At 41.8% G+C, this 120,449-nt stretch overlaps 5 protein-coding genes across 5 annotated transcripts; 1 reads left to right on the forward strand and 4 right to left on the reverse strand.

Moving 5' to 3' along the window:
- Positions 1-17,474: 17,474 nt before the first annotated feature.
- On the reverse strand, positions 17,475-33,030 carry LOC309443447 (OX-2 membrane glycoprotein-like). The gene is made up of 6 exons (XM_082060385.1): positions 32,933-33,030; positions 31,488-31,569; positions 30,377-30,703; positions 28,844-29,110; positions 27,763-27,879; positions 17,475-20,004 (listed from the first exon to the last, which is right to left on the reverse strand). The coding sequence occupies exons 2-6, from the start codon at positions 31,543-31,545 to the stop codon at positions 19,997-19,999; spliced, it is 777 nt and encodes a 258-aa protein (XP_081916511.1). The 5' UTR covers positions 31,546-31,569; positions 32,933-33,030; the 3' UTR covers positions 17,475-19,996.
- A 19,220-nt stretch (positions 33,031-52,250) lies between these two features.
- On the reverse strand, positions 52,251-62,165 carry LOC309446626 (nectin-1-like). Its single transcript, XM_082066516.1, has 5 exons — positions 62,055-62,165; positions 60,174-60,509; positions 54,130-54,441; positions 53,460-53,605; positions 52,251-52,543 (listed from the first exon to the last, which is right to left on the reverse strand). The coding sequence occupies exons 1-5, from the start codon at positions 62,101-62,103 to the stop codon at positions 52,439-52,441; spliced, it is 948 nt and encodes a 315-aa protein (XP_081922642.1). The 5' UTR covers positions 62,104-62,165; the 3' UTR covers positions 52,251-52,438.
- A 5,370-nt stretch (positions 62,166-67,535) lies between these two features.
- LOC309439457 (uncharacterized protein) lies at positions 67,536-80,524 on the forward strand. Its single transcript, XM_082052066.1, has 4 exons — positions 67,536-67,739; positions 73,743-73,792; positions 75,873-75,907; positions 79,330-80,524. Exons 1-4 carry the CDS (start codon positions 67,714-67,716, stop codon positions 79,525-79,527), a joined length of 309 nt encoding a protein of 102 aa, XP_081908192.1. The 5' UTR covers positions 67,536-67,713; the 3' UTR covers positions 79,528-80,524.
- A 1,297-nt stretch (positions 80,525-81,821) lies between these two features.
- LOC309441691 (TPA-induced transmembrane protein) lies at positions 81,822-93,883 on the reverse strand. The gene is made up of 7 exons (XM_082056630.1): positions 93,615-93,883; positions 92,161-92,379; positions 89,113-89,236; positions 88,423-88,556; positions 87,530-87,600; positions 84,109-84,308; positions 81,822-83,081 (listed from the first exon to the last, which is right to left on the reverse strand). Coding segments are annotated over exons 2-7 (699 nt in total). The 5' UTR covers positions 92,329-92,379; positions 93,615-93,883; the 3' UTR covers positions 81,822-83,079.
- A 2,120-nt stretch (positions 93,884-96,003) lies between these two features.
- LOC309449932 (suppressor of tumorigenicity 14 protein-like) lies at positions 96,004-118,955 on the reverse strand (the record flags this gene model as incomplete). The annotated part of the gene is made up of 17 exons (XM_082072479.1): positions 96,004-96,162; positions 98,766-98,902; positions 100,599-100,870; positions 101,574-101,757; positions 102,404-102,523; positions 103,549-103,656; positions 107,397-107,530; positions 108,424-108,536; positions 109,582-109,679; positions 111,170-111,309; positions 113,885-114,101; positions 115,361-115,399; positions 115,496-115,677; positions 116,660-116,727; positions 117,616-117,740; positions 118,375-118,543; positions 118,875-118,955. 17 exons carry the CDS (start codon positions 118,953-118,955, stop codon positions 96,004-96,006), a joined length of 2,346 nt encoding a protein of 781 aa, XP_081928605.1.
- Positions 118,956-120,449: the final 1,494 nt, after the last annotated feature.

The following is a 120,449-nucleotide window of genomic DNA, read 5'->3' on the forward strand; positions in this document are numbered from 1 at the left end:
TACCATCTCATCTTTGTTTTCCCTGAATTTATTGCAACTGTAATTTTATACCCAGCAGGAAGGTTATATATATGTAGCAGATGAAGAAGCATATTCAGGGTGTGGGGCACACAGAGAAACACCCTATAATTTTCACAGACACGTAGTGTCTGTCACCCTGTAATTGCTTTACTACGTCTAAACCACAGGCTTGGTCTCTGTCAACAGCCACCGAAAGAGGAGAAGGATACAGAAGGGTAACTGGCCCTGGCAAGGCAGGCAGGGGCTGAGCTGGGCACAGCCAGGGCACAGCTACGTGCCACCCCCCAGAATTAGATGCTTTGTTTTGGGCTGACGATGTGCCAAACTGGGCCCAACCAATTTAGGGGGAAAAAAGAAAAAAAAGTCTGAAATATCTCCAGGAGTTTCAAGTGTAGGAAAACAGCATTTTTGTCTAAAAAAAAAAAAAAGCAAAAAGGGCAAAAAGTATTTGACAGCTCTGTCCAGAAAATTGTGGCCTCTGGGATAACCAGACGAGGCAGATGTTTGCACTGCTGCTCAGATCAGTGGTACATACCTGTAATGTTTAATACAGTTGTCATAAATGATCCCTTGATTTTTTCCCACAAGAAAGTTTTTCAGAATTTGTCTCCTCATAAGTTCTCCTAAAAAGTTGAAAGAAATGTTCAGAAAAAAAGAAGTTTTCTGATGAAGAAGATATTTTTTTTCAGATAGATTGTTTTGATGTAGCAAAGAATTAAAAATCAATTCTGTGATACCGTAAGATTTCATTTCTTCTTTATCAGAATAGGTGGTTTATGATTTCATTTGAAAATGCTATTTTAACTCATGAGTGCCTTTCTTTTATGTCTACTAGTTAAGCAGCTAACCCGTTACCATATCAGCTGCTGTTTTAGAAGTGGTTGCCCTGGTTAAGCAATGAATCTGACCTTGACATGGCAAATAGGGCCTTCGTGGTAGACAAATATATCTGCTGTCTTTAAGTTTGCATCACAGTCAAATTGTTGTGTTAGTCCATGATGACTCACATTCCTTCAAGAAAGAGAAGACAAAGGTAGGAAGCACTTCCAACCTGATCGTGCATTACTCATTTCCTGAGCCTTGTGTCTCCAGTCCTCACTGCCCCCAGCCACCCTGCAGCTCCCAAGGGCTTTGCATGCCCATGCCCTCCTCTTCCTCTGGAGGGAGGCAGAAGAGGAGGAGGAGTAGGGTACAGGAAACTGTGGGCTCCTGAAGCGCTCTGAAGAGTGAAAAATCACTGAAAATCACATCTTGAAAAACCAAAATAGATGAGTGTTTTCTGTTTCAGTCACTGAATGAGGAAGAGTCCCATGAGGAAAAAGTAGGTTGAGATTATGCTCATTCACACATCCAAGGAGGCCAAATTAAGATTACATACATAAGTTTTTTATTCTATCATTTTGTAACTTCCGTTTACACAAGGGCATAATGCTGTTTTTTCTAATATTCATCCTGTTATCTGGGTAAGTTACTTTTTTTTAGGATTGCCTTTCCATTTTTTTATTTCAAGGGCAGACAGTGTTGTCTTTGGCCATGCCTTGGTCTTTTCCATTCTTCATGTAATTAGCTTCAGACACTCGATCACAAAAGAGGAGTTCACACGCCCTTTTCCGGTACATTACCTACCACCCATTCATCAGTGGGATCCTTGTTGCCAATTCCCGTTAGTTTCACCAATAATGCTGCTGAAATCATGGTTCATCCATTTAGGACAAACACTGTCTTTCCTGTTGCCCTTTGCAAATTACTTTGTGACAGCACCCTGAGGGCAGTGGGCTTCCCCTTCAGCTTACAAAACTGTATTTTGGGCCTCACTGAGTATTTTGTGGCACCACCAGACAAATTCCAGTCCAAGCAAGTCCAGGAAACTAAATAAGTCACAGACAAACGTAAATGCAGTTACTTGCTATCTAGCACCCAGGCTTGGACATTTTGGGCACAGCTTTCAGAAAGACCTTAACACCTTTAAAACACCCACTGCTTTAAACAGGGTATAGAAGAGGGGATTTCCTTGCTGATTTCATTCAACTTCAGATTAGGCCAGCCAGGAAATGCCACTTATCTAATGCATTATTTTTGTCCTTAAAATGACAGCAGCTGCCAAACTGGGAGCTAAGGAGAACTAGGAGGGGCTTTGCTGAATATGTCAAAGTAAATAGAAATGAACAACTTTTCCTGGACTCCGATAATTTGTCAAAGAAAATAACATAAAGGCTTGCAGGACAGTTCAGAAAGCACTGATACATAAGTTTAATTTAGTTTTAGTGAGTCACTTAAGTTGATGTTCAAATTTAGATTCAATATAAACAGAAGCCAAGACTATATACAAATCCGGTAATGTAAAATGAGTTAACTATTTCTGATTATTTCCTCCCATGCGTTAGATTAATTTCCCAATTTTCAGTTTCAGCAGTAAGTCAGTAGTACGGTAAACAAACTCCATGCAAGTAATTTTGTGACAAATGGACAGGAGACAGATTCAAGAATTGACATTCAAACTGTTTGACTCCCATGGTATACTTGAACTTCAGCCTCTAGATGGAAGACCTTCTACTACAATGTTTGCTGCAAGCAGATCCAGGTTACATATTATTTTTTTGCTTTTGTGACTAACAGCAAAAGTAATCTAAAATTATTTTTCTTGGGCAAATTCATGAATACAGTCACGTAGGATCAGCTTAGTGTCTTTGAAGCCTAATCTAAACCACAATGTGCACCTATTCAGCAGTACTACAGTATGACATCAAACAGTGCCTGTCACCCATCTTTGTATGAGCTGAACAATAAACCCAGGTAAAGTAAAACCACAAAATAGAATATATACAGCTGTTCTGCATGCCACTACTATAGTTGACTTCATAGCAGAAAAATGTACTCCACATCAAAAGCCCCAGAAATCTCACCGAACAAAAAAAAAAGGGGGTTAATGCCCTGCAACCACAAGCTCTACACAAAATGGACTATCATGAAGGACATAGCATGAATGCTCACCACAACCCTTTCTACCTTGAGCTAGGACATTAATTTATTATATGTGTAGTGCATGTGCTCCCGCTCCCACAGGACCTATGGGTGCCACTGCAGGTTGGCTTACAGGGTAAGATGACATCTTTCAGCAAGAGAATAAGTAGCCTCTGCTTCTTTATGCTGTAGGTGATTAGGGAGGGATAGTAAGAAACCTGGAGTCAACCTGGGGACCCTGGCATTCTTTAGCTAGCTTGCTGCAAGCCAAGAATACTGGGGTTTACATTCTCGCTGGCAGATCTGTCTCCAACCAATATTCTGCTTTACTAGCTCACAGGCAGGTCCTATAAAGGGTACAAGGTACTCCAAATGTGGACCAGTCCCCCTTTTTACTACTTACTGCCCCTGGAAACTGAAGGTTGCTGGTTTGACAGCTATATAAAATGAAATAAGTTTACATTTCATCTAAATAAATATCTGATGACAACACACAGTAACAGGAAATCAGTCACCAGTTTCAAAGTCAGGTACAGCCTTGTGGCTAACTTTGGCAAAATGCTGGGATTCATGGATCTGTCTCCTCTTTGGGACCTACTTAAATGCTGACTTTCTGTGGAGTTTCCTGTAATCCATCAATTTGACAATCTTTCACATCGCTTTAGTAATATCAGCCTGATATTTATGGAGGCTGTCATTTTTACTGGAGGAGAATTGAATGCAACTGCCCAAAATTAGATGCTGACTTCCTTTGGGAATACGGACATGGAATAACTTCCTGGACAGAAAATAATAAAATAGAATAGAATAGTTCAGTTGGAAGGGACCTACAATGATCATCTAGTCCAACTACCTGACAATTTCAGGGACAACCAAAAGTTAAAGCACACTATGGCATTGACCATTGAGCCTCTTAAACACTAACAGGCTTGTGGCGTCAACCACTTCTCTAGGAAGCCTGTTCCAGTGTTTGACCACCCTCTTGGTAAAGAACTGCTTCCTAATATCCAGTCTAAACCTCTCCTGATGGAGCTTTGAACCATTCCCACACATCCTATCACTGGATACCAGGGAGAAGAGCTCAGCATCTCCTTTTCCATGTCTGCTCCTCAGGAAGGTGCAGAGAGCAAGGAGGTCATCCCTCAGCCTCCTTTTCTCCAAACTGGAGAAATCCAAAGTCCTTAGCCACTCCTCAGGACACGTCTTCCAGCCTTTCCACCAGCTTTGTTGCCCTTTTCTGAATGTGTTCAAGGACCTTCACATCCTTCTTAAATTGTGGGGCCCAGAATTCCACACACCACTCAAAGTGAGGCCACACCAATGCTGAATACAGTGGGATAATCTCCTCTTTTGACAGGCTGGTGATATTATGCTTGATGTACCTCAGGATGCAGTTTGTCCTCTTGGCTACCAGGACACACACTGCTGTTTCATATTGGGCTTAATGTCACCCAGCACCCCCAGGTCCTTTTGTGCAGTGCTGCTCTCCAGTCACTCCTCTCACAAATTATATTTGTGTCTGGTGTTAGTCTGTCTGAGGTGTAGGAGCCAGCATTTGAACTTGTTAAATTTCATCTCATTAATCATTGGCCAGTGCTCCAATCTGTCTAGATCCCTCTGCAAAGCCTCTTGTCCCTCAGGAGAGCCAACATCACTTCCCAGTTTAGTACCATTAGCATATTTGCTAATCGAGCATTCAACTCCTGCATCTACCTCATTGATAAACATATTAAACAGAACTGGCCCTAGAATTAAACCTTGAGGAACACCGCTGGTGACCCGTTGCCATCTAGATGTAGTCTCATTCACTACAACTGTTTGAGCTCTGCTGTTCAGCCAGATCTTCACCCTGTACAGCGGGTACATGCTCATCTCATTGTTAGGCATCTTGTACAGAAGGATGCTATATGAGGGACAGTATCAAAAACCTTACTAAAATCCAGAAAAAACTACAACCATCAACTTCCCTTCATCCACTATGAGGGTGACCTTATCATAGAAGGATGTCAAATTAGTTAGACAGGATTTTCCCTTTGTGAACCTATGTTGACTGTGCCTCATGATTGCATTATTCTTTAAGAGTCTTGCAATGGTACCCAGTATGGTCTTTCCATATTTTTGCCAGGTACCGAGGTTAGACTAACAGATCTGCAGTTTCCTGGGTCTTCTTGTAAACTGGAATAACATTGGCTACCTTCCAGTCAGCAGGGACCTCCCCAGACTCCCAAGACCTTCACTTTGTGATTGAGATGGATCATGCTCCAACATCTGCTATCTCCATCAGCACTCTGGGGTGAAACACATCAGGGCCCATGGATGCAGCTGGTCTCTTACAATTTAAGTGTCCACAAATGGAAAGTCACTGTTCTTGCTGTCATTGTCTTCCAACTTAGAGGGCGGGGCAACCCAAGGTCTATCGATATTATTAAAGACGGAGGCAAAAAAAGGGTTGAGCACCTCCAATTTTTGTTCATCCTTATTTGTCAGGTGACCACCTTCAACATGTATCAGTCCAATGTTTTCCTTAGACTTCCTCTTTCTATTAACATACTTAACAAAGCTTTTCTTGTTGTCTGGCACAATAGTGGCCAGTTTCAACCTTAGCTCAGCTTTGGCCTTACGTGTCTTCTCCCTGTGTATGCAAACCGCAGCTCTGTAAGCTTCCTGCAAAGCCTGACCTTGGTTCCAGAGATGATACAATTTCTTTTTCTTCTTGAGCTCCATGAGGAGTTCCCTGTTCAGTCAAGCTGGTCTCCTGCCCTTCTTGCTTGACTTATGACACAATGGAACTGCCTGCTCCTGTGCTTCTGAAAGGTGGTTCTTAAAGACTGATTAGCACTCATGGACCCCTAAGCCCTCAAAAACAGATTCCCAGGGTACCCTGTTAAACAGCACCCTCAATAGCTTCAAGTTTCCTCTCCTGAAGTCCATGGTAGCAACTCTGCTGCCATTTTTGTCATTACACCAAAAATTTCAGATGCAACCATTTTGTGATCACTGTGGCCAAGACAGACACCTAACATCACATCTCCTGTAGGTCCTTCTCTTTTCACAAATAACAAATCTATGACAGTATCTTTTCTAGCTGACTCACTGAGTACTTGTGATAAGAAGTTATCTTCAACAAACTTCTGGAATTTTCCAGACTTGTTTGTCACTGCAATATGGTATTCACAGTTGATGTCTGGGAAGTTGAAATCCTCCACAAGCACAAGGCCTATCAATCTAGAGATTTTTCCTGATTGTCTATAGAATAACTCATCAGTGCTATCATCCTGGCCAGCCTGTCAATAGTAGATACCCACTACAATGTCTAATCCTCACCCAGAAGCTCTTGAACACATCATCCATAACTGCAAGGGCTGTACAGTCAAACTTCTCCCTTATCTATAGTGCAAGTAGTCCACCTCACCTGCCCTGCATGTCCCTCCTGAACAACCCATAGCCTTCCATCCCAGCAATCCAATCATTGGACTCATCCCACCAAGTCTCACTAATACCAATGACACCATAGCTCTGGGAAAAGACCTGCACCTCCAGGTCATCCTGCTTGTTACTCATACTGCATGCATCAGTATACAAGCTTTTCAGATGAATAAAAGAAGTTCTGGTGAACAGGAGCACAAAACCTATGGACTAATGTTTTAATCAACGGCTGTAAAAAAAGAACTTCCTAAAGGCTGGCAGGGTAGGATTCAAACCTCACAATCTATCTTGAATAATATGTGTTTCATATAAATGCATAAAATACCCCATATTTCATACCAGCAGGTAAGGGCAAGCAGTGTGCTTAGTTTAGTGCTAGCTCTCATCAAAAACATGCAAGTAAGGGTACTGTTGACTGAAGTAGATGACCATTTGGCCGTGACTGGCAACTGAGGTTTGTCATGACAAAGTCACCATATACCAAAACATCCCTTTTTGCATGTCTCCTTCCTTGTGGGCCCTAACAGTGTGCTGTCAGCCTTACCCTTGACTTTCCAAAAGTCTAAGAATACCTCAGCCTGCCTCTGTGCAGGAGCTTCATATGAGGGACTGACATACAGTTTCTGACATATGGTCACTGTTCAGAGGCATCGCAGGATATATGTAGAATGACATAAGTTATGGAGTATGCACTGCATCACTGCTGCTCCGGGACTTCAGCTAGCTGCATTTACATATGTGAAAGCAGAATGTGATACCATACTAGATTTCTGAAAGTAGTTCCATTACCTTTCTGAAAATTGTTTTTCTATAATTAACTATTTTCCAGAATGAACCTCAATGAGTACTGGCACAAAAAGTTTCCTTCTGATCTTCACAGCTTTTCAGTTGTTCTCAGTTAAAAAACATGATGACAAAACACAGGCATATAACCATAAAATTGACTGGAAAAAATAACAAGGAAAGTTACAGTTTATGAGATATAATCAAAGCTTCTCAGATCTGGAAGCGGAATACCTTAAGATAATAACAGCGGAAAGAATAAGCAGTGCCACGTTTTTTTCTCTGATGGAGAGTGAGTCACTCAGATAAAAGTTACCTGTGAAATATCAGGATGTGCAGTCTGCACTATTTTCCTTTATAATTATCTTTTCATCATGTTTACTGTAACAGGTTCTGGAAAAATGGGACTCTTTCACACTTTTGGGCATTTTAATTGATTTTTTTTTTTTTTTTTTTTTTTAATAAATCCACATCTAAAGGATGAGCTGATAACTTAACAAAATCCATGGCACATACTGGACTAACCACACCCTCACAGAATGTTTGTCCATGGCTGAAAATAAATGGCATGAGGCCTTTCTTTGACCTGTGTCTCTACACCTTTTTCAGCCCAAAGCAAACCTTGCCATTCACAACCACACCAGTATGAAATCTGCCCATGAAGACCTACAAAAATCCCAGTAGTACTGGCAAAAAGTATGCAATCAACTGAGAGCCAAAATGTTCATTGTTTAGTTGTTTCCACTGCACTGTGTATAACCTTTGGGCATGACATGTTACAAAGGTGATGGCAAGTGATCAGTCAAAAGAGCAAACAAAAGAAGTGGGGAAAAAAGAAAAACAAAATGCATGTGGCTAGATGTGGGTAGTGAGAAAAGTTAAGACTGAGGAGATCCAAGATGGGGAAGACAGAGAAAACCTGTCTGTGAAGCTGCACCCTTAAGGTCACTGTACATGTTCCTAACCTACCTATAGCAACAACCTGCTGTGGTTCTCACTCCCTTTCCCTTCCTAATCACTTCTTGTGAGCTAAAACTCTCAGTTTCAGACACATTCCCTGGTTTCAAGCAGTGAAGGCTACAGAATAAGAAAATAACTTAACAACCAACCCGCCCCCACATGTACATCTTGCATCCTCCCTTCCGCAGTGCTCTGCTTGTAGAAAATTTGTGGTAGTGACGAGAAACCTTTAGAAGAAAAAAGGATGGGAGTTAACCATTTAGAAAGTTTTGCTACAAGACTAAGAGAGTCAAGCCCTCACCCTTCCTCTCTGGATTGGGTCACTATATCAACAGAATTGCTCACAGGCAGCAAAGCAAACTGGTGGGTTGCACCTCTTCCTGCACAACTGCTTGGGAAGGGAAAACAACACACTGTGAAGAAAGCGGTCTGAATTTTCTCAGGATGTGGGAAAGCCAAGGGGCTGCTTGCAGCTTGTTCTCTGGAGATAATGGATCAGAAAGAAAACACACGCTCAAAATGAGGATTCAGTAAAAAAATTTCATTCCTACTCCCACGGGACAAAACAATTTTTCTTCCAAGTTAGGGCAGGCAAGCATCATTCTTAGTACTTCTTATTTTCTACACCACTGTGCTTCAATCATATATAGCATAAATACAATGAGAAAGAAGAACTAGATCTCCATTAATATCCAAAGATTTTTTTCCAGCCTAAAACCCCTAGGTTTACACACATGTGTCACATTTTCCTCTTTTGTAGGGAGACTGAGAGAACCATTGGTATTGCATCTTCTACATTTAGATCTTTTCTTTCCAGAAGAATCAGTGGACTAAGGATTTCCCTGCTGCCTGTGAGGAAGGATGAAAATCTCTGATATGTAGCAAAATCAGGCATTTTACTCCTGGAAGACAAGATATCCTGGACAACCTGCACACACTTGCTGCACACACAGAGAGCTCCCATGTGGCACAGGGGTAGTTGTACTCCAATAGCTGCTTGTTGGGATGATGATCCCAGGCCTTCCAGATGTATCTTCCACTGGGCCTAAATACTTGGCTTCTTAGAGAAGTGAAGTTCCTGATGTGCCTTTTTTGGGGTTTGGGCCTTCATTTTTTTTCCAATTTGGGCAGTGTGTGTCTTTGGAAATGTGGTGATTCATTCAAGTTATCACTTGGGAAGGAAGAGAGAAGTCCTGTTTTTCCTGGAAATAACTACATCTGCTCTAGAAGAGAAAGCTGCAGCCTGGAAGTCCTTATGTAGAAGGAGAGTCCCAGAGAAGAGCCCATGACCCGCATCCCCTAAAGAAAGCACCATGAGGAGCTGAGAGCAGACGAGGAGCTGCTAAAGGTACTGTGCAAAATCTGATGCAAGACATTAAAACACAGAGTTATCTGAAATCAAACTTTGAAGCAAGGGCCTGCCTACAAGGACAGAACAGGTGAGAACAAGGTGTACACAGGCCCCTTGTTTCTTTCTGTCACCTCAGTTTTCTCTTTCTAGAAGGTTAAGACTCCTTGTTTAGATACTGACTAAAACCTACCTTTTTGAATTTAAGTCATTCTGTTTTTCAGTGGAAGATCCCACCTAGGGAAAAGGTTACTCAGAGTAACCTCAAAGCTGGAGTCATCTCAGGATCATGTCACAGAAGTCAGCAAGTCACACAGAAACTTAAGTACTAGTTGTACATATATATGTACATTCATAGAGGACAAAACATGACTATATGTACCCCAAGAAGGAACCTGGAGTATTCTTTAAGGTTTTCTGCAAGAATGAAAACTAACATCTGTACTCCTACACATTTCTATTTGACCCTATTATCTAGTATCAAAGTAATATCAACTGAGGTCATCTTGTAAATATGAGGGTTTGTGTGGGTCTTTTTTTTGTTTGTTTGTCTGGTGTGGTTACTTGTTTGTTTGTTTCATTGGTTATTTTTAGCACAGAACCCAATCTTCAAAACCACCAGCACTAAGTTTTTCCCAGGAACAGGTAAGTTCATAATGGCAGCAAAAATCTGAAGAAGCCCCATGTCAGGTTTCTGCAAATGTAGGCTCTGCAGGGAGCCTCTCCTACTGCACCTCAAAGTGCAGCTGACTTCTGACTTGAACTCCCCTCAAAACCATGTCCATCACACAAAGAAGTGGCTTCCTTAGGGTCCTCTTCACAAAGTTAAACTCTTCCCCGTAATCCTTTGTAATTCCTGTAATCATGTCTGCTGTTTGCTGTAGGTCCTCTTCTGTCCTATAGTCCAGTGTTGATGGCACCACATCTCATACAGGGTGGGTTCAGGATCTCTCCTCTGCCCATGGGGATTGGCTCCACCACCGTCTGTCTCTCAGTGCTCTGAAGACAAGGATGCAGATCAGTGTGGAGGTTCTAATCAGCTCTTCCTTTAAGACAATTCCTCTTCATGCAAGGTAAGAGAAACTCAGGCAACTCCATTTCCAAGTAGTTACTGGTTTGGAAATGCCACTGAGAAAGGAGATTCATTAAAAAAATCCACCCTCTGTCTAAAGTCTCAGCACATCTTATTTGGTTTGTTGTACTTCCTAATCACTGCTTCCTTTTTTTCTTTTTTAACCTCTGCTGTAGTCTCTTACCTTCAACCAGAGCAGCAAATCAGAGTCAGAAGATGTAAAATTTTACATTGTTAAATGTTGTTTACAAGCTATCGATTCCTTAATGTAAAACATTTTCATAGTAATTTATAAAGGTAAAATAAAACATTATGGAATACTTTAAGTTAAAGACTTATTAAACCTTGAAATACTTCTCTGGTAAAATATTTGTTTATTCCACTGAAGGTACCTTTCACCATTTCAGTGGGAAAGGCAAAAAAAGCGATTTTTTATATTTACTCTATTTTTGGAAGCAAAGCTTCTGGTAGTAAAGACGGTGAAGTAATATTTTCTTTTTTTGACCTAACATTATTTACACAATGACAAGATGAATAAAAATTCTTCATTTTAAAATGGAACACACCATATATGTGTATGCGAGCAGAGAAGAATGATTTGTAAACATCTGAATCATACCATATCTGTACTAAGACAGTGTTTTGGGACAGGGCTGTATCAACAGTCCCACTTCTCTTAAATGTCTGTTCAGGGACATTTTTCCCCTTCGAGAAACAGCTAATTATTTTCTCAAAAGGATATAAATACCTGAAAATTTTGAACAGAGCCCAAAACTCTCTCCCAAATATTTCAGCAGGAAAGGCTAACAAATGCATACCCATACAATCGGTTACACATATGAAACATGTAGCTATATGAAAGCTGTATCTGCTCAAGCACACTCTGTAATGGAAAGGATTATATACAGACCATCAAAACAGCCATTCTGTACACAGTGCAAGCAAACAAAGCAAGGATAATAAATTAGGTCTGCTTGTGCCATCCCGAGTGGTGTAAAATCACTGAGCAGAGGCTTTAGAGCTGTGTTGAATAATTTGTCATATGATCCACATAATACAAATTAGGATGAGAGCAAATAAATTCATGCCTATTATTCACCACTTATCCCCTGAATTTTTCAGACTTATAAAAAGGTCATAAAGACCAGAAGAAACAATTGTGCTGTTTCTGGGAATATATCCGCTGTTATATTAAAATACTGACCTTTCAGCTAATATAAAAAAGCTTGAGGAAGGGAGATATCACAACAGAAACCTTACTTTGAACACAAGGGGAAAATTCACGAGGAGTGCTTCCAGGAAGCCAGAGATCTGTTCTAGTCTGTCCAGTCAGCTGCTGACACCATTGGAGGTTTCCACATTCGATCTTTTGCAATGGCTCCATCTTCTCCGTTTTTATTGTAACAATTTTTCTAGATGCTGGGTGCCCATACCGCTTTCTAGGGCTAATTTTACCCCTAGGTTCTTTAAATTGTCCAGATTAACATTTGAAGCTGTGTGGGAATGGAGTGGGAAAATATCTGGGTTGGCTAGCAGACACACAGTTCCTATTCCCATGGGAACAGAGATTTTTCCATAGATGAGAGCACTGGTAACATGTCAAAAAATAAAGGCATAATGAGCTCTTCACACTGACTGTTAGCCATCACATTTAGCTCATAGTAGGAGTTTTATTGTTCAAAAATCCAACATCAGATTAAAGTTTTTCACACAAATCTGGCCTGCCAGCACTAACAGAAATGTGTCTGAAGACTCAGAGTCCAGACCTCACAGGAATCTGAACAGCTAAGGCCAGAGGAGCACTCAAAACAAAAACAAAAAAACAACAACAACAATGACAAAAACACAAACCAAAAAAAACCCACAAAAACCACCTCTTCACAGTCCCAAAAAAACGATTCACAGGAAACACAACCGGGAGTCAGCAGCGAAAACCTCAACCTCAAGTGTTAAACAAGGCCTCGTTGAGTAACTCCTGCAGCCTGATGCTGTCTGTCGATCAAAGGGCTTCACATTGCCTCTGCTGCCCTAGAGATTTGGAGCGGACAGGACCAGACCAAAGGGGCTCCCTCTCAGCCTTTCTCACTCTTGGTAGATCACCAACAGCCTCCTACGTGTGTGTACCCCATGAACTCGTGTTGTTAGTCCTCCCCAGCCCTGGGATTTCTGCTCTTCCAATGAAAACACAACTTTTGCTTAGGATGCGGCCAGCCTGTTCAAGAATCCCAGTTTCTCTAATTTTCTCCAATCTCAATTTTCCAGTTTCCCAAGTGGCTGGTCTGATCTTTCTCAAACATTGCAGCCAAACATCCAAGCAGCCAACCCAAAATGTGTCTGGTCAACATGGGGAGAGTAATAATGGGAAAAAGGTCTCAGTTCAAGGTTACTACTGCAAGTTGCAACAAGATTTAGCCCCTCTGGTGACCAAATCTGTTTAGAAGGTAGGATTCTCAGCTGCAAATTAGGAAGGGCTTCACTGAGATGGGAGAAATGGGGTAGGGGGAGAGAGGAGCTATTCACTGCAAAAGAATCATGGTCAACAGCACCCCTACTCTATCAATTATAGTATTGCAACAAATTCTCCCCAAATTCTGAAACTAAAATATTGATCTCACATCCCAGTAAACACTACACAGCTCAGTGTTAAAATATTTCTGAATAGTTTGTCTGAGATCCTACCATCACTCCAGATCAAGCAGGATGAATTTACCTTCATTTAACACTGAATTCCAGTCCCGTTCTTCCACATAGAGTGGAAAAAGTTTCATATATATTTTCTTACATCTCCCTATCTATAGAGAAACTTAGTGGTTTCAGGAAGAATTAGGAACACCAGGGGAGGGCACGGGCTTGCCTGTAGGTGGAAGGGCAGAGTACCTGCTGCAAGTAGCAGGGTGGCCACCAGGCAGTCCTTTGAGCTGCTGCCCAACACATGTTCCAATTTGCACCTATGGTGGTCAGAGCAAGAGAAAAGCATGCCTGAGCATCCGCATGCAGCTACTTGGCTACAGGCATGCGGTTTGGAGGCAGAGCAGGACACACAACCTCTCTGTCATCTCTTCCAGTGAAACCACTCCCACGCAGGTTCTTGTCAGGATGCTCATGGCTGGCAGGGAAACAAGCCAGATGCCTCTCACCTCTATGTTTTCCATGCTGCCCAATAAAATATTCTCCAGTGTTTCCATAAAAGCCTCATGCATTTTCCTAGTGCTGCTCTCATCATCAGAGTGCCTGCTCTCAGGCTGGCTTGTCCAGCAAGAAAACAAACCCTACCAAGTGTAATTCATAATTACCTTTTGATTTCTTATCACAGATTTTGCCATGACAGAAGAGGCAGAACAATGCAAATATTTACCACTCTGAGCTAAAGATCAGCTAGCTGAAATCCCTAGCTGCTTAATAGAAATAAAATTTAACACTAGTGTAGCAGTGGTGAGAGCACGCTTCCCTTCTTCTTCATGGTGAAACACTGATCACATTATTCAGTCAGGCCTACAGTTGCATATTCTCTTTTTTCATGCATCTTGAAGAGACAACCATTGCAGCTCAGCAAGGGAGGAGAAGACATGTCAGTGGGCTCCACAAGTGCTCCAGGTCCTGCATACCCAGGACCTGGGCTCTGTAGATCTCCTGCAGAGAGACAGCCACCTCCATTTTTCTATGGTCTGTCTACTGGTGTCCAGGTTATTTGCCTTTCCTAGAGGTGTTGCCTTCTAGTTTCAAAACAAGCATGAGCTTTCACTGGAACTATTTTCACCGTGTGGTTACTATGACCCAGGGACATAACAACATCTTCATGTGATGGAGAGACCACTGTGAACTTTTGGGTATCAGACAGGAAAAGGGAGTAGTCAGATGGAGAGAGTATCCAGATAAGCAAGAAAATAGCACTCTTCAGGCAAGAACTTTTGCAAAGAACAAAAGAGCAACCAGAAAGGGACTTGCCCAGGACTGAGAGGAACAAGGGGGTCAGGGAAGCCTGAACAGGGAAGGACATTATTAAGAAGAAAGAAGCTGAAATCAGAAACACTTTAAGAGTGGGTGAAATAAAACATAAATCTGTCACTCTCTCACAGTATGTTTCCTTACCGAAGTACATTATCTAACAGTTTGTTAACCTACCACTGCCACAACAGGCAATCTGTCTGATACATGCTTCATTTGCCAAGGAATGACCTGCTTAAACCCCGTTTCATGTAAGCAGTGGGAAACACCCTGCTTCCTTTTGTCAGCCTGCTACACTCAGTTGCATTGTTTTCCAGAATTGAGGCTGTGACTAGTAAGGAAATCCATCTCTTCTGTTTCCTTAAGGAAACCCAGATTAGCAAGGCTGGGCTGCAATCTTCTTCTTTGCTGCCTAGTTCTGTCTGTCCAGGTGGCCACACTTCCCTCTTGCAGGCAGAGTGGCTCAAAGCACCGAGCTCCTGTTGTTCCCACTTCCTTCAAGCCACCTCTGTGTATCCCTTGGCAGAAGGCCACTCAGTCCCCAAGGGAGACACCAATCCTTTCAGCACACATAAGCTGCAGATCGCCTCTCTTGCTTCAGCAGTTTGAGGGCTGACTGAGAAACTCGCTACTCACATGTTTTTCTACTAAGACAGGGCAGACAGCCTGCCTCAGATATCATCCAGGCAGAGTTTTATTGAAGATAATGCATGAAGGTTGATGAATGTCATAAGCCACACTACCCATTCCAGCATCAGCGCTGGTGAGCTTTTGGAGCCACTGGAAACACCACAAAGTGAGTTTCTTCTGACACACAAAATCATCAGCCACCATGAGGCAGCTGGCTGTACAGAAATAGAGATGCAAAAGGCTGTGGAGGTTTACAGCTGGATGTTATGAGTTTAGGGCCACAGAAATAGAAGCACCCTATTCAGAATGAAAAATGGCATGAGGTCCTGGAGAGGAGGCAGCAGGTGATAACTACGTACAGAAAGCGAATGTTAGTCACTGCACATGGTCTCAGAAAAACACATTTAATTGTTTCTAAGTCTTTAAACCTTTCTGGGTGAACTGGTCATCAACATGCAAATTCTTGACCAGTGCTGATTCTGCCGCTAACTTCAGCCTACCTTAAGGAAAAAAAATCCACACAAAACTCCCCCATATATGCTCTTAGCTTCTAAAATTATCCTCTGTTTCCTTCCTTGAACATCTTGTCATGGAGGAGACTTGGAGAATAGCTGATGCCATGCTTTCAAAGCAAGCAGTATTTTAGTTAGCCAGGTAGCAGGCAGGCAATGCAGAAGAGAAGCAAGCAGGCACATGGGACGACACAACAGGGAAAAACTCACACGGAAGCATCCAGAAAGTCTAATTCTCAGACTTGGAAACTGCAAATGTGTTGTACAGAGGCAAAATTAATGGATCTGTGAAGGATGAGGAAGGGATACAGGAAGAAAACCAAGCATGCATTCACCACTTCTTCAGAGGCAGCTGGAGGAGCTGCCCCAACCTCGGCCTGGGTAGTCAGTGTGCTGGGGCAATGAGAAAACACCCAAGGCAAAAAGAAAAAGTCAGCCTCATACTGCCATCAGAGTGATATTTTACCAGCTAACTCCCTCTTTCCTAAAAATCCAGCCCTGCCTGCTGGGGTTTTGAAGACTCTCTCTTTCCATCACCACAACCATGCACGGAAGTTGTTATCTCTAGCAGATACTTCACCTTCCTGTCCCATATGTCAGCATAATTCAATACTAGGAATAACAGCATCCTTGAGTATGCCAGAGACAAAAGCACACAAGGAGAGGACACAGCTGTAGGAACTGAACAATTCACTGTGACTGGAAAACAAAAGCAAACATCTTGACAGGTTCTGATGAGCAGGCGTCAGCCAAAAACGCAACCTTTTACAAAGAACCTTGAGGTTTCCCTGAGGAAATCTGTAATTCTGCATTTGTTTAACTTTTGTGGAGGGTAGCCAATCTAATTTCTCTAAGGTCATTTAACCCAACTACTATACATCAGCCCGAGCCCTCACTTGTTTGGTTCCTGCCCTGCTCCTCCAGCACAACTTACCTCATGGCTGGTGGGCCAAGCAGAAGCTCCCAGATCACAGCAGGCAGCCTTTCTGCTCTTCCACATGCTAAAAAATGCCCTTTTGCCTGGGAAAACCACAGCTTGCTCCTCATTGTGCCCAGGGCAGTGGTGCCGTGGGCTCACTCCCTTCCTTTTGCGCATGGAGAGGTGACCTGGCTGATCTCAGAGCATCAAATTCCCAGGAGAAGAAATTTATAACTCCCATCACTCAGAGGTCAGCAATGAGACTTGCACTTCTGGACAGCATCTGGTGGGAAGTTCTTCAGAAACCATCAGCAGCAACCATTTATTTCTTTGAAAAATCAAGAGTTAGAGTTCATGTTGTAATCTCAAATACTCTGGAAACAACTGTTCTATTCTATGCTATGCTATGCTTATTCTTATTCTTATTCTTATTCTTATTCTTATTCTTATTCTTATTCTTATTCTTATTCTTATTCTTATTCTTATTCTTATTCTTATTCTTATTCTTTTATTCTTATTCTTATTCTTATTCTATTCTAGCTCAGGCAAGCAATAACCTGGTGCCTTTCACTGGTATTGCAAAACCTAGGACATAATCCCATGACACTCAGCTCCTTTAGGGAGATGGCAGCATTGCCATGTCCTTTTAACTTGATCCAAGTTTATTACAATCACATCTTTTAAGAAGAAAAGTGCAAGTTGATGTCATGACAAGGGAAAGTTATTGTGGTTTCACAATTCAGCTCAAAAGGTCATGTGTTTTAAAGAATACAGCAGGTCCTGACTGCCTTTCCCAAAGGAATTATTCATGCACTTAGAGCTCATGCGTGATGCTTCTCTCATTGATTTATAAAATGTTCCAAGCAGCGTGCTAGAAATGAAAGGAATCATGTGACCTTATGCTCAAAGTTGCTTTATTTGGCTTCTTTTTGGCAAAGGTGAATACAGAAAACAGGACAGTCAATACTTCTGTAGAGCATGTAACTTCAGATAAAGAATAATTAATGACACACACACAATAACTCTAAAAGTATAAAATACATTTTTTTTAATTGACTGAAGTTATTTTGAAATCTGAAGTAAACCACAGCTGCTCTGGTCAAAAGTACTTCCGTAAATTTATCTCAAAAGTTGTTTTGTTCAAATTAAAAAGAAAAACAAAACCAACCAAATCAAACCAAAAAACACCTTAAAAACCCCCTGAAGTCCCAATTTCTGTGCAGAAAGGAAGCAAAGTGTAAATCAAACCCACAAAAAAAAACCCCAACTTGCAATGAAGCATTTCTAGTATCTCAAACAAGCACCAAAAAGAAGAAAAACCAAACCAAAACAGCCAGTTGTTTTGGCTGGATCAGACTTTTTTTTTTTTAATTTAGAAAAAGTGAAATATAAAAATAAATAATTCCCATTGCACCTACAATACTAACAGCAAACATCACCCCTCACATCCTCAGTAATACACAGAGACATGTAAGAACACACACAACTTTTTGCCAGACTCTAGAGAGGTCATCACTCTGGAATCAACAAAATACTGGTTCTGAACACTTAATTTGTAAGTCTTGCATCTGCTAACTCTTCTCTGTTGATTTTTTTAGATTGACATTTAGTACTCCTGGTGAACATATAACATAAAGAGCAGAATCCAAAATGCTACATACTTGGTAAGATGGAATATTTCAGATGCACAAAAAATGCTAATCAAATGCAAAAGACAAGAGGATACTGGTAGTGATCTCAATATGGTGACAAATATTCAGACAGAAGGAAGACTGAGAGACACCTTAAACATTAGCACTCATCAGCAGAACAAAAATCACTGGAGGACTCCTTGCAGTGCTCCTGTCTTTCTATTCTGTCAATAGAACGGGCCACAAAGGCGGTATGCCCAGAGGTAGGCTTGTTTTTAGCAGCCCTCACCCTGTGAAGCAGGCAAGGAGCCCTGGTGAGACTCTGGGAGGCTCTGACCCCTCAGAAATAAGAAAAGCTTCAAGGCAATGCCTGGGAGCACTCTGCTCCCACAAGCAGCCTCCTGCTGCTGCACAGCAAGCAGGGGCAAAGGCAACTGGAACATTAATCCTGGAAGTGGACAGATTAGCAGGCTCCCACGGGCAACGAGCAACCAGGGTGGAAGAGAAGGAGAGGGGCTCAGATCCTACCTGGAGTAGGAAGCAGAGGTAGGTCCCAGCTCGTAAGAGTAGTGTAGTGTCTTTCACTGCTACCAAAAACATGACAAAATTCTGTCTCTGTAAAATTCCCCACTGACACCATTACATCCACAGCAGTGACATATGATAGTTAGCTCAGGGTGTAACATCCCACACAACCAGCCCCAAGTACGGAACAATAGCTTTGGGCCAGCAGAGCAATTTGTCTGTGTTTAAAAATAGACGACAACAAAAACAAAAGGATGAAGAGAGAGGAGACTGTTCCAAACAGTGCAAAAGATGACCATGAGAACTATTGACAAACTTAGTCTGCACATTTTGACAGCTAAGAAAGGACTAGGCTGGGGTATTAATAGAGCTATTTCAGAAAACAAAACCCACAAACAAAAAAGTCAAACAAAAAAAGAAAAAGAGCATGACAGCAAAACAGAAAGGAAAGGTGGGGGTGCCAATACTTCCACTACTGGACTTTATTTCTGTCTCTTCCTTGCTTATATACTACCAAAAAAAAAAAAAAATCCACCCCAGGGTTAGAAAGAAAAGCCAAATAAAATAAATTACTTATAACTTGTCTTTCCCAACTATGGCTGCTACTGTATCTAATCTGTCACCTGCTTGGAGCCCTATTGCTCTTCCTCAATCATTTTGGCAGATTTGGTGTCATTTCAGTCCTGTGGTTTTGAGTCCAGCAGGTCTATCCAGAGAGAGTTAAGCAATACAGTCATTGGTACATTCATCGAGGAAAAGGAGTCAGATCAGCTGGAAAAGAGAGGGAAAACCATTGCCCTCTTCCTGGTGTCTGAATGGAGAGTTGCTGCAAGTGAAATTGTAGAAGGATGTTGGTAAAAATTAAATCCCTCTTTACTGCAAGAACAATTAGGCACTGGAAGAGGATCCCTGGCGAGCCTGCAGAGCCTCCACCCATGGACATTTTCAAAACTCAACTGGAAGAATGCAGATGTACTTTGCACACCAGCAGCACCAAGGGTAGCATGAGCAAAGTAGATTTGCCTGGCAGCAAAGGAGTGGATTAAGCCGTCCCTCTGGTCCTACTTTTTATGATTAAGTATCTAGACCAGATAACAAACATTTTGCTAGTCTTTTCAGTGATCAACTCATCATCTAGAGAAGGTAGTGTATGTGACATATTTCCCTTTTATTGCTGTTTCTTTACAGACAGTCAAGTCACTGCTTGTAATGTTGACTTCAGGCTGCTGGGCTGTAATGATCTTGTAGGTGAATGGAAATCCTCTAGGATCCTAGAAAACAAAGCAAAAACAGGAAAAAGGATTAATTGTGGCCATTGTGTTGCTGCCTCAGGTCTTGCTGAGCATCATGGTTGCCATTGGGGTAGGGGGGGGAAATATACTGTGGGAAAAGTGGGGAGGAACAGTCACAAAACTGCTCCTTGCTGAACAACCATAGGACTTCCCCGAAGTATAACGAGTCACACATCTTCCTACAACACAGGGGAACAGACTTCAGCCTGCGTTCCCCCTTGCTTCCTTTGTTCACTACACATGATACCTTAACTTAAATTTGAGAAGCTACCTTATCCTTAACAGCACAGATGCACTCCGGCCACACAAAGTGTGCTTATGTAGAAGGATCCGTGTCTAAATCCAGAATACCTGAGTGCAGTACCACTTGCCCTGAGCACTGCAGGAGGCACCGCTCTCAGTGGCCAGCGCTCGCTCCATCCAGCTTGCCCCACACTGGCAACATCCCTTTGAGACTTCTCAAAAGGGATATTCCAAAGGATGTTCAGCGCCTTCATTATGTTGTTATGCTCCAAGGAGGAATAGTCTTAAAACTGATGGGAAAAAAATAATTTTTCCTCCCCTTAAGCAACAGAAATTCCTCTGGGAGCATATTTATGAGAAAGCCTGAAAACAACAGTTATGAAAATGACATGCTATGCACTGTGCAACAGTATTTTCTCCTTGGGTGAGAATAAACTCTGCAGCTTGACAACAACCTATTCAAAGCCATTTACTACCAGCAGAAACCCAGGTGCTGCCTTACAGATGGTTTCACCTTCCAAGTGGCCCTGCTCAGCGAGAGCTGCTAAAAAACATTACCAGTGTAGAGGGAAGCACACTATTGAAAAAGATGTTTTAAATTCCAGATATCTTATGCAATATAAACTACCAATCTACATGTGAATTTCAATTTATGATGGCTGAGGGAAAACCTGCAGTTATTACAGTATGATGGCAACAACAAACATTTAAGTAAACAATGAAAACGGAGAAGGAGAAAACTGAATTTCATTGGAAGCTTTAAATCAAAGCTTCTTGCTTGGTGATTTCAATGACTGCAGCCATTGGAACCACTGCTGCGTCCCCCCATAACCTCGCCCTCTTACTTCAACCTAAGCATGGCTTAGAGATTCACTTGCATCTCCTGAAAATTTGATAAAGTGCCTTGAAAGTAACTGGACAATTGTAATGTCCCTTTTTGAATGCAGAAATTGGCAGTGGAGTGCAAAGCCTTGCTTGCGTATGTAAGCAGTGGAAAAAAATAAGGAAGTATTTCCAAACAAGAGACAGCGAATATGGCATGACAAATTTTCAGAAGCAATATCAATCCATTTGCATACAATAAGAATGTTTTATTGAAAAAAGGCAAAAAATAAAAAAGGCATTCTTCATTTCCTATGAATACAATACCAAATCAATCAGAAAAGTTATTGCACTGTTCTTTGTTTTCATTAAACCAAGACCATCAACACCTTTTCAAACAATATTTTAGATTTAAATCAAAATTGATCTGAAGATTATGTGATTTTTATAACCTAACTATGTACCTACTACTAAAACAAACTTTTTTAAAAACTCTGGAAACCACACACACTGCAGAATTCAGAATATGACAGGGAGATAAGGGATATGCAAAACCTTGTAAACTGAAAAGCAAGCCAACTCTTCTGGTTGGTAATGCACAAATAAGGTTATCTATTGAATATATAAATAGTTTAATATTTCAGAATGTCATTCTGGTGTTTAAGACCCAATTTATGACACTACCTTTATGTGTATTTGAAAAAAAAATAAAATAAAAATGGTATCCTTACTTTTTTTGTAATAGAGTAAGAAAAATGTTTTAATCTCCTTATCTAATAACCCTGCATAGGGCCAAAGTATTTTGCAAAGGCAAAACACTTCTGAATTGAGCACATAAATTATTCTTACCAAGGAAGTAAACAAGAAATTGAAACACTGAGGCAACTATTCATATATCACAAGAGTGCTATTTTTTTCCCTTTCAGCTACCAGTCATTTTATTTTCTAGTTGTATACAAAGTCCTACTGTCATAATGTAAAAGAGCATAAAGGACTGCAAAATTACTTCATAACAAACTATGAGCACAGCTATGATGCAAAGGATAGAAATTGTGTTAACCACACAAAATAAAGGTCTCCCTGTTTGCAAAGAAAGAGCTTCATTTTTAGTAGCCTACACTTTGACACCTCTCCTTTAGATGGGCAGGACAAGGTCCAATGTGTTTCCTACACCATTACCTTCAACCTGTCAGGAGCAAACAGGATTAATTCCATCCTTCCTGACAAAAACCACAGCCATACCCCAGGAGACCTGAATTCATCCACATGCTTTTCCCTCCTTCCCCCTCTGCCCCTCCTCCTCCCAGCTCTTCTCCGAAATGGAAAGCAGGACAAGGAGCATCCCTGCCCCAGCAAAACATGTTGGGGAAAACACACAAAGCACCAGCCATCCCCGTCCTTCCCAATGAAAACAGGCAGCGCTAAATTGTGGAAAGCTTGGAAAGGGCACCCATGCTCGCTCTCTAAATGATGCAGACTGGAGGGTACTGCCAGGCACATCTCTGTGAACAGGAAAATAAGTGACTTATTAGGGAACAGGAGTTGTCTGGAAGCAGTGTGTAATTAAACCCAGAAAATATCCACTTGAGTTGCAAAACATTTATATCTGCGGAAAAGCAGACGGGCAGCCGGACAGCAGAACTACCCCTCGACTGACATTTTTATATGTTTAGGTCTCTTTAGCTGCAATGTTTTTGTGCTGTGGTGTTGAGTGGGTTTTTTTGTTGTTCTGGTTTTTGGTGTAGTGTTAAGAAGGGTAAAGGAATGAGTCTGTTGTAAGGAAAACAACTTTCACCTACACCACTACATATTTTTGGGAATTCAAAATAGGACAAATACCATCTCCTACTCATGATAAAGCCACACTTGAGAGGAAACCAAGGCAATTCTAAAATGAGCCTACCCAGCTGGGATGTGACAGCCCAAGACACGTCCTCTGTGAGTAGGGTGCGTTATGTCCATCTGGCTCGTGAAAGAGGGAGTTATGTACCAAGTTTATAATCAGAAAGGCTGCGATTTAGCTGTCAATTCAGGAAAAACTACTTTGAAAAGTTTCCTAAAACTGAATAGCTACAATGTTGTTCCCGACTACTAGTCTCTCACTATTAAAAGCAAATCCATTGAAGAAACAAGTGAAGTCACACAGATAAAACAAGAACTGCTATAATTTTTAAGCCAAAGCTCAGAAACACAGCCCCCCCTGAACTGAATAAACACTAGAGGATACTGCTGTAGTGACTCTTCCAGAAATAATTCCTGTCTTTACTATAAACAAAGCAATGGAAAGTGTGTGCAAGTTCTTGTTCTTGTAATGTTTCCCAATTAACTGGAATCTTGTGCACAAGACTTCAATATTTCCAAACCTTTCAGGACTTCTTTGGCCACCAAAATTTAGATTTCTGATACCTACATATTATAGCTGATCAGTCAAGTGGGTATTTGCAGCTTAACGGACTTAAATCTTTATTATTTGTAGGAACTTTCACACTTCAAAAAATAATGATGGTGTCTTAAATTGCTATTCAGGGTATTAACTTATCTCTAGCTGGTAACGACAAGGTATTTTCAATCTGTTTTACGGCACTTGTGTAACATTTGAGGTACACTGAGGTTCTTTGAAAGCCAGTTAGTTGGCTGTATTCAGACGCAAACACCTTGAAAAATAATTTTAATGCTGCTTAATCGAAGTTCCATAAATTTTCCACTTGAATGAAAACCTAAATGTTTCAGTTTCTAAACAGGAAAAACTCGCTGCTATGTTGGCGCTTTCTGCGGAACAGATATTTTAATCTGACATAGTGTCTTCTGTAACTCTCCAAGTCTTCTTCTAGGTTCACCTAATCTGCTCAGCTTTCCTAGGTCACATCATATCTATTCAATAACAAGCTCCAAGAATTTTTTTGTTCTGCTGTTATAGCTCTTTTAAACACAAATACACTGTTTCAGCATTTCTAAAGCTTTCCACATGGCAAAACATGCGTAAGCTACCCAAGAGATCTCAGTGATTAAAAAAAAAAGTCATGCTGGCCTTTGTATCTGTTTGCGAAATAACCCCTCCTCACAGACCACCACAAGTCTCCAGAAAACTGTTTGCATGGAATTTTATTCCCCTGCGGACTGGTAGGTCCTGAGAACTGAATATAAAGTTTTTTAACTGGCCAGGCTGAAATATGAGCATCGTGCAAGCCTTGAAATAAACAACTGATGCTGCTGAAAGCATTCAGGTTGAGACATGTATGCGATAGTGAGTTCCCCACAGGAACTTACTCAGACTAATAGCCTTTATTTTGCTTCAATCCAGACACTTGACTAGTTATAATAACTGTTCTGCTTTATGTTGGTGTGGTCTAAAGTTAAGCTCTATTAGTTTTCAGGGGGAATCAAATCATATGTATGTGCTGTAACTGCAAACGCCTGAGGGATGGGACATCAACTTTGAGCCCCAACTTTTCACCTGATTCCCAAGTGTCTGCCATGGAGAGGAGGGAAACAACAAAAATAAAAGCAAAGCAAAAGCCAACTATTAACTCAACTGCAGAAGCAGAAGAAACTTTGATGAAGAAGGGTCCTCAGCCACCCAGATAAAAAGCTGTCATTATACTCTGAAAACCGGGCATCTTGACAAGACTGGAAAAGCTTTGCTTGTTATCCAGTGCAGAACAAAAAGAAGCATTGAAGCCCCAGATAACAGCCTCAGACAGACATTGGCACCCTCCAGCCAGCGCTATTAGCTCTCTATTGTGCTGTTACAAAAAGCGCTCCAGAAATATGTACGTAGGTGTTGCTCCTCGTTCCAGCAATCTGAGAATAATAGAGGATAAAACCAGAAAAGGGCTTTCTGCAAGACGTTATTCTCTTTTTGGTGAATCAACTGCAACCAAACTTTAAGCAGAATAAACAGATTTTGCAGATGATTGGGGAAAATACAAGCCACCGAAAAAACAGATAAGGATCCACAATGTACTTCTCAGATAGGAACTAAGGAGGTGTAGGGGATCTCCTTATTACAATGTGGTATTTGTGGAGCGGTTATGCACTCTAAACATAACATTAAAAATTACTGTAGCTCCACAGGTATTCTTGGAATTCTAAGGATTGGGCCAGGAAAGTGAGAGTGCAATAATATACAAGATAAATTCTAAGTAACTTTTAGCAACATGCAGAAAAGTGCATCCAGAAAAAGAGAAATTAAAACAATCAGATGGTGACAGAGTGATCAAACTGTACCAGTACTGGAGTTTTACAAACTAATTAATGAGGCCCTCAAGGAAACAGATGTACATTAGGAAGATGGACTACACTTTTAAGCTGGTGACTGTATGAAGGAAAAGGAACAATGGGTCAAAATTACTCTGGATAAAGTAATGTTGCCTTTATGCAAAAAGGATTCAGGTCAGCACATCACATTTTCAAAACTCAAGACCAAAAAGCAACTAAAAAGACACAGAGTAAGACTGATAAACACTAGACTACTTTAAAAGAACAGAAACCGAACTACTTACTAACCCACTGCAGAAGTCACATCCTGGCATCACAGTTAATCAAAACACATGATAAATTGGAAGGAACACAAACAATTGAAGTTCCTCAAATCCTGCTTTTGTTGATAAACTCTAGTGCAACAAACTTACACCCACTACTAGACACTGCTCACCTAATTTACCCCCTCTGCCCTAGTGAACAGGTATTTACATGAAGTCTCAACCCTGTGACATGCTGGCACACACATGGGGCCAAGAATACAGCTCATCTCCCAGGCAGTGGGACATGAGACACCATTCCTCTCGCCGACACAGAGGGGCTTCAAGCTCTGAACCATCAGCTGAAGAAGGGGCACAATTTAAACCTATTATGCTTTTCTGTGTCTTACGCTTTCATTACAACGCAGGGGAAGGGGGGGTCTGTTCAAAGTTTCCAAACTGTGCGGGCTTATGTTATGCATCACAGCGGTGTCTCTGTAGCAATAAATGGTGTCTTGCTTGACCCCAACATGGCACAGGATGTGTGAAATGGTTTTAGGGTTCCAAGCCTGATACCTCGCAGGTGGTATAGGGCACAGGAAACCTGCTGTGAAGCTAACCATACTGCTTCCTGGGGATGCTCTTGTTACAAGTTATTGCTGGAACCACATGTGGGCATTGCCTTGAGGAATCACTAATATCCAAGGGCCAAAATCACTCCAGGAGTTACGTTAACATCCTCAGCCTAGTCTAAACATCAACAACCTAGTCTTGACAAGTTACATTTCACTGACTGACACTGCTCCTGCTTCAGGCACCAGTGCAGTCACAGCATCCCAGTGTGGTTCTCCTCATCCAGCATGCAATGAAAGGGCTTCAAAACTCTGCAAGGCAGCACCTGCAATTTTTAGTGCTCTCTTTTCCTGGTCCACTCTGATCCATTCTAGCAGGTGATCCCAGACCTCCGCCAGGTCACTTCTGCCTCAAGGTATCTCCTTCAAGGTCTGCTTAGTACAAGCTCATTTGTGTTTGGAATGATCATTCCAGAAAAAAAGATACATCTTTCTTTTGAGCATTTCATCTTTTTCTTCTGATCTTTTAAAAAAATTACTAAGATCCAACTCCTTGCCCTTGAACTTCCAGGTTGGTTTGAAATTTCAACAGAAATTGGATCAATGGAAAGCTCACGTATGTTTTACAATTAAGAAGTTATGTTTGAGGTGTAAGAAGTGCTCATTTCTCTTTCTTTTCGTGAAGTCTTTTGCATCTCTGGCAGTAGCAGATTTGCTAGATCGACCCTTCTTCACAGTAGATGCTGTACATCTAATTTCACAATAGACAGGTCTGATATTCCTGGAAACATTTCTTTACCTTATATCACATTATCATCATGAAACAAGTACCTAAATATTCAGAAACTGAGTTAATGTGTGTTGGTATTTCTAAACATATTAGTAAAATTTAAAGCCAGACACAGCACACAGTTAAGCCAGAGTTAAACCAACAATGGTGCTAAAATTTCTGTGATTTCTGAAGCCCGAGGCCTCCCCCCTCCTCTATTTTTTTCCTTTCACTCTGTTATTAGTAGTTCAGACTAAAAAGTTGCGTTGATCCATGATCAGGTCATCACACATTCAAGGACATTACACTGATTGCAATTTCTCCTTACTTCATCATTAGGAAGCAGACTCATATGCCAAGTTTGAGTGCACTTCTCCATCATATTACACTGTTTGTCTTAAAAATACAAAGGGGCAACTGTGACCGGAAGAAAGCCCTTCCCTTGAGGACAGGTCACTATGCATGAACAGAATTGTCTCCAACATACGTCTTCTGCTGAAAATTGCCTGAGCACACTTATACTCAACACTTTTGTGGCCCTCCATGAAAATGTGAAAGACCAGTGAATTACTTCTGCTGACACTTCTGCCTGAAAGCAAACCACAAGCAGCATATCCTGCTCTGCTTGGACTCTTTCCCCACAATTTCTACTCTTGTATTGTCTTAAATTGTCTTGTATTGCTCTTAAAATAACATGCAACTGAGGCAACTTGTAATAACTGTAAACACATTATTATAAAGTTTACTTGTCTGATATGACAGTCTCATACCCCTAATGGTATGTCAGCAAAGTATTATTCTTTTCTGCAGATGACTACACCTTATTATGGGCTCTGCAGAAACCACTGGTTTCCATGCATCAGGGACTCACCATTCCAACCCCTCCTGGACATCCTCTTCCTCCAGCACAGAATGATCAGAGTCAGAACTACGAGGACAATAAAAATCACCACAATAATCGCCAGCCAAAGCAATGAGGATCCCTCTTCTGAGAAAACAAAAGAACAAAAAAAATACACCAAACTAAGATAGTTCATATAGGAAAATGAGCAAAAATCTGAGCATACATGTCCCTCCTTGGTTAGATATTAGCCACTTCACTTGACTGCCATTAATCAAGTAGATAAAGGCAGATTTCCTTGCTCACTGATGTTAGCTGGAAAACTTTTCGAGCTAAAATTTCTTTCAATCAAGTGAAAACTACCATTTCTTTTAACAAAACGAGGTTTAACTATTAATTTTAATTTCTCTTTTGCTAAAGTAGAAGATTGTTAAAACAACAAGACATTAGTTGATATTTCATTCTCCTAGCAAAGAATAATAAGAGTCTTAGATTCCTGCTTTCTGATATATACATTTCCTTTTTAAAAGGCCAAAACAATATTGCATCTGAGACAGAACAAAAAGATTTATTATGCTTTTTCAATTAGTGCCACTCAGAATTAAGAACTAATTTGCTTTTGAACTTTTAGAGAGAACATATTAAATTCAGATCTTACTCTTTAATACTATTCCTATAACAACCACTTCTGGTGGTCAGAGATAGGTATTAATTTCAAAACTTTCACATCAGTGCTCATTCAGTGACCCCCAGAGTTTCTACTTCACCTAGATAGATATCAGGTTACAAATATTTATATCTATACTTTGGACTATCAAAGAAACTATGAAGGCCTGTGTGAAAACTGAAGTTTGACTTGCTGTAAAACATATGGTGCTTCTAAAACCCATAGCTCTTCAGCTGACTAGTTTGGCATTTTTCCACTCTTGGAGGGAACCTTATTGTCCTCATCTCAAATACAGCAATGAACACAAAGTAGGATTTCCTTTCTTCTTACTTGGCACAGACACATTTCACTCCCTCCATTTCCCAGCAGATTCCAATCCAAACATGCTATTGCAAAACACAGAGGCCACGAAAATGTTACCCAGTAGCTTGTGTCGTTACCTACCTCCTTTCATTCTCACAGGCAATTCCATTTTTTCATTTGTGTTGCTTACTCTGCAGGTCAAGTCCTGCACGCCGATGCTCTGAATGTTGTAGATCTCCAGTTTACTGGTGATGGACACCATCCCATTGGTGTGCCTGACTGTCTCCTGTGTAGGAGTAGAACTGAACAAGTTGTTCCAGGTGATGGTGGGCTCTGGGATGCCAACGGCATTACAGGTGGCTATCAAATGACCTTCAGAAATGTTGTAATGGACAGATGCATTGAGACCTTCCAACACACAAATGAGACAATCCATCACCACAATAAGCATAAGCAGTAATAGCAGTTTAACCATTACGAACCAGAGCAAAGCTTAGCAGATTCACACTGAACCCCACGGCACAGGAATGCAAAAAGGGTTCATTGAGTCGGGTTCCCCCCATTATTCATACTTATACTGAAGTTATATACCCCAAAGGTTCCACTCCATCTGAAATCCCAGGTTTTAAAATAATCTGTTAAAGTAAAACCATTTCTTGGTCGGTGCTCTTCTCCTGTCTGCTGATTCCCTGTCAATGGTGGGGTTTGACACAGCAGCTCACAGCACTGGGGTTGTATCTGGACGGGGAAAAATTTAATGAAATATAACAAGGGCAAGTGTAGAGTCTTGCATCTGGGCAGGAACAACCCCAGGTTCCAGTATAAGTTGGGGAATGACTTATTAGAGAGCAGCGTAGGGGAAAGGGACCTGGGGGTCCTGGTGGACAGCAGGATGACCATGAGCCAGCACTGTGCCCTTGTGGCCAGGAAGGCCAATGGCATCCTGGGGTGTATTAGAAGGGGCGTGGTTAGTAGGTCCAGAGAGGTCCTCCTTCCCCTCTACTCTGCCCTGGTGAGACCACATCTGGAATATTGTGTCCAGTTCTGGGCCCCTCAGTTCAAGAAGGACAGGGAACTGCTGGAGAGAGTCCAGCACAGAACCACAAAGATGACTAAGGGAGTGAAGCATTCACTTAAATTTGAGAAGAAACTTCTTCTCAGTGAGGGTATCAGAGCACTGAAACAGGCTGCCCGGGGGGTTGTGGAGTCTCCATCTCTGGACACTTTCAAATCCCGCCTGGACACATTCCTGTGTAGCCTCATCTAGGTGTTCCTGCTCCGACGAGGGGATTGGACTAGATGATCTTTTGAGGTCCCTTCCAATCCCTGACATTCTGTGATTTTGTGACCAAGAGTAAACCGCAATAGGCAATGTTGGTTTGCTCAAGTTCCAGCCGGGTCTGCTCGGGGGCTTACAAAGAAAGATCCCACTCCTTGATTTGTAGCTGCTACTCACAGAATAACAAACAAGGACAGCCCAGAGCCAAAGACACCACAACAGGCTTGAATATGGCCCCACAGAGTCTTGCATATAGAAGTAATGCTCTGTTTCTATACCGTGTTCCATCATGGGATGTTTCTACCACTGCAGTTCCTGAGTCTGCTCAAGGAAATGCTGTGGGTGAGAAGACACCTCTTTTTCCATTAGATACATATTCCTGCAGAGAACCTCACCAAAGACACGCAGGCAGGTATGTCCCGAGAAGGAGCCAAAAGGGAAAGTATTGAAGAGACATGTGTAACACCCTGAATCATCCATTCTAGCATCCCAAAGAGTGATGTTTGTTTCATTGAGTCCCAGACTTGTGAAGTTCATTCGGTCTTGATAGGGCTCGTGAATCTTTAATCCTTTTGTGGTACTGTACGTAGCTATATTATCGTGTGGTTTTTCATTGTCCTTTTGCCATGTCACTTGCAGAACATCTTTGGGTTCTGTCAGGGCACAGCTGAGAGTCATGTTGTCACCCACCTTCACATTTCTGTGTTCAGTCGTTGAAACCACTGCAGTGACATGAAATAGTTAGTGAAATGGGCAGATATCACACATATTCTGCGGCCTAATGCTGATTCTAAGTCCCGGATTATCCACAGACACAGCAATTTCATCAATTACATATCGTTTCTATAATTTTCTCCCACCAGAAAGTCTTTCTCCTGCACCCTCCTAGAAATCAATGAAGTTATGTTGATTTACATTGGCTGAAGCTCTGGCTTCTTCTAAACTGTTTGGAAAAAAAAAGATATACCCTATTTCTTTATCTATCCCTGTAGAATTCTCACTTCAGTTTTATTAAAACAGCTCATGGTTTCCCATTCTCAGCAAAGACTAAATTTTTTTCTCCTAAAGGTTAGAGGAAGATTGACTGTATAAAGGAAGTGCACATCAAACTATTCTCAGAGAACTGTGCAGCAAAATGGGCTAAAGAGAATTTCTGGACTGTGTAGCTTCAGAGTTTGCAGTGTATTTGAGAGGGAGGGAAAGAAAAAGAGAGATCTGTTCCCAAGGGGAGGATCTGCTGGGAGAAATTGTGAACTTAGGTGAACAACAGGGTCCAGTGCCATTGTAGATATGGGATGCTGCAAATTCCTCCCATCTCCAAATGTTGCTCCAATAGGTCTTGAGCCACACCTGCCAGCTCCATGCCTATGCCTCAGCTATTTAACATATGTCAAGTGGCACCAGCAATTAATATTTCACCTACTTTTGCCTCTTACTCTGACTGTTGAAGCCTCAGAAGCCAGTTTCCCAACCATTTTCAGGCAGATTTCACGAGATCCAACTTACCATTTGCCTTTCCAAGCCCAGCACAAGCCAGACACAAAACCAGAGTTTGGAAAGTCATTTTGGATGGGAAAATCTCTTTCACCTGAAGAAAGATAAGAAGAGATGCATGACTCAATGGCAGATCATCTTCCGGTGATATCATGTCTCTGTCAGCGCAAATATTAATGATAGCTTTGTCATGTCAGAAAAACATAGTTCTGGGGGCAAATGATGAGTTTTGACAGGTATCATTAACAACACAGAGAGTGCTCTGATCAAGGTGGGAAAAAAATTGTATAGTGAAAGTTAGAAAGGCATTAATCCATCAGAAGCATGACGTACATGTTGTCCAGACTAGCTGTAGCTCTGGGAGAGAGGTAGGGTTAGCTTGTGAGATCAAGGGATAAATTAAAAGCAAATTCTCTGAGGACTTTAGAACTCCCCATTTGTCCAAAATTGCATGCACCTGCTACATACAAATATATTTCCAAGGTGGGAAAGGGGCAAAAATAAAGTTGTGTTGCTGCTTTCTCTAGTGAACAGCTGTTGACCTGCTTCCTGTTCCCTCACTCAGTTAATATGGCCACAATACAACTAAATTGCAGACCTGCCTAGAAATGAAGTTTTATTTCTCATAAAATAACTCTGTAATGCACATTATCTACACCTCAGTTTTTTTGCGAATGTCTGCAAAAATAGCTGCTGCATCTTGGGAGTGTCTTCTGTCAGGAATGTAAGCAAATCCCAACTTTTAAAAGATTTTAACAACATGCAAAAAATAGAACAGAGAATCAACTTTAAAGCATTTTCTAAGTTATCATACAGGTTAACAAAAGGAGGGCTAGTGAAAAGAAAAAGAAGAAGAAAAAGAAGAAGAAGAAAACTAAGAAGAAAAAGAAGAAAAAGAATTAAAAGAAGATGAAAAAGAGGAAGGAAAGAAAATTAAAAAGAAAAAAGAAAATTAAAAAGAAAAAGAAAAACCACATAAGATTAGGGCAAGTAAAAAGCAAATCCTTCACCGTGCCATACTTTCCACATCACACCACAGAGATCTCCTGTGTTTCTGTTTAGGGCATTACACAAGCTTCAGAAGGCAACTGTGCCCTGAATCGGGCACCTTGCGGATCCTCCCTAGTTAGAAAAGGCAGGAAAGGCTCGAACCCCCGCTGCGCCCCGGGAAACAGCCTGGAGCTGCTTCTGCCCCTCCATGTGCCTCCGCCGCCTCCAGCCGCTACCCGCTTCCCGGCCGGCGGCCAGACCTCCCCCGGGAATCAGCCTCCGGGCCCTCTTCGGGCCGTGACTCAGCCTGCTGCCCTCCGGACGGGGTCCCGCTCCCAGAGCCGCCGGCTGCGCCACGCACACGCCGCACGGACACCACACTGCTTACCTCCCGCCAGAAATCCACCCCAAACTTGTAAACGAGCCCAGGGGGAGCGGGGAAAGCGGCAAGATGGATGGATACTCACGGCCAAGTACCTGGAAGCAAGGATGGAAAGAGCAAACGTGCCCGAAGGCTCCGGACAGCCGGCGACAGAACCCCCGGGCACTATCGTCACTGCTGCCGCCACCGCCCCTTCAGGGAGTCGAGTCCCGTCCCGTCCCGTCCCGTCCCGCCCCGCCCCGCCCCGGACGTCCCAGGCAGTTGTCCCTTCTAAAATCGTTGGTTCTGCTGTACGCGTTCTGTCTTCTGGGTTCCTTTTCACTGGCAATGAGAAACTGGTTTTGAAATATGTCTTTTATAGCATGAGAAGTGGTCTTTTGCTTTCCCTGCTGCCTTTCTGTTAGGCTGAGAGTACAGCACAAGTAAAATAGGGCAACCTTGCTGTCATTTTTCTGTTGCTGGACCACAGGATCTTCCACTAAACAAGTTAGTTGTCTCTGTTGTAGTTTTAACAGGCTTGTCCCAGGCTTGAGAGAGTCATCCCATTTCTCAATTTGGTTATTAAGAAACAGCATCCTTTGCAATCTATACAGGACATTCGGTATCGGCTGTGCTGTTGTTTCATCTGCTTTTTTACTCACACATGCACACATTCATATGTCATCCATACCAATTGTAATATTTCTCTTGCAAGGCCCTGAAAGTTCTACTGCTTTTAAAACATCATTGCTCATGGAAAAAATATCAGACTTGGCACAATTTCAAGCCCCTGCCAAGATTTCTTGGCAAAGATGCCCACATAAGACCAGAAGCCCTTCCTTTAAGACACAGGTGCACAGGAATATTTGAAGCATTGCTCTGAAGCCATCCTACAAAAGAGAGTTGTGGAGGGGGTTTTGGTAGATAAAGACTTTGTTTCTGAATTAGTCTGGCTCAAAGGAATCTCAAGGCCGCTTCGGGAAGCTGAGAACAGAATCTGTTGTGAGAAAGAGGGGTGTTCCACAATCACCGGGGTCCTGGCGTGGCGTGAATCATTGGACATATCATCAGTGAGACTCCAGTGCACGGACAGCCCACGATACTCATTTAGCGAATCCATGCTTGGAGCGTGGATGTGTGATTAGAATATAGTTACGTATATAAGGAGACTTGTTTCTGTAATAAATGGCTTTAGCGTGATTCACATTGAATCGACTTGTTTTGCTGAGTCCTTATTCGTTCCAACAGAGGGTGATGTTTGTACCTTTCCTCAGTCATCCCAGGCTCACCTGTGTGTTAACCCTGGCTGTTTCACTCTTAGTACCACAGGGCATAAAGCAGTGCTTTTCATCCTGTGAAAGAAGAAGGCTCCCACCACCCCCACCAGGTCAGATCTAATCTGTTGCTGGAGGCTGGGGTCAGGGCAGCGGCTCTTCCAGCCAGATAGAGCTGTCCTGGGAGACATCTCCTTGATCACCATGCTAGATTTAGTGGAGGTCTTTCTTTGCCAACTAACAAATCAAAGCCCAAGCTCTGCCACTACCTCTTTTTCAACAAATTCTTCTGTCTTCTAGGATCAATTAGTAGGTCTCAAGTCACTTAAATTTCCCCTCTGCCTGTCTTCCCCTTTTTGTTTTGAGTAGATAGTAGGTTCCCTCTAAAGCAGGTCAGGTTTCCAACAAATACTCTTTGTTGCTAGAGATTGACATACTCACAATCATCAAGCACATTTTTCTTTTTATCAGGAAAATGTGTTAGTAAGTGCCCTGTGCTCACCTGCCTTCCCTATAGTTGAGGGGATTTCAGAGGGAACTCCAGACAAATGCGGACTGCACAGTTTGAAATAAATTTATCTAGAAGTGCCCTGTGCCACCAAAGCAACAAAACCAGGGAAGTCCCAGGGACATATTTGTGCTCTTATTTCATGAAAATAAAGGGGACATTTGAAGGACTCGAGTCATATTTTTGTATTAGTTCATCCAGTAACTCACATCTACTGAGGTGGAAAAGTTCTATATCCAAATTTTTCTGCTCCCTCAATGGGCTGAGGAAACTTAGAGAAGAAAGAAGAAAATAACGAAAGGTTCTGGAAAGCAAGAGGGCTTCTTTGGAAGAGAGGGAGGAAAACAGAGTTTAGCAAGGAAAGGATAGCTCTGAAGTAGTATACGAAGATCAGAAGTAACCTTAGGGCAGACAGAGGTAAATGGAAAGCTGTCATTTTGTTAGTTATTCAACCACGTGACTGTGCACAAACCACGTTTTGTCTCTCTCAAACTTACTTCTATCAAACAAGCAAATATACATATACACACATATACACACAGATATCATTCATCATTCCTTTAGTCTATGGACCATCCTTTTGAAATGTTCATTAAGTTAATTCATGACTTTCGGCTTCATGTCTCATAACAGTCTCCCAGGGCAGGAAAGATGATATATCTGGTGCAGTTCATGCCTATGTTTGTGGGCTACAGATGTCAACTTTGAAGAAGTTGCCAGGTGCCACTTTTTGAAGTCAGCTCTGGTTTCATCACTCCTGCAGTAATCTGAAAGTCTCCTATTGGACACTGTTAGTATGGCATATAGTGTTATGTGGCAATTAACATCATGCAGTTCAGTGTTGAGTATTTACACCCAAAATCAAATCCTCCTGAGGTACACATTAGACTTCCCCATCCTTCAGTATTACCCACCAAGTGCTTCCACGTCCTTTGCCTGAGGCAGAAGTAACCCATACTGCCTTCCCTAAAATATTTTTCATGTGTACTACAGGGACTTTGTCTCCTTGTACAGTACGTGGAAGTTCTGACTGGGCAGGTACAGCTCAATTGATTCATTCTCTAGTGTTGACCAATTTTGCTAAATGTGAATCCCTGTTTTTGAAGGTTCCACCACCCATTGCCATTAGACTATATTTTAACAGACCTGGATTGTTCAGTTTTCCCAAAGGCTGCTGCATGATAAAACATGTGATAAGACAGTTTTTTAAATGAGTCCCATACAGCAAAGACATGGCAGCAGGAGCAGACCCCATCTCTCGAAGGAAGGGCTTTGTCACATTCCTGGTAAGTGTTGCCAAGGTTTTGGAAGGATGTAAATAATTAATGGAAGCCTTGGGAGTTTGCATTACCTTGTTTCAGTACGCAACATGCTGATCCTTTGGCATGTGCAGGCTCACAGCTTTTTCCTTTAGGTCTTGATGTAAGGCTTTCTCCTCTGCAGGTGTTCTGGGTGCACCACTTCTCTCCAGTCTAGAAGAAAAAGCATTTACTACTCTCACAATGATTAGAAAGCTCTTCGAATTCAGAGTGGATCTCACTATTTTGAAGATGCTGTTACCACCTGGATAAGTTTCCAGGGCAGGTATATAAAACCACCAATAGGAAACAAGAAAGGCAAATTGCAAGGTGAACATAGGCATGCCATGTCATTTGCAAGAAGAAAAAAAAAAAGTTATTCTTATGTTTTCCTTCTTCGGTTGATTAGTGTCACGATACAAAGTAATAACAGCGCTATTAAGACCGCCATGATGATTACACTCTTCTGAACACCTACAAAAAGAAACCGATCAGCTCATAGTTAACACAGAGAGATGTCAACATGTTTGTTGTGTCCTATTCCAGAGGCTGGGACTGAAGTAAAACATTCATCAGTCTGTGCACATTTATTCCTTAAAGAAGAGAAAGGAACAGCATGGCAACACAACACTATGTTACTTGAAGAATTCTTTTATTTTTAAATAAAAAAGGGATAATGTCTCACCTATCCCTGGTATTGGGGGGGGAACTAAAACCAGCATTTTTTAATCCTGAGCTATTTGTGTTTCTCTTTCAGTAAGAGGAAGACTTATCATGAGAAAAGACACCCTATCCTACTGGAGACACACCCTCCTGGAAGAATACCCATGTGAAATGTTGTTTCCCAGCATTTGACAGCCAGGAGCCTGCTCTGCTGGTACCCTCCAGATGGGGATAGTGCTGGTGAACTGGTTGCATCTGCTCCCAATCAGTGACTTTGTAGAAATATAGGCTTACAGAGACACATATACGTATGTACACACAATCTGTGAGAAGTGTTTGCTCCTGGAAGCAGGTAAGTCCTTGTTTTGTAACAATTTGCTAACCTGCAGATTTCCTGGGCAAATAATTTCTCCATTCAGCTCCACTTAGAGTGACATACAGTCCATTAAAAGCAAGTCCACCATGTTTTGCAGGGCATGTCACCAGCCAGAGGCTTACCTCAGGACTCTTAGACTCTGCTGATTCAGCTCCATTCTGGCATACAAATTAGCACACAGCCTTAATCATCAAATTCAAGCAATGCTTCCTCAAGTCATGAATGCTGAAATCATTCTACTAGGAGGTTTACAGTTTGCTATCCTAGCCAATTTTTCCAGCACAAACTGCACCACACTTCCCAGCAGAGAAAGTTAACCACCTTGGTGTGGAAAAAAACACAGAAAAGTTCTGGGATCCCTTTACACGGTAAGAAAGGTCTGGACATGGTTTACTTTTTTGCTTTGCTTTCCACCTCCAGAGTAGCTGTGTAATATGAAAGACACCTAAATTTAAACTTTGGTCTAAATGGGGGTTTGGTATTAGATGGACTTCAGAGGAGCAAGGATTGTTGGGCATCACACAGACATGCATGTTTGGCATATATAAGGTATTCATACTTAAGCTCACATCCTCTTCTATTCTCTTGTTCTCTAGTGAAACTTGCTGGTCTTTTTGTGTTGATGACTGTTCACGTCTCTCTCGCTGATCTTCACTGATGTTGCCCTCCCAGACCCTCCCAGAAGTGTCCTGCATCTTATGCAGAATAACAAATAGACTTGCACCCCAGACACTACAAATCCTAGTTTCTTAGGGATGAGTAACTGCGAGTAAATCAAGTCACTAGTCAGGAAAGAAGGATATTTCATAAGGGAAATGTGAGACAGTCACTACAATTTTTTTTCTGTTAATTTTTGCCATTCCACAGAGCCTCCTTCAGCTTTTGGGACAGGCACACTAAAAAGAAAGCAACCTTGGCCATGTTATCTGGGTCTTGTTAGAGAGGCTGGCTTTGGGATGGCTTTGGTCTCGGCTTTGGTTTGTTTTGCTTTGAAAACTGGTAATGTTTCCCTTCTGAAAGGAAACAATACTAGGACTGAAAGAAACAATTCCATTTCATTAGGAAGAATCAAAGAACACTTCTAAAATTCTACCTGAAGAGCAGTGAAAAACAGGTCATCTGCCCTGCAGAAATCCAGTACTGGACTGTTTTTAAAAAGCCCTCAAGTGAGTTGCTCTGGAAAAAATGAGACTTTTTCTGCCTATTTGTTTTCTGAGTCTATGGTGTGCATTTAATCTTATTTCCGTTTTTCCTTCTCAATGACCGAAGTTAACTTTTACTCTCAGAAAAACTACACTTTTGCACTGAGGATAAATCGTGTACTCGCTGCCACAAGTACAGAGGTGAGGCCATTGCTCTCCCTCTCATTCAGCAGGCTCTGAACCACTCTGCTCGAGGACCGCTGGTCGCTATCTCACAGCACTGAGCCTGTGCATTTCTCTTTACAATTTCCATTTCCTGGGAAAAAGTTATCTTTGAAAAGCAGCAGCTAAGCTCACTCACCTCTTCTTTTGTTGTTGTGTTTATACATGTACATTGATGGTTTTAAACCATAGCCACAACTGAAGATCACATTGATGCCCATGACTACCACAGGAAAAAAAAACAAAACAAAACAAAAACCAAACCAAACCAAAAAAAAACCACAGACAATTACTCTACCAAAAAAGAAAAAAAAAAAAAAAAAGTAATGAGCATTTAATGTCAGAAAAATCTAATTCAAGGAATGCCAAGTTGAAGCCTCCATTGTAACCTCCATGCATGTGGCATGACAAGCTTCAAGGCAAGCTGAATCAGCACACAATTTTCAGAATGCAGGGAACAATTGTCCTTTAAAGGCTGAGTAACTCTTGGTTAATACATCCTTTGAGATTGAGTTCTGAAGTTGTTTTCTGAAGGCCCAGCTGCAGAAACTCCAGGTCTCAGGAGGCATCCCTGGGCAGACCTGGTCAGAAGGATTTTGGCAGCATAGATGCCTTCCCAGGTGCTACCAAATACAGTCCATTCCAGCTTCTCCTCTAGCACACTTCCTTTTATCCATCGCAGGCCAGCCTGGCAGCTTGGAGAACAGAAAGGGGAATGTTTCCACATTTCCTTCCTGGTCCTTCACAAAAGTCCTTTCTTCAGGAGAGCAAGCCAGCACGGAAACCAAAAGCACAGTTCTTTCTGCCAGTCTCTTCCAGAGACCACAGTCAGTGTCTGCCACAGGACAATACTCATAAAGCCATTTCATTGTGTTGTGTTTTAAAGACTTTGGATGCAGTGGTTGTAATTTTTCCGATACTTGGGATGGGGTGTCTGGATAACAAAAGACACTTTGAAACTCCAAAGAGAAAAAATAGCACTTTAACATTACCATTTTAAGACTTACTGGAGGCATTTCCATTGTCTTTAGGGATCTGTCCCACTAGAGGGTACTCTGCTATTATGAAAGAAGTGCTCTGCACTGAGGCTGCACCACCACACAATCTGTTAAAAGAATCTTTGTGAATACTTTGGAAGGACATTCCTAACACAATTTGTGTAATGATACAGAGAGCTGGTAGGGAGCTTTCCAGCTCGAGCCCTTAAAAATATAACTTTTTCCTCGAAATACTGATTTTGGCACAGTTCTGTCAGATTTCCTGCAACCTCAGCACAGATCCCCCCCTTATTACTTGTGAACCATCAAAGGGCATACCTGGACATGTCACCTTCTCTCTGGCTTGATCCTTACTGACGTTCACCCAACATGGTTGGTTTCTCTCACTCGGGTCTCCCCAGTCACAGGTACCCAGACATACACATCCACCAGTTCATAGTCCCAGCCCGGTTGCTGGCATCCGGCCCCCATACAAACATGCACATCAGCTAGGGAGGCTCTCATCCAGGACAAGAGTTGGAAACTGAGTTTAATGAGAGGACAGGACAGACCGTGGTGATCAGGCACTGGGTATGGCCACACAAGCGTACTGACCATCCGCTTGCATATATGCATTCAGACCCTTTTATCCTTCTGTTTCCCCAGGCTTTTTCCTCCCCAAATTACCCTGACCCCTCCCTTTCTCACCTTTGGTTCCTCCCCTGAGCACCCCATAATAAGTCCTGTGCAATCCCAAAATGCTCTGCCCTTGCATCTCATCATGTGTCCAAACCCTTATAGGCAGTGACCCCCTCAGTTCCAAAGGTGTTCCACCGATGACTCTTCTGAGTGGGTTTCATGCCCAGAGTCTGGGGCTGAAGGTCTCCTGGGACATCCCCAGGAGGGGCCTGGGCAGGCTGTCCCTTCCTCTGAGTCCTTAGTTTGGGTTTTCCAACCAACCTTGGACTCCCGTGCTCCTCTGGGCTTGTGGACATGGGGTTTTAGTGAACTGATGGCTCTCCTGTGCTGGGCCAGGGCGCAGCCGGGGCAGATGTTATCTGGACGCCCCCATCTGCCATTGCCTTTCTGTTCTCCTTCGTGGGCATGCAGCCAAGTTCCTTGGCATGGGCGTTGCTGTTGAGGTTCTCTGCTTCTTCTAAGAACAAGCACCTGCAATTTTTTTTTTCTCTCTCAGTTTTCTCTTCAGATGCGGTAGCCTTTAGTGAAGTGAGGAGCTTGGTGTCTGCTCCTGCAAAAGACCCAGCACAGTGGTGTGGTAACCATGACAAAGCTCTGTGTTACTTGGCAGAGTGAAGTGATGAAAGGGCAAGAGGGCTTCATTCATGACACAGGACTAGCAAGAGCTTGCAAGGAAAACAGGTAACCCAGGGGAAGTCAAAGGAAAGTAACTACTGGGTTTGACTCCTAGCTGTGGTCACTTCTTGGTTTTATCTGTGGGTGCCACGAGCCCTGCTGAGCACCTTTATGCCTGCATGACCAGCTAAGCAGACTTTTCTGGGGAAAATTCTGCATGGGGCTATTGGTTACAGCACCTGAGCTCTGCAGTGCTCCCTCACCTTTGTCCAGAAGGGACATCCCATCTGCCCTCCTGGGCATTTCCAGTATTTCTTCCATGCCTTTCCACCTAATCATTGGCCATCTTCTCCTTCGTGCTCCAGGCCTTCCCCAGCATTGATAGAGGTTAGATAGGGTACCCATGGTGCCATCTACCCAGTGTGGTTGTCCCATGCAGCAAAGACATGGCAGCAGGACCCGATCCCAACTCTCAGTGGAAGGGTTTTGTCACATTCCTGGTAAGTGTTGCCAAGGCTTTGGAAGGATGTGAATAATTACAGGAAGTCTTCGGCATTTGCATTACCTCATTTTGATGTGCAATGTGCTGGACCTTTGGTGTGTGCAGGCTCATGGCTTTCTGCCTTAGGTCTTGATGTAAGGCCTTCTCCTCCTCAGGTGTTCCAGGTGCACCCTTTCTCTCCAGTCTAGAAGAAAAAACATTTACTACTCACATAATGCTTAGAAAGCTCCTGGCAGTCCAAGCAAATCTTGGTATTTTAAAGAAGCTGTTACCACCTGAATAAGTTTCCAGAGAATGATATAAAACCACCAACAGGAAACAAGAAAGGCAAATTACAAGGTGAACATGAGCAAGCCATGTCATTTGCAAGAAAACAAAAAATTCTTCTTACTTTTTCTTTCTTCTGTTGATTAGTTTTATGGTGCAAAGTATCAAGATTGTGAAGAACAGCCCTGCTATTGACACTGCCATGATAATTATGGTTTTCTGAACACCTAGAAAAAGAAACCAATAAGCTCACGGAAAACACAGAGAGATGTCAACATGTTTGTTGTGTCCTATTCCACAGGCTGGGACTGAAGTAAAACATTCATCAGTGTGTGCTCATTTATTCTTTGAAAAAGAGAAAGGAACAGCATAGCAACACAACACTGTGGTAGATGAAAAATTATTTTGTTTCTTTAAAAAATATTGATTATGTCTCCCTATCCCTGGTATTGGGGTGGAGTCAAATCCAGCATTTTTAATCCTGAGCTATTTGTGTTTCTCTTTCTGTATAAAAAAAATTGTCACGAGGAATATTGCCTGTCCTTCCTGAGACACACCCTCCTGCAGGAACATCCATGTGAAATGTTGTTCCCCAGCATCTGACAGCCAGGAGCCTGCTCTGCTGGTACCCTCCAGATGGGGATAGTGCTGGTGAGCTGATTGCATCTGCTCCCAATCAGTGACTTTGTAGAAATATAGGCTTACAGAGACTTATACACATATGTATACACAATCCTACATCTTTATTTGGCATAGATTTGCACACACCCACCACACAGACACAAAGGTACCATAGCGAAGAGTCTTCTGGATGGTTTCAAACCATGCCATTTTCATCTAGCATGAGGTTGGAACTCCCAGAAAAATGTCTAGTGAGACTTAAATAAGCACAAGCTGCACTCCCACAATTGCACAACCTTTCCTAAGTGCTCCCCACTACACATTGCACCTCTCCATACAAACACAACCTACCTTCCCTTCCTTCTCCCAGGTAAACTACCTTCATTTTCCTTCCCTGGGGGTGGTCAAGGAGACAGACCAAGACAAAGTGGTGGTTGGCAGAGAAGGTAAGTCTGTTTACCACTGTTACTGTTCCATTTGCATTTTGGATGTGGTGTATTTCGGGGGACTCATCCATGTTCCCATCAGCCAGCCAGGAGATTTGGGGCACAGGCTTTCCTGTTGCTGAACAGACTGCAGTGAGGAGACCCTTGGTGGGGAGGTGGGAATCATGTTCCACTGTTAGCTCAGAAATTGCTGGAGGAAAAAGAGAAGGTCTGTGTTGAGTTAATGGTCAAAGCTGGATGAGTCACCTCTCTGTAAAGGGGTTCTTACCTAGAAGCATCTCCTGGCTTATTTACCTTCACCTCCTCAGAGTAAAGTTATGACAATTCTGGAGATTGTCCACCAAGGAGCTGCTGTTGCATGGCAAGTTTACATGGGGGAGGGGATAATGCCTTACTGACCTCCTGACTATGTCAGACTTGTGCTGAGTGCCAGAAAGTGAGGTGTGAGTGGAAAACTTACTTTGGATGTTGAGGCATATGTCTTTGCTGAAAGAGCCATGAGGGAACACGTTGAAAATGCATCTGTAATAGGACTCATCCTCAAATGTCAGATTTTGGAGTGTGATAGCTGAGGCCTTCAGGGTTGCTCTCATGAAATGCGCCTTCTTCTGATATGACCCAATTAGCCTCATCCCATGGCTTGGGCTGTAGGTGGCTATGTTCTGGAAGGAAGACCCATTTCTCTTCTGCCAAGTGACTTGCAGAACATCCACCGAGAGTGAGAAGTTACAATATAAATTTGCCTCTCCACCAAGGGCTGCTGCAATAATGCTCTCAGATTTCACAGCTTCCTTCAAACCTAGGAACAAAGCAAACCCCAAAATCAGAGCAAAGGGAAAGGCAATTCACTCAGGGAAGGCTACAGTGTCTTGAAGTATATGGTCACAGTGTTCCCATCTTGCAGTGCATCTGAGCAAGGAACTCCACCACAAGACCATGTGACACACTGGTAGACCTCAGATACATTGGTCTCATGGGTGTCCATCACTTCATGGCCTGGGTTGCACAGTTCCCGTGGGGAGGAGGGGACAGAAGAGCAGGCAGGCTTCTTAGCAGGCATGGCAAACTCAAGCCCTGCTTCTTCCCAGTGTGTTACTCTTGGCTTCTCATTGTCCCCAGGAGCTCAGAAGTGTCCTGTACAGACCCAACACATGGCAACCACCCAAAGAAAGCAGATCTTGCTCCTGCGACCATCCCTGCTCCCCTCTCACCAGCACCTGCAGGGGTGCAGGGGAATGCGGAGCAGCCCAGGCATCCTGCATCTGGGAGGCAGCTCAAACAACTGCAGAGGGAAATTCCCCAGCCCCAGCCTCTCCCAACAGTGATGTGCACTGCCCAGACATGTGCACTGGAAACACAAACCTGCTCCATCCCTTTTGCTGAGGAGTTTAGTGGCACTTCTAAAGAAAGGGAATATACAGGCTGAATGTACAGCTTGAGTGCAAAGACAAATGGCCCCGTGCCCTCTCTGTTGGGCATTTCCCAATTTTGACTGTGACCAGTCACCAGATTTCTAGTTACTACTGCAGTTACCAATTCCTATTTTTCAGCTGGGATGGCGTCTGGGTCTCTCTGCTTGCCAAGAAAAGCTGCTCTAGTTTTGGAATTAACCACGTGCAGGGAAAGGACTCTCCACTCACCCGTATTCTGCTCCTCCATCTGGCAGCCTCTGCAGAGCAGCAGCAGTAAGATTCCAGCCCAGCAAAGCAGGGGGAAAAGCATAGTGGGACAGAGCAATTGCCCAGAAAAGCTCTTCCCCTTTCCACATGTCCCTCAGAGGGCAACTGGCATGCCCAGGTGGACGGTTGGAGATTTCGCGCCGTTTTTCAAGAATGCTCTGGGAGGCCAATCAGCAGAGCTGTGGTGGGAAGGAGCAGCCAGACTGGCGGGAACCACCCCCTCATTTCCTCCTGGGAGCTGGTCAGTCATTAACCATGACTGTGGGTTAGTGCCATGCCTACGCCCTTCTCCAACTGCAGCTGTTCCCAGAGCTGGAAATAAAAAGTATTCCGCAGCACCAAGTCTTGGTGTTGCCCCTTGTTAGGGCCCGTGCTGCTGAACTCCATGACGAGTGCCAACAGAAGGCCTTGCAGCTGGTGTAAATGTAGGATCTTCCTGGTAAGTGCAAGTGGTGACGAGCAGAGAGGGAACAAATGAGGGGTCCCAGGCCCCGGCAGCCCCTGCTCTCTTTCCCTCTGGTGGGGATGGGGGTGAGCAGGGAGGTGCTCCCTGTGGATCACAGTCCTGGCAGCTTGGTGAGCACCACACCAGATATCAGTCCTGGGCTCCTCAGGGAGGTCGCTTGCATCCCCTGGTCCTGGCACAGGGGATTCACAAGCAAGACCAGAGGCTTCTCCATAAAGATGATGGCCTGGGGACATCTGCAGGTGTCACCCCAACCCACAGGCACACTAAAACCACAAATTGCATTGCAAATTGGCTTTCTGCAGAAGACAGATTTGGCTGAAGTTCCCCCCTCCATTAATACCTTTCCATCTCACGTAATTCCAGGAAGGGAAAGCCGGGGCTGCAACAGGGCTCCTGCTATCAGGGGAGAGGTCTTATGCCCAAGAGCTTCATTGTAAAACCACACGGCACAGCTCCTGGCCACCTGATAATCCAGTGGTGAGATTAAGCACCATATGAAGTTTCTAGTTGCATTTACAGAAGGATATCTACCACACTCTGGACAATTTTTCTGGGTTTTTCTGTAGGAAAAGGAGAAGGCTCTTTTACAGGAAATTATGTGAAGCAAATTCCACACACTTTCCATCTGTGTTCAGCTCTGCTGTCTATGAATCTGACTCTTCCCTCCACCAGGAGGGGCAGCATGATTTTTTAGGTTTCTTGCAGGTTTCCATGGGTTAACACTGACCCCTTCTTTGTAGATTAATTCATATATTACATTACAGCACCCACCTATTGGCCCCAAACCTTGTAGAATAATTCATAAAAAGGTGAAATGGACTCCAGAACATTTGTCCTGGCACCTCCCTTAGGTGAAGAGGCTCCTTTCAGCCTCTCACTGGCCTTCACAGCACCAGTTTTGCTGCGGGCAAAGAGCAGGAAAGTGAAACTAGTGTGCACCACCATGTCAGAACCTTTACATAGGATCCCTTGGGAGATCCTCCAGAAACCCCACTGGAGACAGGATAGCAGACCCAGGTGCAGGTACCAGTAAAGAGTCACAAGCATAAAGATTTTTGCAGAAGTATATCTTCAGTTTCTTTCCTATGTGAGAGGGGAGGATGGTACAATCACCTTAAATTGTACTCATTTCTCCCCTTCTCAAAACTCTGCGTTATCCAGGCAGCAAAATGGGCTTAGGTATTTTTTATTACAGCAACAACCTTTACCCTCTGAATCTCATGTTTTTTCACCTGGGCAAGGATCCTACCAGCCAACCACCTGCTGAGGGGCAAAACATGCTTTCACCTCCTCACATGCAAAGTAACAATGTATAAAAATGGTACCTGCTTCTAAAAGGTCCTGGTAACAGGTCAGATTATTGAAACAGAATCTGTTCAGCTTCTTACATAGTTTCCCACATCCCAGGACTCCAGCTTTTACTTCATTTTATGTAGTTCCTGAACTTTGCCCACAAAAAGGATCTGGCTGGTTTTCTCTTTTCAGGCATTTGTCAAAGGCCTTGGAAGATGCAGTTGTTTGTTTAAAAAGAACTACCTTGGAGGACTGCTTGTCCAAGATAAACCTCAATGCTTTCAGCTTTTCAGATAAAGTAGTGTATTTGGACTGTAAGTACTGGTAAGTCTGACCTTAATTAATTAATTCTTATTTTCTGAAGGAGAAAAAATATCTGTAGAACTGCCCTAGGATTAAACTGAAAAGATTATTTTCTGGGGGCCAGTCTCCTTTTCAGACTTCAGTTTTGTCATTTTCACTGATACCAAAGAGGAGAATGACTAGTGAAGACAAAGAGAGACTATCAATGGTTTTATAGCACCATTTTCCCCTGTTTTCTGTTGGTTCATGTTTATTGTTCTCAGTTATGTCAGAGAGCAAGGGGCACCCTTGCTGGGGTACAGCCTGTAGCTGAATGGGTGAGAAGAACAGGAAATGTTGGCTCACTCTTGGCTGCAAGCCCAGACATACCAGCTGCTGAGCCAGGAGGGGCAGACATCAGTCCAGCAAATGCCATACAGACACTCTGGAGCAGGTTGTCACTGAAGGGCTTCAACCCCCTCATTTTTTGTTGTTAGCATGTTTCCTTCCATTAGGAAGTTATGGATATTTCATACTTTTCAGCAGAAACCAACTGGGGAACATGGAGCGCAATACCCAGTGCCACCTCCCTCCCGCAACATCAGCTCCCAGATGCGTGCAGCCCTCTTCTTCCCTGGCTGCATTACCCAGAACCAGTCTCACGTCATACAGCAGCCAGCACCAACCAAGAAGCAGAAAGAGACCATCACTAGTTAACTCTGCAGACTTCACAAAACTGGACATGTGCTCATGCACTTAAGCGGCACACTTTCCAAGTGTTCCTCAAATTCCTTTTCCCAGGCTCTTGGCACATCTCTGTGGCTTAGTTATCAAGCTGGCCACAGTTCTCAAGCCTATTAGTCTGCTAATACCCTGCAGAAGTTAAAGGTCACAGAGTGACCCAGATCCCAGATAGCCCTCTCATTGCAAAGGTATTCTTGTGAGAAGTGTTTCCTTCTGGAAGCAAGTAAGTCCTAAGGATTTGTTTTCTAACAAATCATTAACCTGGAGATTTCATGGGGAATTCATTCCTGCATTTGGCTACACTTAGAGACCCTTCTGCTCCCAAGCTCAGCCCCCTCTCCTTCCCTCCTTCCTCACTAAATCCCACTTTCCAGCTCAGCCCTGTGACAACCCTGGGATGGAGAAGGGCAAGGTTGAGGGGTGATCCAGGCCAGAGGAGAGCATCTTCAAAGGTGTGATGAGATGGGACAGTATCAGGGAGAGGAAACAAACTCAGAGGAGGCAAACTATGTGGTGGTGTCAAGTGAAAGCAAAGAACAAGCTGTCTGATATTTGCAGCAGAGATATTGCACTGCTTGATAGGGCAATATCAGGTCTGAATCCCATGAACCAGGAAAAAAGAGGAAAGAAACAAGAAATACACCAAGGGAATGAAGGAAGCTGCAGAGAATCAAGTAGAGGTTCCCCAGACCTTCTCACTCATCTTTCAGGGAAAAACACCTGTCCCACTAGTGATGGTTGATGCTGTTTCCAAGTTATTTTCCAAATCCATGTCTGCCAGTTCCACAGCACAATGACACAAAGTCACAAATTCCAGACTAAAGGACTTAAAACTGCACAATGACAACAAGTTCCTTCTGCTGGGCCAGAGCCCACTGTAGAGCCTGGTCTTGGTTTCCGCGTGCAACCCAAGTTAAGATCTGAGCAATGGTTTCAGATTGTCTTGAAACAGTCAGAAATCTTTAAAGATGTTCAGAGAAATGTTGAAGTTAAATACACAGATAAATACTGAAGCACTGAGTAGAGCACTGACACCTTGATTCTATTAATAAATTCTTCCTATAAAGGAGACAGCCCACATTTAATACCCCTAAAATTAAATTACTCTGAAGTAGATATGCAAAGATCTTCAGAAAACATATTAGAACATTCCCCTTTTTCTCCTCTTTGTGTATAGGTTCCTGTATTTAGAGAAAAACCGGTAGCAAACAAAGATATTTCTTTTTACTTGGTTCATGGGCAACTAAAAACTCACCACAATCTCCCTTATGAAAATATCTTCATTCCTGTAGACAAGGAATCCTCAAGATCTCTGAAGCAAATTGGATTCTTTAAGCTTAAAAAGTAACCCTGTGTATTTATGATGGGATGCTGGACATTTTGTATTTTATTTGAAAGAGAATATAAAATAAAACATTCTGATTGAACAATCATATCTCCAGGTTTTAGTCTAAAGTTTTTGTTGGTTTGTTTTCCTGCAAGCTTTTTGTTACATCTTAGTCTTTGTCACAGTTCAACCCAGCTAGAAATCAAGACCACAATAGCTGCCTAACCACTCACCCTCTCACCCTCTCCTACATAAAATTTCAAGTGTTCTTTTACTAGACAAGCTGCCTTTTCTTCCCTTTTCCTTAGGGTGGTTCATGTAAAGGACTACAGTTTCTGACAAGTGAGGGAAGTCAAAACTATATATTTGTATTGCGTATGGGTCTTAGAGTGAGGATTCCCCCAGGTTTCCCAGAAATTTCAGGTGTCTTTTCTGTAAAGCTGGACAAACTGCAACAGAGTCCATCTGCAAACAGCCTGGACAAGAGTTCAATGCTCCTTTCATACGCAACTTTATATGAGCAAAGATGAAAGCAGTGGAGATATGAGAAGGTCCTTTGTATGGCTTCCAAAATATGACTAATTTCTGTTATACTAAGAGTAAAAACAAATGTCTGCTTCAGTTCTATCTGTCTGGCTCAATAGTCTTACTTATGAAACAGAAAAAATACGCTCAATTAGTGCAATTATCTTATTTCAGCTGTTTTGCAGGGCCTCAGTGCTAAAAACTGAATGAAAAACAATATGTTATATTTTCTTCCATGTCTGAGTTCATAAGGAAATTTACTGGTATGGTATTTAGTAGATGAATCATTCCCCCAAGGGTGAAGCAACAGAGAAATGATGAAGGATGCTTTCAGTCTTCTATCACCAAAACAAAGTTTCTTTTCACTGTGTGGATTTAGTCCCATGCCTCTGCCAGCAGTGGTTTCAGAAAAGGAATATTCTTCCTGTTTCAAAGAGTGACTTGTAAAATGTCCAAGGGCATAATTTCAGCTACATTTCAAAGTCACATTTTCAGCCAGAGTGGCTGGGGAAATTGCTTTACACCTTACTGCTCTCATAGAACTAGGAACCCAGTATCTTGACAGAGAAAAATACTCATGTGGTACATTTCTGAAACAGCCTGCCAAGCCAAAACAGGAAACTAGTTATTTTATACAACCTGACAACTCTTTATTATATACAGATATATATAAATCTAAAATAGAAAGTTTAAAAGTATACAGTGTCTTAAGGTCCTGCATGAGTTAAAACCTTAACACAAGCTGGCTACTGTCAAGATTAAAGGATCCCAGAGCCAAGAGGTACAGCCTAAATAACCCCATTTGCTTTGCAGAGAGAGGCACATTACCTGGAGTCAGTGTTACCCAAGAGGCAAGCAGGAAGGTGGCATTCCCACTCACTGTCTTTCCATCTGTGAGGAAAATTGATGTCCTGGTGTGGACAAGTTGAGGTGACAGTGTGCAAGGTAGGAGGAGGTCATTGCAGGGCAGGGTCAGACCAACAACTGCCCAGCCATGAGATAGGCAAAACCCTAGGCTTTTTGTGGGTTTCGTCAGTGGTAGCAATGCTAGCTCAGAACATCCCCACAAAATGAACTTTGAAAAGATACACTGGTTCTGTTTACTTACAAAGTTAACCTGCTTTGTATTACTCACATTAGGGCAGCGAAGTAGAGCGGTCCATTCCACTTGAATTTCTTACCCATTTTATTTTTACTTCTCAAGACCTTTTCAAAATTCACAACATTTCATAGCATAGATGCTATTTATTAGAAGAAATACTAAGTATCTGAATAAATCCATCTGAAATATAACCTCCAAAGAATTACTGCCAAGTTGTTAACAGAGATAACTGGGCAGACAAGCACAAGATAGTCACAAAGAAACCTGAGAACAGCATTTGGGAAGTTATTCACCCACAGTAAAAGCTTCTGATCCCCTAAATCACATGCTTGTTTGTTCCATGAAAGGTGATTTTTATCTATTTAATACACTTTTTTTACAACTAACAACCAGTTTATTATACATAGCCTAGGTGCTTACATTCATTTCTTTGCTACATGAAGCCAAACTCCATACCACCAGCATACAGCATTTTATGGCATTGCATTTTATCAGCTAGCTGTATATAGCATGAAGGCAAATGCACATATTGGTTTCAAGTGTTTGACCCTTGGACGTCATTTGCTGTTTGCATTCTGATGCTGCAAAAGACAAACAAATCGATAACATCTTACTTTCTTGTAGACCATTTTGCTTGTAAGCTACCACATCCTGCTCTTTCACTCAGTATCTAGTCCTATGGTGATCATAAGCAGGAACCTACAAAAGCTTTTCACAATTCAACATTCAGCTAAATAAAAAAAATAAAATTCCACATATTTTCATGACTCCAAACCCTGCTTTCCCCCAAGTGATTAGCTTGTAGAAAATAATAATAGGTAATCTCTGCAATCTTTCTAGGCTCGTAAACGTTTCTTGACAGCTTTGTGCCTTTCTTCCCTTGGCAAATCCTTTTCGGCACCCATGTCCAAGCTCCCTGTTTCTATGAGAGACTAAATTCTCTCCGTTTTTTTTTTTTTTTTCCCCCTTTAAAAAAAAAATACATTAAGCTAAACATTAGTGGAAGTCTTCTTTTAAAACTCCAAAAGAAAACCTCTCCAAAAAACCCCCAAAGAACAAGCATGGACCCTGCTGAGTGGCCTGTTCAGGAGAAACACTGAGGCTGAGCTCTGCCCTCTTGCCCACATCCTGCCTCCCACAAGCCACCGACCCAGGGAAAAAATCTGCTTCTCCTCCAACCCTTTCACTTGCAGAGAAGGGGGAAATTAAACAGCAATGGTGGGAAAGATCGGACAAAACGTGGCTTCCTCCTTTGACAATTATGGAGCTCAGGAGAAAAGTTCGTGATTGTGACAGTTGCAGCCAGTTCCCCTTTCCCTGCACTTGCCAGCTGCACTATTACTAAGCATTAGGGAGCCTAGAAAAGAATTTTATGAGAAGGACTGGGTTTATTCATTCTTAACTCACCCACTCACTTTCATTTTGGGTTACTTGGCTTTTTCACTGCAACTCAGCCTGATTCTTCTGGGATGCGCATTTAAAATAAACAGGCAAGAAAAAAGATCAGATGACATGCACTTGCTCCAGGAAGCCAGAAGGAGAGAAGACAAACTGCACTGGCTGTCTTCTTACAGCCCAGAAGACCATACTAGACAAGTGGGCTCATTTCTCCTTCCCTGGGTCTACAATGAAAGATTTCATGAGCATAGGATGGTGTTCAGAGAATTACAGGAGAAATGCTCAGCTTTGTCCTACAGGCTATAAGCAATGATTTGTTCCACACTGGTGTATATCTGCCCACATGCAGCACCCACCTCTCTTGCTCCTACCAGCCTCCTGCTTTCCTCTATACTTACCTGCACTATAACATACACAAAAACCACTAAACAGCTCACTGTCCCTCCAACTGCCTTTTATTTCTCTACTTCCCCCTGCAGACAGGTGGGATGCTTGGAAACACAAGGCAGCTGTGATGGATTAGGGAAATTAAGAAAGGGGCTGTGGAAACCACAGAAGAAAAGAGGAGAAGGGAACAGCTCTGAGCCCTTTGATTTTGCATTATTTTCTAGGAAAGGTTGTTAGAAGTCGGAGTTGGCAACTTCTTCATCCCTGATGACTCCTGGTTTGAAGCCTGTCACTTCTGGTGCCTGGGTTACAAGTTGAGGCTGGCTGCAGTCTTGGCCTCATCCCTTGTGACCTCTGGGGACAGGTTCCACACCCAAAGGTCACAGCAGCATACCGGGCTGCTCCACAGGTTTTCTGCACCTTGGCTCCTGGCTCACCAGCAACACCTCCCAGGCCGTCACCCCTAGAAAATGCTGCCCTGTTTCGGGCAATCCACCACCCAGTTTTGAGCTTACAATGTTAAAATATTAGAAAGGAATAAACATAACGTTCAAAACACAAGAAAATACAAAACATGATTTTCTTTATGCAGATCCACACTGGCAGCCTGAATCTCAAATAAATACAGATTTTTTTCTACAAAACAGAATATTATAGTTTAACAAAATAAATAAATATCTATTTAAAATTGTCCTTTTTTTGTATTTTCCTTGAAGTAGAGTCACAGCAGGTTTGCTTAGAAATCGAAGGTGCCGTTGTAAGAAGTTTGTCTCTCGCACATAGTGTGGGCAGGTGCTCAGGTGTTCAGTGATGTTCTGGGGTTAGGAGTCACCGTGGGAGCCCATTTGCCCGCAACTCCATATGACCCACACTTCTTGGCCTTGGTACAGGCAGGAAAGACCTAACAGAAGAGAAGTTGTTTGGGTTCTTTTCCCTTCTTCAAAATGTATGGATGTTTCAAGTGTGGGGGTAAAGATCTGTGCTATTTGTGTTACCAATTGCATCTTTGCATCTCTCTGTGTGAGTGGAAATTAAAGATTTCACCTCACAACACCCCCCAGCATGATCCAGCTTGGACCTAGAGGAATGGTGTCTGTGGAAGACATGTATTGTATTTTCTCCCACTGCTTCTTTTTCTTCAAAACACTCCTCAAAAGTCAGGGTGCATGCTTAAGCATATCCTATGAGGATACTGAGGTGCCTTTAGCATAAAACTGGGCTGCGACTTTCTGAAGTGATGTCACCTCACCCAGTTTACTCACACCTTGAGCTTGCATCCTTCATCCCCTGCATCAGGATGGCCTCAGTGGACAACTAGAAGTGCCTTGGCCCCTGTCACAGTGCGGCACCCTGCACTTTCTGCACTGAGGAACACTCTTCCTCCAAGACCCCTTTTTGTTTAAGATGGCCTCGAAGCTGCTTCCTCAGTGAGCTGCACTGGCCGTGCCAGAGGGAGGTTATTTTAGGAGACGCAGAAGAATGGTGCAGGGGTATGGTCACTGCTTGCACAACTATTCTGTGCATAAATATAGTAACAGAGAAATGTTTCCCTGCAGTATGCCTTGTCATTAAGAAAGTGAATGTTTCCCAACTGTCATCACTGTTGGGTGCCCATGGGCTTGCCTAAGCACATTCAGGTCTCCCAATGTGCTGTCTGGCTGGGAGTTAATCCCTTCATCCCTTTCCACCCTGGGGACAGCCCAGGCTGGGCAGCATGCAGCCAGCCCTGGAGTAGCCAGACAGAGCTACGTCCCGGTGTCAAGCCCTGTGGCTGGTGTCGGTGAGCCCTGTAGCACTCTGGGGAAAGTCAGACCTACCCAGCATGGCCAGGCTGGGTTTCTCTCTGGGTCTCGTAGATGCCTGAGGCAGCAGCGGAAGAGGCAGGTGAGAAGGAGGAGGAAAGTCAGAGGGAACAGCACTCCCACCACAATGACAATGGCTGGTGTCATGCTGCTCTCTGGACCTGTGGGGAAAGCAGTGGGTACTCAGTTTGTGTATTAAGGAAAAAAAAACCAACCACCCCTAACCCCTTTTACACCTCCCTTGGCCAGTCCTTGGTGTGAGACAGGGCAGACAAGGGTGCTGGGAGCGCACAACAGCACACACACAAGCAACACCTCCACCAGTCATGTGCTTGGGGTCTGATGCTGCAGTTGGGTGTGCAACACTCTGCCCTTTCATGCTACCCAAAGTAAACACATCCTGTTGGTGCATCAGCCTATGGGACCGGGAAACCCTACAAGTCCTTGGCACAGGCAGAGAGGTTGGGGCAAATCACAGCATGTAGTATGACATTGTATGCCATCACCCAGGGTATTTGGATGCTCCTCAGCAACTTTTCCATCCTTCCCCAGCCCAACCTCAGCTGTTCTTCTAGGTCCCTTCCCCACCTAGCCCCTGATGCTCAAAGGAATTTTCTCATCTACCCCAGGAGGCATTTTGTGGTCTCCTCCCAGCTCTAGGACAAGAGTGGGTTTGCATACTGACCCTGCTCCAGACTGTCCATGGGTAGGACCAGGGTCACATTTAATGATGGGTGTTGAATCACACAGGCAACAGGGTGCTCCTGGAGGATTTTGGAGTGGGTGTAGGTGAAATTGCTGATGACAGTCACCGTCTGGTTGCTGAGCCTGACATGGTACTCTTTTGGTTTCTGCTGCAGTATGCTGGGAAGACGCCAAGTGATTTTTGGAGGTGGCTTCCCTGTTGCTGAGCAGCTCATTCCCACCACTTTCTCAGAATTTTCGGCTTTGTCTGGACTGGGTATAAGCTTGGCCTCCACTTGGGGGTTCGAGATGACTGTAAACACAAAGTGACAAAATCCATTACTTTCTGCTCACATTTGAGCAAAGAGCATCTTATTTACCATTACTGTGGAGGACAATCTTGCTATCTAATCTTTCCTCCCCCTTCTCAAAGCCCTGGCCGTGACATATAAACAGGAAAGTGGCCAGGCAGCAGCCTAGAAATGAAAAGTTTGGCAAAAAGCAAAGGACAAGAGGGTAGAAGCATCTGTGTTTCAATTGTTATTAACAGTAACAGTGCAGCATCCCAAATGAGAAGTCATTTTTATGGATGAGTGAAAAGTAACAAGTAGTGACAACATGAAGTTACATGTCCTCCTCTCTCTGAAAGAGCAGAACTGTTCCAAGGAGCCAATTTAATTTTTTTTTTCCCCCCTTAAATATAGCTGCAGTATTAGCTTTATTATTGTTTGAGATGCGCAAGTTTGTGTACTGATGGGCTAAATACATATATCTATGCAAGATAGTAATCGTGAATTTGTATGTGGTTACACCACAGGACTTTGTCTGTGAAGGTTTTGTGCTTATGCAACTTTCTTCCCTTTCATGTCAGGTTTTGGGGGCATTATGGTATCCCTCAAAGCCTTCGTGAAAGAGCATTTGTTCTGAACTCCTTCTCACCCTACAAGATTTGCAGATGCTATCACATTCAGTCTAATTTAGCAAGAAGGATGAACTACAGGCATCATTCATGCTTACTTGCTCACAAGAAGCCTGTTTATCCATTCCTATTTATACAAACTATATTTGCAAGGAATAAAGAAAGGGGAGGACTGCAGAAAAATGTTTTCAACCTCAGTAGAACTCCAGGGAAGATCTAAACACAGAAGGGCATGTCTACCCCTTGTAGAAAATCACCTATTTATTTCTCAGCCATAAAATCATACCATTATTTAAGTCAGAAAGGACCTCTGGAGATCACCTAGTCCAAGCCTGCTCAAAGCTAGTCTAATTAGTTCAGTTGGCTCAGGCCAAGATCTACAGAGGCACACAGCTCCATTTGGGAGTGCAATCCACAGGTTTCTGTATGGCAGCTCACCAGCCTGTCTTCTACTCCAGTGCATGTGCTGATGGATTAAGGATCCAAACCACACTCTACTTCTAGATCTGTTGCTGAGAATATTACTTTTTCAAACCATTTAAATGCAGTGGCAATTCTAGTTTCCTTCAAGTCTGAGTTAATATGAATACCCTCTGATTATAAAAATTATCTATAACTGGGTTTAGTAGTACTCCATGTCTATATTACTATTTACATAGAAAAAATAACAATAGCCAGCTCAATATTTATGCTGAAATTATTTTTTTCACGACACTAGTAGACGTATCACTATCATTTATTGATCTTACTTCTAAACAACAACAAAAAAATCTGTTTATTCCTCTTAGGAAAAATTTATCCTTTTTACTTCTTAGAGGTAAACAAAGATTTGCATATGAATGAGGTGTATAAGACATGGAATGATCCTGTGAAAGGGGGAAAAGGCTTGTGTCAGATGCGTAATGGCACCTGGTACAATTCCAGATGCACCCCATGAGGTTCTCTGGATCCTCCAAGCCATAATTGCCAGAGGGATGGAAGCAAGATATTGCATACCATCAGTTTTGCCTCTTTTATTTTTATTTTTTTTTCCCACCAATAGACGTCATTTATTTACTATGGTTGTGTCTGCTTAAAAAAAAAAAAAGAAGTGGGTATTTCTCATTTTTTTGCATCATCCATAGACAGAAACTCAAACCCCACAGAGCTGATGAAACTCACTATTGTTGCCCTGAAAGCAACAATAAAAGCGTGTCAGGGGATTTCATCTGGAACTTCTCAAAATCTCCCATGTATGAAAAGACAAGTGTCACAAACTGTTTATATTTTGATGAATAAATGATCTCTGAACTTCTTCTTTTGCTCACGGGATGCATAAAAATAACATATCCACCCACAGCATTAACTTCAAATATTAGGTTGCAACATCCAAAAGCAGTAAAGGAAAGCAGTCACAGGTCTTTACAGAGGGGATGAGAAAAATTGCTTAGTATCTTGGCAGAAACACATGCACTCCACATCTGTTCTCCTTGTGGCTAAGCAGTCCTCTCTTTTCCTACTTTGTATCCCAAAGAATGATTATCATGTGAAAAAAAAAAATCCATAGTGTTTAGCTTTCCTTAGCAAGTGTCTGTAACAGATACACAGTCAAAACCTGAAAGTTCTTGCTTTTGCAGGAAAGTCCTACTACACTGTTTGTTAGTATTTGTCCACCATTGATGTTTGTAGCATATACTTAAATTAATTACTTCTTTTGCCTTTCATGGAAATATTTTTTCCAGTGAATAAATGCCCTCAAGAGATGTTGTGTGTCAGGACTTGCTTTAGTAGCTCTTGCAGAGCAGTAAAGCAAATGTGCCCAGATTCAAGCTGTGGCAGTGTTCCCAAGTACCTGAAAAAGGGACTTTTTAGTGAGGCACATCAGCTTTGGTTATCTGTAATGGCCTTCTGTGATTAAAGGGGAGCAGCCAGGTCACGATGGTCTTTTTATGTTCAAAGGCTTTACATCAGTCTCAGAGAGACTGAAAAAAATTTTAAGAATTACAGTATGCCTCATGCTGACAGAAAGACTTTTCCAACCATATGGGTGTTCACCAGCAACACCATGCCTCAGTTTCCCTGTCTAAGAAATAACGATGGCATTCCTCCACTGTGCTTGAGACTTCTAGGTGAATGGTGCCATATACAATGAAGGCAGAAGGTCTCAAAAGATGTCTCAGCAAATACCTGGGGAATTTTGTGACCCAACAAGTCTTGTCCACTCTTGTGTGGCACATCTCTTCCATACCTGCTCACTCGATCCCTTTCCTGGGTTTCAGTCTCATCCTGTTTGGTGATGAAGGTCAGAAAAACATTTCCAAAGCAAAATGAAGAGGGAAGGGGAGCACAGTATTCAAGAGACCCACCAAGCACACTTGAAACTATTCTGTTCCAAAACGGGTTTTCATAGAATCAATAGAATGTCCTGGGTTGGAAGGGACCCACATGGATCATTGAGTTCAGCTCCTGTCCCTGCATACGACAGCCCCACAGTTCACACCATGTGTCTGAGGGCATTGTCCAGTCTCTTCTTGAACACTGTCAGGCTTGGGGCCGTGACACCTCCCTGGGGAGCCTGTTCCAGTGCTCCACCACCCTCTGGGGGAAGAACCTTTTCCTAATGTCCAACCTAAACCTCCCCTGGCACTTCTTCCTGCCATTCCCTCGGGTTCTGTCATTGGTCACCACAGAGATCAGTGCCTACCCCTCCTTGTGAGGAAACTGTAGCCCTATGAGGTCTCCCTTCAGTCTCCTTTTCTCCAGGCTGAACAAACCAAGTGACTTCAGCTGCTCCTCATACGGCTTCTTCTTCAAACCCATCACCAACTTCATGGCCCTCCTCTGGACAGTCTCTTTTAGCTTTATATCCTTTTTATCCTGTGTTGCCCAGAACTGCACACAGTGCTCCAGGCGAGGCCGCACCAGTGCAGAGCAGAGCGGGACAATCACCTTCCTTGCCCGGCTGGCAATGCCGTGCTTTTGTTACAGGGCAGGAAATATCTGCGTCTTCTTGCTTTTGCTGTTTTCAGCCAGACGGGTCTGAAATTCCTCCAGTCATACCTGTTTCTTTTTTTCACAGTGTTGTACCCAGTTCTTAGGCAATTTCACTTCCCCTCACCACACAGAGATGGTGCCTGTCCTGGAAGAGCCCCTCTTGTGAAGGTTGTTGTAATCGGGCAATTACCAGCTTGTAAACTCCCTGGCAAGTCCCCTCTTGAGGCTGAAGACATGGCAGCATTTCATTTTCATCTGGTGACTCCAGCTTGCTCACCTTGCCCTGAATCCCTGAGCCTTGGGAGATTCCTTCACACTCTGTCCTGGGGTCCTCTGGGCTTATTAAGACAAGTTGTCCCCATCATTATGGGTTGGGGAATAAGGGAGTAAGACCATAGCCTTTAAGTAACATTGTATAAATCAGCTTCCATGAAATATACCATATATGAACCAAAATCTTCTGTGACAGTGCCAAAAACTTTGTTTATTCATGGTGACTCTCCCAGATGTGTTCAATAAAGCATGTTTCATGGAGGTCACCATGACTCCTATGAGCCAGCCCCTGGCAGTGACCCATGAGCCGACGCTGGTGCAACAGGAGCAGCAGGCTCATGCCTGCTGGCAAGAGAAGTGAAACTGTTCTCCGCTGATGTGTTTCGTCTAAGATTCAAGAAGACATGCTTGCTGGAGTGTGTGTAGCAGCAGAAAAACATTGTGCTTTTTAAAAAGTAGTTCTTTAAAAAGCCACAAAGCTGGTTATTTGGGGAAATATTTCCCCCACTTGGATTAAAACAAACAAAGAAACAAACAAAAACACAAACAATAAAAACCCCACCAACAAAATAAAATAAATCTAACTCCACGTTTAGATTTACATGATAAACAAGAATAGGATCCCTCTGCAAGTCACTGCCATATTTTCCTGTAACGCATAATCAGTGTTTACCCTCTGAATAACTCAGGAATGAGTGTCTTTAGGGGCACCTTCATCTTCATATCTGAAATACTGAGTGAATTTATTTCTTTTTTTCTGCACTAGGAGCTTTCCCATGAGAGAGGAAAGAGAACTTCTGTTCTAGGCTTGGTTTTCCCTCATATTTCCCCCCTGCCTTTCCCCTGTTGCTTAAGTCATCTTTCCCCTGTAAGCCAGGGGCATCTTTTTTTCAAAGCAGAGGACTCATAACACAAGGATGTGTTTGTGGGCATATACATCCGTGTCTTTGTCAGCAGAAGGTACTAGGGGTAAACAAAATACTCCGCAGGGGTCATACCACCAGCAGCAGGTCCCAGACACAGATTTTTTCCACATGGGACATGATCTTTCACCAGCATCCCCACAGCAAAGTGACTGATGAGAAAGTCGTGAGCCAACAGGATGTCCTCAGGGCATGTTTAATGTCTCAACTTTCTCACTGGCAGAAAATCAAGACCCTCCTTCAAAAGATAAATGGCTTTTTACTCTTGTTCCTTTTGAGTTCATCTATTTGTCTATATTTCTGCTTGTACTTGATAGCTGTTAATTTTGTATGGAGGTCTCAAATGTTGTTTTAACTGTCTTCTTGAAGCTAATTGATGCTGACCTGCACAAGCTATTAATGTGGCAAAGAGCACGAGCTGCACTGTATTTCAGACTTTATGTATTTGCAACCCTTTCCTCAGCCAAGACTAACTATTGTTGTTTTTACAATAATGTCAAAATCAGTTTCCAGATATTCTGGTCATGCACATGCTTCTCTGCCTTTTGAATACCTTCAATTTTTTAAAGACCAAAGTTGGAGTATAAAAATAGTGCCTGATTTCCAGGCTTAGGAGGAGAGAGCAGCAGTGGAAGGAAGCAGAGGAGCACGGAGTTTGTGGTTGTGGCAGGCCAGCTGTCAGCACAGCACATGGGCCGGGAAACTTAGAGGAAGTCATGGGTTACCCGTCAGCTTTTGGATCTCGCTGTTGTTGACTTAAAGGGAAAGAAAATTAAAGAACCGTTGCACCCTGGTTTCCCACCAGAGGTAAAACCAGAGAGGGAGGGAGAGCCAGAGAGGAAGCCAAGCCACTTTTCCCGCAGCATTGTAGCAATGACCAGTGGTCGGGGGAGGTTTTTCCCGGGAAAAATGACCTGGTCCTCTGATGACAACCCGTACGCAATTATGATGTCTTACCATAAACCTTGAGACACATCCTGCCGCTGACAGCCCCTGAGGGGAACGTGTTGAAGATGCACTTGTAGCATCCTTCATCTTGGAGGGTGACTCCATGAAGGGAGATGGCTGAAGCTTGTAACTCACTGTGGACAAAGCTCACGTGGCCAACATAGCTTTTTGCTATCTTTTGGCCATTCATCGTACTGTAAGTTGCTATGTTGTCTTCCACCCCGTCTGTCTCCTTCTGCCAGGTCACCTGTAGCACATCTTCTTTTGTGACTGACTGGCATGAAAAAGTAACGTTTCCTCCTGCCTGGACTGACTGGACCTTTCTGTGCATCACCAGCACGGAGCCTGGGAGAGAAGCAGATGCCACACTCAGAATTTCTCACCACCCTTTTGTAACCCACCCCCAGCAGAGCTCCCCCCAGCCCCTTGTCCTCAATCCTGAGTGGAGCAGGCCTGGAGGGTCTCTCTATCCTTACATCCAGGGAAAAAATGAAAACACAGCTTGAAAGTATTAGCCCAAGAGTTTCTCTGGACCTGACACCTCCAACACAAAGCATCTCACCAGCCTGATACCTGTGCTGCAGAGAGTACCTCAGAGAAAGGCAGCAGCAAGTGATTTAAGTCTGCTGAGACTGTTATTCCATGGGTACCCATGGAGAGGTTCCCTAAACGTTCAACCACACTAATGACCAAACAGCTGTTACCTCTCTCTGAGCCCTCCTGCAGCACAGAGAGAAGAAAATCAATAAAGCTGCTGAGAGTTATTACATGTGTCACCATATATTGTGCATCCACCCTTGTAAAAAGCTGACAAGAGAACAGAAAAAAAGAAAGAAAAGGCAAGGTAGGGAGGACCAGAGGCAGACTGCATCCATCCTGCTATTTCAGGCTTGAGGCTGTGCATCTGGGAAGCAGCTGAGACCCTGTTAAAGCCCACGAACGGAAAACATTCATAGCATTAATGCCATGGTATTAAAGGTCTCCAGGGAAAATTTTTAAAAAATTATCAATCATCTTCTCTTCCAATTCACAGACACATGTGGAAAAACTATTAAGAGGAGAGGCAAGCAAAATGGATGTTGCCAGGTTTGACAGTTCACCTCCACAGTCCTCTTAGGAAAATAGTTTTTGAAGTTTTTTTGTGTACATCAGCATGGGAAGGGAGGTATCAGCAGGGACAGTTACAACACCGAAAATATATAATTCAAGTAACAACAAAGGTAAATATCTTTGCAGTATTTAAAGAGGAGTGAGACTGTCTGCAGTGCTCAGAGGTCCACCTGGCTAACCTGCCCAACAAAGCTCTCTCAAGTCCTGCTGCCTCCATGGCTGTGGCCGTGGACAGGCAGATCTCCGGTGAAGACCAAGAAGCCAGCTGAGAAACTGTGCCAGTCAGTTTGCTTTTCAGAGCTCAGTAGGCAGAATATAAACCATGACCATGGAAGCTGGTTTGAAACAAGCTTAGGCATTTCTACATGACTTTTAATTACAGCTAAAGGAAATTAGTGCCATACTCTGACCCAAATCCCAGCCACAAAAGCAGACAAAGTCAAACTTCAGTCATACAGGTCCTTGGGAGCATTTCAACATTTGCCTGGTTTATGATTTGCAAATTGCAATAAACTCATACACCTGTCCACAGCTTATAAAGGCACTGGTGGTAAATTAAGGAGAGGATGCTGTCAGCGTCACCCACAGTGCCATGTCTGAAGCTCCACATGAGTGGTGCAGTCGCATGCGGTGCCACAAGTGCCCTGTCACTGCTGGGCTTGCCCCAGGGGAATGAGAGGTAGGGACCACAGCATCCCACAGCACAGCAGCAGGCTGGTAGGGCCACCGATGTCCCTAGCGCTGTTACAATAACAATACAGACAGACAGACAGGAGTTACCTGACACAATGGTCCAGATGCTGGAGAGAAGCAGACAAGCGACTGTCATCTCAGCTGTGTGCTCAACAAGACGAGAGAGTGACTGAAGCGTGGCTTCCCCTTTTTTATACGCTGCGCTCTTACTCTGGGGACATTCCCTGTCCCAGTAGATACGGTAAGAGGCACCTTGTAAAAACCTTCTGCCCCGCTGGCACTCAGCTGAATAACAAAAAATTTCAGATGATATGACAACAAATGTCAGAGACAGAAACCAAAGGTTTCCCAGCTGGGCTGCTAGACAGAGAGCGGTAACGAGGGTTACAAGGTTTACAAGGTTGTGTTTTACACAAGTGCCTAAATACAAGTGTTTTGAAAGTGCCTAAATACAAGGCCAGATTGGGCCTGAGCTGAGCACACAATGTCTATGGGGGGCAGAAGGAATGGCCACCCTGGTCCTGATCTGAGCTCAGGGAAAGAAGCTCAGCTCAATAGTCATGCTGCAATGAGTAGTACAAATGTCCCCAATATGTAACACAAAGGACCCAGTTAGGGATCTGCACCCCATGTGTAAACCAGTGGAGAGCCGGGAGCTGCTGTAACGCAACTCATTTTCCAGGTAAGGAGACCAGAGCCAGCCAAGTGCCCAACTGAGGGCCTAGTTCATATGTTGCCTTGGGGACAAGGCAGAGCCTTGGTCTCCCCTCTCCTCCGCTGAGGTTACCTCCATCTCTGCAGGTCAGTGCTCCTTTCCCAGCCCTGTCCCTCGGAAAGACAGGGCTGCTGTCCCGGAAGCACAACCCTTCCTCTCTGCCCTCACCTGAGATTAAATAAAAACAGCTCACACAGTGGGTCTGAGTCACTGTTTTTATGCTTTTTTGCTTTGTCATTTTTACATTTGCATTTCTCTTTTTCTGCCAGCTGTGATCACGTTGCTGAAACCAAGAAAACCCTCAGCCCGCGGGTTGCTCACACACAGCCTAGTGGGGCAACCACAGCCAGCAAGACCTGATTTGCGAATCAAACTTGTACTGGTAAACTGGGTTTCATGTTTCTGCTTTCTGATTAGGTGGCTTACATTTCTGCAAATTCTCACTACTCCAAATGACTAGGAGCGCATTAAAAAATGTTTTATTTTAGTCGAATTGCTTTACAGATTAACCTCGAATCACGCAGATTAGTTGAGGGAAGCCATCAGGCCCAAGTCATAATGCAACAAAGCAATTCTCAGACATGCCTACACATACACAGTTCTTTCCTTCCAAGTGATAATTAATTATTTGAAAATAGAAACAGCTCAATGATCAGTATTCCTCTAAAGAAATGTTTTGGGTGTGCTTTTTAGTGGGTTCAGTAATTAATTCCTGTCATTCTGCAAACCGTGATTGCTTCATGCTATTGTCTTCTTCCTTTGAGGTATCACATCTCATTTTCTTTTCCTTGAGTTATTTTCATAGTTTCATTTTACTGCAAGATTTCTGGAAGGGCATTCTCGACTGACCAAAAAGTGAAATCAGTAAAAATGTTTGTTGTGGGGTTTGCCAGACTGTCATACAGCTATTAAGTAACGCATGAAGCTCCAACAGGCTGTGGAACAAGGCCTTGGACCAAGTCAGAGGGGAAAACTGCCAGCCTTGGAATAGAGATTCACAAGTAAACATTTAATTTCTGATTGTCAGCTTCTCAGAACTTCCAAAACTGCAAAAAACATTGAAGTTTTGCTGGAACTACGTCCTTTTCACAGTATCACAGTATCACAGTATGTTTGGGATTGGAAGGGACCTCAAAAGATCATCTAGTCCAATCCCCCTGCTGGAGCAGGAACACCTAGGTGAGGTCGCACAGGAACATGTCCAGGCGGGTTTTGAATGTCTCCAGAGAAGGAGACTCCACCACTTCCCTGGGCAGCCTGTTCCAGTGCTCTGTCACCCTTACTGAGAAGAAGTTTCTTCTCAAATTTAAGTGGAACCTCTTGTGTTCCAGCTTGATCCCATTACCCCTTGTCCTATCATTGTTTGCCACCGAGAAGAGCCTGGCTCCATCCCCATGGCACTCACCCTTTATATATTTATAAACATTAATAAGGTCCCCCCTTAGTCTCCTCTTCTCCAGACTAAAGAGACCCAGCTCCCTCAGCCTTTCTTCATAAGGGAGGTGCTCCACTCCCTTAATCATCTTGGTTGCCCTACGCTGGACCCTCTCCAGCAGTTCCGTGTCCTTCTTGAACTGAGGGGCCCAGAACTGGACACAATATTCCAGATGTGGTCTCACCAGGGCGGAGTAGAGGGGAAGGAGGACCTCTCTGGATCTACTAACCACCCCCCTTCTAATACACCCCAGGATGCCATTGGCCTTCCTGGCCACAAGAGCACAGTGCTGGCTCATGGTCATCCTGTTGTCCACCAGGACCCCCAGGTCCCTTTCCCCTACACTGCTCTCTAATATGTAATCTCCCAACCTATACTGGAACCTGGGGTTGTTCCTGCCCAGGTGCAGGACTCTACACTTGCCCTTGTTAAATTTCATTAGGTTATTCCCCGCCCAACTCTCCAGCCTGTACAGCTTTTGCACCAAAGCCTCCGAGCAGGGTGCAAGTGACCTATGCAGGGATGCAAAGATTCAGTCCAGGCTCTGCTGGTGTCCTCACATTAGCTCTGTTGCGATTTTGAAACAAAACCTTAAACGAAGAACTTTCCATGAGCTTGCAAACACTTTTACTGAAGTTCTCATAGCTGAACTTCACCACTTAGTGATCACAAGAGGAACTGCACTTGATTTAAAACAGAACTGCAAGCCCCGTTGATGCATTTTTCTATTAATAGGAAATATTCTTGTCAGTTTTAACCATTTTATTTTCTGCCAGAAACATTGTCACGTTCCAAAAGCCTTTCCCAAACAACCCTGAAAACCGGGGTGCTGCTATAGCTTTCGAAAGAGACCAAACCTGCAGTCTTAACAACAGCCAGGTAAAGGATAGAGATGGCTACTGAGGCTCAAAATATGTGTTTACTTTAAAATGTTCACAGTATTCCCTATCTGGTGATAAAGAGCCACATCTGCTGGCTGCTCCTTCTAGGCTCTGATGTTTCCCTGACAGCTCCTGACACCACAGGGACCCCAGGCATGTGGGGACCCCACTCCCAGCCCATGCGTTGTGTATCTTCATGTGTGTTTGACTGCTACAGCATCTTTCTGACCCCATTTCCTCCAGAGCCCAGCCAACATCAGCAGTTGATTCATTACTTTAGACACAAGGCATGCAGGAATGTGAAGTCCATTAATTAATACCACCACTTCTTTCAGTTTTGTGAGTATATCTTTAAGTGTGTTTATTCAGACATTTCCTGATGCGTTTGTCTTTGCATAGACTTTTGGGAGATTACAGACCTCCTCCTTTCTTGTCAGTCAGATCTCATGCTGTCATGCTTCAGCCGCACAGCAGTTTCATTTCTGAGAACTGCATGTAACACCTGAACTTCAGGCACTTTCCAAAACGGCAAAAGCTTGGGAGTAAATTAGGCAGAAGATAGTTCTGCAACCACTGCTTGAAAAATAGTGAGTCACATTCTTCCCTTAATTTCTGCTGCACTAGGATGATCATGCCAGTTCCCAGTAAATCAGAAAAGGACATACGAGAATTAATTTCACACAGTCACTAACTAAATGACAACATTTCCACACAGCTTAAGTGACTAATAATATTGATAAATCACATAGCTGAACTTCTGGAAAATGTTCCCGACTGGAGCCACTTAGGCAGAATTGTAGATTCTGTTCCTGCAATCATATAAATCATTATAAATATGGAAAGGGTGAGTGTCAGGAGGATGGAGCCAGGCTCTTCTTGGTGACAACCAATGATAGGACAAGGCGCAATGGGTATAAACTGGAACACAGGAGGTTCCACTTAAATATGAGAAGAAACTTCTTCTCAGTGAGGGTGACAGAACACTGGAACAGGCTGCCCAGGGGGGTTGTGGAGTCTCCTTCTCTGGTGACATTCAAAACCCACTTGGACACATTTCTGTGTAGCTTCATCTAGGTGTTCCTGCTCCAACAGGGGGATTGGACTGGATGATCTTTTGAGGTCCCTTCCAATCCCTAACATCCTGTGATTCTGTGAATCAGTCTAAAAATGCTGGTTTTTTTCAACCATCCAAACCCAGGTCAACAAGCCGGTAGCTGCCTACTTTGTCAGCAGGATTCAGTGTCACCTCTCAAGGCATTGCCTGTAAAGAGAGCAAAAGAGATGGGGATTATTTCATTCGCTGTTGAATTTTAGTGTCTTTTGGAGACTGGTCCATCAGTACTAGTAGAGGATACCACTATTGGGAAGCTCCTTGTCAAACACAATTTAACTAACACTTTACAACCTACTCATAAACAATGTCTGCATACTGCAAATCCCTTTGCATCTCAGCTGGACATGGAGAGCTGCAGTTCACTGGGGTAAAGACAGTAGATGCATCTACCAAGATGCGATCCAGCCTGTGTCACTGCATGAGGGTGGCTGTGGCAGGACCCACAGTCAGCAGCCAAAGGATGCCACAGGGTCAGGTGATGCTTGTTTGGGCACAGTTAATAAATGTCACATTTTTGCACAAGTTTTAGATCAGCTGGCACAAAGGCAGTTTGTACGGAGCCACAGATGTTTAACCTTAGTCATGTTTGACTTGGAGACACTGGATTTGTGATCTCTTCCCAAACTGGGCTCCCTCCCTCCACTACCACACTGCCAAAGGACTGCAAATTACAGCTGCCAGTGCTGAAATCTGATGTGGGACTGCCTAGAAAAGTGAAAAAGAGAAACAAAGGAAGGGGGCTGCTGAGCTGAGACCTATCTCTTGGTGCTGTACATCTGTCTGCAAACCTGCATGTTACTGGGGGACAGTACATGTTGTGAAACTGTCCCGTTAAGCGCCCATCACTTCTCACCTCTGTATTTAGATGTAATTGCTGCAGATACTTGAAGTCTTAGAGGGATTTTTTTCTTCTTCTTCTTTTTCAGCAACGTACCGCAGTTACAATTTGGGAATTAAAACATACTCTCTGAACCATCAGCCCTGCAAATTGTATTTCTGGTTCTTCTATTTTTCTTCTTCCTTGTAGCTCAGGAGGAAGAAAAAGGGATAAAAAAAAGACAAGAAGCAGAGGAAGAAGCAAAAATAGATTGCATTGGAAAGATTCAGTAGCAAATGCTGTGCTTCGTTGGTGTTTGAACAGTTTGTTTTTTACCATTCAGTTTGTCACACCACTTCTCAGAAAAGCAAGAGGTCTAAGCATGTGGTTTCCTCTTGCTGAGAGCACCCCAAGTCGCTGTTTCAGTCAGGGGATCCTAGAGGGAGTCCATGCTGCAACCCACTAGCATCTTTGTGGAGGTCACCAGCATAGCACACCCTTGCAGGCCCCAGTGCCTCAGGAAGCCACGTCACTCTTCCATCCCTCCTCTCTTTCTCTCCCACCCCCACTCGTCCGTGGTTGTCTGCTGTGGTAGCTTTTTTTTGTTGGTTTTTTTTTAGATGCACAATATCTGAGTGCTGCACATGCTTACGGTGTGAGAGATAGTAAGCCTGTTTGGTCACTGAGTTTCGATCTGTAACATAGCCAGTGCAGAAAACAATTCAGCCAGCGGGGAAGCCACACCAAAATTGGCTGCCCAAGGGTGCAGAGATCCAGTGGAAGCATGGGAAACTGCCTACCAAAAATAAGGTAGGTTCAATATCATTTTATATTTAATTACTAAACAAGAGGGCTGAGTGATTTGATTAAATATAGGATCAAATTATACCTACAGTGAGTCAGCCTTAAGGGACCATGTAAGACACGATGAGGAGCCTCTTGATTAAACAAAGGTTAGTTAGCAAGCAAATTAAGAAGAACAATGTCATTCTTAGTATGTCAAAGAGTATTGCCTCAAGGTGTTTTTTAGGGAGATGACTTCATCCCTAGGCTCTCAGCACTGAGGGTTTGCTGAAGGGAGGAAGGGTGTTACAGAGGAGGAGCACAAGGAACAGAATACTTGTCATCTGCTCCAGGTTTCCAGGAAGGAAAACTGCACCTAAAGTTTCATCTTGCCGACTTTGTCTGTTGCATTTTGTCTCATAAGGGCAATCTTTTATATACATTGTATGTAAATAGATTAAATTATATTGAAATGGTATACATATGTATACTGTAGTTATGTACAACAGTGGGTAGGAACAGATTGTCTCCTATGGAGCTGTGAAGACAGAGGAGGATGCACAGCAGGAGTCACCTAGGACAGGCAGGTTGCCTTCTTGCACCATCCGTGCTGGAGATGCTCAGTGCAGGGACCACAAGCACTGTTGGGCACTGGCCCAGGTGCCATGCTGCTATGGCCAACAAGCTGCCATCGCTGCCCTCCCTGCAGTGAGGGTTTCCAGCAGGATTCAACCACTTTTCAGCACAACATTCTTTAATATCACCCATGGAAAGGGGGGAAATTGTACTAAAAATATCCTTTTTACCTGGAAATAGTAAAGCGCTTAGATACTTCTGAGTTTATTCCATCCAAACAGGGCATACAGGGAAACTTTGGCTCTTGAAGCAGCACATTACAAAGCAGAGATACAAAGTCACACCGGCGGAAATTTTTGAATAATAATAATGACACACACACACACCAAAACTGGTTGGCTCAAGGAAAGACTTCTTTCATTAAAGTGAACAGAGGGAGGTTTGTTCTGGGAAAGAAGCAGCTCACATGTTATCTTAGAGCAACCTGAGATTTTCAAGGAGAGAGCCTGACTCCATGTGCCTAAATATGATGAGGTGGGGGAAGATGAGAGGCAGATCCCAGACACAAGCAGGTGAGAGCCAGCATCACAGCTGGTGATGCTGCACAGGGTGACCAGGGCTGGCCCATCTGGGGGATGCCACACCATGGTGCCATAGCTTCGTGTGACTCTCTCACCCTCCAGCCTTGCTGTGTCACGGTATACAGCTGGGTTTGCCTGGCCTGGCTATCCATAGCCATAGGAAAAGACACCTAGAAAAGGCAACACCACTTCAGAGTGGCAGATGTTGGATGCTATCCCACCCAGGCATCCAGCCCTTCTGGCCATTGCTTTGCCAGGTGTTTGTGTCACAGCCTTATGTCTGCTAAATACTGTCCTAGCTCTCAGTCTGTGCCTTTGTACATCCAAGGAACAGTCATCAGGGCTCTCCTGTAAGACCTCTCCTAGTAGAAACATCAAAAAAACCACTGTGTGGACAGATTATTTCCTTGAAGGTGCACAGAGAGGAAAATCCCCTCTCTTTCCCATTGCCTTCTTGGTAAATCAAAGAAAAAGTAATCAGCTTCTGAGAACTGCACCCTGACTGCTTACTTGGTCTTAAGAAGCTCAGATGAAGTGTTTGTCAAAAATAAATGTTCTGTTTATTTCCAAAGAGAGTGCAACCCTCACCTCTCTGCAGGTCTGTGGCAGGAGGTCTAAGGCATGACCACTTTACCTGGCTGTGAGGGAAAAAACAAAAGTCCCCAAAGCATGGAACCATTCTTCTCAGAAGCAGTTTCAGTTGAGGCCAACAAAATCCATGTGAAGCTGGTTGGTCCTCACCTGTGGCAGCACGAAGCAGCACTGAGCTCACACACCTGTCAGATCCCAGCCCCATGCTCTTGGTTCCCAAGCTTGCTGAATCCCCAGTGCTTTAGGTGCCTGTGTCACACTTACAAATGGCACTTGTGCTGCTTTTGAAAATGTTACTGACTGCTTTTTAGGAGCAGGAAGCAGGGCACCATAAGCAACGTTTTTATAAAACAGGTTTTTCCTGCTAGCTGTTGACAGGGATATCACACATCGGAGGAGAGGGGAGGAAAGTCCACTGCCATAAATGGTGGTACTGGCACAGTGCTCTGTGGCAGCCTGTGCTCAGGCAGCTCCCAACCTTCAAAAGCTCTTTTGTAACAAACTACTGCCAGGAGAAGTATCACAGGGAGATCATTAAGTAGCTGCCCTTGCAGGACAGAAAGCAACTGCAACTCATCTTGCTTCATCTCCCGTCAATTAGCAAAGCCAGCTCACCGTGAAATTTGTGTAGCACATCACTCCTCAGTCATAGCTGCCTGATTGCTGATAAAGCTGGGTCTTTCTGAAAAATCAGACCTTGCAGAAGTTCAGAGAGATGGAGAAATGACAGAGCTTTTTTTTTTTCTTTAGAAAACTGTCATTCCTGTACAGTGACACAGCATTCTGGCAAAGCTCCGGCGCTGCCGACGTCCACCCCCAGCCACCACTGCACAGGGGCTGAGGGTCAGCTAGGAAGGGCTCCTCTCCTCCACAGCATAAGGCAGGGTCACAATCAGGCTAAATGAAAAGCTCATGAAAGTTTGTGCATATTTCATAGCAGTCACCCCATCCATGCTCACCCGATCCTGTGCTCCTGAAGGCACTCAGTACTGCTGTGAGATCAAATTCATAATGATTTTGCTAAGGTCCCCCAAAATGCCTCTGTTTCTTATCTGGCACACAATGCGTATACCCACCTCCAAAAATCCTCCCCAAAGCATTTTGCTCTGCATTCTTAACTTATATTGTTGCAAACCCAAATTCCTAAGGAATGAGGCTCATGCAGTCACACCATCCAGCTGCCAGAATCTCTCCTGAGTAGCTTTAATCAGATCTGGAAAAAAACAAAGTAGATGGATACCTGTGGATGGGGGAGTGACTAACTACAAGGCTCGGGAATACCAGCAGCCAGGTGGAGGAAATAACCCAAAATTACGTGTCCATTTAGGTCATCAGCTCAAAGTGAATCAGCCCATGAGTAGGTGAGGACCAGCTGTGGCTAGTGGGGTCCCAGAGGGAGAAGACACAGGGGCAATTATTGGGGTAGCAGGACTGACAACACATTGAAATGAGGGGGTATTGAGCTTTCTTAGTCAAGCAGCTAGCCACAGAACAAAGATATCATTTTTTGTCTTCGTCAGATGAGATTTTTGTTTTGTTTTGTTTTTTAGGGTTTGGCAGTTTAGTGTTAGAGGTGGTTGGTTTAAGGAGCCAGGTACCAGCAAAACTATTTCTGGACCAGTAACCTCTTATTGAGGGAGAACAAGTTAGATGGAGACAACAGCTGCAGCAGCTACCCACTGAAGTCCTAGCTCCTGAAGACTGGTGCTGTCATGTCCCACAGCAGGTCAGAAGAGAACTGTATTTCTGAAAACAGGCAAGGCTGCCATCACTCCTTATGAAGGTGGCTCAGTGGATGTGTGCATGACCATATCAGCAGCATCTCACTACCTCTGCCCAGGAAGTCCCTTCTGGGGACAGAAGGGGCATCCACCACCTTGTCTGTTGGCACTTTGGCAAATGGGTTTGAAGTAAAATCAGACTGAAGGTAACTGTAGCTTCAGGTGAGCAAAGCAGACCTAACACAAATTCAAGCTCTTAAGAGCAGGTGGCTTGATATGGCAGCTGCTGGGAGAAAATGTCGCAACCTGAAGCTGAATGGTTTTGGACTCCATCATTTGTCCATATACCCTGTTGCCTCCTCTGTATTCAGTTTCTTGACCCTCTTCTCTTCTTCCTATATATCCCCAAGCCTACCACTTCATCTCTTCTATCTGGAGAGCTTTTAGTGACACTTCTTTATTTGGCTTGACCACTTCCCAAGCATGACAGCCTCTGAAATCTGTACAACAGCTCGTATTGCTGTTCTGCAAACAGCAAAGTGAAACTATGGAAACAAAGAAAGTTAATTCTGTTGCTGTTTTTTTTATTTTAATAGTTGAGTCACTTTTCTCTTCTTTTGAAACTGTTGGCCAGAACTATTTCCCAGCATTTTCACTGATAAAGCTGTACCTATAATTGCCTCAAAAAAACCACACAACACAAAAAGAGCCAACACCTCCAAAACCCCTCCAACAATATGCAAGTGAGGCTTTCCTGCTATAACTGCTGGGAACCTGCCTCAAAGGAGCCAGCATGTCTGTAGTATGGATGCAGATGCTAAAAAAACGTTTTCGATTCTCAGGCCATGTAACGTATTTCCCATAGGATTACACATTATTGACTAAATAAGACTTTATCTAAGGGTTGTACAGCAGTTTACAGTTCTAACTTGCTACAGAAACATATACTATTTATCTTATGACAGTTCAAGAGAAGAGCTATCCAAGCCCAACAAACTTTCCTCCCAAGTGAGAAAAATCAAAAGCCAACTGAACATAAACAAAAAAAATTGAATAAATAGATGATCAGAAAACAACAATACTTATAGCAAAATCATGACATCTGACAGTTATGATATACTTCTATTGTTAACTATGTGTATTATAAATACACATAAGATATATTCACATTGGCATCTCCAACTAAGCTAGAAGAGTTCATACTGAGTGTGGGCAAAATGACATATACAATTCAAAGAAAAACAGGTAGGCTACTTGGAATGAGTTAGGATTGGATTTCTCTTTATTCCCAGCTGTAATGAAAGCAATCTAAAATCTTTGGTAAACATGAAGTTGGGATGTTCACTAATATTTGCAAACATTCCTGTTACTCTCATAAAAACACCAGGGGCATATGCACAAATAAATTATTTCATGCTAATTGCCAAATTTGGGTAGTATATGAAATAACTAGGATCTAGGACCACATGTTTAGCAAGGAAAGTATCGACAGCAACAAAGAATAGTGACATTATCTACTTACCTCCAGTACTGGTAAAAAAAAATAGAACATGCAAATACGCAGTTAGACACTGACTCATAATGCATCTCCAGCAGCAAGTTGGGTTTATTTCTCAACTTCATATAACTTGGCAGCTTTACAGTACGTTAGTACATTTTATTATATATGTATATCTAACATATAAATATCATTACCACATTGTACAATGTATGTAAATTACTCCACAAGCATTTTACAAGCACAAAATTGTAAGCTATAAGCAACAGTGCACACGTCAGCAAGCCTAGCTCATATTATCAAAAAGCTTGGTAACGGAGCAGTCTGGCCATAACTTAGAGGATCTTAAATTTGCCAAACAATTTTAGTATTTAAACCTGGAAGTATAGCTTTCTGCCCGAAACAACAAAGTTTATTTTTAGATGTGTCAGGAGCTGGCCTGTCCGCTAGCCTTGCACTCACCTTTGGGTTTGCAGTTTGTGTTATACAATCACAGTGTTTACCTTTCTTTTGATTTTCATGGAGACAGACAGGTACATAGACTGATTTGAATAATTTGGGGAGGAATGGGGCTGTTTTCTTTCATATCGTTTCACAATATTTACTGCTCACTCACCCATTTGGAGGTATTTAATACAGACAAGCCCAGAAAGGTTGATTGCTCCTCAAAACCACGAATTTTGCTGAGCTGCTGCCAGGCTGCCGCAGGGGGAAAAAGGCTGTACTTCACAGGAATGGCTAAATGCCACAATGCCTGCTGTCTGCTGCCTGCTTGTCCCTGCCATCTCTCCGTTGGGTGGGACCTGTGATTTGTGTCTCTCTTCCCCTGGGGCAGCCCCTGCTCCTGAAGCTGCTGGGCAGGGCTGGGTGCCTGCCTGGGGCTGCCTCCTGTGTACCGACAGGGGAAAGGCTGAGAAGGCAGAGAAGCTGTGTGAAGTAGCTTGCCCAAATAAGTGGTGGTGGAGCTTCCTTATGTGATCATAGGTGCCCAGAGTTTGGTGGTGGGGAGTGAGGGCCAACCAGCACCAGACCTAATCTGCCCACCCGTTTCTCCATACGCTAGGTGGAAAGTACGTGTTCCCACCAGAAGAAAAAGGTACTCCCACAAGGAAAGTAAGTAAAGATGCTTCTTGAGCACCCTGGGGGTGGTGTAGCATGGCATGGGTTGGGGGTGTGGGAGAGCCCTTCACCAGCACACAGCATTGCTAAGGAGGCAGCTGGTGTCTACAGGCACAGCCATGGGCAGCAGCCATAACAAGGCATTTTGCATCCCAGCTGGTGGGAACCTCCTTACATCTGCCCTCTTGCTGCTCCATTGAACTGGATTATTTGGGGCCTCTTGCTTTTTTTATTTCTGGAATAACACAACACAAGGAGGCAGCCATCCCCTCCAGCCTCCTGCACCACGTGTGCCTCAGCCACTGCTGTGCAGCTGCCTCCTGTGATGGTAAACTGAGCCTTGGTAAATCACAGCTGGACCCACAGACTTGAAAGCTTCCAAACTGTAGCAGGGGAGCACCCAGTTCACGGGATGCCTGTGCTAAAAACAAGCACCTGCATATTTTTTTCTCTCTCAGTTTTCTCTTCAGATGTGGTAGCCTGTAGTGAAGTGAGGAGCCTGGTGTCTGCTCCTGCAAAAGACCCAGCACAGTGGTGTGGTGACTGTGACAAAGCTCTATGTTACCTGGCAGAGAGAAGTGATGAAAGGACAAGAGGGTTCCATTCACAACACAGGACTAGCAAGAGCTTGCAAGTAAAACAGGGAATCCAAGGGAGGTCAAAGGAAAGCGACTACTGGGTTTGACTCCCAGCCGTGGCCACTTATTGGTTTTATCTGTGGGTGCCACCAGCCCTGCAGAGCACCTTCATGCCTGCATGACCAGCTGAGCAGACTTTTCTGGGGAAAATTCTGCATGAGGCTATTGGTTACAGCACCTGTGCAGGAGAAGGGACTTCCAGCTCAGCATGCCCCACATTTAGTCACATGCCAGACTCCGTTCCCCATATACAAGTACAGGTTGGGACTTTTTCTAAACACACGTGAGTATGAGGTATTCTGCTAATAAAATAGTCTCAGCATACTAAACATGCAAATGGGGAAGACTCACGTAGTAACCAGGATTGCGTGTGTTCACATGAATCACAAGGTCTTGGTTTCAATTCAGACTGCTATGTTTTCCATCAGTGAGTAAAGCCCTTCATGTAGGGATGGTATAATACTTTCACTTTTTACACAAAGTGTGGTATTTGCTTAAGGAGGAACAGCTTGTTTTAGTCATGTATATAGGTGATTTCATGTCAGTGTCAAGGCAGTACAGTCGTGTTTTAAAATACTGTTAAGTTCTCTAACTTGGCAGCTTTGACACAATATTGAAAGACTGACATCTTTCCTTCAGTCAGGTTGCGAAACAAGTATGCTTAAAACCCCCGTTATCTTAGGCAAAAGTGAAAGCTCAGCTCTGAAATTTTCCAGGAGTGACCACTAGCTCAATCAACGTCATAACAAGAACCAGCTAGGCAGCTAAAAATAAAGCTGTGAGAAAAGATGATGCAAACAACAAGCCCCTGCCCTTTAGATGCTTACAGGGCAGAGAGACAAATTTCCGGGAAAGCCCAAACCCACCCAACCCCAGTGCACAAACACCCAGTGCACACTGGGCATGTGACACATCATGCCTCTGCACCCTAACGCCAGCAATCCCAGTCAGAATTAAGGCTGCATTAGCCATAAAGCTGAAATAAAGTCAGAGACCAAGCAAACAAGAACAGCCATTTTTAAGAGACACACATAAAACTGATTTCAGTGAAGTTAAAAAAAAAAAAAAAGACAAAACCCACAGAAAAAAACCACAACCAAACCAACCAACCAAAACCGAAACAAACAAACAAAACAAAAAAAACAAACAAACAAAAACAAGGCTGCACATCTAGATTTTATCAAGGTTGATGAGCAGTGCTTCGTGACATGTGTGTATTAAACTAGAGAAAAGATAAATCTTCAAAAGCCATCAGATTTACTTAGCTCTCAGAGATTCAACCCTTTCCCCAATTAATGTCACACTAGCTCATGATTTTGAGCAGCTTGTGCTCATGCTGTAGCTAAGTCTTAGTAAATCCTGTGCTGTAAAAAATCTTTGTGTCCTGTTGCTGCACAAAAGAATGACAATCACATGATTTCTTCCTCTTTCTCCAGCACAGACCGACAGCGATCCACCAAGTACCATCAAGGTAAAATGAATGTAAAGTGAATGTTTTTGCTGCTCTCCAAAACATCCATGTGTCAAAAAGAGAGGTGTCCACCACATTCCCACAGGAGAGAGAAAACCTCATAATCTGGTTATTTGCTTGGGATGCAGAAAAACATCAGTTTAAGCCCAGTGTATCAAATAAATGTGTGTACACAAACTATGATACACAGCCCCACTCTTGGGCAGCCAGTGGCCAAACAGACCGCAGCACTCACCTGTCATTTCAGAGGCTGAGTGTAACACTGGCCCAAATGAGGCAGTTCAGGAGGCTGTATCTCATGATCGTGTCCAAGTTAAGCGCCCCCAGCCACTTGGCAATTTATGGCTCGGCGGGGGTCCTTCTCTCTCCTCCTCCCCTCAGCTTTCTGGTAGCCAGCATAACCTCTCTTACCTACAGTTTCATCAAAACTGTCATGTTTCCAGAAAAAGTTTCAGTTTCAGCATCACATCTTTTCATAGAGCCATTTAACTGGACTATTGCCAACAAGCTTTAGTAATAAAAGAAGTCTTAAGCTGAAAGACAAAGGGAGATTTAATACTTGGAGTCTTAAAAGGTTATGGCTAATCTTTCTATTGTAAAAGAAAATACTGGATGTCTCAGAGAAAGACCAAGTGTCTGTTGGAACAGATAAGGTTTCCCTTTCCACTTACTCTAGAAGGAAGAAGAAAAGTCTCAGAATATGCACTATCAGACTGACGATTTAGTTTCTTATAAACCAGAATGGGTCAAATGGTTGCACTGCAGGAGGGGACATGCAGGAAAGACTAGCATGGTCAACACAGTGCCCGGTTGATCTTACTTCCCTGCTTTGGGGTTAGATTCAGGAGCTCTGGCAATACACTCCAAGGTAATTTAAGAGGTTACTACATAACTTGGTATGTGCCCTGCTCCTCTACCCAAGCTCATTGTCCTGGAGGAAAGGGATGGCAGGGGTGAGGGAGCAGCCACTTCTCAACAGGTGCACTTCACTGTCTCCTGTACTCATTTGTGTTAATATACTGGGCTCCAAGAGGCAGCAGCTGAGTACCTGTGGTATGCACCTCTGCTTTGGTCATTTTAGCAGAGGGTGACTGAAGTTGCCTCGAGTCACCAATGGCAAACAATCACCAGAAGCCCTTTGTACCGCAGAACAAAGCGTTGCCATTTAGCAGCCCAACCTGCTGGGGTATTTTGTTTGTTTAGGTTTTGTTTTATTTTTTGTTTGTTTGTTTATTTTTCAAGATGACATCAGTAAAACAAAAGTTGGTGCTTGACAGATATGTGGGTGTTTAGCAGAAAATTTTGAAGAAAGTGGGCAAGATGACAGAAAAGGGTGTGATTAAATGAGCTCATCATTTGCACATGTGAGCATGGGGTGGACTGTGGGGGAAGATAAGGGGGTGGAACTGTAATGGGGAACCTGCCAAGTAGCTGTCTAGTTTTGAGAGTTTTTGGTCCCATGTAAAAGTCCCAGAGTGTGGTTTGAAGACAGGCCTGAAAGGGTTGTTAGTGCAATAGGAGAGACGTCCCTTCTGAGTATTCAACATGGCCTATGAATAATGAAAGAGTCAAATGACATCTCAAGAGTCTTCATGCTTGCTCCTCCTGCATTGTCGTCATGTGGGACAAATCACTCCACCTCTGCACTTCAGTCTCCCCACTGATAAGGGAAGGTCGATAGTAACAGCCTTTCACAACTCGTAGACTGGAAGGATTCTGGAAAATGTGGCTATGAGCAAGTCTTCGGTGGTTCTGTATGTTGAAAGGGACAAGAAATGCTCCAGGCTTCACTCAGTGGATTTGAAGCCAATGAAAATGAAGAGCCTACCTGTTCTCATTTCACAGGCTCATTAGGAGAAATACTGCTGCCCTCCCAATTCTCTGCAATAGTGACTAGGGGAGGAGAGAGCCACACCCCTGAAGATAGGTAGGGAATTCCTTTTCTTAAGCAAGTCCACCCTGATTGCTCTGGTCCTTAAATCTTCTGGAATTTCTGAATCTCAAAATTGTATAAAGCCTCAGATCAAAACTCAGGGATTATTTCCAGTGAAGTGTCTTCAAAATCAGGACAACTTTCACACCAAGCAGAATCTAAACAGACAAAATGATTTATATAAACTAGGAAAATCCTAGAACGATTTGGCAGAAATTAGGTTCTAACAACTATTTCTCACTTTTGGGTTTGAAAAATAAAAGAAAACCCTTTGAGTTTATTAACCCATGGAGCAGAGACCTCTGTTCCACTTACAGAGTATGAAAGGTAGCCACAAATGTCAGCGTGAACTTGGTGGCACCCACTTAAAATACTACTACTGCTACAGGCAATACAGGATGACACTATAAAACCCATACTTGTTGGCTTTATTATCCAGTAAGTTCAAATCAAGAGCATCAGGGCAAACAAATTTTTAACTTCTGAGTACTTGAGCAGTTGACATCATCCCTTTAGATTTAGTGAGTCATCCTGCCAGCTATTCAGATGCACAATCATCCACAACCCATTAGCAAACACCTTCAAGAGGCAAAAGGAGGGACAAGTCTAAACAGAGTTGGGAAGGCATTTTCCCACACAATCTTACCTCCTCCTTCATTAATGCCTCTTCCTTCTTCTCCCTCTGTATTCAGGGAGAGCATTAGACAAGGATGACCAGGGAGGGGGTTAGACATCGCTGCATCTCACATGAGGCCGGGTGCCTTCCAGGACAGGGTGTCTCCTGCATAGACACACATGCACATTTGGGGTCTGAGTCAACTCCCAGACCCTACGGTCTCTATGGCAGCTGACCATGACTCCCCTGGATCTCCCTTTATCCCCCTACTTTCCCATGCCTTTTGCTCTTCAAATCACCCTGATCCCTCACTTTAGTTCCCCCCATAATAGTAAGTCTTGTGTAAATCACAAATGTCCTCCCCTCACCTGCATCAATAATATGTCCCATACCTTTAGTAACATCCCCTTACACCCCATCTTAAGGTGGTCTGGAGAGCTGTTCCTGTTTGCTCATTGGGTAGATGTCACCCTGGGACCACCAGGATGATGGATCTCCTGGGACAGCTCTGGGGGGACCCAGGGCAGGGAATGATTTGGGTTCTCCCACCTGCCACTGTGCTCCCTCGTGTGTGTGGTGATGAGCTTTTTATTACCTAACCTACTGCTAAGTGCTATCAACCTCAGAACAAGAGTCAGGCCTTCACTCTCCACCCACACCAGGTGTGCACTTGTTGTTTGGTGCACCTGGTGTCCATCCATGGCCTGTACAGTAGGGAAATGACTCTGGATTTACAAGCTATTTTCAGTACCTCATGCATTGGTCAACACCACCGTATGAGCACACAGGCTATACCAGATTTCTTCACATTGCAAACTTATTCAGAGTATAATCACACTGAAGCTTCTCTCTCTCTTTCTCCCCCTCACTCAGGAACATATTGCCAAAAGAGATTCTATGAATTCCAGTGAACTGTGGTACTCAACTGTCAGCCATGGTGTAAAACATGAAGCCTCTGTGGTTAAGACAAACAACCAGACAGAATACGCACTTGTCAATGTGCCCAAGAGGAAGGAAAATATTGCCAGCACTGAAGAGCACAGTGAATACGATTATGTCCTGATAACCTAGAAAAGGATACTTTCTGCTCCTAAGGTACTCTTTTGTTTGAATGTTTAAGCCAGCAGTATGCGAACTTCCTCACCATCCTTCCTCTGCTGTCAGGTCTTCAAACACCTCGCTCATGTCACTGAGCTTACTCATTAGGACACATCTACCTGTCCATGAAAAGATGAACACAGAAAGAGACATGGACAGAGTATAGGACTTGACAGTTAAAGAGGAATCAGTAGCAACTGCCATTGTAAGACTTTCTCTGTAGAGCCTTAGGTGTTTCATTACTAGAAGCAACTGAGGCTGCACATTTTTCTGGATTTCTATGGTACTTTTTTTTTTTTTAAAAAAAGCGGTCTTACAGAACTACTGATAGAAATCTCAAAAATGCAATAAAAACACCCTTTGTTGTTGGGATTTTTGTTTCTTTGTTGTGGGGGGTAGTGTTTAATTTTTTTCAAATGAAAGCATAGACCCAGTGTTAGGTACACTTAATCTTTTCCAAAGTTTTCTGTCCTGCTTGATATATACCATTATACAATGTACAATTCTGACAAAAAACTTGTTTCTCAAATTGCTCCCCGCTTTAATGTAGTGCTACTTATATTAGACTGAAGTCTTAAGGAAATTTGAATTACATAAAAAAGCAACAAACTGCATGCAAAACAAAAATTGCGGACAGTTAGAAGTCTATGAAACCTGATGCTGCCCAGGCAGTAACTACACACCCCTCAGTAGAAGATTCTCAGGTGGTGTCTCCATGACAGAAAACTTCAAGCTCAATCCATCTGGAGTCTCAGGTTTGTCTCTCTGCAACGCCAGAAGATAACTTCCCTGTAGCCCATCACCCCTCTGTAAGCAGCATTCCTAGACATGCGCACAGGACTGAAACCAGTTATTCAACTGCTCAGCGGAGCTCATAAAGTGATTACGTGCCTGTGTTCTTGCTTGAGCATATTTTCTTCACTCCCTCCACTTTTGTAATAAAACAATTTGTAAGAAAATATTGAACAGTTTTCCTGATTTAAAATCTTCCTTTGCGTGTGATTGCTGGCTGCAGCCCTGGCGTTATAGCGTAGAACCTTTGCATTCCCACCTGCAGTTTCAGTGCCGGGTTCAGTCCCATGGGTGAGTGGTTCCACACAGCAGTGGACAGACACACTGCCAGCACAGTGCAGGCAGCACCTGCAGGTACCGCTGTGGTGAAGACATCTGCCCCAAATCTGTAACAGCTGCTGTGGATACACAGATGACTGTGTCCCATGGGATTTTGAAAGGCTGGTTGTACACTCCACAAGCTGAATTACCAGAACTGTCTTTTCCTTTTTAGCAGTGTCGCAGTCACTTCAGTCATTAAAGTATTACGCACAGTCCTTCTATTAAAATTAACATTAAGCATTCACACAAAATAGCTAACTTGATGAAATAATGTGTTTGCACACTGCTCTGTCTCTAATGGGTGACCATAATTAATTCACTTGGTTATTTCCTTTTACATGATCAATTTACCTCAAAGATATAAACCCAGAAACCACTTTTTTTGGTTATTTTTTGATATTTCCTTCAATGAGAATTCAAAGCTTGACTGGAGGTAGACTGTAAAGTCAGACATTTTCTGTTGAATATCACATCTTGCTACAACTCCACCTCCTTCTTTCCTGTTAATTGCTGGAGTAAAGGTACTGGGATAGATGATAATGGCTGGAAAAAAAAAAAAAAACGGAATGCTGGGATCCTTCTTTTTTTTTCTGTTGGGTCCTCAGGCACATAGCGGTATCACCATAAAGAACCATAATAATTGTATTATTTTTCAGTTTGTAGAAAGGGAATAAAGATAAAGAGGTGTTCAAGGGCTGGTTCATTCATCTTAGCAAGAGCAACAACATCAAACAGCATCTCAAAGGCAAATTATTTATTTGCTGCTGGTATCTTCATAATTTGCTGCTTTTGGGACAAACCATACAAATCATTAATTTTGTCCTTCCCCAGGGTAAGAATGAGAAGGAATATAACTTCTAGTTGTATGCTGCACATAATATTGCATCAAAAGAAATTATGGTTCTTACAGCCAATCTTACAAATCAAAAATCACAAATGTGAGAGCCATGTGAATGACAAATTTGGTCCAGGCTGTTTCCCAAGCTCAGTTAAAACTCAAGCAACAACAAATAGGGGTTTGAGTGTACAGCTCTGTGAGGCAGACACTTCATACACCTCTCAGGATTTAGAATTTTAATGGTTATTTTCCAACTCAAACAGCTGAAAGACTGGAGCTGCTGAAGAATGAAAACAATCACTCTAAGACTAAAAAAAAATAATTTAATGCATAGTAAAATTGTCAGATTACTCTTTAAATAAACCAGTAATATTAGAAAAAGAGAAACAGTTTCTAATAAGATATTTTTCACATTACAAAAGGTTTCTTAAAATAAACTTGTCTATCCAACAATATTAACGTTTACACTGGATATAAACAAATGACAAGAAGCTACACTTCACTAACGTGGTAGTGAATCTGTTCTGTTCCACATAGAGTTAATAGTTAGTTTTTAATTTTCATGTTATAGCCAGTTACTAGTTATAACTCATATGCCACGTTGGCCCACTTGGTCTGTTTAAGCACCTTTCTCTTGGTATTGGTCCATCTCATCTGATCTCTTGTCAACAAGAACAACTATTTTCTGCCTTATTAAGGCAAATATCTCGCATCTGTTCATTTTTATCCCCACCGCTTGGACAGGGACTACAATTAAGGGTATAGACTGGTTTCTCTTTGAATTACAAATATCAGTCAAATGGTTGTCTATTCACTAGTAACAGTAGCTAGTTATTAAAGCACACAACTAATCTGACCCTTGAAAAAATCCTGTGGCATTCAGATGCATTTAGTAAACAAAACATGTTTCTTCCCAATATTTTTTCCTTTGTTTCTCTTTACATTATCCACGTATCTCAGAAGACTGCAGGATGAGCAACGGAATCATGAGAACTGAAGGTCACTTAAGAAGCTAGCATAAAGGTCTTACACATAATTCAAGAAAATTGAGAGGATATATAAGTTTTCAGGCTGTTTTATGAGGAAAGAACAATGGGGAATCATGGCATATGAAGTTAGCAGAGGAAGAAGTAACACACATAAGCATGGGTGGAAGCGAGCATTAAGAACGAAGCTGTGCAGATAATTTTGGATAAGCCAAGAAAATAAAGGAGCCATGTGCAAGACTGCTTTTAAAGTTCATGCAAGGAGTCCAGAGTTAGTCATAAGGCAAGACAAAGCAGAGGTTTCAAAGTCAACAGAGCGTGCATCAGACAAGACACATGATTTTCACAGAAGTGAAATGGGTTATTGAGATATTAGGACAAAAATGAAGAAGGAGGTAGAGGTGTTATAGGAGTATAACACTGTTATAAATATACCACATTTTCCATTTACAATAATGACAGACAATATTTACAGGACATCTTTAGAACTGTTTCTACCTAATGAATAGTCCCCTACGCTGGGATTACTAATAGGAGAAACCCATCTCTTCTAGGTGGAGATGAAGATGAGGAGTCTTTTCATCATTTCTCTGAAAGTTAAAACAATGTATTATTAACATTAAAATTACAGTTCAGTTAGATATTTCAGCATATTCTTTCCTGACACATTTACTCTGCATTTTCTATGAACCCCGTCAATATCTAAGGAAAAAAATTACACTGAGAATTGGAACTCATGACTTGTTGCTGCCTTGATATGAGTACCAAAAAAATCAATATGCGTTAATTGCACACCTTACTGGTTTACCCAGTATGGTGATGTGTTAGCCTAGAATTATTCTGAAAGCACAGAGGTGTGGCTCAGTAAGTTGAACTGGGGGGAAGCAGCTCCATGTGTTGTTCTCAGTAAAGCTGCAAGGCTTATAGAACTTTTATACTGACAAAGAACTTCTATACAAGACGAATCTAATTGCATTAGAATCACTACCTTGTCACTGGTAGTCATTGGAATCACTACCTAGAAAATCTGGAAGAATGAATGTTTAGCTCATTTAGAAGATGTCTCCTATGCATAATAAATTTAAAAAAAAATACTCTGAAAAGACAAAAATCAGGAGGCTTTTTCATTCTTGACTGAAAAGAAAAAATCAGGAATTCAGTCTCAAATTATTTACCCTGTTGTACTTGGATTAAAATTTGTTTTATAAGCACTCAAATATAAATATAAAATAAGGAGAAACATTTTAAATTATTTGGCTCCCCATTATGGTACATATATATATATATATATGTATACATATATATATATATATATGTGAGGAGATCTTCTTTGTAGGCATAAAATGCAAGAGGAGATCTGAAAAGTTTAGTTGAAGTCTGCAGCTAACCAGTTTCATTACTATTCACTTTTCTCATCAGAGGACTAGTGAACCCTAGGTTATAAGCTAAGCATAGCAAGACTTTCCTGAAAACCAAATATTTTACAATTTTCTTAATACTGTTGTGCAAAATATAATTACTAACAAATCTCAACATCTTTCCAGAAAGATTTCACTCCTTCAAGTACATATGTCTGCTCTTTGTAAAGAAACAGTCCCTCTAATGTACAGCACTTACATGCTAACGTGAGAGAAGTCAGGTCAATCTTTAATTTGTTACATTCAGATGTCCCAGGATTAAAAGTATCATCTTCATCATAAATACTTTGAAGTAAAACATTCCTTATAAAATCTGGGTTCATTGTATTTTCCATAAACCCCTCCGTTGATGGTGGTACAGAAAACTCTAGCTGATAAAATACAGTAGAGCTTTCATTACTGAAAAACAAAGTCAAGTATGAATGCCTTCAAGTCCCCACTGGATCTTTTCTTTTTTGACTGACTTTTCATACCAATGTTGACATAGATTTTTTTAAAAACTCATTCTAAAGAAAAGCATTATAAAAGAAAACTGCCAAAGATTCCAGTTTCCTCCTCCCCCTCCCTTCTCAGAGCAGCTCTTGACATTAACAGGAACTGGGTGCATACCTGAAGCCAACCTGAGATGCGTTTACAATGCAAAAATGGTAACGGGACACGTGTCCTAATGAGGTAAGCTTTGCTGCACTCATGCTTCACAAGTACATAACGATAAGAGGTGTTGCAATACCTCATGCATAGGTAAGCTAAGAACCTGCAGAAATATTTGTTCTCCTGCTAGCAGTACCTGGGGCCACCCAGCTGTGCTCCTAGCTCCTCAGCTCTGGAGTGAATTAGGCAAACCACCAAGGTGGAGTCCATTTCTGGAGATTTCATTGCTTGTGGTCTACCAAAGCCACTGACTACAATTCAACAGTTACATTTTATACTCACAGAATTTAAAAGGAAGTAGTTGGATGGGAGAAAAGAAGAGGACATAGAGAGAGACAAAGAGGCAGAGAGGGAGACACACACACAAAGAGGCAGAGAGGGAGAGATCAGCTAGTCAATATGTATGCAGAATTACAGCTTTGTATTTGATGATCTAAATCATAATTTCTGCCTGTAAGGCTAAGGAGCTACAGCTCCCTCATTGAAAAGAGCCAGCACGCCCAAGGCTGGCAGTGCAGAGGAGCACATTCCCCAGAGTACTCTCAGGACTGCCCCTTGTCACAGCCCCAGGGGGCTCTTCCTCTGTCCTTGCTCTCTCAAGGGCCTTGGGACTTTGCAAAACTACTTCCCTTGATTTTCTCCCATCTTTCCAATCCCATTTGTAAGAGTGCTTTTCCTGAAGTCCTTGGGGAAGCTTCCTGATTGCCTTCCCTGGTGCCTCTGCTATCTCTCCATGGCACGACTATGCTGCAACTGATTTCTTGCCCCACTTTTCCCTCTGCTTCTCAGCCTCCCTCCTGTTGTAAATCTGTGGTACCTCCATAGACTGAAACTTTATAGTCTCAAACACAGCCTCACCTCCATCCCTAGGAAACTGATGGAACAACGTATCCTTGGTGCCATCTCAAGGCATATCAAGGATAAGAGGGTCATTAGGGGCAGTCAGCGTGGCTTCGCCAAAGGGAAGTCGTGCTTGACCAAACTCATAGCCTTCTATGAAGACATAACAACATGGATGGATGATGGCAGAGCAGTGGACGTGGTCTACCTTGACTTCAGTAAAGCATTTGACACAGTCTCCCACAGCACCCTCACAGCTAAACAGAGGGAGTGTGGTCTGGACGATCAGGTAGTGATGTGGACTGCAAACTGGCTGAAGAAAAGAAGCCAGAGAGTTGTGGTCAATGGGGCGGAGTCCGGTTGGAGGCCTGTGTCTAGTGGAGTGTCTCAAGGGTCAGTACTGGGGCCAGTATTATTCAATGTATTCATCAACGACTTGAACGATGGAATAGAGTGCACTGTCAGCAAGTTTGCTGATAGCACCAAGTTGGGAGGAGTGGCTGACACAGCAGAAGGCTGTGCCACCATCCAGCGAGACCTGGACAGGCTGGAGAATTGGGCAGGGAAAAATGTAATGAAACTCATAATAAGGGCAAGTGTAGAGTCTTGCATCTGTGCAGGAACAAACCCAGGTTCCAGTATAAGTTGGGGAACAACCTCTTGGAGAGCAGTGTAGGAGAAATGGACCTGGGGGTCCTGGTGGACAGCAATGTGACCATGAGCCAGCACTGTGCCCTTGTGGCCAAGAAGGCCAATGACATCCTGGGGTGTATTAGAAGGGGGGTGATTAGTAGGTCGAGAGAGGTTCTCCTTCCCCTCTACTCTGCCCTGGTGAGACCACATCTGGAATATTGTGTCCAGTTCTGGGCCCCTCAGTTCAAGAAGGACAGGGAACTGCTGGAGAGAGTCCAGTGCAGGGCAACAAAGATGATTAAGGGAGTGGAGCATCTGCCTTATGAGGAAAGGCTGAGTGAGCTGGGTCTCATTAGCTTGGAGAAGAGGAGACTGAGGGCTGACCTCATTAATGTTTATAAATATATAAAGGGTGAGTGTCACAAGGATGGAGCCAGGCTCTTCCCGGTGACAGCCAATGGTAAGACAAGGGGCGATGGGTTCAAACAGGAACACAAGAGGTTCCACTTAAATATGAGGAGAAACTTCTTCACGGTGAGGGTGACAGAACGCTGGAACAGGCTATCCAGGGGGGTTGTGGAGTCTCCTTCCCTGGAGACATTCAAAACCCACCTGGACATATTCCTGTGTAACCTCATCTAGGTGTTCCTGCTCTGGTAGGGGGATTGGACTAGATGATCTTTTGAGGTCCCTTCCAATCCCTGACATGCTGTGATTCTGTGAAACACAGCAGACTCCTTAGCCTTTCTCCAGTGCCAGTTTCTGCTGGGACTAAGATCCTCCCTCTATTCCAGCTTGAAGGTTTCCATTGTCTCTGCAAGGCAGGCCTGGATACTTTTCCTCTTCTTCCTACCACTGCTACTCCTCTGGTTCCACCTGCCTTTTGTGGCTGAACTTCTCCTTCATGTGTTAGCATCTCCCACCCAGGCTAGAGTGGCCTCTCCTCTGCCTTTCACTCCTGTTGCACCAGTCTCTCCAATATGCTGTTGCTTTGAGATTTGCTCCCTTTGTCTAAAATAAAGTAAGGGGAAAAGTGGTCCAAACAAACCAGTGATGCAATATTGTTGTTTTGGCTCTTGCAACTTGTAAGTCCCCATCACCTTTAGCTCTATTGGTAACAAAATAGTTCTCTCCTCCCCATGAACCCTGTTCTATTTATTCAAGGCTATTTAAGCGATGCCAATCTCAAGTGGTTCCAGTAGCTCATTTTCCTTTTAATAAATATCCTTAAATGTGTTTGTTAAGGGCTGCACTTCTAACCAAAGACAGAGGTGATACTTAACAGCAACAAAATGTTACTGTCATTATATATTATTAGCAGCACTTGCCATTTACACTAGAGGATGCTTTAACTGGTCTTCACTACATATATATATGTCACTCTCCCCTAAACAACCTTTTTCTTGCAGATTTAAATGTTGCACATATATACATAGGCATGTGTATGTCTCATCAAAAGCCTGGAATTTTCAGACAATTTTGGTGAAATTACTTACCTGAAATAAACTACCGGAGGTGACCTAAAGTAGCGTCCCAGAGCTGGAGATGAACTGTAGACATCTATTAACTTGGAGAGAAAGAAGAAAAGAAAAAAATATTTCTTCCATTCATTCTCTCTTTTCCCCATATGAATGTACAGCAAATCATTCTTACAAGGTATTTTAAGGGGCATAAACACAGGTGCTGAATTTCAAATATCAGCAAATATCTGTCCTGGAAAGGGTACACAATCCTTTTAATCTTGACAGACAAGTTAATCTGTGCATTTGAGTGACTACTATATTACCTTAACACAATGGAGGCATTCAGGGTGAACTAAAAGTATGCGCTCAAGTTGCCATGGGCAATTTATGTTGTTTGGCTTGGGTTTTTACTAGTACCAAAACATCTTACTTGGTAGAGGGAAGAGTCTCTCTCCTGAGACCTGCTTTCCACAAGAAGTCTAAATCAGCAGTGCTGTGCCTGCTGAGCTTATTTCAGCCAGAACTCAGAGCCATGATAGCTCAATGGAAACAGCAGCTATAAACCCAAGCTGTCATCACGCACTTACAGAAGAATGCGACACACAGGATTTTTAACCCACATTTGGTTTAGGTGATTTTCACAGGTCCCTCCTAACCTAAATTATTCTACTAAAATGGTGAAGACTATCTCCAAACCATTACTCAAATTTAGGAAAAAAAAATCAAGTGGTTTGTTTTTTTTTTTTAAATTATTTTTTCTAGATCTGGATTTAAAATTACACTAGAAAAAGTACAACTTAGAATTTTTTGTAGATTTGCAAATGATGAAGTTGCTACAAAGAGAAACACAAACTTCTTAAAAGAGAAAACACGGAATCTATGTTGCAAGCAGAGTCAGCTTTGCCAAGAACCACATCAACACATACCCTCTTAGTAATGTTTTCAGAGAAATGATGTGGGAGACCACACATTAACTTAAAAGTTCCCGAAAAATTGCGATAATTTCCACTATTTAGTAGTGCATCAGGATCCCAGTAGTCATCCTCATCTGTGTAAACATCTAATATTCAAAAGGAGATAGAAAAAAGTAAGAAAAAGTTCCAGTTAGCAGAAATATTGGAAAAAAATCCTCCCTGCTTTCTCCAGGGTGGCTTTCTCACACATTTCCTAGGTAAGGGCTGACTGGGAGTAACAGAAAGACAGTGCAAGTCATCTGAAGAAAAGTCACAGCACAGGGAGGTCAATCACCTGCCCCCATTAGCGAAAGTCAGCTGCTTTGGGCCGGACAGGCACTGACATCACACCAGGGGACGAAAGTGACCCCCTGCACTTGTTGCAATATTCCAGGCATAACTTCCATCCTCATCCCTGACTCTGTTCTTGTCATGTTTTCTCGCTTAGCTACAAACTGGAATTGCCATCTGATCAGGATACAAGTTGCTGCCTGCTAAAATAGAAGCATTCACATCCACTACTCAAAACTCCTACCTCTGTAGCCAACATTGCAGTCCCTTCAGAAGTTTACAGGAATTTAAAGGATACTACTTTTCAGTTTCTGTTGTTAGATTGTACATATTGTACATTTTTAGAGGACAAACTAAGAGTGAGATACTTACTAGAATAAAGAATTAGGCTGATGAGAATGACCAGGAAGAATACTAGAAAAATTGTAGTTATAACCATCCATAGCTTACACTTCCAGAAAACTATATTACCGCATGATTTCCAGTGATCTGTCTCCTAGTTACAAAAGGAAAGGACATGTTGATTAATGAAATAAGGCAGGAAATAACATTTAAGGATATCTCTACTATTACATTTAGAAACAAAAAACTCTACATACGTAGGAGAGACTCATTGGTAAGCAATGCCTTATGTGTGGGGTTCCTGCCCTTAAGTACTGGTGCAGGTGGGAACAGGGACCTCCAGAAGGCAAAGGACATTCACAGTTAGGTTATTACATGAAAGATAGATGTATCATTCCCCATTTGTGCAGAAGTTCTAACTCCTGAGTTGCCCATAAAGCTAAGGCACTAGAAAGGTGCTTTCACGTTCTTCCAAAGTTTTTTTCAACTACATAGATTTGATTCACTTGTTTCACAAGCTGTCCTTTTAACGTTTGCCATCTCTCCCAACCAAAAAAGTTGTCTGTGGAGGAATTTCCAGAATGATTCACCTCTGTGACATTGATCATACCAGTCTTCATAGCTCTTGGATGCCAGCACACAAAACAAGTGGACTGCTATTCACCAGATACTATAGAACACTATAAAATAATTGAGACTTTTACAGCTGACTCCCTTTTCCTCCAAAAGATTGGAAACTTGAAGGCTATTGAGTACATTTCAAATAAAGTTTACTACAAATCTCACCTGTTCTAGGAGATCACAAGGAAATTCTCTTCAAAGAAATTGTCCGTGTGCACATACATATAAGAGAGAAAGGACAATACCTGGCTTTCACTTAATTTTAATAAGATTTAAGACCATGGCAGAAGTCTGATTTATTAGTTAAAGTACTAATATTTAAAAAAAAAAAAAAAAAAAAAAAAGCTTAGGTGACATAGCAAAACAAATAAAAAAACCTCCAGCTCTTTTGTTCCACAGCCAGAAGACTGAAGGAAGGGCATGAATTCATAAGAAAGTAGACCAGGCTGCCTTTGTAATTCCTCCTCATCCACTGTAAACTCCATGTCCTTTTTGACATCAGTACCGGGAGAGGAAAAGCACAAGCTGCAGGTTGTCTGTGCCACACACGTGCATGTTGGCAGGAAGCAGCTGCCAGCTGGAGGCACTGACCCAGGTCACCTTCCTTTACTTTTTGAACTTTCTAAGAACACAGCATGGTAGAAACCTTTCACTGATTTTAACTGACACCCACCAGCTGGCTTAAAGCTTCTTTGGGGATGGCAGATGAACAGGGGGAGAACACAGACACCCACAGAAAGATCTAACAAGAGTCATTTCTCCAGGAGTGGGGGCAGAGAAAGTGGTCTCTGCAGACACCCCTGCATGCAGAACTTTGTTTTGGTGGAGAATGAAGGGCAAAGGCTGAATACAGTTTTGCTTACAACATGCTTTCAGGTGTCATTGTGTTTACACACATATATATTTATTTGATTTTTAAAATGTATTAGAAGAATGAAGCTTCAGTTTAATACTTGACACTAGAATATTGGTTTGTATCTGAAAAGAAGAAGAAGAAAAATACGCAACAGTGACTACTGCGTAGAGTACAGCTATGAAATCAGACATAATAATGTCAGTTGAGACCGGCAGTTATCAAGCCCAAGTTTCAGTTGAGCCCCATATTTAGACCATCACAAAAGCATAATTCATAATCACACGCAGCAAACTGTCGTGATCTCAAGCAAACATTCAGCTCTCCGGCTATCCTCTACCAGCTGGGCCAACACCCTCTGAACATTGCCCATATACATCGCAACACTGCTGGGAGGAAGCAGTGGCAGAGAAAACCTCTCCCTGGGATTTCTGGTTAACCTGCCACCTGAGCAGCATGCAGGGCATGAGAATTTTCCAGCACTCCGTATAGGATAGGAAGCCAGTTGCCAGAATCAGCAGAAACAGAGCCCAGATGAAAATCCAGTTCCGGGAAGAGGAAGGCTAAACAGAAACTTAAGGGTAAAGTTTCTCAAGACAGCCAAGAGGCTCGAGCTCACCCCTGCCTCTCCTCTACCCTCCCCCTGTTCCTCTTTGAACCTTGCTAGAATTTGTCTGACCCTGGAGCAAGCTGACTCAGTTTAGCAGAACAGAGGTAATATAGCAGAGAAAATGCTTTTTTTGCCCGTCCAGTGGTATGAATCAGCCCGGAGAGATGATCAGTGCCGCTGGCACAAGGAAGCCGCTGCTGTTGCTCAGCCGGGAGCAGGAAGGGAGGGGTGACATGACTAATGCAGCCCCACACTCAGGAGGGCTCAGCCATCCTTACCGAAAAGTGGGAAACTTCTTAGCTCTGTCACAGATATTCCCTCTGCTCTTGTTTAAATAATGAAAATCACTGTACAAGTCACCTGTGAGTACATATTAACCCTCTGCCAGTGTTAGTCTGTTCCATGGCTTTAAGCTAAACACTGGGAGCTACAAACCTCAGGACTCACATGCTGTTCTTAACGGAGGCTTTGGGGCACTCTGTTCATACAAATTTCTAATTGTTAGCAGCTGCAAATTGCTCAAGGATAAAAAGAGAGAGAATCCAGCATGGTCTGTTGCAGGACATTCTATTCTTGTTTTGGCAATGCTGTTTTCTGATTAATTTGTTCTGAAAGAAAGCCCATTTTTTATATGGGTTTCAACTTTTCTCCTTTCTAGTTTTCAGCCCAGTCCAAATGACAGTACATGAAAAGATAAAGCAAAACTCAGACTACCAATTACAACTTCATTTCCTAAGTTAAAGTTCACAAACAGCCAAGCACAAAAGATATAAAGCCTAAAATCCAACTCCAATATTAGAACACTTCATTTTGCAGAAGAAAAGAAATATGTTTAAAAGCTTTTCAGCCGTTACTTTCACATGAATAACCTTTCCCTCTCCCTCAAACAACAAATTAAACCACCCCTACAAGAAGTTCCTGCAAAGTGTAATTTCCCTTGTTGTGTGGTATTTTCCCCAACAGCAAGCATCAAATGAGCAAGTGAAATTCCTACCTTTCTTATTGGAGTATTTAGAGGCTTGCCATGATCTGCCTCACTTTCCTCCACATTATCTTCTTGTAATTCAATAGTTTCATGCTCCTGACCAGAGTTTTGCCTTTTCATAGCTTCTGTCTCTGCGTGAGGACCTCTGTCTCTGAAGCAGGCACGGAGGCAACTCATTTCCTTCTGGTTTCAGCTGCACTTATGGTCAGTAGCAGTTCTGGTGTGAGGCTGGAGACAGTAACAGGGAGAGTCAGGATAGTTTTCACAGCAGTGATCTCAAAACACTGACAAACGAGGGGAATTCCTTGGAAGGACAAATAGAGTTCTCTGCGCTAACTACAGAGAAACAGGAGGTGGAGGAAATATCGATTTGCCTTGTCGCCAGAACTACAGCCTTCAGCTGTGCAACACTAGGTTTTCCAGTTTGTCTGCCTTCCCGTACCTGCCCTTGACAAGCAGGTGACTAAACCTTGAGCAATGTTGTCACTAGCTGAGGTGATTTTGAAAGGAACCGGATTGCTTTCCCTGCTGCTGCCAGCCAAAACAGTAAAATCCTATTGCAGTTATTTATGCTGCTCAACAAACAGATGTGGTTCTGAACATCACAGACTGAGTAAAGAGCTTGTAGTTCACTTAGGCTGTGAAGGGAACTTATAGCATCTATCATCTCTTCTATTTTTAGTCTCACTGTATAGTCAATAAAGAAATAAGCACTACTGACCTTTGTAGTGTGAATTTTCCTCTCTCTAGCTGTTATTGAGCCTAAAATCACATGTGATGCTAAGGAACCATTTATGTCTATTCATCTACTATCCAACCTAAACCTGAGAAGCTGCTTCCATGTAAAAAAAAAAATAAAAAAGGCAAATTGAAGAAAAGATGGTCTTTAATTTCAGCCTGTGCTCTACAGGGTGTGCTTTTATGAAGCAAATCACAGTGTGAGTTGAGATCTGGTCTGCACTAGCTTCCCACAGGAACTCTCCCATGCTGTTTAGAGTCACTCATAACAACTTACTACGGCCAGTGGTTGATTCCTCCCACTACCTCTCCAGCATCCTTCATCCTACCTTCTCTCATTTCTCCTGTTTTGACTCCATCCTCCCCACAGAGCATCTCTCTCCCCTCTGGATCAAAAGGGCTGGGCAGGCAGCTGGTCTCTGCACTATTGCTCACTCTCTTGTCCCGACACAGAGAGGATCATGCATTAAGAGAAACAAAGCCTCTTTCTCCAGCTTCCTCCCCCTCTGGCTGAGTATCTACTCAGAGCACTGCTCCTTCTTTTCCCTGCCAAATGCTGAGGATGCTTTCCCCTCCCAGATTTTCTCCTTGTGCAACTCATCTGGCTGGCTCATCCTGGGGGTTCAGATTCCTGATGTCATGTCACAGTCATCCAGGCAAAGGCACTGCATAAAGCTGAGCACATGGTTTCATTTGACAAATGAAAAGAAGTACAAACTGCATACCTGATGTTTTGGTTCTGGAGAATCCTTAAAACTCCGAAGGACTGAGGATGAAGCTGAGGAGTCATCAAGATCAAAACTTGTGTCTAGATCCACAAGATTTCACCTGGGACATGTTTACTAGAAAAGCCTTTACCTGATAAGTCTCAGTACTCCTGGTGGACATGAGCTTCATTTATTTTATTTCCATTCACAGTAAAAGACCTTACCTTCTACTGAGTTACCTGAAACCAAACAGTTTTTCTAAGTCAAATGAGTTAATGATTATGGATCTCACCCTACAAAAGCCAAAGTCCTTTTATTTACATCTGTGACGGAGCTCCCTACAAGGACTTGAGTTTCTGTCACGTGGGTGATCTAACTTCCACACTTGGTGCCTTTCAGGCATGTGAGGTAACTGCCACTTCTGACGTATGGAGCTAAGAAACTTTTGAAAAAAATGGGAAGTTGAGAACTGATCTGCACTTTCTGGCTTAGGCTCTTATCTAAAACAGAACATCAGGAAAACTGTTTTCTTCTGTAGTGAAGACATCTCTAGTTTCAATATACAGGAAAAAAAACAAAAAACAAAAAAACTAAACAACAACCAAAAACCACAAAACGAAAAAACAAACAAACAAACAAACTTGTGACCTTAAAAGTGTGCTTATTAAAACAGGCAAATCAGGCTCAGCTTTATAAAAAAGGAAACTCCAAGGTACAAATGTAGCTCTGATTGCACCTGAGGATTAGAGTTTCAGGGGCACAATCAAATCAATAAAACACAGCCACTTGCATTTTTTGCATGTGTTTATTAAAAAGGAAGATGTGAATGACTGACTAGCCATTAAAGATATTCAACCCTCTAAAACATGGGATTTGACTATAGCTTATACAGTAAGTTTGACACAAGCATCGGGGAGAGTGAGTGGGGTGGGGGAGACTGAGGTGGGGGAAAGTGAGGTGGGGGAAAGTGGGCAGGGAATACCCAACACTAATGCAAGGAAAGAAGGAAAAAAATGAAAGAGAAGCCATATCAGTGTTAGATGCAGGAATCTCACTGTAGGCAGATTACAGTGCTAACTCATTCCAGTGTTTTCCCTACACGCTGCCAAGGTGGGTCTAAAACACCATCAAGGATCACATATTTATTTACTGTAGAATGAAAGTGTGCTGTGTAGACAGCAATGACTGGTATTATTATTTTTTTTTTTTTTTACTACTTTAAAGTAGTAAAAAATGGTCTTAAAACCACTGAGACAAATCTTTTATTAAACTGAATACCAACATTCTAAGTCCCATAAACAGTGTTAGAAACCTCAAATCAGCTAGATTTGCTCTGTTGGTTCATCAGAAAATTGTAATTATCAAAGTTTGATTTACTGCTAGAATTAAGAAAATGTGGCTGCAATTTTCTTTCCTACTTTCTTTGGGCCCAAGGATGGATCCAACCACATAAATCCCTTTTCCATTTATGTCCCTTTCAGTGTAGCCATGTGGGCGCAATCCAGGAGAAGATACAAAATGAAAATCCTGACCCTGAAATTCTGCTTGCTGCAGACCAAGGACATCAGGAAAAGCAGTGCAAACCCACAAGGACCATGCTAAAATTCACAAAGCTTGCCAGAACCAGAGCCTGTAAAATACCCTTGAAACATATTGCAAACATCAGACACTACAGCTGTGTTCAAATTGTAAAAAGAATGTAAGAAAGCATCAACATTTCCTTTTGTTTAATTAATTATATTTCTTTCCTCTTATTTATCATCATCCCAAAGAACCTAAACGATGCTCTTTCAGTTCTTTAATAAAAATCTATTGCATCCTAGCATTTGTGAGCTGTGTCTCTGATGTTTTTAGGAAAATGCAAGAGACAGCCCAACAATTACAGCCCAGAAACTAACAGTTGTGCAGTGGCAGCATAACTAGAGAATGAATAAATCTCAACTTTGTACACTATACTAGTTATAGTATTTGTATTTTTAAGAAACATTAAATAATTACTTATATTTAGAATCCTGTAACATCACTAAGGTAATATATATGAGTTGAGTATTTATGGGATGTGGCCATGAATATCCAGATACGTGTGTGCGGAAACATATATGGATAGCAAGGAAGATGGAAAGAGGGAAAAAGATTTGCAAAAGAGAGATTTGGCTGGAATTTTGTTACAGGTTCTAATCCATTTTATTTTGCTTTTAAAAGCAGTGCTTGTTTTGCTGCTGAGGATAAGGAAGGTGAATCCATAAGGCATCAGAAGTTGCTCTGAATCTGGGCAGTCTCAAATGAGAGTTTCTTCATTAAGAAATTTCATTCTTTCATGAAGAAACAGTCCATGGCATTTTCATGTTAAATCATCAGAGATGGGCATGATGGACTACTGTAGAATCTGCATTTTCTCCTTGGTACATCAGTTTGTCTTCTGACGAATCCAGTCATAAAGTGGCGTCACCTTAGTATATACACCAGGACGATTGCGCCGAGCACATCCTTCACCCCAGCTCACAATGCCAGCAAGGTACCATCTATTTCCCTTTCCTGTGCAGGCCAAGGGACCTCCAGAGTCTCCCTAAAATGGTGGGAGTTCAACCATTAGTTCATGTGCACACACACACACAGCGCTGATACAGAAGTTAGTTTACTTAAGGACAGTAAACACCTGTCCCTTTCTTTCTCAAATTACAGTTTAACATTAGAAACTTATTTCTGGATAGAATCTACCCAGCTAGATGTCAAATGTATTCAATTTATTTTAACTTATGGAAGTAGCACACTAATATAAAGCAATGGTAAGAAGAATTTTAAAAAACTATTAATTGCTAATGACCAATTACAGGATTCAGAAAACAACTGATCACAAGCTGAATGGGGAGATGAGAAGACAGGATGGAAAGTGGGAATTCTGCTACCATTTGAATATAGATTGTTCACAGGTTGAAGACAGAACTCTTAGACTGTGTATTAAATAGGAACAGAAAAATATCACACATCCCTAAACAAACCCCCCCAAACAACCCAAACCCAATGAACAAACCAGGCATAACTAAGTATTATCAAATTTCATAATCAAGACTGTGTCTACATTCATAGAGGGAGAGGAATGAAAAAAGACTAGAGAACATGCAAATAAGAGCATGGTTCTCAAAGGGAACATGCAGGTCTGTACAGCAACTCAGAAAAGTAAAAATTCCCACGTAGTTCAGTTCATGGGATCAAAAAGTATTTGGGCTCACAAATGCTTTGTGTCCTTCATTGTGTTAACCCTGCATGCCTTCTGTGAACAGAAGAGAACAGCCCAGTTCACAGAACTCCAAGCAGTTACGGATGCAGCTCAGCTCTGGGGCCATTCCTGATGCACACAAGGCATTCAGCAGCCTCCATTTGACCCTGGGCTTGGTTTGCTGTACCCAGTTGGAGCTAAAACATGGAAGAGGTCAGAAGAAAGACACATACCAAGATAAGAGTAACAATAGAAAGCCTTCATCATCCAAACAAACAAAATTATCTAGTGATAAGTAAGCCAGAACAGTTCTTCCTCTCTCTCTCTCAGACTGCTGTCATACTGGCAGTTTTGATAATCCAAGAGGCTGATCTCAAAGAGACTTGAGAAAGGAGGCTGCACAGTCTGGCCAACTACATAGCCAGTTCTGAAAGACCAAAGGGGCCATATGCCAGTGGAGAGAGGAAGTATCTTGAAAAGAGGAACCGAAGCTAAAAAAAATCCTCAAGTGATAAGAAAACAGAATCTGAAAGAGGCTTTATTTCTCTCTCCAAGTCTCACATCCTCTAAAGATGAAGGGTGTTTCGAAGTTTCACGTAACCTGTGCAGTACACGCACAGCTTATGTGTCCATGAAGGAATGAAACAAATCAGGATGCCCACAAGTCTGCAACACTATTAAAGGGGTTTCAGGTGCTGTGGAGATTCCATGAACTGCTGACATCATTCCTCTCTAGCAATAATACACTAGTGACAGAAAAGAAATAGCAGAGATGCTATCCAGACTAAAAACGTAAAGGGCCAGAAGGCCAGCACATTGAACCAAACACAACATATTACATTGGAAAACAGATTGACCAGTATGATACATAACTAAATCAGTTAAAATGTCCATCTAAAAATTCAAGGGCATTTCTTAAGCAATGGTTTTTTTGGAGGAACCTCAAGCCTCTAAAACAACATGTTTTGCAAAACAGATCCAAGGTCTAAGATTATACACAAACTGCACATAAAGTTAACAAAAATAGTGATTCAATGAGTTAGAACTTAGATGCTGCAGGAAGATCCTGCAAATAGGCTGTTGTGTGTAAAGAAATCTGACCCATTAAGAGCAATGATCTTGCAAAAATTGTCCTACTACGTTAAAATATATATTACACAAAAATTCTATCAGATTACCACAGTCTAAAAATCAGCAACACATTTCTCTGCCTTTATACAATAACTGGTATAATGACCATGTTTGTAATTTTGAAAGTGAATATTCATCATAATAATTTTAAAGTACACAACTGGTCTAACAACTGGCAACGAGAAAGAAACAAGAGTCAAGACAGTTGAAGTAGATCCAAAGAGCAGTTTCTGATTGTGTGTGTAAATGAACTAGGTCATATAATATATGATACCATGATGTAATCAAAACTTGTAATTATACACATGAATGAACATGGGAAACTAAAGGGCAGCATCACAACTGCATCTACCAGACTTAGCTTACCTTTGTCTTTTTATTTAATTTTATCTGTAACAATACATTACTCATCATACTATTAGAGTATTTTATTAATCCCACATTGAGACACCAGAAAAAGAAAAAAAGTATTAATAGAAAAATCTTAGATGGCTCTGACTTTACTCCCTTTATCCTTACATCTGTGTTCTTTTATAGGAAATGTAACTGTTGAAGAGGAAAAATAATTCTTTACTACACATTTTACCCCTTGTGTCTGCAAAGCGACGTGTCTCAAGAGACTCAGAGATTACCTATGCCAAATATTTTTCCTCCTTTTGGAGAGTCTTTGATTGTGATGTTAAATTAACCACACATCCAAAATATCTCACTCTATTACTAAGGAAAAAAAAAAAAAAGGACCACAAACAACCCACAACTCTGAACGGTTTTCCAAAGAAAGCAAGTATTCCTTTGAAGCTTTTCTACAAGTTCCAGATTACCTGGCATGCATCAACACCACCATTAAGATTCCCAGCACACAGCATACGTGCAGTGATAAGATCATCATACAGCTTGTTGCAGACACTTCGGTTAATTATTCTCACTCGAGCTTCCTGCAGTGTTTTGGCAAGATGACCTAGAAAAAAAAAAAATGTATTGGAGAGGTTATGTCAGTAGAGTTTTCTAACAGAGATACCACTTGTCAAAACAAAAGAGAATTGCTCCAAATCTACGCAGCTGATGACAGGTGTCCTCAGCTGTCTGTCCTAAGCTTTTGAAAGCTGTTGTCCATACTACCCTCCAAACTTAGAAGTCCTTGTGCACCATCTTTCTATTTCCTTAGCCTTAACCTTATGAGCTTATTCTGCCATGAAGTAGTAAAAAAGCCATACAAATCATTAACTAATTTTGAATGCCATTTCAAATTATGCCCAAAGCCTTTTGTTGTTATTTACACTGTGCTTGTGCTCCAAACAATGCCCAAGTCATACTAAATGAAATTTCTACATTCTTTTCCATCCTCTCACTTTCATAAGGCATGCAAAGAGTTTAATTCTCTACCATAGTATTGGCATAAGATGTCCAACATCTGGCCGAACAGTGAGTACAATCTTTTCAACACCCGGACAATCAGAGGAAGTACTAGGTTTTGGGTTGTTTGTTCATTTGACTCTGAGAGTGGGTTGGGAATGAAACAGGCAAGATAGAAAAATAAGGGGTTTTTTTTTCATGTGCTATTATATTGACTTCTAAATATTACCTACCTTATTTTGTTAAAAAAGCAAGACATTGTAAGAAGGCATCAATTGTAAAGCCATTTGCACTTCATTAGGCTATTATGTTATAATCTAGATTTAAATCTTTCTTAAAAAAGGCATATTAAGAAAGTCAGAATTACCATAGCATATGGCTTCTGATCAAGCATTAGGAACCATGTCTCTGCAATTGTAGTGACCACTGCAATGCTGAGGAGCTGTCTAAGCCCAGATTTCAAAGCTGGATCCTGTTTAACACTAAGATGGGGTCAAGATCCCATGGGTTTCACCACTGCCCATTTCCCACTCTTTGTTGTTTTTCCTGCCTCCCTACTGTACCATGCTCCCCTCAGGATGCGTGAGGGGAGGCTTAGGTTGGATATTAGGAAAAAATTCTTCAGGGAAAGGGTTGTCAGGCATTTTAACAGGCTGCCCAGGGAAGTGGTTGAGTCACCATCCCTGGAGGTGTTTAAAACAGATATAGATGAGGCTCTCAGGGACATAGTTTAGTGCCGGAGTTAGGTTATGGCTGGACTTGATGATCTTGAGGGTCTCTTCCAATCAAAATTATTCTGTAATTCTATGATTCTAAGCTGCACAGGCAGAACTCTTCATGGGGAGTACATTACATTGTTTTTGGTCAAGACAGAGAAAACAAAAAACCTCCACTCTTGCAATTATTGCTGTTCATGGCCCCATATTGTCAAACACAGTCTTAGAGACAAATTCTTTCTCTACAACGGTTGCAAGTTGTCATTTTCTTTACCTGTAAGATTGTTTACGTTCTATTCACCAGAGAAAATGAGCCGTGAACATGAAAAGCAGCAGATTTTTGTAAATCTATGATAATTTGCTTTTCAATGGTCTGTGACACCCAAGTATGTGTACTGGCACTTGTCACCTGCCATCCAATCAAATATTCAGAATTCACAGACTGTAGCTAAGCGATATTTTCTAGCTTTTTATAGACCTACTAAGTAAACCACAAGTATTTTCTCTTATGACTACAAATATTTCATTGTTAGAGTTTAAAATTAAGCCAAACTTGCAATAAGTATATCCAGGAAATGAACATACTATTTTCTTTCATGGCTCCCCAGCCAGTTATATAGCAGATAGTTCCATAAACAAATACTCTAGAGGTGCTGGGTAAACAAATGGGCTGTACCAGCTCACTGAAGAATACAGGTGTCTCCATTTCCAACAGGGCAATATCATAGTCTGAGATAGATTGGTCATACTGTGGGTGAACAATAATCCTTTTGATTGATCTCACAGCTACACGGTTACTCTTTTCATTAATAGTATGTAAGCCCATATATGCTCTCCATCCTGAAGGAACCGAGTATCTGTAAAGAGAATGTTTTCAGAATATCCTATTGGAAAGTAATATAGAGTCTGTTCACTTCATTTTATCTACTTTTCTGGTTTTTATGAGGTTCAACAAAAAGCAAAGTGTATGGACTAGAATATCACTTAGGAAGATAGATGAGCTATAGTCTCTGTCTTCTAAAGCACGAAGTAATGGTTTTACTTACAATTTTGAAAACAATAATTTCCCAGAGCTCTAAGACCAACTCCTTGACATGCACCATGCTTTGGAAGACAGAAAAATGTATTATTAAACTCTTTTTTCCTTTTTGTCACATGTAGGAGGTATGCTTTTCCAATTTCCAGTACCTAAACCGCACATTGCCTAGTTTTACACTCCACTTATCAATAAATAGCCATTTTCTTGGGAGGAAAGGCCATAGCTTCTGCTTAGAAAATCCCTGCCTTCTAAAAAAAATGGTGTCTACTTACATCAAACAAGAGAGTGTGTTTTATCATGCAGAATTCACTGGTGATGGAGGCAAAATAATTACTTCAGATACTTAGGACTTTCGAAGCCAGGAGAACCTAATATTGAAGGTTCATGTACTGATATCATGTCACAGAGTTATACCCTGAATCAACTTATCTAGACAAGGAATAGTTGCTGCAGACTTTTGAAAGCAACACTATAAGGTTATTAAACTGTGAATAACCTGTAACAGGATAACTTCTTCATACCTCACAGAATCAGAATCCAGGAAGCAATGGGCAGCAGATATGAGCCACCTATTGGAAATAACAGATGCGCCACATACATGGCCACGTGCTCCCATCTGTAAACTTGCTTGCCAAGGCCACTTTCCAGATCTTGCATCCTCACCTCCAACAATTCTGTTTTTCTTAAGCTGGTGTCTTCCACAAGCTAACAGAAATATTTGGACAAAATAGTAACAAAAAACACAAGGTCATTTCACTTTGGTATGCTTAATGCATAAACTTTTTTCCCTAGACCTCAAAGCTGTCAGAAAAAAAAAAAAAAAAAAAAAAAAAAGAAAAAGGTATTTTCTTACTGGGCCATTGGTAAAAAGGTAAGGGTACTTGCCTATTTTCATTTAATGGTCAGGTCAAAAATAAACCAATCATTGCCTATCCTTCCTTACGTCTTTCTAAAGAGGTTAGTAGCTCAAAAAGACATTTAAGCACAATTCTAAGCTGGGTTGTTTACAAAAGTTCACTTGAATAAAATCTGATATCTTTTCCCTCCTAACATACACAGCTCCTTGGCTGCATTTCATTCCGCTCAAATAAGAACGAAGATCTACCAGCTTATCCTTGAAGCGTGCATTGCTTGAAATAAGTCACTATAGACAGAATGGATCAGCAGATTTAAAATGAGACAGTGTAAAATTCAAGATAGATATTTTCATATAGATGTTACCAGGAGATTATTTTTTTTCAATTCACATCTGATTTAATGAGTTCTTAATCTAATAGTGCTTGACCATAGCACAAATTCCTGACTCAGTTTCCTAAGTCATTAGCTATGTTTTAAATAAATGTTACCACACCACAGTTCATTTCGTCAGATCCATCCGCACAGTCTCTTTTCCCATCACACTCAGGATTTGGTTTCAGCAAGCATTTTCCATTGAGGCATTTGTATGCATAAGGGGAGCAGCTTTTGTAGGCTGAAAAAAGAGAGAGAAGATAGTGTCACATATTTGGTGAAAGTTGTTTCAGTCTGCTTGAAGTCGTAGTCTGTACCGGTGTAAACTGGTCCCTCTGCAGAGAGGGGACAGGGCGTATGGCCGACTGATTAATGACCACACCAATTTCAGTCTCCAAAGTGGAAAAAGACAGAAGAGCCTTCAACTGTCCTCACTTCCATTTTACTTAACTCTGAAATGAGCAAGCTGGTTTTGTCAGATCCGTTGTCGTACCTTCACCAGCACTACTGGCACTACACACTATACATCTTCACAGTAGATATCACCTGGAAGTCAACCTGTTTGTTTTTAGGTGAACATTAAGAAAATTGTGGAAGAACTTTATACCTCCCCTCCAATAAATTTTTGGCTAAGCACTATCACAGTTTACTATGTGGGAATCCTGACATATCTCAGCAATAGGTTTCTATTACTACCATTTTTATTATCAGTTTTTTACAGTGACGTCTAAACAGCGTGAGGGATTTTTCTTTTTTTTCCAACAAATGAAGACATACTCCTGGCTACCTCAAGGACCTAAGATTCACAGCAAGGCAGAAGTTATAAAGGAAAACCACAGCAAGTCACTAGGGAGACATTAGTAGTACGAGCAACGTCCATAGCAATAACAGATCTACAGTAAAGAGACCGTGTATGTGGAAAAGGGCAAAAGTCTCAAAGCTGTTATGTCTCTCTACCTTACATAGTTGGTACTGATCTGGCAGCAGTTGGGGAAATAGTGCTCTTCTAATGGGATCACCAGCAAGCTGTGGCTAGGTCATCTACCTAAAATCACTGTTACCTTGGACTTTGCTTCATTAAATTCTTGTCTAAACTCTTCTGAGAACTAGTCATACTTTGCATGTTTTGTTTTCACTGTTACGAAACTTGTACTTTGTGCTATGAAAAAATACATTGAAATATTATACTTACCCACTAAAATAAGTATATTCCTGCTTCTACCTTCCATCATCTTTTGGAAAACAGCTGAAAATATACATACTTACCACAGTTGTTTTCATCACTGTCCTCCTCACAGCTGTCATCACCTTTACAAGTCTTATACTGATGCTTACACTTCCCATCACCACAGTTCAACTGTTCTGGATTACAACCTGAAGAAGAAAGGTCTGTAAATACTTTATGATCCAAATAGCTGGCTAGCAGCCATGTGCTACTGTCCCTACCAGAGGTCACCTTGATGTTACTGTGCCATCTCTGTCAGACATTAGTTTCCCTTTGTTTTGATAACCTCTAGTGACAGAGACCTGTCACATTACCTCACTTGTGTTTTGCTCTCTGACCTTGGATTACCTACTGTCACTCTTTCTGGCATCTCTTCATTATTCCCTATCTTCTTTGATGTGCAGTGCCCATTTTGGATACAGTACTCTAGCTGAAGCCTTCCCACTGGTGACTGGGAAGATCTTTTCAAAACACTGCCTTACACTAAAAAAAAACAAACAAACAAACAAAAAACCAAACAACAACAAAAAAATCAAATAAACACAAAACACAAACAGAAAATTGTATAACTTTGTGATTCTCAAGCCAGCTTTTGAGCCATCTTTCAGCAGAAAACCAACTTAAGCAATCCACACGTATATTTGATTACCAAAGTTCAGATCTTGTCTCTATTGAATGGAATATCATTTTCTTCATATACATTCTGCAGCTTGTCAGGATAATTTATAAATCTGTCCCTCTTGTGTGGCACTTTTCCTATTTCATAAGCTTCTTCTCTAATCCATCATTTAGATCACTAACAAAAATTATGAGATGTCCCATAACAGATACTGGCAGAATGACAATAAATATATCCTTCCATTTGGCAATGAGTCATTTGCAATCATTCTCTGGAAACAGTTTCCTTTTTTTTTTTTCCCCCTCACTGTGTTTCCTTTACTTGCTGATAAGTTTATCAGACAAGACAGTGTCAAAGTACAACTTCTCTATTTATCCTCTCACAGCAGACAACTAAAACAAAATTAAAAACTTCATGTTGCTTTTTAATACTTTTTTAACTGTTTATAAACAGTTCAGTTTGACCACTTGTTGCCTAATATTTTTATGGAAGATGATTAACTTGTAAAGATCGGTGTAAAATTTCCTTCTCATTTTTTCTCTTCTCTCACTCTTTAAAGAGATGCATTACACAACCCCTTCTCTAGACTTTCAGATCCTCACCCACATCCTTCATGTGATGTTAAAGATAGATAGCCACCAATATTTTAGAGAGAATTTCATCCAGTCTCCAAACTTCTTAGAACAAACTCTTTACAGGAGAACACAAACACGAGATAACTGCCCTACTACAATCTAATTCATCGCTACCACCTGAATAGCCTTTTCAGCCTTCAGACTGATTGCTTGAAGGAATGCATGTTCTATCTGTACATCTAAGAACAAACAAGAAAAATAAGAAATTGTTGACACCAGAAAGGCTGTCACAGTCTAAATGCATTAATGTGGGACTGTATCATGAAGAAACATTTAAATGGCTATTAAAAACTAAGGCTAGTGTAATTTATAAACTAGATCAAATGTTTAAAAAGGAAATGTTATCTTACTTGGTATGATCAGCCAAAGACTTTAATCAAGTAGTCTGAGTTAAATTAATTAATATCTACCTAAATAGACTTAGAAAATTAAATTAACATTCACTGCCTCCCTCTAAGGGTGAAAAGTGAATCAGCAGATACATAATTACTACCGATAGTGAAAACCTCTTCAATTTGGTAAGGTAATATATTTTACACAGGGACATCTAAGGAGGGAGAGAGGGAAAAATACAAAAGTCAAAACAAGGCATTCTCCTTAGTATTATAAATACAAATTTCCTGACGTTAAGATGTTGTAGAAGTTCAACTCTCTGCTTCTACACTTCATGTCTGATGTGAATAAGTGTTTTATCAAACACTTTTCAAATCTAGAAAATTCATTATGAAACAGCCTTTCACCAATAATTTCTTTCACTTCACTTGAACTAGCAATTAATATTGATGCTAAGGTGTTTCTTTGCAATAGATCTAAAATATTTGTTCTCTTTCGTTTTTTCAGATGTGCCAGCAAAAAAAAAAATCAAGTCCTACACACAGATGATCTGTGGAAGAAGTTAATTTTTTTCCCCTGTAGCACCATAGACAAATTAACAGCTTAAGGAGATTAAAGGACCAAACACATGTGTCCCATGTTTGTTTAATCAAGTCCAATCTGGATCCATTTAGTCCTCTTTACCGCCTTGCATGTGACGCTGGTGGGAAAAAAGTACACATTAGTGAGTCAGCACTGGCTCTGTGTTCACTGTTCCCTGAAGTTACTCAGATGATGGCTGGCATTTGCTTTCCAGATCAACTCTGAGAGCAGAGCCTGTGATTTTAATAATCATGCTTTGGCAGGCTCCAAACAATAGCAGGAAGCTGATCTGATGTAGGTGGCTGCAGACACTAAAGACGTCAGAGAAAATGAATCCTTTTTTTTTCCTCCATCTTACTGCTGCTGCAAGCAAGGGTGTCATAGAAGACCAGTTCTCTCAATACATTCTGCTCTCTGAGCTATTCCTCCACCAATGCCCTCACTGTACTGACCTGATATTGACACATCACAGCTAATCTACGCCTCCTGGTGAGTCTCAATGCAGATTCTTAAAACTGTGACTAAGGATTGATTATACAACTTTGAGCTTGCTGGCTCAGCACTAGAAACAGAGGACACACAAAGTGGAGACTTGTACCCACAATAAAGACTGGGGACTTCCTCTGTAGAAAAAGGTATTTGTAGGCTTTGACTCGTCTCCAAACCATTTTTGAGACAGTAACGAGAGTAACCACAGGACACAGCACAGTTTGTAACTTTTTCCAGCAGAAAGAGACACATACTGGTAGAAAAAGCAATCCCTGAAAATATCTGAGTCCTATAGAGTGACTGGTCACAACATCTGCCACTTATTTATACTGAAAGGCGTGGAGAACAAATTAATACTAGAAATTTTAATCCATAAATACTACTAAGTGAGCGACAAACAGAACTACACTCAGTCAAGCAAGCCGAGGATCTGAAGAGGTTTCACAAACTGAACTGATCTTGAAATTATGGAGAACTTCAGCTATCTATATGTCAATTGGGAAAAAAAGAAGTTGGTTGGCTTATAAACAACAAAAAAGAGAGAATGTTTCTGGAAACTACTAAAAAGAAGGCATTTACAAAGAATATACTGCAGATGTATCTTTCTCAAGAAATATCACAAGTAAATATATATATTTTCTGAAAATCCTTATTCCCTGCTCCCCCAAAATATAATGTTGCTCCAGAAGTACAGAGACTGGGGAGTCAGGAAATGTCTATAGAAAACCAGTCATATTTCTATAACACCTGCTAGCAAGGGGTCCTCATTTGCCTTCTGTGAAAATTTAAATAGTTTGTCTAAACAGGGAATCCAATTCAGAGCACACCAAGTTGCGATTTTCAAGAAAAGACCAACTATTCATGGTTAATTTGTATTGGCAGAAGAGTCATGCTTAGAGTCTCTCTACCACACTATTTTCATGTTGCAGCTTGGCTATTTTAAGAGGCAAGAAAAATGCAAAATTATTAGATTGACAGAAATTGGGAAATTTTACTTTTACTTCCCATTTTATAGAAATGTTGTTAAAAGTTAGAAAAGAAGTACTAGCTAGTAAAAGCATCTTTTATCTAATCTTGTACATCTATTTGTTCAATTAAATACATAATAACATTTTAAATGTTTCTTGCAATTAGGTTAAGAAGGCAGGTTGATTTATAGATGGTTGTTCTGTCAAGTATGTTTTCTTGAAGTTTTCTCAGTAAAACTTAAAGTACATGGTTATTCACTTACGATCGGTGTGACTGAAGGCTTTGTATTCAATATAAAACCCTCTGTGGGTGACCAGTTCATCGGAATGGAAGTTGATTGTGACAGAATAGCCATATTCTTTGTTTCTGTTGTTTTCTGAAAGAGCTTTACAGTATCTAGCAAGGCAAAAGTGAGAATAATTAACCTCTAACCAAACTGACCATTACTATCCAGCTGCCTGTCCTTTTCCTGAAGGGTACCAATGCCAAAAATCTTTAAAACGATACAATAAAGATCAGCTGGTTTATTAGCATTAAAACAGGCCAACAGAGGTATTAGAAAACTTATTTACAGGTGTCTTCCACTACACAATTCTTCTGGGACTAGCAGACTTTGAAAGAAAATACAGCAAGATGATCAATATCAGAATCTACCTTATAAATCCAAACCACTTCTAAACACGCTTGATTTCAGATTTCCCATTTGGGTTTGCAGGCCCCAAAACCTACAAATCCAGTAATGGAGACATATAGCCAAATCCAACAGCTGTTTCTGGTTTCAACATGCACCTTGCAAGAGGCAAATCACTCTGAGTACTCTTTTGTCAGGTTTGGGTTTTTTGTTTGTTTGGGGGTTTGTTTGCATTTTTTTTTTTAAACAACATACATCACAATTTGTCTTATTTACAGAAAACGATTGCATCCACTAAAGAGTATAGAAAATGAAACATCAGATGATGCAAGCTCTTCACCCATGTCAAGACCATTGCCAGGAATTTACAGTTCAACTGCAACTGCGTAAAATCCTTCACTTCTCCGTTGCTCTTAAGGGGAAAAAACACAATAGGCAAACACTTAACACTGTAGAAAAAGCAGGATGCCTAAATTAACATGGTGACAAATGTTCAGTACTGGGACAGGATTAGGAATATTATTTTGCCAAAATTCAGTGAAAGCATGCCGATTCTTATTGAACTGTGTCTTTGTGCACTGTGTTTTTTTCTTAAGTACAGGATGTGCAAAACACCAAAGTGCAAATTAACATGTCAGAAAGTAGTGTATTTACTCACCTAACCCCATCAATTTCTAACCAGTCTTTATCGCATTTACTGGATCCTGGAGACTTCTCTTGAATTTGCATTATGATAATTTTTAATGAGAGTTTGTAGCCAGGTGATGGTGCCTAAAAAAAAAATAAAAATCAAAGGATAAATATCCTGACACACACATTCACAAAATGAAAATGCCCAGGCTTCTAAGATGGTAAATCTAATCTTGTTTTATTTATTATCATGCTGAATATACTTTATTTTTGATGATGCAAATAAGCACCTTTGAAGAACCAAAAAAACTTAGCTATTTTAAACGTGCTTAGAAGCCTTTTAAGACTCAACCTGAGCTAGACTGTGCCAGATAAAGAGGTGCAAACCTTCCTGCAGCCAGTAAAACCACTACATCTGAGGTTCATGCTATGTTTTTACTGCCACATGTTCCTGTAGGTCAGTAAGAGATTTAAGATATCTATCGTAGCTGGTCACTCAACTGCATTAGCTCTGATCTCTCTGCTGTTGAAAGACTTTTTCTCCCCTTTCTTGCATACAAATGAGAGTTTTGTGCTACAATCTGCTAAAAATTTTCGTTGAGCAGGTGAAAGGTAGAGATTGTTACTAACTTGTAGACATGAGGAGTATCCATTTACAGGAAAAGTCAAACCAGTAGTGAAACACTTAATGTAGCAACAGGTAAACACACCAGGAATTTGGTGGAAATCATAGGCAGATTCTAAGTCTTTTCAAAGGGCTTGCTGGAAATCCAGACCTGAATTCCTGAGTGAGAGAAGGTCCTGTTTCTGCAGAGCTCAGGGACATACAGTGTGGTATCCATCATATGTGGCATGGTTGACATGACTATTTTTTCTTTCTGACATAGAAGCAAAGCTCTGATTATTAGCAATTTTTGCTGGCTGCTAGGAGTTGTCATCTTACCCATCACTTTCTTTCTGCCATTAATAATACTCAACCTTTTTTAAGCTGGCAATGTTTCCCTCGCATAGCTGGCACTTGTACGTCGGACAGAAAAGAATTGGGTGCCTGAGAAGAAGTCAGGTGCAGTGGTCTTAGTAAGTTTTACCTTCATTTCACCCACATCAAAAACCATTTCTCCCAACTTATGTCTGTATGCACATAAAGCAAGGTCCATCACCACTTAGGAGGGTTCCCAGCACTTACTCTGATGATCCAGCTGCAGTCAATGTTTGGCGGGTAGTAGCTTGGGTAATAAGGGGAACTCAGTGTTCCATTCCAGGAAATATAATGACCACCACACACTGGGAGAGAAATACATCAGCAAGGAACACAGTTATCTAAGCTGGGCTAAAGTGCAGAGCCCACTTCACTTAATAGAACCCTCCTCTATATGCAGAGCTGGAAGATGGGTTGTGATACTATTAAACTCAGCTTTTGCCCGTACTAACAGAAAATCATGTAACTTCCACTTACCAGTCACTCTGAATTTCTCTTACTTTTGGATCAAATTACAGTTAAGTATAAGCACAAAAAAATCCCTTACTGGAGTGTTTTTTAGAAATGTTCTTTTGTGGTAAGTGGAAACAATTAAATTCAGACACAACAGACCTCCTCCTTCCAATTTACTTCTGATATTTCTGTAGACAGTTTCAAAAATTAAAAACCAATTAGCCCCGTCTAGTGAAAACTCTATTTCATATAAACCAGAATGTTTGTGTGCCATTTCTCAGTCTGAAAATCTAAGCCCCATTTGAACAGCATCTTTGAGATTTCATCTTATGCCAAGAACTCTTGCAGAAACCCAGTCCTTAGTGCTTTTTTTCCCCTTCAGATAACATAGCAAATCCAAATATAAATACAACAGAAATTAGGACTATCTTGAAAATAGCAAAATTTTGTGGCAAAACCTGGGCTATACATCTTCTGTAGTGCCCATCTTCAGGACAATGAAGCAATTCTAATTCGTAATGTGTGCAGGATGAGTATTTGCCTAAGCAGCATCCACAGAAACATAAGCTGAAAGGTGTTAGCTTTGGAGAAGTTTATCCACAAGCTATCCTCTATGATTTGTTCCACAAGTTAAAAAATAATCACTTGCTTAATTGTCAAAATTCTTCCACTTGGACCTTACCAAACAACTGTGACTAAATTTTCATTTGTGAAGCTCTTATATTTCCTGTAAAATACTATGGTTTGTTATTCAAAATAATATTTCATTAATCACCCAGAACTCCTGCAAAATTCATAGTACTGCATAGGTTTGGAATATATTTCTTTGATCTTGAATACACTTTTCTTATGCAGTAAACTAGACTGAACAGTGCTTTCCAAAAAGGATCGAAGATATATCAGAAGTGTTTGCTCTGGTTTTCCATTTTCCTTATACATGCATTCCTTGAGCTGGGGATAGACTGCCAAATCTGATACAAGTGCTGCTGTTGCTCTGCCACCGGGGCTATCTAGCATCGGTTAGATATATAGTGCCTGCACCACTACCTGGCTGGCTGCTCTGTTGCCTTTGCTCGGTGTTACCAGTGTAGTAAGAGTGGTGTCTGGGAAAGATGGCTTGGGCAGTAATCAGGAAGGCAAAAAATGTCCCAGACCAAAGGATATTCTCTATTCTTTAATAATTTCTCAGACATATTTTTTAAGTTGATCAGAATGCCAATTCCCTGACTTAAATGCGAACATTCCCTCCGCCCAGATATGTTAAGGCAATATCAGTGTTTTCAGAGGCAATAAGAGGAATAAGGGTGCATGCAACAGATGGTTGTTTCTATTAATTACTTACTGATTTTAGGAACAGCTTGAAAGTGAGCTTTTAATAGGTTGCTTTCTTCTCTTCGGTCTAGTGAGAAAGTAAGCAACATTACGTTACTTGACGAAGTTAAACGTACAACAGGAGTAGTCCAGGTCCCAGGTCCACACCATCTGAAATATTACAAAAATTACATTAAAAAATTCCCACGTTCCAGTTATCTTTGCTGAGAAACTGGGCAGAAGTAATACTGATCTGGTAATTTGTGTTTCAGAAGTATTCCCCTAGCTACCACTTCCCTTTTGTTGTTCTACTCAATTGGTATTACACAAGATGCTAGAGTTTCCCAGCATTGAGGCTGGGTCACTCGGGGTGAACAACACAGGTATTCTTGCCTAACAGGTGCCCTGGAGTTTTCAGACCTGTAGAAACATCAAAAAGGCAGTGCCAGATGACTACATTAGTTCAGTAGTGATAGTGGTACTGAGTAGTAGTAGCACTGGAAAGGCAACAAGTGCCAGTGCAGCAAGATTGTGCAGCATCTATGAAACACATAACAAGCCTAAAGCATTTCCAATCTATTAACATCCATGTTAATAGTTTCATGTTACAAAAGCTGTCGCGCAAGATGTGGAGCCCCATGCATGGCAACTGTTTCTTCTCATTGCTCTTTTGTTTAAATAGTGATGAGTTAGTTTATATCCTGAAGCTTGAATACTTACTATCACTTGTAATTTGAGATGCTATTTCTTGCATCTGTAGATTCACTCTTATATTTCTTCCATTTTGAAATCCATAGTATATTTTGGATTTCTTTTCATTAATTTTACAAATCCACTTGTGAAAATTTTCTAACATTTTTTCTTTGTCCATGCACAACAAATTAAAACAATTAAGATCAGATCTCACAGTAAAAGAGTATTTCTGTCACACCCCCACATCAAGTTCTTTGACTTGTCATTGAGATCCAGAGTGGCAGCATTAAAATAATTTTTTTTTAACCTTAAACTGAAAGTAGTACTCTTCTGCTTTTAGCAAGCTATTCCCTGCTCCCATTTAATGTGAGATACTAGACAACAGATACCTGGTTTGCTTCTCTTTTGCAGACATTATCAAATCCTTTTTATCATAATACCTGTCAAATTCTTTATAAAAATCCACACTGCTACATGGAAATCTTTCAGCATCTTGATCTTCTACTCATTTGACAGCCTGGCTTATCTTCTAGCTGTACGATTTGTCACAGCATCATCAGAAAGGCAAGGCAAGAACATATGAGAAGAGCTGTCCACGTGTGATGTTTACTTTTATAGTATATGTCACAATCTCTGCTCACTCACTCCTTAGGATTTGTCACTGAATAGCTGTATTACTGCAGTTTACAGAAACTAATGGGAATCTTTTTAGTCATAGTGTGTAATCCTAGAACTGGATATCAAGGAATAATGGCTATAGTACAGCATTTCCTGGCTCTCATGGCTATTGGATATACTGTAATTAGTTCTACTGCATCTGTCTTAAGTATGTGACTAGCCACTTTAACTTAAATAGAAAACTATTAGGCATATGCAAAACCACAAATTTTCTAGCCTGGCAATGAAAGTAACCAAATAAGTTGACTTTTTTGGAGGTACCAGAGGGCTTTTAAAAGCATTTCAACCAGCAAATAGGGTTCTAATGCTTTGACAGACAGATGTCAATGCACATTCTTGAACTTTCTGTTTTACAGCTTACTGCATCAATGTTCTCTGAACACGTTACGTCATACACCTATATTGGTTTTGCTAGCTTCCACATGCTTTCATGCACATGCCTGACTACACTTCTGGTTCCTAAAAAGCTGAGGCATTGTTAATTATGCACAATGGAGTAACAGTTCCAGCAATAACCCATAGTCAGTAGCAGAGCAGATGCAGCCCAGCATAAGGAATGGGATTCTTCATGCTATGCTACAATCTGAGACTAACTCCTCACAAACATCCTGTCTTCTCTTCATGCCTGCCTTTCTGACAGTCTGCCAACAATGGCAAACTCTTGTACCTTGTCGCGTAAGAAAAGAGACAGAAGTCCGTTAATAGGGCTGAAAAGGACTACCTACTTATGTAAAGTTGAAGCACTATCAGGTAAGTGCATTTCAGACACTGCTAACAGCATCTGCCTGCTCATCTAGCCTTTTCTTAAAACTTCTTAAAAAAAAAAAAAATCCTCCCTTGAAAGCATCCATCCTCATATTCTAAAACTTATTTATTTTGTTAAAAAGACTCTGAAAATTGGAAGCAGTGTGGTCACTGAAGGTTGCAAGATCACCTGATCTTGCTTATGCAAATGGACTTCACAGTGACTCTGGGGATGTAGCCTTCCATAGGCACAACACTCCTGTTACAAACAGGGATTTGCCTGGACTGCTGTAAAGCATCTGTTTTCTAGAAGTAACAGAACACAATATTAAAAAAAAATTAAGTCTGTAACTGTTTGAGTTGTGACAGTAACTGCATGAAATCGAAACCAGTAAAAATGAGTCATAATGTGGAATAAAACCCACAGGAATTTATAATTCATTGTGGGGGGAGAGGGGTGGATGCAGAAATAACATGGAAGATCTTTTTATAGCCTTATACAAGATTTTTAATTAAGTTGTATCTGGAGTCTTACATTTTGGAAGCCTGTTTGATATAGTTTTGATATCATCACAGTTTCAGAGAGTTTCTATACAGCTCAGTGAAACATCTTTGCTATATACTATCATACCTTGTAATGATCTTGTTCTGCAGAGGAAGAAGGAAATCATATGCTGATAAGTGGTGGGATGCACAGCTCTCTGGAGTGACACCATGGAACGTGATAACTACCAGTCTCACCACATAGTTGGAAGGAACTCGCAGCCTCCATTGATAAAAAGACTTTTTGGGATTCATCAGAGTTAGAGTCCTGTTGTTACCTGGCTTGGCATACAGGTCAAAGGATACTGCTGTACAAAAGAAGCTATATCAGTGGCTAAAAAAAACCTTGTGTATCTGAAATATAGTAGAAGTCATGGGTAAAATTTCAGAAGAGCTGGGAACAATTGCCTACCTGCACTTCCTGACTCCTCTGATCTCCTCTTCCCGTACTTTTACAATTCTATTCCCTTTTCCCTAGCAGGTTGCATCACCTTCTCCCCCTGCTCTGGCTAAGAAAGCACAACACCGTTGGCTCACACACTCAGCAAGCAGAAGGGGACTTAGCTGAGGCTGCTACCATCTCTGCTTGAAACCTATCAACTCCTTTATCATTTTCTCTTCACCTCTGTCTATGCAATGAGAACACTAAGAAGATGAAGCCAACCTTGAGGTGTGCTTGATATGGAGGAAACAGCCAAAGGGAATCAGAGCTCACAGTATTTGACTGAGCACTATGAATAACCAAAATTATGTAGTTACAAGGCAAATAAATTATGTATAATTTTATATAGTAACTTTCTAAAAGATGCCAAGAAGAGGAGCCACAGTTCATTGCAATTCAGTGAGAACTGTTAAATTTCAACCACCCGAGTAAGAACATCAGAATAAAACCTGTAAGGTATTTCAATCTCAGCCTTTATGTGAAGCAAGGCCAGGGAGGTCATAGAATCATTTTGGTTGAAAGAGTTGTATCTAACCATAACCTAACACTATCACTAAACCACTAAAAACATCATCTGTATGTCTTTTAAACACCTCCAGGGATGGTGACTCTACCACTTCCCTGGGCAGCCTGTTCCAGAGCTTCACAACCCATTACGTGAATAAATTTTTCCTAATATTCAAACTAGATCCCTCCTGACGCAACCTGAGGCAATTTCCTCTTGTCCTGTCATTTGTGACCTGGGAGAAGAGACCAACTCCCTCCATGCTACAACCTCCTTTTGGGTAGTTGTAGACAGTGATAAGGTCTCCCCTCAGCCTCCTTTTCTCCAGACTAAACAGCCCCAGTTCCCTCAGCCGCTCCCCATCAGACTTGTGCTCCAGACCCCTCACCAGCTTTGTCGCCCTTCTCTGAACTCTCTCCAGCACCTCAATGTCTTTTTTGTAGTGAGGGGTCCAAAACTGAACACAATATTTGAGGTGCGGCCTCATCAGCACCGAGTACCCTAGTCTGGTTTTGGTCTTGAGCCCTACAGGTATAAGAATAACTGTGAAACTGCCATTTTATTATTACAGGATTTTTTCCCCAAAGTGACATTGGTTGGGATTGAGAAATAATTACCTGATTTTAGCATCACATCATATTCTGTGGAATCTGAAACTGAAATTTAATAACTATCAGCTACACAAGCCAAAAACATAAACTAGAGAAAGAAAAATAATCCAAGTAAGTATTAAATGACAGGTACATTGTTACCAAAAAGCTCCATTGTAATGAGATCAAAATCTTCCTCCCCAGAAGAACTGAACGTATGACCTGCTTGTTTACTACTGATTTCTTTTTGTATCACTGGAGTTAATTTTTTAAGAGAAGCAACCATATCTTGTGGTGCCCAGAACATATTCCAGTAGTAAGCTCTAAGTCCAGACTCTGCTTCACTGTGGAAGAAAAAAAATGCATCATAAATACACTCTAATTAGTGTTTTGGACATGCTTTTCACTGATCTACATTTTTGGTTGCATCTGAGCACACTGTCAAAAAGCTCTCTTGTTTAACAACTTCTTTTTCTGTAGAGTAGATATACTTCAAAAATATGTTCCTTAAAGAGCAACACACAGAGGCTGAAATCTATACCTCATAGAAAATCCTTTCAATAATTTTTAGAGAATTTGATGTTTCTAGCCCTGCTGCCAAATTATTACATACACTTTTAAGACCATATTACAGTTCTAGATAGATTTCCCTTAATATTTTTAGTTGAGTCTCACACCATAAGACAATATAATTTTATGCCCATACATTGATAAAACATTTCACACAATTCTTGTTAAAATAAATAACATTTATGTGTGCATATATAAAGTATTACTTAACTGATTCAGTAAGACAGTCAATCACACTCTTTCTTTCAAAATTGCCTATGGACTGACCTTTCAGAAGTTTTCAAAGTCTATCAGGATAGTAATCACCATCAGCTCAGTCTATTTACATTTCTCACCAGGAGCTTAAGTGAAATGCTCTGCCAAAAATTATACCGTTAGGTTTTGTTTTGAGAAGTTAAAATGGAACTCCATTTAAATAGACAAAACCAAAATAAGATTCTGCAAGTCACAGAGAAAAAACCCTGCTGAACTGTGATTTCAAAAATCAAAAGTAGATTAATAGACTACAAAGTAATCCATAAACCAAGACATGATTATTCAGGTCTCATTTCTCTCACTGATTCTACAAGGTAAGACAGAAATCACAATGTCAGTTCAGCTCTTAGCTCACATATTTAGGTGCATTTCTTCATTTTTCATTCACTGTTATAGAGATCTGCATATTCTTCCAGATGACTGATTTAAAATGCACCAAAAAAAAAAGACAAACACAATTGAATATCTCAAATTGATACCACATTCTGCAACAGAACATACCTGAAAGCAGCCACTACAGACTTCAAGTAGTACCTTCCCAAGAAGGAAGACTCATATGATTCTGCAAGCTGACAATTAGACAATGGTAAAACATTTGTAAAAATTGTTACATTTTAGTGTCAATATCGTCTCTTATGCTAGAAAGTATTTGTCTTACTTTCTCCTTTCCCCTTTCTCACCTCCTCCCATATTACATGCACTAACCACCATTAAATAAGGATCGAAAATTTGCATTCATTTCCACTAAAAAAATTACTTTTAAGTCACACCACATTTCAAGACCATTGAGATAACTCTTGATAGTTAGCCATGGAAAATAAATTTTTATGAATACATTTATATTTTTGGTTTGGTCTTTAAATTTCTGGTATGTAATCTGGACATAAGCAACTCGTATTGACTGTGCACAAAGCAGCTTTGAAACACTAGATAAGCTCTTTCGGGAAATACAGTCTAACAGAGAACTGCTTTGTATTTAAAACTGTTGTTCACATGTACCCAGGAAACTATTGATCTCACAAACAGGAACTCAGAGAAGAAGTGCAAGAAAGCAAGCATTGTTGTTGGGGATAAGGGAAAACAAAACAGAAAGTTAAGTATTGAATTTGAGCTATAGTTAAAAAAAAAAAAAATCAAAGAGAAAAATGTAGCAAGGAAGAGTGTTTGAGTAAAGTAAAACAAAGTAAAAAATAAACTCCTAATTCCTTTAAGAAGAATAATCTGTCCATAACCTTGAAATCCTCAGGTTTTATTACCTAGGAAATGTTTGCCTTACCATGAGACACACAGCCCCAATCATTTAACTACATTACTAGAGGTGTACAACACTTGCTAACTTTAAACTTACTATTTTGAAGAAAAAAAAGACGGTGATTAACTGAACTCTTCTCCTTATTCTCAATCTGATTCCGTAATAAATATTTTTAAATTACTGCTAAACTTATCTTGGAACTTACATAATTTTGGATTGCTTCTGCTTGTAGGAGGAATTTCTGTGACTTTGGATCATTGAGATCGTTTGTATAAGTCATATTAGGAATTTCTACACTTCCACCAATATAAACAAATGAGAAAGCTGGAGCTGAGGGGAAAAAAACCAACAAAATAAAAAAGGATAAAAAATTTAGCAGACCTAATAACATTATGGAAAAGCTTCAAGAGGTTTGCAGAAATGTGTATTTGTCCTTGGCATTAGTTCTTAAGAGAAACACACAATAATAGCCACAGCGCTGAGTCAGTCCCATTGATCGAATAAAGCCTAGAAGGAGAGGGACAAAGTACAAATTCAGATAGGTATTAGTACTAGAAAGCTTTAATTGTTAAAATTCCATTTTTTTGTAGTGCTATCCTTCTGAAGAGATGATTTTAAAGACAAAAGGAAGGAGTGTTTTCTGTTTTGAAAAACTGAATAGAGGATGTACAGTTAATTCCTATAAGCTCTTGGGAAAGATGACAGTTGTAATAATGACAATAACCACAAGTAGAGACAAAAAAAATATTAGAGATAAAATATATACCTTCTTTATTCTTGTGCAACTATCAACTGCTATTTGTTATTCATTTTGTTGCTTTAGCAAAGACATTAGGGAGAAAGGAAAATCTGCTTTATACATGCAATATGCACTCAGCTGCTTAGTGCAGAGCCTTTCCTACTAATCGTTCACAAAGCGAGAAATACACACCCCATCCAGACAACACTTGGGAGTAACACTTACGGAATGAATAGAGCAGGACTAGCACAATTACTGTAACTATTAAAGAAAATATAGGCAATATTCCTAGAAGCCATCTTCTCCGGAAACACAACCTCATCCATTTGAAGAAATGGTACTTCTGAAACAAGTCTTCTTGGTAGGACAGGCAGTAGTGAATGTGCAGACTTTCCTAGAGAAAGACATAAGAAGGCATCAATTAGTAAGAAAACAAAAGAAGAGCCATTGTGCCATATTTTAGTATATTTGTCCCTTTAGTTTTTAGAGAGGTTTAAACTGAGACAATATCTTTCATGTTATCGGGTATGTCACACATGAAATCCACGTACTTCTCATCTGCTTGTTTGTAGCATGCATTTCAAGCTATGCAAGTGCAGGGAAAAATTGTTATCACTTTGATTAGGATCAGTTTGCATATGAAAAGCAGAGGTCAATGCACACCAGAATGGGCAGAAAGATCATTTGCTGTGCTCTTGCTGTAAAGCTGAGCTGGTGTCTCTTACCTGCCCTTCAGTCTGCTCAGGAGCTGGTGGAGCTGGTATGCTGTACACAGAAACCTGGCTGGAGGGGAGAGCCTGTATCATGATGACTTGACAAACACCTTCTCACAAACCTAATAACAGAGTACTAAATGAATCTTATTTCTTAAACCTAACCCAGAATAGCGTAATTGCTCTCCCCACCATGCACACCAGGCTTCTCTCATTTCACCTTTGCCATGCTGCTCGAAGCTGGAGCCAGCCCATCTGCAGTCAAAGGAGGTGGAGAGGAAAAGCTGACATTGCTGTAACTCTTTGTTTCCCTGAGGGCTAAGGAAGTTGTGGAGCCCATCATCTGAGAACAGATCAGCTACCCACTTCTTTCAGAAATACAAGAACAGAAATAATTTGTCACACGAAGCTAAGGACATGCAAGCAATCTACAGGTTAAAAAGTCCCAGAGCAAGCTAGATGAGGCAACTTCTAATGAACACCTGCTGGAATCTACAGAAATATTTGTGAAGGAAATGCACAATTCCACAGAAATTCCACTGAATTTTCCAGCGCCTTGAGCCAATATCACAGAACAAATATTAATTGCAAAGCAATTAATGTTCACATTTCCTGTTTGGAATTAAAATCAGTTTTAAGTCAGCAAGCCAACAAATCTGCTTATTCTGCATGTGAAATAAGGAAATCAAGGATGTGTGTGCAGAAATAAGAGAGAGATACGGAGCACAACTGAACAAGGAACAAAACCTGGAAAAACAAGATACCTCAGCTCCAGAAAGAAAAAGGGAACAAACCAACCCCAACACCACTCACACAGAGACTATAAAGGGATTAACTAGAAGGCAATTCTCACAGCTCAGGAATGCAAACTGCAACTGCAGACAGGCTGCTTTGTTCAAGTCCTCTTTTTTTCAACAGCCCATTTCCAGAGACACACACAACCTGCTGATTGACTGATACTTTGCCCCCTCCTGGATGGAGATGAAAGCCTCAGAAAAAGCCTAAAGAAAATAAAACTTTTTTTTGCGTCATCTCTAAAAATTGTATCAGGATTTCTTTTAAACTGTATACAGTCAGAGAATCTAATTCCCCAGCAGTTTAAAATACCTCTTGGAGGGTAAAAGCATCAGTTTTATTTTGGCAAGGACAAGATCATTGCAATAACACACATTACCATATTTAGTTATCTGGTTAAAGTTGCCTGCAGATAAAGAGTACAAATTCTCGAGTGGATGCACCATGACTAATCTTGAATATGGGTAAATTATGGCAGGAAATAAGAGTTAGTAGCTGCAAACCATGCAGTTAACTAAAATGGAAGTTGGAGAAGGAATAAAACTAACACTTTCTTTCAAGCTTAACAGCAGAACTTCCGATCTCCAAAAATGAGGACTCTACGGACTTGACATGATTGAGTTCACTTTCTGCAGTCCCTCTCCTCTCCTTCCCTACCTCTCTCTCTCTCAGATGTTGTAGCTGGAGGAGGTAGGGAAAGTAGTATGTGCAATAGTACTAACAGTTGATTGCTACTTCACAGTCACTACTGTATTGGGCCATGCAACACATCTCAGAGAAAATGACCAAGTA

The sequence above is a fragment of the Streptopelia decaocto genome (assembly GCF_964273445.1).
Source record: "Streptopelia decaocto genome assembly, chromosome: 1".
In the NCBI taxonomy this organism is placed as follows: Eukaryota; Metazoa; Chordata; class Aves; order Columbiformes; family Columbidae; genus Streptopelia; species Streptopelia decaocto.

Coding starts and splice junctions, on each gene's coding strand:
- LOC309443447 (XM_082060385.1), bottom strand. CDS start 31,545: ATGACTTTCCAAACTCTGGTTTTGTGTCTGGCTTGTGCTGGGCTTGGA. Junction 30,704..31,487: donor TGGGCTTGGAAAGGCAAATG/GTAAGTTGGATC, acceptor ATGTCACTGCAG/TGGTTTCAACGACTGAACAC. Junction 27,880..28,843: donor GCCTGTGAGAATGAAAGGAG/GTAGGTAACGAC, acceptor TTGTTTTCTCAG/AAGAGGGATCCTCATTGCTT.
- LOC309446626 (XM_082066516.1), bottom strand. CDS start 62,103: ATGACAGTCGCTTGTCTGCTTCTCTCCAGCATCTGGACCATTGTGTCA. Junction 54,442..60,173: donor GATGTGTCTCAAGGTTTATG/GTAAGACATCAT, acceptor TTGTGTTTACAG/TCATCTCGAACCCCCAAGTG. Junction 52,544..53,459: donor ACCCAGCCTGGCCATGCTGG/GTAGGTCTGACT, acceptor CTCTTCTGTTAG/GTCTTTCCTGCCTGTACCAA.
- LOC309439457 (XM_082052066.1), top strand. CDS start 67,714: ATGGGAAACTGCCTACCAAAAATAAG. Junction 73,793..75,872: donor AAGGTACTCCCACAAGGAAA/GTAAGTAAAGAT, acceptor CTCTTTCTCCAG/CACAGACCGACAGCGATCCA. Junction 75,908..79,329: donor ATCCACCAAGTACCATCAAG/GTAAAATGAATG, acceptor CCCCTCACTCAG/GAACATATTGCCAAAAGAGA.
- LOC309441691 (XM_082056630.1), bottom strand. CDS start 92,328: ATGAGTTGCCTCCGTGCCTGCTTCAGAGACAGAGGTCCTCACGCAGAG. Junction 89,237..92,160: donor TAAATACTCCAATAAGAAAG/GTAGGAATTTCA, acceptor TTTTGTAACTAG/GAGACAGATCACTGGAAATC. Junction 87,601..88,422: donor CTGAAAACATTACTAAGAGG/GTATGTGTTGAT, acceptor TTTCTCTCCAAG/TTAATAGATGTCTACAGTTC.